Raw genomic sequence first — 113637 nt, forward strand, 5'->3', positions numbered from 1 at the left:
TTTCATTATCAACATTGTACACTAAATACTAATAAACAATCTTTTATTATGTTATATTATATATTTTTTAATATCACACCTGTGATTAAAATCAATGTATTACCATGTAAGATAAATGAACACAGTAAACCAACCCAAGGGTTACTTTATTTTCTATATCTTTCTTGTATTTCATCAAACATATATTTGTACAAGATGCTTATCTTACGTTTCAATTTTATACCCCATAGTTCTTCCCAACAATCTTTATATATTCTTTCAGTCGTTGTCATATATGATAAATTTATTAACTTTAGAAGAATTGATGAAAAGATTAGTTTTTCACTTTTTTATGATAATAAATCATAAAAATTAATTATAAAATTATAAAAATATAAAACTATAAAACTATAAAATTATATTTAATAAAAGATTTAATAATATAATATGACAAAATAATAACGTCAATTATATAAAACAACGTTATTAAATTAAAAAAAATAATTAACAGTAAAAATTCGATTAAAATTTTTAAATCGGTTGAGTACTACAATTCACGTTGAAATTATAAAAAATGCGTACATAAAAGGAAAAAATAATTATAAAAACAATTTTTTTTATTAATTTCTATAATGTTATAATTACATAATATTAGCTATCATCTTAATCAATAAAATTTGATTGTATTTATAAGGATAAAAGCAGTAAAAGAAGAACATACACATAAACAAATTGATAAAAAAAAATCACATTATTAATTGTGTAACTTGTATAAATTATGAATTATTTGTTTGTATAAATGAATCAATAAAACTAGTTAGATTTAAACTGAAAAAAATATGTACGTATATAAAATTGATAAAGAAAAGTTCTTCTAATAAGTTTTTTTTTTTTATATTTGTAGTAATGAGTTAATGTGTTTTTTTTTATTTAATATGATTCTTATATTTTTTATATAGATTTGATAATCAATGTTAACGTTCTTTCACTAGTTCGTTATGGGATTGAAGAATAAACTCATATAAAAAAAAATAATTGTACTATCATATATGTCAACTCAGCATCTTCTAAGCACACTAATGCTAACAAAAAAAAAGACCACACTAACTTTTTTTGAAAAATATAAGAACATTGAGTCAAAATACTATTAAACTTATTTTTTTAATACCTTATGAGACCCAAGTGATAATGAATTAACCTTTTGAGAATCAAAATGACTGTGAATCTGATTTTATTTGCATGGTTGTCGTAATATTAAAAATTAATTTCCTGTATAGTTATTCTGTAACTTTAACTTTTTGGGTAATAATATATTACCAGTTGACATGTTACTAAATAGAAAAATAGAAATGAATTTAATGAGTGAAGCTAACATGTTGAGGTGCAATGTTGTTGTAAAATAATTCATAATTTTACCTTAAATGTACAAAAGTTACTTTCCAATGCGTGGATAAATAATAGCCTAAAATTTAATTCAGAATTATTAAAGAAAAAAAATAAAAATATAAAAAAATAACTTATCTATGTGTCTATAAATGTTTCAATTAAGTTTTTAAAAATAAATATTTAATTTAATTTTTAAAAAAATATGCTCCACATGGTTGCCACCTCATTGCCGTCTGAAACTCTGTTGTATTAAACACCACGCACTCACCTTCTCACCTTCGATCCCAACTTCTCTCTCCTTCATATCCTTCCTCTCCTCTCTTCCTTTTAGCGACTCACAGACTCCCGTTGTACGGACCCGATTCTATCTGACTCACACTAACCATAATCACCTTCCGATCCGATCATGTCTCGGGCCTGTGCCGCTACAGACTCCGTCGCCTCCGGCGAGATCATGCTGTTCGGGGTTCGAGTCGTCGTCGATTCCATGAGGAAGAGCGTCAGTATGAACAACCTCTCACAGTACGAGCATCCACATGATTCTAACAACAGCAGCAACAGTAACAATAACAAAAAGGATGTTCTCGCAGCTGCTGATTATGCCTCAGCCGATGACGCTGTTCCTCATAACACCGGCCGTCAGCGCGAGCGCGAGCGGAAGCGAGGTTCGATCTGTTTATTTGATCGATTGTGTCATTTTTTCAATTTTAATATAATTTCTCTAGTTTGTTTGATCGCATAACCGGTGATTCGGATGGATTAATTGAGATTGTGTTGATGAGTAGGAGTTCCGTGGACGGAGGAAGAACACAAACTGTTTTTGGTTGGATTGCAGAAGGTAGGGAAAGGTGATTGGAGAGGAATCTCCAAAAACTACGTGAAAACGCGAACTCCGACACAGGTTGCGAGCCATGCTCAGAAGTACTTCCTCCGAAGAAGCAACCTGAATCGCCGTCGCCGTAGATCTAGCCTATTTGACATCACCACCGACACGGTAATAATTTCGTCACCGCATTTCTTAAAATAATTGCTTCAAATTAATTTCTTAATCAGTCTCCCTACATAAAAAAATACTGAGATGCTTTTGGTGTTATTCATGTTCAATTAGTTATACTCCTAATCAACAGAGCATTATGATCTTACAAAATGACATATTTTCTCAGGTATTTCTTAAAGTTCTAGGCAATAGTGTGTGTTGAATATTATTACTCCTTCCATTTTAGGGATTTGAGAGAGAAGCAAAGAAGCTGCCGCGATCTTGTGTATCTTGTTATGAAATTCCTTTGGTTGTGGAAATGAATGTTTGCATGAGTGGTTATAAAAATGGATTTAGGGATTTTGTCTCCTGTGTAATAGTTGATCTGACTGGAGCTAAAACCTTTTCAAACCTGGATTGGAATTTGGAGTGACAAAATATTCATGATTTTATCAATTTTTGTGCCAGGTCTCTGCAATTCCAATGGAGGAAGAACAGGTCCAGAATCAAGACACCCTGTCTCATTCGCAACCTGTGTGCCCAGCAGTTCCTGAAACTAACAAAAGTGGATTTCCTATGATGCCAGTTTATCAATTTGGGGTTGGTTCTGGGGTGATTGCAGTCCAAGGTGGAAAACCATTAGAAGAGCTCACACTAGGACAAGGAAACATAGAACACAATGTGCCGATCAATCTGGTCCATTCAATTCCTGTTGTCGCAGATCCTAAAGCCTCCACAGTGTCTGATATCATCACCCCAAGTTCTAGCTCTGCTGTTGACCCACCCACACTGTCCTTGGGGCTATCCTTCTCTTCTGACCAAAGGCAAACATCATCAAGACATTCTGGTTTACATGCCATGCCATGTTTCAGCAATGGAGATAGCATCATTAGTGTTGCTTAAGGAAGACGACTGTGATTGTGTCAAGGTCCTTGTCTAGAGTATCTTGGATTCACAGGTTAATCTGATATGTTCATCTCTGGTCTCCTGTCCTTTTGGTAGGTGAAAAAGTGAGAGATGTTGAAGGAAAGGGCGATGGATTTGAGAAGGCAAGTTTTAAGTGACTGAATTTGATCCTTCTGTTCCTTGTACAGACCCGGGAAAGGTCCTGTCCTGTTTCTTCTTCTTGTTTGCTTATGTTAATTAATGTATGACTTTAGATTCTGGTTTATTTGGTCATTTATGTTTGTAGTTGAAGTAACTGGAAATAACAAAATCCTCTCTGTTCTTTACTGATAATGCATTAATAGTTAGATATGGACCGCACAGACGAGTGGTTTATGGCTCTTTTGGGGATAATATTATCAAGTTGGGTCTGAACTTTGAAGGTTGGTAGCGTGTGTCATTCCTGTTAGGTGTTATAGCAGTTTGGGCACGTTTTTCTTATCACCAATTTGCGTACTTACGCCTACTTCCGTTATGCCTCATCCTTTTTGTCCAAACTACTCACTTCTCTATTTAGAAAATAATAATGCTGTATTCAAATTTAATTATAAATTATAAAAAGTTAGAAGTAAAGTTTTTTATAAATAAAAGATTTTCATAATTTTTTTTATCTAAGCTTTTGTCAATATTTTATTTTAAATAAAATAAAATACTAAGTATCGTTTTATTAACATAGGAAAAATAGGTTCCATTTCATTAACAATATGAAGGAAGTTGGTGTTTTTTTATATTGTTTTAAGAATTTGATAAAGATAAATTTCTAGTTTAAAACTATAAAGATAGTGATTTAACTTAAGTATAATTTTTCCTTTTTATAAATTAAATTAAAAAAAACCAGCCACTAAGTATTTTTGTGTTTATTTGTTTTGTCCGAAAACTGCATATCCTCCTTCGCAACCCCACCAATCCCCCTACCATATGAAAGAAGTTGGTGTTTTTTTTATTTTTTTTAAGAATTTGATAAAGATAACTTTCTATTTTAAAACGATGAAGATAGTGATATTTAACTTAAGTATAATTTTTCCTTTTTATAAATAAAATAAAAAAATACCAGCCACTAAGTATCTTTGTATTTATTTGTTTTGTCCGAAAACCGCATATCCTCCTTCGCAACCCCACCAATCCCCCCCACCCACACCGCTATATATCTCAATATAATTGCTAAGGCGAATTTAAGTTTTTTTTTTTTTTTTTAAAGAAGATTGTGTAAATTTAATATACATATTTGCAATTATTAAAGTTAAAAAATTCAAATGACTTGATTTTATCTTTTAAACAATTTTTCGAATACTTGACCCTATTTTAGTAGATATAATTTTAGCTTCTGACTAGCGGCCAAGTTTATATTTTAATATTAGTTTAAATATACATTTGATCCTTATTTTTGTTGTATTTGTTCAATTTGGTTCTTGTAGCTGATTAAGTGTATCTGTAATGTTTTTTATGATTTTCATAAGAAAAAATAATATTGGTTGTGAAATATTGGTACATCAAAATTAACAGTTCTATTTTTTCTTTTTTTTTGTGTTCGATTAAGTACTTATTTTTGTCAAATTTGGATCAATTTGATCCTTTTTACTACGGTGTTTAAATAGTTAATGCTTTTTGAACATTACATACCATATGTTAGCGTTTTCTTAACTTTTTAAATTTTTTTATTCTTTTAATTTTTATTTTTATTTTTAAAATTTTTTAATCTCAAAAATTTATCCACGTGTCAAGTTATAATTGTATCACGTGTCAATATTAGTGCCACATGTCAGTTTGTGATTGTATTATTTTTTGTTTAATTTAGTCCTGATATTCATTATTTGTTCAATTTAATCACTATATTCGTTATTTTTGTTCAATCTAGTCTCATTTTTTGTTAAATTAGAGCAATTTTTTCCTTTCCAAATTGAGACAAAATTTATTTTTTTATAAATATCATATTTATTTTTAAAATTGACACTATTATTAATTATTTTTGAAAGTCAATTATAAATTATTATATTTAATAATTAATTAAATATAATTCTTAGATCAATTGTTAAATAGAATATAATTATTTAAAATATTATTAAAATATAATTATTAAATATTTTAAAAATATATATTAACATTTGTAAAAATGACATTTAAATCTAAAATAATATAAAATATTTAATATTTTTGTTTCATTTTAAATATTAAAATCCAAAATGTTTTATATTTAAATGTTAATTTTATAAATACTAATTTACTTTTCTAAAATATTTCTAATATTTTTAAATATCAATTTTAAAGGTATCAATATTTTTAGAATATAAATATTAAAAGAAAACATTATATAAAAGATTTTAAATTTGGTGTCAATTTGAAAGGGATAAAAATGATTAATTTTAACCAAAATTTAGATGAAATTAAAAAATAACAAATATAGACACTAAATTGAACAAAAATAACAACTATAAAAACTAAATTGAACAAAAAAAATAACACAATCACAAATCGACACATGACACAATTATGATTTAACATGTGAACAAATTTTTAAAAATTAAAAATAAAAATTTTTAAAAATTTTAAAAATCAAGAGTTGACATGTACGTTTTAAAAAAAGTTAATTACTTAAAATCGTACGTAAAAAGATCAAATTAACCAAAATTTAACAAAAATAAGAACTTAATTAAATACAAAACAAAAAAATAAAGATGAAAACTAAATTGGAGAAAAATAAAAACCAAATAATGTATTTAAACCTTTAATATTACATTTCTTACTTACCGTAAAATGTTTTGGAAGTTAACCTAGACCTTGTGGACAAGGACTTCTCTTATGCTGGCAATTTTTTATTTTTTATATTGGATTAAGATCCCATAAAAATAGTTATTATGTTGTCAATACTTCAATGTAGTTAATAAAATCAGCAATTTTTAAATGCCCATATTTATAATAAAAAAAAAGATAAAATCACCAGTTCCGTAATAACTATATCAAAAAAACTATTTAGAGTATTTTCTGATCTATTAATAGCGTAAATTTTATACAGACATCGTACAAAAGTAAAACTGTTGGTAATAAAACTTTTAATAGATGAAGTTGATTTTAACCTTTATTGAATAAAAAATATGTTTGAAGTTTTATTTAGTGAGCAACACTGTTTTTAGTGAGGTAGTATATGAATTTTAGTGGAGATGGTAGAATTTGTGTCCGTTAGTGGTGGCTTAGCGCATTCGTCTTAAAAACCAAAGGTTCTAAAATTCTAGTACATTGCATAGCATAGCATAGATAGACAAATGATAACCACGTTTCTAGAACAAAATCCTTTAAAATTTTGATTATAGATTTAATAGTTTAGTTTTTTTTTTTCTATTATTGTTTCATTATTTTAACCTAAGATTAGGATGAGATATTTGCGTGAAGAGTGTGAAGCACTCGTATCCTAACCAGTCATTTTATGTCCATTCCCATTCCCACTCATAATTTAATTTCTAGTTTACTCCATTAAGTAGTGCCTCCTCCTCTCACCAAAATTTTGTTTATTAACAATAAAATAATTTACTATAAGTGCTATTTTGACGTGTTTGGCAGGGGAACCAAGGATTATGTTGATTTTAAGTACAAAAGTTAATCTAATTCGACTAATTTAACGCTGAAATTCACTGTAAATTTATAAATATTATTTAAAATGGTGTTGTAGAAGCTTTTCTATTTTCTAAAACACGTTTCTCTTTAATTACAAGCTTGAGAGTTAATAAAATCAAACCAACCAATTTTTTTTAATTTAAATTGAAATTACTTTTTTAATATTTATTTTGGTTTTTATATTTATTTTTTATTTAATTGAGTTCATCTGATTTTTCAAATATAAATATTTTCTAGAGAAAATACATTAAAATTACAACTACAAATGATAAAATATTGAAATAGAAGGATTTTCTTTTATCATTTTGATATGCTCATATTTTGTTGCGAGGGAGTGTAATATTTTGAATAATGATGACAACAAGTTGGGTTGGACACGTATAATGTTTACCGCAATCTAGTCTACTACGAAAAAATTTACATAATACCCGTTTAAAGCGATTAACCCGTGGGATATCCACAAATATTTAAAAAATATTTTTTAAATTAAATTTAACTAAAATTACAAAAAATATAAAATAATATATAAATTAAATTTAAATTTCATTTAATCAAATATAAATTAAATTTTATTTAACAAATTTTAATTTTAATTTTAATTTTTTCGGATAACAAATACATATCTAAGAGTACAAATAATATGATACTTGCACCCAACTTTTTTATAAACATGTTTTAAAATATTCGCTAACTATTATATGCGGATAATAAATATTCACGGTACCAATAATCCATTGTGAAATTTATTCATCAATACAAACAAACATAAATATTTTTATCATCTTTAATTTTAAATATGGTATGATTATTCAACTTACCTATTTAGTATGATTTATATTTTAAATTTTGTATTTGATAATTTAATTTATTAGACTAGTCGGATTCGACTTGCGGTTTAATTCAAACGAAATATTTAAGTTAAAAATTTATATTACTTGTTTTAAAAAAATCTATTTTGACTATTCATGTGTAATTTTGATAATTATTTTTGTGATAAACCAAAATTTTGTACAATTTACTCTAAAATTTTAATAAATAATATTATATTTGAAGTCAATTTTAAAAGTTAAAATATTTACATGAATTTATAAATATGGGTTAAATATGTTTTTATCCTTTAATTTTCAGTGAATTTTGGAATTAGTTTATTTAAAAATTTTAAACCAATTTAGTCATTTATATCTTGAAATATGTGGATTTAGTCATTTTAATCAAATTTTATTAAATTTATTTAACATTTCATTCGCGTTTTACAATAATATTTGATTTAACATTAAAACAAAAATGCGTCAAACAATATGAACAACTCAAATACAATCTTGAAATGCATATGAAACATCAAATAAATATAACAAAATTTGATTAAAATGACTAAATTCACGTATTCTGAAAGACGGAGAACTAAATTGATCCAAAATTTTAAAATGGACTAATTCCAAAATTTACTAAAAATTAAATGACAAAAACATATTTAACCTTATAAATATTAAAACTTTACTCAGACCAAATCAGATATCTGCAAATTTGTAATCTAGCATCCAAATCCAACTATTATTTATCTCATTTACCAATCCTATGTACCAAATTTTACTCGTTGAAGCTATCCAAATCAACAATGAGTCCAAATTCACATTAAATATATGGTAGTTTGTTCCATAAGTTTTATTTTGTGAACCCTGTTTAAGAGTGAGCCTTTGTTACTTTGAAGGGCATTGTAATAATTGTAATGGGTAGCTAGACAACAATACTTTCTGTGTTTGACCATCAAATTTAGTACATGATTGTATTATCTCGAAGGACAGTGTCCGATATTATCGGGTGAAATTATGTATAACAAACCAACAAAAATAAAAGAAATTATGGAATAAGGACGAATCTTTTTCCTTCTTCTGGGACCCACCAAAAGATTATGTTCTATTCCTGTTTCTCTTGGCCGGCGCAGTTTTCTGGTTCAAACAATTTCATTTCAAACACAATTATATTAATTTTTTAATGTTATTTATATGTTTTTAAAATATACTGATTTTTTTCTAAGTTTTTATTATTATAAAATATCAAAATGAACTTGACTTGAAGACTAGAGGCACACCGGAAAAATTAAAAGTAGAAAGTCTAAATTCTTACTTTTTGTTTAGTTCATATTTATTCTTTAAAAATATACTTCAATTAATTAAGGATTAACTTTGTTGACTTTTTCTTATTCCTAGTATTAGTTTTCAACTAAAAAATACAAAAGATTATTCAAATGTAATTAATAAAATTAAATGCTATTAATTGACCTTTTTTATCTACTTAAAAATTGGTCAGTCCTACAAAAAGTAGCTATGTGCAATTTGGTTGGGTTTATATGAAAAATGAGGCCCAAAATACGAAATGGCCCACTCTGCACATTTGCTCTTACTTAGAATTATGTTTCGGGGAGTACTAGGCTTTTATTAAGCATCTATATCAAAGCTCACTCTGAAAATAGATATTTACAAGAGAAACTTATTAAATGCTATAGATAGTGGTATTTTGTTTAGTAGAATTTATTAAATTCGGAGCTATTCTTACACATTTTAAGTATATTCAATTATGTTCCAAGCAATAATTTTATAAAATTATAGTTTTAATCCCGTGTAAAATGTTCTTCACTATTCTATTATATTGTATTCCTGATTATACCGTGGATAACAGTGAACACAGAGAATTTAAAATGATTTATAATTATGTTATTTAGATAAGAAACGTTAAAATAAAATAAATTTCTGAAATCTCATGAAAGAAAATTTGATTATTTAATTAGAGAATATCACAAGTTATCTAATAGATAAAAATTTGAAAATTTTCATATTCTTAAGTTTATATATTTTCTTAATTTAATTTTAGTTTCAGCATCATCAACTTTATTAACTAGAATTTTTTATAGGCAAATATCAACAAGAGTTTTCTTATTGATGTTATTAAAAGTTATTTTTTATTTATATTAATTTTTTTATTTTTTTATACTACCCGTTTGATATTAGTCTATTTACCAATTTCCAACTGCATTTTTAGATTAACGTTTGGACTGTTTATTGTGTTTAACATGTTCTATCAAATTAAATTTGAAAGATCAAAATATATTTGAAAACACTTTTAATCCCCTAAATTATACAAACATTTTTAATCGTAACTTAAATTAGTGGTCTAGTTTTTCATAAGTCAAGGGTTATTAACTATTTAATGAGGTGTTTATGATTAGTTGAAAAACGAGAATTGTCTTGCAGAGGTGAACGGAATTACACTTTTGAGCACATTATAGTGTCTGAGTGGCCCAGAAATGGGTGTGAAGAGTAGAAAAAATTGCTTACTTATTCCCACCAATTCTCTCCAAACAACAAAGGTGTAGATTAGATTTGCTTTGCTTATTTATTGAACAAAAAGAAGGCACGATTAACACGAATTATGAAAGAAGAAAATGAAGCCTGAAGTGATTAGATAGAAGAAGCAAACGACCAGAGCACATAGTTGAAGAGGAATTGACATGATCATCATAATCATCATATGCTGATGTAATGTTTTGTTCACACTGCTGGTCCAACATTCTTGAACATTTGGTTCACTTCGATTCCCAATTAGCTACAGCCATTCCCTTCAAAGGCATAAGTTCCTTCTGTACAAATGTTTGTCCCTACCATCAATACACAATTTTAATTCAAGACTTAACTTGTACATGCTATTTGCTGGTCTATACTGTCATGAAACTATTTGTATATTTTTCTCTTATAATATCGATAAATGTTAATTATTAGTATTTTATTAATGGAGAAGTTAAATCCACAATTTCTCCTGATCAATTTTATACATTTCAAGTGTTAATAGGGGAGTTGAACTCAAAAACTCTCTTATCCTCCTTTCTAACTTTTAACACCAATTCACTTGTTGGGAATAGTCTAAGTATGAGTCAAAGTTCTATATTGGATAGAATAAACAAAATTAAACACTATATAAGAATAAAGGTCCATAACACCATTATTTTAAGATTTTAATATAAAAGTGGTGTCAAATATCTTATATGTGTAAGACCAATTTCATATATAATCACAATTTACCAAAACATATGAAATATATACATAAACCCAACACCACCTTATAACTCCTTTTTGTAACTATAGTATTGATACCAAAATTAAAGTACACACAATGTGAGTAATAATATGGTTTATTTCAGACATCCTTAAAATTCAAATCTTTAATACTTGGTCAAGAAATGTAAGATGGTGCTACTTGTATCAACCAATGTTTCTCAAAAATATATTTGTATAGTTTTAACATGAGACAATTGTTTGTGTAGAATTTGAGGGCACATGGATGGCTTAATACGCAAGAGAAGTAAAATTATTTTTATAACATAATGAGAATGCCAAAAGAACAAGAAAAGATGCTGAAAGCTACTGGGTAAAAAGCATATTGGTTGGCTGGTGAAGTATAAGACACATAAAGTGGACATCTCTTTGCTGCTATTTGGGTTATGCTCACCCAGTTTTACTCATAAATACTGCATATGTTAACTTTTAAAGATTATTGAAATAAGTTAAATAGAATTTGTTTTAGCAAGTTCAAAATAAGAACTCAGTTAAGATAAAGAATTTATCAAGGTATTTTTATAAGCACAAATAAGGTCATTAAAAGATATTCCATCTCAGGCTTTCTGTTTCTCTCTCTCTATATATATACACACACATTTGGAGCTTAAAATTGGAATTAATAAAAAATTAGAAGCTAAAATGTTGGGGTACCTTCCATCATCAGGATGTTTAGCAATCATATTCTTGAGCCACTTGTTCACGATTTCGTGTACTTTATTTTTTATCCTCACATATATCTTGAACCACCACTATGACTGCAACACTCAAATACTTGGAATTATTAGTATCTTTTGCCCTGAAGAGAGATTTACTAAACACATTATTTGGATCCAAAATATCAACTTAAAACCAAATGAAATCATTAATAACATAATTCATGCAAACTCGTGTGTTCAGAACATCATCTATATAAACTAGTCTACATGTAATACTTGTCCATCCAGCAAAGAATATTAAATAAAGCATCAAGGAAAAAGTTGAATCGGGTTTCATCAGAAACAAAACAACTACTTCTGTTGTAGCTAGAAACCCCAACAACTAAGTTTATTACATCATGTTAATTTGAACCAAAAGGGATGAATATCTAAGTAGTATATGATACATGGAGCACACAAAAAGCTGTGAAGGCAATATTATACACCACGCCCAAGCTTGTTGCGTATCTTACTGATATAGTCAGAAGCCAATCCATCAACACACTGTTCTTTATTTGGGTTAACATCAGTGGGGACTCTTTCTTGATAAATCAAATGTTCTGTTGATCCGTTGCTCCCACATGACTTGATCACGTAAGTGGGGTTTGCACGGCTCTGTGGCTGTTGCGATCTTCTTGTTGTAGGAAATTGATCAGGAACCGGTGCTTCCTCATCAGAGTCCATATCAGACTCTGGACCACTCTTTTTACTCGTGCCACCAAGACTCTTCTGTGCAATAGAGAAAGAAGACAGCTTAATGATATTTACTACCACCTTCATCGACTTCTCACAAAGAGACTTCTCATTCTTGGATTTGATTCTATCCATGATTTTTTGGCTTAACCAGAACTTGGTGTTTCAAGAGATGGTGGTTATTGCAACATTTTTAAGCAAGGTCTATTTATAAGCATAGGGTGTAGATGGGGGTGGGTGAATTGGTCTTTTTGGGTTCTTTCTCCTAATCTCAGTTTCTTTAGTGGGTGGATCCCTTGCTCATTCAGTTATATGAAGGTTCTTCTGCAAAGAGTAGAGCCCACGTAATATAGATGGAATCTTGTTGCTTTTGTTGTCTTGTATGTCGAATGAAAACATGTAGTAAGGACACATAACATTAATAATTGGTTTGATCCATTTGTTGAAACCATTAAGATTCTAGGCTTTATAAAACTATAAACGGGGAAAAAAGTAGATTTTAGTGACTGGTGCGTATGGCCAGAGATTGGGGAGATGTGGCGAAGAATTTACACTGATCTTATATCATTCACGTAGTTCACATGTTACGGAGGCTTGATATTTAATTATGTTTGGGTTACGCAAAGTCTTAAAAGTCGTGAAGGTATAAGATTCTTTCATACTGCTAATCTCTTATTTGTGTTTTTCAGAATGTTACTGTTTCTTAATGGTTGTCTTTACATTTTAAATAACGATTATCATATCTTAGCTCTCACCTTACAAATGACGCTTGGAATCGTCTCATCCAGTGTATCTAACTCTACTACTCCAGCATGCAGTGATGGAAACGCCCAAAGATTTGACCTTGATAGATTAGACAAAAGTTTTTATTATTCCTAACCAAAATAAAAAACGTGCGCGTTTGAAGGGGAAGGAAATGGAACCAAAGACATTGGTGGCAACAAGTATCAAACTTTCTAGATCTTATAAGCAGAACAGTTGATAGCTACGTGTTCAATAGCTCGTTGTGACATATGCATAAGAATGAGCAATGATGAAATGCATCAACCTTAAAGTTGTGTTGCTGCAAAAGATAAGACAATACAATTTCATACATGCAAATTCTTCTGATGAATAAGTCAAATATGTTATACACCCTCACCCTCTTTAGGGACCTGGCTGTACAAATATGTTAATGTTAATGTTGACCTTAATTTAAAACAAGAACTAAACCAAGCTGCACAAACATAACGGGTCATATCAGAGCCCCTAAACATTCTGTACTCTCTGCAATGGGCCATTACAAATGGGTTACATGGTGAGAGAAGACTTTGGTTACATGTCTTATTGAGGTCTTATTTTGAAACATTGATCCATGTACAGATTTCCTTGTTCATTGTAGTGAACGAGAAGAAAGCCAAGGGTTGGGTGCCACATAAGTATAGCCCTGGAAATGGTCACCTGCTGTAGGTGTGGTTGCTGGTGAGTCATTAGGGGGCATTGCTGTCCAACATTTGTCAAAATTAGCTGTACAATCTTTCCCAGACACATCTGGTTTAAACTTTGGTTCCACTTCTCTTGCCTCCAATTTTTTCCAATTGATTGACCTAAACCATTTATGACTTTTGATCTGCTCATCTCCATTTGGCCCGTGTCCTAACCTTGTTGTTGGATCCTTTTGCAGCAACTGTAACAAGTAAACAGAATGAACGGATTTTGGAACTGGATCCCTCTATCTCTTTCCATACAAAGTTTAATCTTTTAATCTCAAAACACAATATTTTGAAACATCACGTCCCAGAGTAAGAACTTTTCTTGTATCCCTGCGTTCTCCTATTATCTCTCTAAGCTATCCTTTGAATATTCATGCTTAGTAGCAAAATAGCATGTACATAAATGTGGTCGTCAAAGTTTTTATTTCTCCAGAAATTGCCATTAGGTAAGGAAAATTTATAAAAAATACGTTAGGTAAGGATCACTTTTGGAAGTAGAACCTCCTGACATTTGATTTCACACACACAAAAATAGGAAATAGGCATGAGAAAAGGAAACCAGCGAAATATTAATGCAGTGGGTTCAGAAATCTACAACATAAACATTTTACGTTCAGGTAACAGGCATATTATACTTGTAGGTGCACTGTGAAAGAAGACGATAGAGAAACAAAATGGAAGAAAACCATATATACTGTCGTCTACTTACTCCTTTGAGTAATGAGTGAGCTTCACTGGTAAGGAATGGTGGAAGTTTAACTTTCTCTTTAATAATTTTCTCCTGAAGTTTCTTTCTGTTAGTGTGTGTGAACGGTGCCTGCCAAATCGAATCATAAACCATGACAAGTTAATGCTTCCCCTTGTGTTCTTACATGGAAAATAAATGAAATAGAAAAGGTTCCTATCATAAACAGCAAATAAACAATTTCATTCAGACATCAATTTTGAAAAAAAAAAAAAAATGTACACTAAGCCTAATCCAAGACATACACATCTTGATTAATAACGTTCTCTATTCAAGGCCAAATACTTCATGAATTGTAATTTCTAACCGTGCAAATTGCTATGGTCCACATATAATTCCAAGTATTCAACTTTAGGTACCTTCACCCACAACCTACTCATAGATACATACAAGAAAATACCCCCAACATGCTCTTTATTACTGATTAAAATTCACTGAAACCAACAAAGTCTTGATACCCACAAACTTTTGTGATCTAAATGAGATATGAGACCCACAAAAAATTGTAATTTCAAGTAAATTTTAGGTTTTAAGATAATGATAAGTGTTAGAAAATGTGTTGTTAGCATTTTTGGTGCAGATGGGCATTACCTTCCCTGTTAGCATTTCATACAACAGGATACCAACACTCCACCAATCCGCATCCTTGTTATGGCCTTTAGCCTGAAGAATTTCAGGAGCCATATATTCCACGGTCCCACAAAGAGAGTTGGATCTTCCCAATTCATCAATCTCTTTTGACATTCCAAAATCAGTGAGCATGACCTACACACGGGCAGAGCAAAAACAGCAAAGAAGAACTATACAACTCAGCCATCTAAGATATTGTACAGTGAACTTAGCAAACTTAATACATCAGAATAAGGAGCACAACCCCACAAGGTGAGACAGAAAACAGAAAACAGAAAACAATAGACTATCAAAAGTCAAAGTAGAAAAAGCAAAGTTGATGCAAGAAAACAAGGCATAGGAGGTGAGTAGCATTGGCATTATTATTACATGCCCATGAGAGTCCATTAGAATGTTTTCAGGCTTAAGATCCCGATGCACGATGCCTTTGCTGTGAAGATGTGAAACTGCAGACACTATCTCAGCAGTGTAAAGCCTTGCCTGATCCTCACTACTCACCACATACACCAAAACAAACGGATAATTAAAATTCAATGAACTTCCAAAAGTGTATTGCAACACATAAGATGAAGAAGAAGAAAAAAACCTGAAGATACCCTGGCGATACAGATGAAAGAAGAGATGCCCTCCGTTTACAAAATCCAACACCAAATATAACTTAGATTTGGTCTGCACATAACACATGCTGAGTAAATGATTGTGTGAATGAATTGAAGTGAAATAGGAAGTGAGAGAGTGAGAGAGAGAGAGAGAGAGAGAGAGAGAGAGAGAGAGACCTGAAAAGAGTAACGTAGCTGAACAATGAAAGGGTGAAGGACTTTAGTGAGAATATCCCTCTCCGCTTTCATGTAATCAACGTGGTTTTTCTTTATGATGATGTCCTTTCTCATGACCTTCATGGCGAAGACCCCATCGCCATCAGCATCAGCATCACCATCGAAGCCATTTCCTTTTTTTCTGACGAGAAAGACCTTGCCAAAGGCACCCTGCCCTACAACACGAAGAATATGAAAATCGGAAGGTCCAATCTTAACAGGGTCAGAAGAAAGAGGTTCCTTTTCTTCGTCTTCGTCTTCGTCGTCGTCGTCGTCGACCTCTTGGAGGAAGAAGAGAGGGGTTGAGGAGGGATCGATGCGGGGGGAGGGACCCACAAAGGAGTGGGACCTACTGTGAATGACGTGTGGGCTTGTGATGGATGGGGATGGGGAGGGAGAAGATGAAGAAGAAGGGATGATGAGTTTGGCGAGGTTGGTCTTCTTCTCATTTGTTGACACCATTTTTTGTTGGAGGGAGAGAAAGAGAAGAGATTACATTGCACTTTGCATTCACTGAATCCAATTGGTGAATGTGAATGAGATTGATTCGATTAGTCCAGCTAAAGTGGAACTAGGAACAGGGACTTCAGAGGATGGGTCCACGCGCTGTTCATGCTCCTCCCATCATGCTTCAATAATAAATGGTTTTCAAATAAATAAATCTAAACTAAGGATGTTCTTGTTGTCAATTTTTTTAGGTTTGATTAAGTTTGTATTTTCAAAACTACTATTTTATTTATTTATTAATTTAGTATGCTAAAAATTAAAAAAAAATAAAATTTTTGTATTTAATATAATATAGTATTATAGTTAATGTAAGGTAATAAGTTTATTTTTTGAATGATAATTTTTATATTATTATTTACATCGACGAAAAGACTGTAATCATTATGCAATCGATGATTTTATGTTATTTCTTATTACTTAAAATGTTTTTAATAAAAATTATTTTTTTACATTACTTAAGAATTAAATTGAAATATGTAAAAAACTTTGATTACAGAAAAATTTAATAAAGATTTAATAAAAAATATTTAAATTTACAAAAAAAGTTCAAAACTTATCTAAATCTTCTTTTATTGATTCATTCTATATATTAATTTTCTTACCATTATTCTTATCGATAAAATATAATATCTTATCTAATTGTTTTTTTGATGATAGATCTTATTTTAAGATTTAAAGTAAATTTTGATAGTTTCCTAATTGAATTTTTATTGGTAAAAATATAAAAATATTTTTCTTTAGATTCTGAGAAGTTGTTTCGCTTATTTTATTATCCTAAAGCACCATACAATAATTCAACTGCAAAATCAAGCTATTCATTCACTACTTCAATCAAAATTCAATGAATGGACTTCACTTGCAGGTTTGGATAAAAGAAAAGCAGCTAAAAAAATTGTTGAAGAATCTGTATTAATTAGGAATATAACTAAATTATAATATACAGCTAACTACAAATTTCTCCCCTTCTTTTTTCGATTTCCACTTTATGCAATTGAATCAAGACTTGAATTAAGTGATTGAAATTTTAGATTCAATCCATAGATTCAAGTCAACGCATGTTTGAATTCTGTTTCAACGACTTGCATCCAGTTCTTTCTTGTGCCGGGAGAAAGGTAGTTGACAATGAGTGAGGGTGCCGACTAGGAACATGAGGGAATAATTTTAATAAAAAAGAACTAAATCTAAAAAGATTAACAAATAAGAGAAAAAAAAACATTAATAAAATATTTTGAGACTGATATTAAAATTTTATTTGATGAATTTCCATTTGAGGTTCAGTTGGTTTTGATTTTATCTATAATAATCCATAACTGAATATCCATTTTCTGGACTTATTTATGCTCAACTGATATAAAAACTAAGGTCTTTGCCGCTTCTGTTCTGTTGACAACATTTGCACGAGTCAAACAATCTGCATTGTATCAGTCACTGTTGTCGTTCGAGATTGGAGACAAGTGTTCCTCGTCAATTCCGCAATAACAAACCTGCGTTTGGCTTCTCTTAATCCGAAGGAGAAGGTGACAAAAATTCTCCCAATTTAAACACATGATTACACCATTATACGCGATGACAAAATATGGTTGCTGATAAAACGCTCAAACAAGGAAAGTGTCGCTCAAATAGATGAGATTGGAGCCTTGCATCAAAACATGTTATATAGCCAAGTGCCCCCCACGCACTATGCCATCCTTGCTTTAACAATGTATTCAAGTTTTCCCTGTAAAACAAAATCCGGTTAAAATATATTTATTCAAAAGTTGAAAAATAGTATTTATATAAATAATTACTACAATTTTAAGAACCTTTGAACTATGAAATCAATATTAAATGTAATTTTCATTAATAAGAACTTGTATAAACAAATCCTATCAGGAGTTTATCCAATCTAAAATTTTGTCAGGTGAGCGCCACATGCATCCAGAAGAGCTGATTTACACTTTCTTGACATCGCTATCAAGTTGGTCAAAGTCATTCATTCTATGATCCAATGTGTGACATATCTGGATCCTGACATCCCTCTTCGTTCATTTTAACAGATGAGTGAGACGAACCTAACACAACCAGTGCACAGATTCCAAATTCCATATTCATTCCAAACTTAAAAAATTGAAACAACTTATCAATGTTCTCTATTTCCCCCCACTTTTTCTGTTTCCATTAAATTACAATTGTATACCATGTAACCTCCCTCCCCCCAAAAATGACAACCGGGACAAACATCACTCACCAATCCCACATCTCAAGACAAATAAAAGATACAACACCCATTTTAATTTCTTCCGGCCAACACAACAGATCATGCAGGGGCAAATTCTCCTGAAAAATTGGAGAATGATAATAGATAAAAAAAGAAAAGAATATAACAGATAGATAATACACAACCAACTAGCCTAGCTAACAGACAGGACCTAAACAAAATGGCCCTCCCTATCACAGGCATTACCAATCGTCTATGATACATTCACCATGTTCAACTCAAGCGGTCTCAAAGCTTCTTGAACTATTTCCTGAACTGATCTGTTACGTCGGCAAACATCTGAGAGCTCTTCAACAGGAACGGTAAGCCCATTAGTATCACCTCCGGATGCTGCATCAGAAAGAGCTTTTAGGAATCTTGATCGCTCCACGTCTGTAACAGCTGTCGACGGAATTAATAAAACACTCTTTTTAGCCCATTCCAGCGCTTGCATCCCATATGATCGAGTTAAGGCCAGTAGCGTATAAGATACCTGGGGAAGGAGCAGGTGTACAAAAGTTAAAAAAAATATCGAAACTAAATCCCGTCAAAAGTTAACATATGCAAATATAGACGGTCGACGTTGCATGAGAAAAAGAGAAATTACCACGTCCACTCGAGATTTTGGAAGTGCTCCCGTTAATGAAGCAACCAAAATTCTGGTGATGCTGGCACCTCGAGGAATAATTACACCGTCTCTTATTGGAATAAATTGCTCCCCCACAGAGGAATTTGCAAGATCAAAAATATCAGCCAAGAAATGCAATATGGAATTAGAAGCCTCCCTACAGAGGGAAACAGCAAAAGAGGGTAAACAATCACAGTAAATAAAAGGGAGCCATTGAGCAGAGTGAAAATTAGCTACAACAGGATTTTTTTGCCTCTCAACATTAAATTATATACAAAAGGATCATGAATACACACAACACACTTTCCCAAGAATGGATGATGCTTTCAAGTTTTTTTAGTGAGAGAGAGACTGTACCTATGCTGTACTGTGATGCCAATCATAGAGCAATCAACTAAAGAAGGAAAAACAGATGAGGGAATAAACAGTTGAGGACAGTAGCGAATACACCTTGATGCCAACAAGAAACAATCATCGGCTATATCAGGACGGGCTGTGAATTCCTGCAGCAAAAAATACAAATCAGACATTATAAAACTATCAAGAGATTTGAAATAAAGTTATACAGAAAAGTCGCTTAAATCACCTGAATATTTGTGAGAAGACGTGTTGTATGTTGAAAAAGCGCCTCAATCAAACTTTTCAGGTAGTCAGCACAAGATGGATCAGAACCAAATATCTGAAATGCAAGACACCAACCACCAAAGTTATGGCAAACTAGTTCATTGACCACACCATGAAGAGGAAGGATTTTGTACAACCTATAGTTGATGATGGGATAATTAGGTTATATCTACCAATCTTTTCATAGAATAAGTCATTTTATCAGGAAAAATCCAGGGGAGTAAATTAGTTGAGGAAGCAAGGACCACAAATAAGAAAGAATATAAACGTAGAAGGGCACATCGAAATAGGTAAAGTTCGTTTTTCTTCATAATATATAAGTAGAAAAAGAAACTGGGGGAATAAGTTAAAAGCACTTCTGATCACCCATATGTTCACACGTATCATAGTACAGCTGTTTGGACTGTTATGTTGTCTACGTACCATGTTCTTCCTTCACACTCAGTCTATATTTTTTCTTAATAGGTCTGGTTTTGCCCCAGCTTCTTTGCTCTGTCTTTACACTACTATTTCAATTTGTTTTTATTTGAGTATCAATGTCCATAGAATAAAGTATTGATCATCTATTAGAAAACATCAGTGTTGCGACCATACCAACATTCACTATCCTGCCATGGTATTTTCCAGCTTCGCCACACCACACCCTGGTCAGGGACTGATAACCATGCACTCATTCACCCAGGATAAAAAAGATCTTTCTGTAAAGTCGAGATGTATTTCTAATACCAACATCACCTATCCTTCTTTGGTATTTTCCAGCTTGGCCACACCACACCCAGGTCAGCAACAGATAATCACCCATGAATCTTCGTTTAAAGTCAAAATATATTTCTAATAGCATTTTTTGTATGCAGACTCGTTCATATATAACGCAACAAAATACTAACACGCACGACAATTGAGCTAAACCATATTACTTTTGGCAATACTTGGTTATTAGGTGCGGCCAGTGGCATAGAAACATATGAATACCTTTATAACTTCACTGGAGAGATAAAGAAAGCATGGTTGGTGGTGCTGCCTGTATAGACTCTGAATCTCTTCCAGCATGGCACCAATTGTGAGCCCCATGAATCTTCCAGAAGTTCTCACCTAGAAACAAGGGGTAGAATATTGCCACATGACATTCAATAATACAAACTATTCTTTTCAACAATGATTATGCATAGAACCAAAGCTTAGCATGTACAGACTCTTTAGGAGGAAGATACCACCTGGGAACAAACTGACAATAAATCTTAAATTTGTACCACTGAAAGGGCTGACAAACAGCCAGCTGAAAACATGGCTAATTTACATGTCAGCAGAAACACATTATAAACATAGTGTGATGCAATCTGATGAAAACTAAGGATGAAAACATGACAGATTTAGACATAGTAAGCATGGGATGAAACACACAAAAATAGCAATGAAGAAAGTTAAGATAAATGCCTAATCCAAATTGAATGACCCTACCAACTGATGCCATTATAATAACTTTCTTCACATTGAAAAAGTGCAAATGGAGCAGAGTTAATTATTTAGCTTACTCACTGCATATTTACATGCTCGGCAAAGAGATTCCATTGTTCTCATGTCCCAAGCACGACTGGCATAAATGTCATCATAAAGATGTCTTAGACAAAAAATCTTCAAAATATGAAAGAAAGAAAATGAAGCAAAGAAAAAGAAGGGATGATAGTCGCATAAGAAATTAGGGACAACTTACAGATCAAAGATGGCCTTAAAAATAGGCCATAGCCGTTGAATAGCATCTGCCACAACTTGAGGATGATTTACGTATCTAAAAAGCAGATTCAGTCACGTGTTGAGGATTGCAATAAATAGAGATTAAAAAAGGGTGGTGCTTGGGGAACTAAGACAACATCTATTAATTAGGGAACACACCTAAAGATGTAAGCAAATCTATCAATGTGAACTGTTAACTGACGAGAAGGTCTTTTACTCAAGCTTTCTGGACCTAGAGCAATAGCTTCCTGGTGCAGCAAAATATAAAATATAAAGTAAAATAATCAAAAGAAAACTTTATAACTGAAAAATCCCTGCAAATTGAACACTAACCTGTAAAGGAGTTATGACTGGTATGCATAACGCCTCAAGAGCTCTCTTAGCATCATCTGGAGGAAGTTCAGTAACGACCATACTGCATGGAAATTGAAGATGTCCAATCAATAGCTATCATTAAAAAGGTTGACACAAATCAAACCAATCCAAGACGTTAAAGTTTAAAGCAACCAAATTACCTTAATGCTTCAACCAGATGCAACGAGTCTTCAGCAGGAACTTTGAAACTATCTTCTCCATTAACTGTCTTATTGTAGATGTGGAACAAACCCTCTAAGCATCCACAAAGCTTTTTCCGGCAATCTGAAATCAGAAAAAAATAATATAGATTATTCAGATCAAATAATAAAATATTTGTAAATCACCAACTTGCCTCCTCAGGAAAGAGAAGAGCACTTTAAGCTTGGAGGCGTTTCTATTTAAAAAAGTGAGAACAGAGATGATTGAATTACTGACAACATGATCATAGACTCCGTTATTATATTGAGAACCAACTATTTCCCACCCGATTAAGCTGTTGGGTTGAGACTTATTGGCTTTACATCTAAACAAAATCATAAATCCAAGGAAAGAATAACTATTCATTCCATCAAATACTGTTTCAATTAAAAGGTCAGGGAAAAAATAATTGAAGTAATTAAAGCAAGATACCCCCTTTCTCCACATCCAATATTTTCCCTTGTATTCATCTTCTATAAAATTCTAAGAATCATTGCAGCAGTTAATAGGTAAAGGCAGATAAAAAAGTAAATTAGGTTACTGCAACACCTTATTGAAAAAAATAAATGCTTGCTTAACCAAGCTCATATCATAAAAACAAGAGTGTTTTCATCAGTGTATGAAAATGACCAAAACAATGCTCCATGTAACACTTCATACTCAAAACAAAACCACAAAGTTCAGAAGCTTATTTGTTATCAGTGAAGGTAGACTGCCTAATCTTTTCCATGTCTGCACTGAACATTACTGTAACTCACCCAGCTAACTCTTCACCATTCCAAAGATAAAAAAGAAAGTGCACAAATATACTGTAAGAGTAGTTGACTATACCATCACAAATGTGTCTAAATGCCAAAGCAGCAGCAGCTGCACAATCTTCAGATGTACCCATGCCATTCATTAGGATATCTAAAACCGATGGCAGTACAGACAGTCCACAGGACGCAGAATCAAGCCATTTTGAATAAGCTCCAATAGTTAAACACACTGGAAATAAAGCAACCAGACATGACACGCATTTTACTAGTCAGGCAAAACAATGAAATAGAAAATTACAAGGAGCGAGAACTAAAAAGTTCAGCAGGAAGAGAAATAAACAATACTTTTTAGAAAAAGGCAGTATAGACTTTACCTGTCTGAAGTAGTTGGGGTTGATGAGGAAGTTTCGGAAGCAAGGCCATGATCTGTATGAAGGCAAAAAAAAGTTAAATATTGACTTGTGTATAAGAATGGAAGTAGACAGTAACATTGAACTAGCCAATGAAATATGGGAAGCGAGGAAAATTTGAAACACTAGAGGTAGGGGAAACAGGTTTTGAGGGGAATAGTACGCATAGGAAAAATATATTTCATAGAAGATTAAGTCTTTAGAGATGAACAATTTAACACCTGAAGATAAACAACTTATAACCCTGATTGAGAAGTAGAATATCTTAAAAAAATGAACGAAATCAAATGTGAGTTGGTCTAGATAAAGGAGGTGGGTGCAACCAAGCATAAGAAAGTGATAATCCAAGAGTAAAGTCAATAACGACCTAGGTTATTTACAGTATAAAAATCACGAACACTCAGGTTCTTTGCACTAAGATATCCACATAAGGATTTAAATACAGATATAAATTCATCTGCGTAGACAAAAGGTTATAAAATTAAGGAAGTATTTTATAATGGATTAAACGAAATTACTTGTAATATTTACCAGGAAAAAAGCTATATAATAATTATAATAATTATTATTACAAATTGAAAGGTGGAGGCATACCTGAGGCATTACTTCTGCTTCAACAACTGACACATAGTTTGATATAGCCCGAATACAAAATAAAGCAGCCTCAGCTGGTCGCCATTCCTTGTGTTCATCATTACCATGACCAGATACAGCCTAAACAGGGTGATAAGGTAGTTCAGAAAAAGTGAAAAGGTTTGGGAAATAACATTCATATATTATTTAAGCAAAAAGCACACATAAGCAGAACAAACATGGCCAACAGTAACAGTCTACTTACTGATAATGAAGTTAATAAGAGACCCAAAAAAGTTTTGAACGAAACTTATGCAGTAAAATTAGATTAAACACAGGTTATTTACCACCATTACAAGAACATTGTGTTGACAATAATGAAAGCACATTTAAAATAATCGTTTGCACCTGAAGCAGTTTCACGTAAAGAATTTTAAGTGTGGCATCGCCACCAAGTACTGATGATGCATCTGTCAATACATCTGCAACAGCTGAAACAAAAAATTCCTGTGAAATATCATCAAATTCTGGTTGAAATACATGCATTAGGAAAGAATTAGCCATCAGTAAAACCATAATTTAATTGCATTTAAATCATAAAATTGAATAGCACAGTATTTCAGGGCCATGGCCCCACAAAAACAAATCATCACTAACTAAAATATTTAAAGAGACAGAAAAACATTAGATTTTAAAAGTAAATTGCTTTAATAATTGTGTGTGGCCAACAGATGCAGTGAGCATCAATTACTTTCGCACAAAGGAAGAATTTTCACTTAGTCTTCAACACTAAACCTATTCCCTATTTTCGCTCAATGCAAACCCATGAAATTGTCTGAAATCAAATTTCATGTTTCTAGCTATACTATAGTCATTTAACTTGTTTCATTATCAGCATAGTTGTTCCTGACTTCCCACATACGAGAAAATCCGTAACACAGGCGATCATTACGACACTTCAACAAATCTTTGTCACCAAATATGAGAAAATGAAAGAAAATTTTCTAAATGTGTTTGTATTTTTACCACTCACCAGATTGAATTATTTACAACAATTATAATTGCAAAGATAATAAATAACAACTACAAGTTTCAAGAGAATAACTAAAACATCATAATTTCCTAAAGTACATTGAACCATGCTTTATCATTAACTGAACTACTTGGAAAGATAATAAACATTAAATGCTCCCATTTCCAACACAAATCAACTTATCCTCCTGGATTCAAAGATTTGGCAAAAGAACAGAAACAAACAGATAAGATACCTTCCAAGGGAATTGAAGAAGATAAGCAATAACAGGGTAATAGTCACTTTGGCTATCATGCTTCTTGGTGTAAAATAAATTTCAGAACCAAATTGATGTCAAAAGACACTTTTCGAACTAAACTGGTGCTTATTTAAGATTATCGATGACAATAATACACTACACAAAAAAAAATATTACTGGATGGATAATGGGTTGTCCATGATATACTCCTAGACAGCTAAAATGTTAATCAATCTAATGCACAATAATACATGATTACATAAAAGAGAAAAAACAAGCAGATGCATCACAAGCACACCAACCCATTACCATATTTGGTCTGCTTAAATTCCTTAAGATCCTCGTATGAAAGGTCTTGATAATCTTCAGGATACTGAACCCGAAAGATAACCTATAAAAATCCATGAAAAAAAGGAAGATAAGAATACTAAAGGTGTTCAGTTATGTCTTGAAATAAGAAGTATTATGTATGAGTGACAGACATTTAATCATATATTTTATAATGCAACAAGAATGTTAATGTTGTGAACAATTATGTAAATAATTAACAAGTCATGTAATTTTTTATTGTATACATATAATTACAAAACTGATATTAAGGTAACACAGACAGGAGCTAGAAACCATGTACTGCTGACAGTATTTGACAGTTTCAAAGGAAAATTTTAGTTCTGACTTCTCACCAGTGATACAAGTGACTCATATGCAGGACGGAAAACCTGCAGCCTTCTATTTCTCTCAGCTTCAATGCAAGCTTCATTACCATATGAAATATAGGACTCCCTGTCAGATTATATAATAATCATATTTCTGGTTAAAGCAGTGTCAAGTAAACAGGTTTTATTTGAATAAACTTCTCCATAACATTTCTAGGAAAAAAAAGAAAAGAAAAATTAAGTTACTTCATAAACCAAATTTAATCATCTCCTGAAAATGCTTATAGAGAAATTTACCTAAACAAACCCGAAAGGACAAAAAATCACCTTTTGGTCAAGTTTAACTGAAGATTATGCCAAAAGTTAAAAGTCATAGAAGCAATATCATATTCAGGATGTGAAGCAACTTCCAACAATGCATGCACAATTAGCATTGATTCATCTGAACCTGGAAAATTCAGTTAAGACAATCCAGATCCATTAAGTTTAACACAACCAAAAAGCATAAGAAACCTGCTAAAACATCAAAATTATTTACACAGTGCACGAGAAAGCACCAACGCTTCTTAAAGAGAAATCAACAAAGTTTATGACTATGTACAAGTACCAGTTGCAATCAGTTCCACGTATGAATCACCCATGTCTGCAAATAACCTAGCAATCGCCTTGACATCTTCCTCATCCTAAAAAATAAGACGTGTAAGAAGTATAGTATGCAACCGTCCCTAGAATATCACACTATCATATACAATGGATGAAACACTGTCATCATCAGAAGAAAAACCAATCATTTCCTATGCCCATGGTCAATCAAATAGTCATACAGTCTAGAACTGAAATCCTTAAAAGGAACTTTGGAACAAATTTTATTGGTTTACTTGATAAAGATTAATCTGAATAAGGGAAGATTTTTATTCAATTCACTAATTTGAAACACTACATCAGCCTCCATATAGAGAGAACTCTAATCATAAAGTAAAAATTACAAAGAGATCTCTAGAATCTTCTAAGCACTTCTAACAACACACTTAATATCCTACTGTAGGTTATTAATTAAATACGTATCATTCCCATCTGAGATCACAAAATCATTCAATGGAAAGATCTTTAGTAAATAGACCTGCTAGCTAAAGCCTGCATGGGACACAAGAAGCGGTGATAAGACCACTATCCAATGTCAATTTATCTTTGTGTTTAGTCCTTTCATGCTGAACTAAATTCTGAGCAATGCTATTAGCTTATTTATAATCACAATAAAGAGTTATAGATTCTTCACATGTCACTTCAAGATCATTCCGAATAATTCTCAGCCATAAAAATTAACACACCCCATGTGCCATAGCTCAAAATTACACCTCTGCACTGGACCTTGCATCAACATCTTGTTTATTTAAGTCACCAAAGTTCCACCCTAGAACATGCAATATCATGAGGTGGATTTCCTACATGTGACGGACCTTGCATATTTTGCATCGGTATACTCATCCATTTTTTAATTTTTCATTCTTCTTGAATAATAATCCCCTTCTTGGACTTGTCTTCATATATAGAAGGATTTTGTTACTATATATTTCTTCTGAATCAACAGATTTAATATTGAAATGATTCTTTTTAAACTATTACAACCTATAATACACACACAAATACATATATATATATATATATATATATATATATATATATATATATATATATATTTGTTAATTTGTTAACTTACACTCAATTACTTTTTAGGAGTACGTTAGCAAGTTATAACTACAATTTTCTTTAAAAACAAACAACCAAGGTGCAACTTGCTATCTTCTTTTGAAAAACAAATGAATATGTAGCAAATGCATATGGGGTTAGCTAACTTAAACCTACTTTTTGTTTTTAAAGTTAGCAAACTACAACTGCAAATTCTTTAAATACACTCAAGTTGTAACTTCCTAAGTTGCTATCTTCTTTTGAAAAACAAATGAATATTTAGCAAATGCATATGGGGTTAGCTAACTTAAACCTACTTTTTTTTTAAAAAAAGTTAGCAAACTACAACTGCAAACTCTTTAAATACACTTAAGTTGTAACTTCCTAAGTTATTCCTAAAAATCAAATGGGTGTAACTTATGTATTTATGTACGTATGTATACACACAAACACACAAGGCTGGCATGATTCACTAAGTATTTAATATTCACAGCATGCCTCTAAAGAATAGCTCAGACATGACACCATCACAAACAGAACACTGGCATCTTAAATTTCACATTACTTTTGACTATAGCCATCAAGTAAATGCCAAGAGAGAACACAATCCGTAATACCACAGAAAAAATGTCCCAGTGTGCTTTGGAATAGGTCAATCTCTCATGCCCCAACACATGGAGATTGTATATTAATAACGTATTTACCTTTGTAGAATCACTAAGCTGAGCTTTAAGATTCATAACTTGAGGTACAATGACTTGAATTAAGGGCATATTTGCAGAAACACCATCACTATTGCCTGCTGCCGTGTAATGTATTAATTCAGAAATCACTGCAAAATAGCATTCCCACAAGAGAAAGAATATTATGTTGCCAAATTAAAAATACAGGGAAAGCAACACCATGATTAAATCCCAGAAGACAATATAAAAGGAACAACAACAGAAATAATCAAATGGAGGTAATATTACTTAAACTAACTTAAGTGAGCAAATAAATAGCTATAAATTTCTATTATCTTGTAAACACTTTGTTATAACTGATGGATTATGATGAAGAAAGAACAGAGAAAATATTGTTGTTATGATAAGATACTAACCTACACTATGTGTAATGTTATTCTAGCACAATGAAATGTGTTTGACACATTGTACATTGAACAAATGATATTAAAAGTAAATACCATAAAGCATTAGCAGATGTTTGGTACACATGCCTACTAGTAAAGTAAAATATAGTCAAAGCTTTTCATCCCACCATAATCATATAAAACTAGTCTCCCAATACCTTATATAGGATTACAATATGCATTCCAAATCCCATATTTCCCACTATACGCATCCCCAGCTATCACATTCAGCACTTCCCAACCAACGGCATTTCCTTGCACATGAATCATGATCATGAACCAGTTGTGGCAGAAGAATGTGTTGTCTCCTATTATACACCTTAGGAGAAATACTCAAAGGAAGTGGAAATATGACACCACCAAATGCCAGTATATTTCACCAGAACAAAAAGGAAGGCAAATGTAGAATCCTTGATGGAAAGCTCATCATGAAGATTCAAAATTCTCTACCATTTGACTCTTCCACTTTTCTGGCCATAATGTAATCAATTTGGTCATTAAAAGATTTTAGAACTGGAATCAAAGTAGGGTCAAGGAATAACCAGTTCATAAAATGTTATCAAGCTGCACAGAAGAGCTTCCAACAAAAAAATGGAGCTCAAAGGGAATGTAAGTGCATGCCAGTGGTTTTTTCCACTACTGAATTTCCTCCATTGCTAAAATTTGCTTTTGTGAGTTCTTTTACCTCTTCCATGGAAGAAAACAAGTATTTTTACTTGAAAGGATTAATATGAAAGAAAGAAGACTTTTATTCCATTGATTAATTTGAAACAATAATCAGCCTCTATACATAGAGAGCTCTAACCCTATAGTAATAATTACAGAGAGATCTCTAGAATATTCTAACAACTTCTAGCAATAAACTTAATATCCTAATAACAACAACTTTTATTTTAAATTCCAGAATATTATATGCAAAGTAACATCTTTTGCTGGTAGATATTATGTATTTAACCATTTCATTTAAGATAGTATATGAGTGTCTCGGCTTTTAAAGTTAGATTGACAATGAGGCCATGTCATGCCTCCTTATTAAAATACTGTGGTATCATGCCTCCTTATCACTATACTCCTAAAAGTTAAGGCTATAATATACTAACAGTAATTAATATTAATCTATAATAAAATTAAACTATGCAGCCATTCTAGCTAGTTCATATACATTACGTTTTCCAGCTTGTTTTTTGGACAATAAAATGGGTGGTCAGTGTTGCATTTCTTTCAGTAGATCAGTACTGCACTTGCAAAATCATCTAGAACCCATAATAAAATTTTATATTTATTGATCCTACGATCGTATCCTTAGCATATCTACATCTATCACAATGTGTGCCAAGAAGGGATCAGACATGAAACGTGTGTTTATCAATAGTTGCATACAATCAATTTGACATTCACTAATTTCTTTTTTCCCAAGGGTTGGTAAAAATGCAGTATAAAGTATTATATGCATGATTGGGACATATAACAACAAACAAACATAATGTAAGATGAATGTCTCCCAGTTAACTTGTTATACCATTTACAGATGCCTCTGAAAGTAACTCGGAATTCAAGCTTGATAATGCTGTGAGAACCAACGGATGAGAGCTCAGAACTGATCCCGGAATCCTGGAGGACAAAAAATTCATCAGCGAATTGAATCAAATACTTTTTCCTCACTTGAGGATATATAACACAGATAGTTCACCAATTTTTCACCATGTTGTAATAAACAGCAACAAAATACCCAAGCCTCTTTATTTAATTTATGAATGCAAAACTAAAACCCATTACCCTGCACTTTTAGATATGCTACCCACACATTCTATCATTTTCACTTAACATAAAAGTCTATATATGTAGAACTTGGGTAAAATAGCAAATCCTTCTGCAATTCCTTCATGTGAAAGCCAACAAATTAAAACACATGCAAACATAGAGATAAAGAAGTACCAGTAAATCTTAAATTGGGGACAATAGAGCTTTCATGTTAATAAGATAAAAGCTTACTCTCAATCATTACGTTTAAATGAGTTTTCCATTACAATTACGACTAATAAAACATTTGATAACACAAGCCTAAGCAGAAAAACTTAATACCCATGCTTTAAGCGAAGCCACGAAGCAAATGCCTCTAGAACCTGGAAATTTTGACATAAAAATATCACCATAAGAATCGTAGCTCAAAATACCTCACAAGAACCACATCTTGAATACTAAGTAGATGATGAAAATGTATTGCTTACCTGCTCCTTAAGTTCAGAAATAGTCAAACAAGCTGTCAATATATTAAGAGCAACTTCCATTTGAGATGTAAGCTCTTTTTCAAATTGACGTCGCCTTTCTGGGCGAGCTGCTATCTTATAATTTAATACTTCCTGCATATAACGATAAAATATGTGAAAGGGCATAATATGCAACCCAAAAATTCAAATTGTTAACAAAACTTACTATAATTAAAACATTTGGTTAAAACCATTTACAGAAGAATGCATGACTTGTATGAAATTATGATAATACTAAATAAACAACAATATCCAAGTCTGACGAAGCAGCAACTTCACAAATTATAACTTAACATTTAGTCATTCAAAGTTCAAACATATGTCTAATTAATAAGATGAAAAGACGACACGTGCTACTTCTTCACCACTGATGTCAGCTAGTATACCTCTGGTAGAACTGTAAGTAACTCCAAGAATCCCGGTATATATTCTGGATGGGAATCCATCTCATCCCTAAGCCATTTGACTATACCACCATCCCCCCAGTCTTCTGCAGGAACGTGCACTGCCAAGGCAGCCACCGCAATGCTAATCTACAGGTGCAGCACATTTTGAACAATACATTTGGGAACATTAAATTTCCATAGAAAAAGAACAAAACTAACTCACAAAAACAAACCACAAAGAAGACAGAAAGGTTTAAAGGACGTTTGTATCGCACCTGTGTTCTGACTTTTGGAGGACCTTTGTGGAACTTTTTCAGCAGTGTCTGCATTAGAAAAACTATCAAAATTAAATCATATAAAGTACTGTTTCCACTTGAACATCTGTGTGGTCATGGATGGGAGTCCACAAACCAATCAATTTTACCCAGGGCATGTAAGAAAACAAAAGGACATTTGCAATCCTTTGAACTGAGAATAAATCACACATTCAAAATCTTAAATAAACACCATAAGAAAAGCACCAAAATTACATAGACCCTCACTCACATTCAATGAGTCACGCAATGGCCGAAAAGCTGTGGAAGGGAGTTCCTCAAAGTCCCTTTGTACCTAAACCATACCAAAAACAAGTACTCAAAACACAAGAAAAAAAAAAAACTCAAGACAATATTTTGCATTCAGAAACCAACATCTAACATCTTATGAACTTCACATCAACAGAAAATAGAAGAACAATGAAATCACCTTGCTTCTCAAGGTCTGAGAACAAAATATTAAGGTTTCTAGATTGCTACTGGGATCATGAAGTAAATTATCAGCCACCTGCAGAGATCAAAATAAGAAACATTTGTGCAGTAAGTTTGAAATTTTGTCCCTGCATCTAATCATGGAGCTCACAATTCAAACAAATAAAGCAAAAAATCTCTTTGACATCAAAGAGACACGGAAATAGAAACATTCACTAGACACAACTAAACAACTCTCAGAGAAGCTCACAGTTAGAGAAACAACAACAATCATCAAATCAATTACCCGAGAACAAAAAACAACAGCAGGAAAATTATCTAGCCATTCAGAGAAATCAAATCGGACGCAAGACCAAGAGATAGACAAATCCAGGTCCAAAGGAAATGAATTGAAGAAACAAATAATGGATTAAAGAGAGAACCTGCCAGGCATCCAAAGTTCTTTGGAAATCTTGGAGATAGCGATCGGCTTGCATGCGCACCGCATCATCAGGGTGATGGTACAGTGCATTTAGGGCTTCTTTCACTGTGTTCTGAAGGTCCATGCTCAAATCGAAACCAAACAATAATCAAATCGAATAGGTGGCGCCGATAGAGAAAGACGAACCAGAGTGCAATCTCTCTCAATATCTCTCTTCTGATTTATGAGGAGCTTTTCAATTTGGAGTTCTGCTCTGCCACTACGTTTGAAAGGAGAGAGTAAGGTTTGTTGATAAAGCGACGAAAGGGGTTTTTGGCGCCCGGTGAGAAAGGGTTGGAGTCTTGCTTGCTTTGAGGGGTTTGATCAATCGTTGATCAGCGATCCTGGACGAAAATACTCTCTCAGCCGTTTGATTCATTGACGCTTAGGTCAACTTACATGTCCTGCACTTTTGGCCAAAAGGTTACAATGTCTGTGATCTGGACACGTGGCTGTGATGATTCAAATTGGAGACATGGCCCAATGCCAAACTGTGTGAATCCTTCTTAAACCGCGGTTGTTCTTTGTGGTTTTCGTTTTTACCTCCGAGTTCTTTCACTTCTTCGGCGTGACATTTTGTTCCAACTTATCTTTCATGCCAACAATTTAATCCGCGTTATTTCGTTTCTTTTCTTATTTTGAATCAGAAATACTTTCATATTTTAGTTTGGTAGTTCAAGTAAGATTTAAAAAAAATTAATTCATGATTATATTTTGTAATAACAAATAAATAATTTCAATCTGTAAATTATGTTATGTTGTGATAAGACAAGTGATGATAATTAAAAAGTTGCGAAAACACTAAAACATGTAAAAAGTTATGAAAAGTAGCGAAATAATGCACGGCTGTGTCCCATTTTGAATTATATTTAGAACTAAATTAAATTTTAATAATATGATGGATTAAATTGGGAGATAACTGATTTCAGAAGATAAACAAAACAAAATATATAGTTAACAGAATATAAGAATTTAATACATGATCATTTTTGTAGATATATCAAATCAGTTGAATAAATTAATATTATAGATTTTTAAGAATTAATTAATTATATATATATATATATATATTATAGATATACTTTTAGATTCTATTAGGTTAAAAAATATTGTTAATCTTCTAAAAATAATAATATTTTTGGAAAACATTGTTTTATATTAAAAGTACTTTTGTTGTCAAAATTCTAAAAAAATGCTCACTCACCTATAGACCATTTTTTTAAATTAAAATATAATATTTAGCTTTTACTGAAAAAAGTTAATTTGTGACTATATTAAATAATTTAATGAAAAGGGCATAATATTGTTGATAAATATTTTACTAATCACTAATTAATTTTTTAATAAAATTATTTTAATTGATTAAGAACATTTAAATTTAAAATATAGAAATCAAATATTAATTTTAATTTTTTTTTTACTTCTAAAATACAAAAATGTAATACTGATTTAAATAAAAAGTTATAACTTTACCTAAATTTTAAAATTAAATAATAATATATTTGTTCTTACTCTCTTTTTTTTCTCATCATTTATCGCTTGAAATGAGAAACTAATCCTATTTGTAGTAGTGCGACTGACCGATAGTTAACACGAATAGAAATGAATATAATATTTTTCTTTAAATAAATTGTAGTATAAAAGTGAAAAAAAAAATCTTAACACTATTATATTTGTTGATAATGGTGTTAAGAATTTTTATAACAATGTGCTCATAACTATACACCATAATTATTATTTTATATTCTTTTAGCAAAACTTTTAACTAATAATTCTCATGTGTCTCTATTTATGTCATATATTACCTATGACCACTTGATTTAACATTTTTAATTGGGTTTGTGAGAAAAATAAAATTAAAATAATTATATTGTGTAAACTATTAATTTTATTTTTTGGTTTAAATAGTCATTTTGTATTACTTTTGGTTTAATTTTTTTAATATTTTAGGATTTTTGTTCAATTTGTCCTAAATTTTGAAAATATCTTACAATAAAGTTATTTTACTTAACACGAATTAATAACACAATATCATATACGTGTCAATTTTCTAGTGGTTGACTATACAATAACGTGGCTGTGTATTTGCTATGACATGGAATATTCAAATCAATTTAGGTTTTATAATCGGAGAAATTGGGATTAATTGAGAGGGAAAGAGAATTAGGGTTCGTTGGTGGAAGAAATATTTGGTAGGATTCGGTTGTGGGACAAAATTGGTTGATCTTTCGTTTTCAATTGGAAAAGATTCATGATGTGTGGCGTTCGTATCGTCAAACAGGTTAGCATTTAGGTTTTGTGATTATGTATTTTGATTTGGGTTTTACTTCGTTTTATTTGCGAAGCAATTTCGTTCCACCAACAAACTCAATTCCCTTCCTCTTTCGATTAATCCCAATTCCTCTAGTTATAAAACCTAAATTGATTTGAATAGTCCATGTCACAGTAAATACACAGTTACACAGTCACGTTACTTACAGTGAACCACATCACTGGAAGACTGACACATATATACTATTATGTTGTTAATTTTAACAATATTAAGTAAAAGAACTTCATTATAAGATATTTTCGAAATATAGGACCAAATTAACAAAAAGTAGAACTAAATTAAGTAGAACCAAATTGAAAAAATTAAACCAAAAGCAGGACTAAACGACTATTTAAACTTTTTTTTTTCTATACACTTAGTGCTGTATTATTTTAAAATTAAGATTAATAATAAATTATTAGTATCATATGAAACTCCTCTTTAGAAGGCAAGATCACAGAATTAAAACTAAAACAAAAACTAACAATACTTTAAGTCTGCCCTTCAGTCCTTTAAATCCATAAAATCTATAAATAGGTTAAAACATAATAGAATAAGCTGAGTCTAATTTAAAACTCTCTTCCTTCACTTTTCAGAAATCCTCAAACCATATGTGGGATATATGGAAGGAAGGAACCATTAGCTTGTTACTTTTTTCTTTTATTTATATAAATATAAATTAACACCCAATGTATGATCAATTAAGATCAATTAAGACACATCTCTTTTTTTAACATTGGTTTCTCTCTTTTTTGGTTTATAAGATTTACTTTTACCTGTATAATTCCTTAAACACTTAAAAAAAAATTGTTGCGTGAAAGGTTGCAGGCTTTCCATAAAAAAATGTAACAGAAATCAAGAACATCAAATTCATTATTGTTAATGGACAATACGAAACAGAAATCTAATACATTTTATTTGGTCATATCCAATTGTTCTGATAATGACTCAATTACCAACTCGGAGTAATTTTCATATTGTCTCTCTAAGCTAAAAATATCTTGCTAATATATATGAACTGTGATACAACAAATCAGGAGAGAAGAATCCCACCCCAGCAGAGTTTTTGAACTTAAACCACAATAAAACTATTCCAAATGCCCAAGGAGATAAGATGGATTTCTTTCAATCGATATCTCACAATGAGAGAAAAAAAGCAAATGATCTAACAACATTTTGCATCAAAGGACACTAAGATGTTATTAGAGTGCTAACCAGCTATCATCTGCTGTGACTTTTTCCTTTTCAATGACCACACTGATTGATCTGTCATTCCCAATGAATCTCGCTCAAATTATGTTACTTTCTCAAAACCACCAGCTATCTGCATATGCAGCCATCCAGCTTGTGATCCTTGAGCAAATCCCCTGGCCGGTTGTGATCCAAATATTATTCCTGAAAGGTCAAATGGCTGAGTGCCAACCTGTACCACCATAACAGTTAATCAAAATCTCAGTAAAAAAATAAACAGTGATGTGTTAAATACATGTCATTGGTCTAGGTAACAATACTTTTGACTGAATAACATATTGTCCCAAGAAAATCACACTCAGTCATTCAGTGAAATCCAGACCTGTCTTAGTTCATCTTAAGTTACATGGATGGGACAAACCATATAGAATGTGTTCAGAAGAGTAAGTCTGGGTGCGTAAATAGCTCTCTTCTTGTTCTAATTGAGATTGTTTCTATGATTAAACACTCCAAAAATTTTAAAATGAAGTTTCATTAGCACGGTTTAGAGTTTACTTCATAGATTACTTTCTATGACTCGAGCGTTCTATGACTCCAAAAACTCATTTTGCATTTGGGCCAAGAACTATATTTGGACAAACAGAAAACAAAAAATTTCATTGTAGAATTAATTTGATGCCAAAAGTAGTAAATTCATTAGTGATCACATTACTTGCTTAGCAAAGTTAATTATTCTGTGACTTTTAGCTCAATAAGCGCAAACACCAGTTGAATTTTTTTGGCACAATTCATTTTGTAGTTTTTTTGACAGCAATTCATTCTCATTTTGTAGTTAATTCAATAAAAAAATATAGTTTTCTCTTAATCTTTCAAGTAACACATGTACAAGAATGTCTAAACTCTTTTAGGTGAGATAATCAATATTAATAATGAGAAGAAAAAATCTCAATGTTACAGTAGAACCCTAAGATATAACTCATCAGAAGCAGCACCAGATAAGCATGAATCCAATGAAGTTAGCAAATAGTAGAAAAATATTTAGATCTGGAGTGTAAGATTGTGAAAGCTTACAGAACTTTCACTAGAATTAGGTAACTATATTTATATACGTCACAACAGGATTCATTTGAGCTGAGGGTTCATTCATCGCGATAGTGATAATTTACATTTACATAAAACCAATCGGATGGCAATCAACCAGGTGAAAGGATTATGGGTTCATAGAATTCACAAAAATGTTTCAACTAATTTTCTTAAGCCTATGATCCTCTGGTTTTCAGTCCCAAAAAGATTTGCAATGTCTCAATAATTTACAATAACAGCCACCCTTCCAGAGATCAGACTTTCAAAATCTAAATTTCCTTATTTTCCGTTTTTCCACTACCATTTGTTCTCTCCTTATCCACGCACCAAACTTCCAGAATGTTAGCTTGCATCCATGTAAACCAAACTAATTATAAAAGTCTCCTTCCCAAACAAACACTGTTCCCTGTGTTTCACAACGCCAAATAACATACCACCACGTAATATTTTGCCTAACATTTTCTAATGGAGTGAATGGTGTTGGCATTAAAATATTAAGTCGGTAAACTTACTTCTTTTGAGGGAAAAGATTCAATAGAAGGGCTAATACTCAATCTCGAATTAACCGCCTCAAGCTTCATTGAAAGAAACTGCAAAGTCATTATGCATAGAATTAATAAATCAAATCATTCATCATAAATTAAACATGTTAAATATGTTGAATCTCATTCAAAGATCTGTTTTGAGTTAAAACTATTTTAAGGAAATTTTCCATTGGACTAAAAAAATTCATCAATGCTATATAGTGAGAAAATAAATTGCACAAATATTATACAAAAAAATAAATAAAATTTCAACTATTAAATTTAAATAAAAAAATTATGAACACAATCTTTGACAGAAGAAAAAGCAGCGGAGTTATAAAATAAAATCATTTTTCTAAAATTTAATATTGAGTGTTGTTATTAAGTTTTAAAATAAAAACATACAAAAAAAAAAAGAGAGGGATGAAGATAAACACCTCAACCTGACGCTGCAGGGACTGGATGTAGTTAATAATCTCATCCAGGACAAGCGCTTTACCGATTACCTGAACCCAAAATAATTATAATTATACATAACATAACACAAAACATAAATAAATTAAAAAAGAAAAAAAGAGTTAATTACCTTGCTGCAGCCAGGGACTAAATCTTGAAGAATTTTCATCCTCTCACTTATCTTTTCCCTTCGAGCCTGTAGCGAACAGGACGCTTGTAAATGTTGATGAATTTATGAACCACAAAATTAAAAATAAATAAATAACATGAATTACTCTTTCGGCGAGACTGTGGCTATCGGTGGCTTGGCCTCTTCTTGCTCGCACGTGTATGTAATCCAGCTTGGGTTTGGGAGTTTGAAGCGGTGACTTGTGAGCGGCGGCGACGGAAGTGGCGTCTGGTTGAGGAGGCTGCAACGCAGCGTTTTGGTGTGTCTCTGAGGGTGATGGTGAGAGCTTAACGTGTTTGTTACTGTTGGGAGAGTGATTGTGGAGAAGAAGAGAAGAGGGTCTCTTGTTGGAGGAAGGGAATTGCGAGGGCCAAATCTCGGACAAGGAAGGGTTGGCCGAAGAGAATGTGGCGTCGTTGATGAGGGGAGGTTCCATTGAGATTCATTCAATTGAACTGAGTTAGAATTGGTTTAGGGAGTGAGTGAGAAAAAGAATAGTCGAAGGTGTTGAGGTTGGTGATTTTGTTTGTTTAAATAATGGTAGAATTGAGGTGTGAAAGGTTAGTTTCTGATCTTTTCTGGTTCGACCTGGAGTGGTCTCAGTCTCCCACTGGAACAAGCACCAAAGGTGCGTACTGCGCCTACTGCGCTTCTTATCCATCTCTCTTTCTCAGTTTTATCTCTTCCCCCTCTTACCTTTTTTTATAAAGGATCATTTTTTTAAGTCTCTCACCCACAAATTATTATTTTTTAATTGTTATTAATTACTTATATTATTTGAATCAATGAAAAAACAAAGTTTATGAAATATTTTATTAAATGTTATGATTAGTGAAAATATTACTAGTGGTATGATGATGTCTTGATTGTTACGTTACCTGGGTTATCTCGAAGATTATTAACTTTGCGTTATTATACTTCTAATTATTTTTTTATAAGGAAATAAATTATCTTACTTACTGGAAAAACATTACTTGGTATCATTAGTAATGCAACTGTAAATACAAGTAGGAAATAAATAATTACAAGTCTAGTTATATAGTTATATAGTTATATTTGATTATATTAATTGGACGTAAAAAAGCTATATCTATAGAATGTTATTGTGATCGATTTATTATTTGTGGTATCAAGTAAAATAACTGATTAATAAATGTCATGTTCTAGTTTAACAAACACACATTAATATATTAAAATAAGAAAATCTGAGAAAAGTTATTGCATAGTATGACGTGTAACTGTGAAAAAATTTAGCCTAACACATGAAGGTGAGGTTTAATAATCGAAAGCGTTTTTAATAGATTATTTGAAAGCATTAAGTTATCATAAATTTCTTTGATATACATTTAAAGTATATTTGAGAATTGTTATAATTATAGATTATGAATTATATATAATTTTTAATTCTCAGTGTTTTGAGAATTTGTTCAGTTTCGATTACAAGTCCAGCAACACAGTTGGTTAATTATTGTGTTTTTGAGATATTGTTTGTGAAATTTTGTCACATTTTTTTTTTCTTAAAAAATGTATTGAATGGTAAAAGAATGAATGAATATTTAAAATATGTTGGATATCAACTTCTGAACAATATGAGATTATTAGGTGTATTAGAACAATCTTTTGTTGAGAAGTTGTTGTTCTTACAAACAATGCTAATGTTATGATCGCAAGTCTCATATTGTTAGGATCAACCACTGCATTTCTGATACATTATTCACTTCAAAGTTCTGTTATAGTTTTGTTTTTAAAAGTCATATGATGGAAAAAAAAAGTATTTAGACTATATTTTACCTCCATTTAATATATAATATTCCAAATCATAATAATAGTTCCAAAGCGAATTATGATTGTTTTGTTTATTATTATAATTCTTTTCCTTTAAAAAATTTTATGCATATTCTATATAATTTATTTTAAATGCTATGTATATAAATTTTTTTAAGTATAATATATATATATATATATATATATATATATATTATAACTATATATTTTAATAAAGTTACGACATGTTTTTTATTTTAATTTTGATTAAAAAAAGAAATTCCTTATTATATTTTGGAAGTGGAGAATTTAACTTTCTTCTTGATAAATTTTGAGTTCAAAATTTATAAATGAAAATTATAAAGCACACGGGAAAAATTCATTTTATTTAGGCTTAAAGGTATTATCACTAAAATAAATGAGTTTTTATTTCAGTAATTCTAACTTTTTTTTCTTTGTTTATTTTTTTATAAAATTAAATAGTATCATTTTTTTATCTTTAAATATTATATGACATAATGTGTTGAAAACAATTAAATAAACATTTTAAATAATAAATATTAATATTACAATATAGTGTCGATATATATTAAGAAAACATTAAAACCCTATAAAATAAGTATTAAAGTTAGACATTTTTGAAGAGGTATAAATTAAAAATTTTCTTACAAAAATTAAAACTAAGATTCACACACATATAAAGACTAAATAATAATATTTTCAAAGGTTTATAAGAATGAAAAAATGTCTAAGGAAAAATATTGTATTTATTTTGTTTCTTCCTTGCATCTCAATTGTGCAAGGAAAATATGGAGATAGTGAGAGAATGAGAATAAATTAAGAAAATTGAGAGACAAAATTAAGAATAACAATGGGTTACGAATAATTTCTATTCGAAATTCAATTTACAACAAAAACAATAGAAAATTTATCTGTTAAATGTCAGTTATCGGTTTTAAAAAATACTCGTAAATTTTAAAAAATACTGCTATTCATAAATACCTATGAATATTTAAAAAAATATGTTTTATAAATTTTTAAAATAAAATTTAAACAAAAATACAAAAAAAATAATTTTAATTAAACTTAATTTAATAAAATATAAATTAAAATTAACTTAATAAAATATAAATTAAATTTTAATTTTAATTTTTTTAGATAACAAATATCGTGGATACAAATAATATAATTCACACTCAACCCACATATATTAAAATAATTGTTAGCCGCTTCCTGCAAATAATAAATATATGTGGATACTAGTTAACTGTCGTAAATTTTATCCACTAGTACTCATGGACACTGATATTTTGATTATCCTTACACTAAAACGTATGGAAGTTTCGACGAAAGATAAAAAATGGAGAACAGATAAGCAGAGAATAAAATGTAAGCATTATTTTTGTTGTTGGAGAAAATCTCATATGCAAAGAGCATGCTATCTCCTTTTCCTTTTGGACTTCATTGTCCTTCATTCATTCATTCACTTGGAACCATACGAGTTAGTCTAAAGTTCCAAATTGTGCTTGCTCAATGGTAGCACACACACACCCCTAAACTTTTCATAACATAAATCACTTGCATATCAATCAATTAGATAGAAATGAATAGACCCCTCACTTGATTCTTCTTGTTATATTCATATTCCTTCTTTCTATGGTTGCCACCTAACTCAGTGTTGTCCTTGAGGGGTATAGTTGAAATATAGCAATAATCTACATGCAAACGTGGAGTTTCTACACATAAAGAAACGAAGGAAAAAAAAAACTAAAAAATAGGGTTATATTTTCCATATCATTGTATGTTATTCTTGAAAATGGATAACTTCTGTGAGTAACTTTTTTGTTTCGTATGGACGAATGAACATTTTTTTTTCATTTTTCTTATATGTATTTTGCAAAAATTTTATCTTAAAAATCTAACTATTTTTGTGCTATACGAATTCAAGATGGTCTTGGATAAATCTAACCCAAATGATTTTAAAAAGCTGAGATGATTTCGGTTGGACTCAACCAATGATATTTAGAGAATTTGAAAAAAATTTATCTCAGCTGCTTAAATAATAAATATGTTAACATTAATCATGTATTAATTAACCGAATCAAACAATAATAATCCATTTAGGTAATACAATACTAATAATGAAGGCTCATAATGCAAAGTTCCGTTGAAAATATATAAATAAGCCGACATCTAAAAGATTTAATAAACTTTTTTGTTGTAGTATTTGTTTTATTCTTCCGAACTCAAACCAAACCGTCATCCGATAATAAATAGTATAAGACATAAGAACCTTCTCGATCCTATTTTATACCAAAATCACACTATTTTCATACTCATAAAAATTAAGATCTAATTTTTTTTATTATGTATTTTATAATTTTACATTTTAATTTAAATCCTTCATATTTTTCATTTTGTTATCCTAATAAAGTTGTATCACTATTTTCACCGTAGGATTATTTTAAGAGTTATATTTTTAATGATTATTTCGATAAAAAGGTTTTATAATAATTTTATTTTAAACTTGTAACTATAATAAAAATAGTATTCATATATATATATGAAACATTTTTTAATCATGTACTTAAGTTGTAACTCACCCTTTAATCATATGATCTATAATCTAAGTATGACAATTGAATTCACATATACCACTTCCTTTAATCTAAATTGATGGAAAAATTTGCTTTAACTCTGAAGGGATATATAAAAAAATTTTGGTAAATTGTATTCCCACTGTTTTTCTTACTACAGATTTTTTTAATCTATTGAATTAGAAGCTAAATTGCTAACATAAGTTTTAAAAGGAAGATTATAAAACAAAAAATAAAAAAATAGAAGGTAAACCATGGTAAAGTAAAAGAATGATTTATTTTTGTTTCAAGGAAATGCCACACTCCTTTGAGTTAATAATGGAATAATTTGTTTTTCAAATATTTATTCAATTATTTTTTTATAAATTTGCAATAATTTTGAGATGCTTTGGAGAGAGTATTCCAAGACTGTTATAATATTTTACTATTATAAGATAGGCTTAAATACCTTTTTAGTCTTCATTTTCGTAGTGTTGGTTGCGGATGGTCCTCATTTTGACAGAATGTTTAAAATGATCCTCATTTGTACTGAATGTTTAAAATGGTCCTAATTTTCGCAATTCGTGTTTTATTTGGTCCTTTTCTGTAACGCCGTTTAAATCATTAACGAAGCATTGTACATATGTAACGGTTTGTATTAGGGTGTGTTACATGTACAGTACATATGGCTAATAAACGTTAATTTCTCAATTTAGCGGAAATTTTGCAATTAGAGAAATTTCTTCATCTTCGTCTTTCTTGAGCTTGAAAAGGAAGGGTTTTGGGATAAATAAGTGAGCTAGGATTTTGGTAAGGAATGTTTGGGCAGTTGGTGAGTTTTGACAATCTTGTTCCTCCATTCTCAATTGGTGTTGCTGCAATCTTCTCCTTCCTGCAATCCCATTATATAGGTATGTTATGATCCCAATCTTCTTCCTTTACCTCTGGTTGTAATCGTTAGAGTCAACCGTGTTGTATCACTTCGTGCATTATTGGTGATTCAACGAGAAATGGATTAACCCCGATTTGTAGCTGCGGAGAGATGACAACTTTGAGGATGTCAAAAACTCCAAAAAATATTGGTAGAAAATTTTGGGTACAATCTCTTTTTATTTTTGTGTTAATAATATATTGGTTTTAATTTTTGGTTTATTGATTTACAAAATGGTGGTTCCAATAATGTGGGCTGCAACTTTTTCAAATGGTGGTGTTGGTGAAAAGGATGTCATCATCATGACACAAATGAGGCAGATTAATGATTTGGAGAAGTCATTGAAGGTTGCTGAGAAGAGGCTGCAATTAGTAATACGGTTCACTTGTGTTGTTATTGTATTATTCGTACTGTTATTGTGTGTAATCTTTTAAAGTCCAATATGTTTTATACCATTGTTAAATGAAGAAATGAATTAGTTTGATTATGTTGATATTAGTCCCAAAATGTTCAAAATGAAATCTTAATCTAATCATTGAAGTAAGTGATATTGATCTAAGCTTGAAAAAAATTAAATTGATCTAAGTCTGGAAGAAGTTAAATTCATAATGTTAATTCATAATCATCAAAATGCACTACATCAATGTTTGACAAAAGGTGAAATTGAACGAAGTTTAAGGAAAGTCAAAATGCAGTACATCAATAATGAATTCTACATCAGAAATTCCAAATCCAAAAAGTAACTAAGACCAATGGCGGAAGAATGAAGGGACGCGGGGAGCCACGGCTCCCCCAACCATTTTTTTTAAAATTTTATTTACTATATATTTAAAAAATAATATTTATAAATTATTACTTTATTTATATTATTTTATTTTATTTTATTTTCTATATATTTTTGAAAATATATTTATATATTACTATTTTATTTATATATTATTACTTTATTTATATATTATTACTTTATTTATATATTATTATCTTATTTAAATTAATTTAGTTTGAAAAATCTTTTTTAAAATTTAAAAATCACGTTTTTTTCTTTATTATAATTTCTTATACTTTTTTATTTGGTTTCTCTCTTCTGTGCCTTCATCTCTTTCTCCCGTTTTATTTTCATTTCAATTTTTACCATCAATTCCTTATTATTTTCAAAATCAAATTGCACTACCACAAAATTGAAGAGTTAAGAAACATTTTGGACTGAACAATTTCTTCTTTTGAGTACATTCATCTTTTCCTTTTTATTTTTGAAGCAATATGTTTCTCTCTTGTACGTGGCTTTTCTACGCTCTAGGCATGTATGTGTTAGAGATCATAAAATCATGCTTTAATTGTTGATCAAACTCTTCTTTGTGTAGATAAAGCTATTTTAAGCTTTGAAATTGTGTAAGGGAAAAAGAAGATTAGGAATTACTCTAAGGTAAGGGAAGCTAATCATTTAGAAGTTATTAGTTTTCTTAAAATATTGAGTCTTGCTTTTAAGATTTAATTTGAAGTATTCATAATTTTATCTTTTTGTAAATAGGTGAGAGGTGAAAAATTTATATTAGAAAAATTATGATAAGGAGTAAAAGAATTGATTCTTTTTTCAAGAGGAAGGCTTGTGATGAAAATGAAAAAAATGCATCTACGTCATCTAAAATTGAGAAACTTCACGAGAATCCAAATATTGAAGAATTTATCAAGAATGCAAGAGTTATGTACATGTTTGGCAACAACAAAAAAGTCTGAAGTTTACTACTTGATAAATAGATTACTTTGTCTTATCATGACTCTTCCAATTTCTACAACTACAACTGAAATATCTTTTTCTGCAATGAAAATAATCAAGAACAAGTTGAGAAATAAGATGGAGGCTGAATTTTTAGCAAACACTATGATAATCTATATTGAAAGAGATATTGCAACTAGTTTCAGCTCTGATTCAATTATTGAAGATTTTAAGTCATTGAAAGAGCGTAAAGGAGCACTCTGAATAAAGGTAACTTTTGTTTTTTTTATATATTATTGTTGATGATAAACTTTATGTTACTCTTTCATATATATATTATTGTTATATTGTTTAGATTTTATTGTCATGAGTGCTTATTTCGAATAAAAAAAGTTATGTAAAGAAATTAATTTTTTTAATTAAAAAAATAATTTATATATAACACATATAATTTGGCCCCCTTAGGATTTTTGGTCAAGTTCTGCCACTGACTAAGACGTTTGTAGTTGCTATCATGGCCTCCTCCTAATCTGTAATTTCATCCTAAACTGCTGAGATGGTTCTTCTGGTGTTGGTAGTGGTTCTGCTTGACTCTCCACTTCATTCCTTGATGGTTGAGTTGTTTGAGTTTCAGCAGTTTGTGCATTCTCAACAGTTTCAGCAGTTGGTGCATTCTCAACAGTTTGGGCATCTGTGCAGTCTTAGCAGGTGTTGCAGTCTGCTCATCCACAAGCTTATCTGGACAATTGTTCTTGTTATGTCCAATCTGACAGCATATGCTACATTTTTTTCTATGACCTCTTTTGTTGATTTGTGTGTTATCTTTTCTCAACTCCCACTCTTCCAACCTTCTTTTTTTCTTAGCCCTGGTAAGATCCTCTTATGTGGTGGATGAACGTCAGGGTAGGGAGTTCTTTCCCATAAGTAGAGATGGCAAATAAACCCGTGCCCGTGGGTATCACCCGAACCCGTCCCCGTTTTGACGGGAATCCCCGCTTTGACTGGGTATGGGTATGGGTATGGATAATACCCGAAATTTTCAACTGGGGATGGGGATGGGGATGGGGATGGGGATATATATATACCCGCCCAAATACCCGTCCCCGCTTAAATTACTAAACTATTTATAATTTATTAAATAATCTAAAAAATATATATAAATAAATAATATATTTACACATAAAATATAATATAATATAATATAATATAATATAGTATATATACATATAAATAAAATATACTTTTATATATATATACACACATATACATGTAATATAATATAATATAATATAATATAATATAATATACATATAATATATATACATAATAATATAATATAATATATATAATATATACGTATAAAACAAATTAATCATTTAACTAGTGAAATCTTTTATAAACAAATTTATAACATTACAAATTTATAAAAATTTAAAAGAAATATATATATATATATATATATATATATATATATATATATATATATATATATAAAAGTATAAAATATCTACGCATATACATATAATATATACATAATAATATAATATATATTATTATATTTATATTATTATATAATATAATATAATATATACTTAAAATAAATATATATCTATAAATATATATATATATATATATATATATATATATATATATATATATATATATATATATATATAACATAAGATATCCACACATATAATATATATACATAATAATAATAATATAATATAATATATAATATAATATATATAAATAATTATATATATATATATATATATATATAAACATAAGATATCCACACATATAATATATATATACATAATAATATAATATATAATATAATATAATATAATATAATATATATATATATATATAACATATTTCTCATTCTCTTTGTTTTTTGTTATATAACATATTGGCAATTGCTTCAGTTTTAGATCCAAGGTACAAGATGGACATGTTAGAATATTATTTTTATAAATTGTATGGTAATGATTTTGATCTGAAACTTAGTAGGATTCGTCAAATGTGCTATGATTTGGTTTTGGAATATCAATCAAAAAAGAATGAAACTTCTTCTTATAGAGCTACATCATTGGAGTTGGGAAATGATGTTGATAATGATGCGAATGAATTTTTAGAGTTTATGGCAAAAAAGAAAAAATCTAGAACTACAGTTATGAAAACAGAGTTGGATTATTACTTGGAAGAAGATAATTTGCCGGTTACACAAGAATTTGATATCCTATCATGGTGGAAAACAAATGGGTTAAAGTTTCCAACCCTTCAAGCAATTGCAAGGGATGTTTTAGCTATTCCAATAACAACTGTAGCTTCTGAATCTGCTTTTAGTACTGGTGGTCAGATATTAACTTCTCACCGTAGTCGACTTCATCATATTACTATAGAGGCTTTGATGTGTACAAGAAGTTGGATATGGAACTCAAACCATCTAGGTAAGTTACTCAAATTTATTAATATTTTTTGTTAGTATTTTTTGTGAATTCTCATCTAATATTCTACATTTGGTGTTTGTAGGTGTTAAAAAATTAAAAGGAAAAGATGTTCTCATGAGTGAAAATGAATCTGATGAAGAAGGTACATTATATTCTAGTAATTAAAATTTTCAATTTCAATTATTATATCATATCTAATTTTTCATTTTTTTTCTATGTGTAGGTGGATCGAATGCAAATGAAACCACTGATCATTTGTAAAATTAATAAATATTTTGGTTATTATAAAATTTTAGTAATGTGTAATTTTTTAGCTTTTATATAATTATTTGAATTTTATTTAGTTGTTATTTGATACTTTAATTTGAGATTTATACTATTATAATATTTTTCTTAATATTTGACATCATGAAAATCAAAAAGAGTATGTTATTTTAATATTGAATATTTTGATAGTATCATGATTCCGTTGGTGTGATTTTTAAATTTTTTTTATAAAAAATATTTAATTGATATATGGAACAATAAAAAAATGGGTATGGGTATGGGTATAAGAAAATACCCGTTACCCGGTGGGGATGGGGATGGGTCAAAAGTTGTATACCCGTTGGGTTTGGGGATGGGGATGGGGATGAATTTTTATTATGGGGATGGGGATGGGATCATGATACCCGTACCCGCCCCGCCCCGTTGTCATCCCTACCCATAAGACTTCACCATTGACTGGATCCATGTGCTCAGTAGTGGGTAAATAGGTCCTGAATGACAGGCACTAATCTATGTGCAATGATAAGATTATTATTACTTACAACATTAAACAAAGATGAAGAAATTTCCCTAATTGTAAAATTTTCCTAAATTGATAAATTAACTTTAATTAGTCATATGTACATTACACATAACACACCCTAATACAAACGATGACACTTGTACAATGCTCCGTTAATGATTTAAACGGCGTTACAAAAAATAACCAAATAAAACACGAATTGCGAAAATGATGACCATTTTAAACCTTCGGGTAAAAATGAGGACCATTTTAAACATTTTGTCAAAATGAGGACCATTCGCAGCAACCACTAAAAAATAAGGACCAAAAAGGTGTTTAAACCTATAAGATACAATTCAACTTTTTATAAATTATTAAGACAGTGGAGGTGAAATTGTTTGGATAAAAAAAAAGATAATAAAAAATAAAAATATTTGAAAGTAAAATTTATTAAAATTAGTAAATGATAGGATAGATTTAATAGATTATTATTATTGTCACATTATATTATTATTTTATATTAAAAATTAATTAATTTAAAAATAAATTAATTATCTTTTCTTTGTAAATCTCTTCAACATTGAAGAGAAAGTGAAATCAGAAAAAAAAAAAAAATCGATTACCGTGAATTTTTTGTCCTGACATGTCACTTTCTATTCAAACGGTAAATTTGTTTGATTCTGTCCGTCGAATCAAACAGACCCTAACGAAAGGAACAATTTCCCTTATTCACAAGAGATGTATCTAATCTTTCCTTTTCCCAAGTATTTACATATATTTATATTTGTTCTGTGTGTCATAAATACTAACTACAGATCCTATAATCTAAGTTAAACATTTAGTTCAAAGTTAAACATTTAGTTCAAATCATATTATAAAGATCACACATATATTTCAAAATATTTAACACTTTTTTTATATATTTTCTGATCCAAATTTATTCATATGTTATATCAATCACTATATTTAAAGAATTGTCCATTTTAGAGTCTAAAATCTAATCACATGAAGTTATATTTTGAAGGTGTTTTGTAGGGTTAAAAATATTGTATTTAAACTATTTTGACTTTAACTTCAAAGTATGTGAAACTATTATATGTATTAGAATAAGTTCTCACTAAAAAAAGGAAATGAGCGTTAATTCTCACCGAAATGTTATAAGAGTTCACCTTTGAAACTACTTTTTCATTTTCTTAAAGAATTATGATTTATCTTTTGAATTTTGTTTTTATCTAGATATATAAAATCAATGTTCCAATCCTAAGTTAGTTGAAATAAGATCACTGGTCCGCTTTAAAGTTTAGAACTCTATCATGGTTTTCTTCCTTAAAAAATATGTAGAGGTTGAAAAAAAATAAAATAAAAAATAAAAAATAAAATAAAAAATAAATAAATAAATAAATAAATATATATATATATATATATATATATATATATATATATATTTAAACATGTGAAACTATATACTAAAATATTTAGCATTATTTAAATAAAATATTATATTTTAATATTGAAATAGGATCACATGTTAATTTTTTTCACTAGAGGATACTTTTATCAATTAAATTTTTTTTCTTGATATTTTTATTTATATTGAATTTTCATGCTTAATGAAATATTAAACATAATCATAAAGTAATTGGTTGGACATATGGTATATTATGATAAACATAAAAATGAATACCAACAAATTATAGTTGAAATAGAATAATTCTTAAATACATTTTTGCATTATAATTTTAATCAGATTTCTTTTAGAGTAACTATATACTTTATACCGATAATATAGTCATCATAAAAATAAAATAAAATCTTAGAATTTACGGTATGCTTGACTTTAAAAGAAAAAAAAGCTTTATAACTATTTTATCTAGATAACAATTTTGAGACTCTGAATCTAAAATAAAATTGTAGATTTCACCCGTTTTGTTCATCTGAGTTAAGGAGTAGTGAGAGTGTGTAACAATTGTTTCCCTAAACGAATAAATATGAAAGCAATTAAATATGTTATGAGTAGATTTGGACCGTTGACTTTGGACGCCACCAACTCAAAATTACCGCGTGCATCAAATCATTGTTATCCTAATAGTAATGATGTTTTGTCCTTTCCTTCATTGCAATTTGAAACAGCCATAATGTTCTGCTTTTAACTTTCGCAAATTTTATTATTAGGGGGAACTTCACCACATATTTTATAACACCTATTCATCCAACTAAATTGAACTCTCACCTAACGTTTAAGTCCTTTATATCAATATGATGCAAAAAAGGGACCCTATTTCAAATATCTAAATAATGGGTTAAGTATGATATTTTTTTTTCTAGATTTTAGTAAAAATTAGAATTCGTATCTTTTCGAAATTTTGGACTAATTTAGTCCATCATATTTAATAAATGAGTAAATTTAGTTATTTTAACCAAATTTTCTTAAGTTTATTTGACGTTTTAAACGCGTTTTTAAGTAAACATTAAAGTGAAAATGAGTTAAACGATATAAACAACTCAAATACTATCATGAAACACGTTTAAAACATCAAATAAACTTAAAAAGAATTGATTAAAAAGACTAAATACACACATTTTCAAAGTTGAGAAACTAAATTAGTCAAAAGTTTCGAGGATGAACTATTTTTAATTTCCATCAAAAGTTAAGAGACCAAAAACATATTTAACCCTTAAGTAATTCTTCCCAATCAATCAGTAACAAAATTAAAAAAAAAACAAGAAAGTATACATTGAATTTGTTTTCTTAATGTAAATTAATTTAATGTAAAGAAAGTTGTGTACCTTTTATTTTCTCAGATTTTTCTCTTCACTGTGTTGTCATCAAAATTTGTCGTGTCACTTTATTGTTATCACTTTGTCACCGTCACTTGTCATTGTCTCATGTTGTCACAAAATCAACCCTCTCTTATTGTGTCACATTTTGTCTCCTTTCACATGTTATAATTTTTTGCTCCTTACTTTTTTGTTTCATTGTGTTGTCGTCTCCTCCCTCTCTTCAGCTCTCCATTTGGATTAATTTTTGTTATTTGGTATTTATGTTTACAACAGTGATTTTTCGAAGACCAGTGTTAAATTACGGCAACAGTTCAAGCCAAAATCATCATTAATACGTTTCCTTTAGTAACAGATAAAATCCATCAATATATTAATTTGTTCCCTTTAGTAAAATCATTTTCAAATGTTTTATAATACTATAGTTTTTTTGTAATTGGGGATTATCTAATATGAAGTGTCATTTTTTCCTTCAAAACACATATTTGACGACTTTTTTTTTTTTTTGGATTTTTATTTATGTTCTTGCTAGTTTTGTAATCACATGATGTTCATGTTGTGTTGGGAACCTGCATGACATTTCATAGATAGGATTGACCACATCTCATACGTATAGTGTTCTTATTAGGAAAAGTATACTATGACTCTCATTTTTTGACTCTCATCTTTTATTTTCTGACATAATTTAGTGTGAGTCATTGATTAATGTACCACTATCTTTTTCTTTGAAAGAATCAATAATTCATACCAAATCATAAATAAAAGATGATAGTCAAAAAATGATAATCATAGTATAATTTTTCTTCCTCTTATTATCTATATTTTACTACAATCTTAAAAGACTTATGAATGAGAACATGAATATTAACACCGACTCAACAGCTGAAAAATCAAACACTCATGTTGCAACATAACCATATTTGCAAAATCCGTAGAAGTTTCAAAATTGAAGCGTTATCTTATTTGTTGCGTGCAAATTATGTTCAAATAATGTTTGAAACACGGAAAAAGAAATGGTCATAATATCTCTTTTCATTAACTAAAGTTTATCCTACTGTCTTGGTTAAAAAACTTATTAAATTCGTTAATAACTATTTAGATTAATAAAAATTAATGGATCACATTCCCATTGCACTTCACTGATACTAAAAACAATCGACCAAAAAAATATTAGTTCTTTTGGGGTTAAAGTCTATTTTTACTCTCTTATAACATTTCAAAACTTGATTTTACTTTCTATAAAATTTCAAAATGATTGTTGATGATTCATTAAAGTTTCAACACTTTCGATATATATATACATATATATATATATATATATATATATATATATATATATATATATTATAAAAACTAAAATAAATTTGAAATAAATCTTTTATCTCTTCCTTCTATATATACTTTTTCAAATAGAACAAAGACATAAAATTTGAGGTAGAAGAGAATGCCGAACCCAAGTGTGTGTCAGTTTGTCTTTATCACAGTTTGTTTGATTAGATGTTATTCCACAAATAGTTCAATAGTTGACTATTGGATAATAATATTATAATTCTATTTTTTTCATTATTTTTAATTTATTATTTCGATTACTTTTACATTATCATATCATATTAATAAAAAAAATATTAAAATAGATAATTGAAAAGTGATTACAATAAAAATGAGTAAAAAAATTAGACAAAATATTATTATTCTAAAATATTAATGTCAATCCACTTTATGCAACCGCTTAATTAAATTCATCGTACATTTTCGTCTTAGCTTAGATTATTTGGGGTCAACTCCAACTGAAATATAATTTTGTTAATGTATATATTTAGCAATTTTAAGTTCCTAATAAATCACAAGTTAACTAATTTTATTTCGAAATAGAGCAATTCATATTAAATGAAATTTCTAGTGATGGTTAATGGTAATTACTTAAATTCATCCTATGTTTATGTGTTTGTTTTAGATATTTACTTAATAAATACTATTTTTAGAATGAACATTTCACTAAGTTGTTGTTTAGAGTTTCTTAAGACACGTCAAGACGTGACGTTATATGTTAATATTTTTTTTTCTTCAAAACTTCAGTATATCTTACTAAATTATTATAAGTTTATCCATATACGTGTATCTTTTAAAAGGCGTATTTGAGTGATCTAATCCCTATTTTTTAATATATTTAAAATAAAATTTATTATTCTTGAAAAATAATTTGATATACATTAGTACTTTTAGTAATATAACTGTGTTTTAGAATAATCAATATATAATTTATTTAAACGCTTCTAAACACACATTAATAAGGAAAGATATATTTTTCTAAAGAATAACGGCATTCCCTTGAAGAGTTACTAAAAGTTTATCTAGTATACCACTGTCATAATAGAGATGTAAATTTTATTGAATTTTTTTTATAAATATATTATAATACTTTTTTATAAGAATTATATTTTTTTATAATTTACTTAATAATAAATTATACTTATGAACTGACAACAAAAAGATTAAGATATATAGTGAAACAATTTTCTTATCACACTACAAGTTTTTTGTGTTTCTTATAGTCGTATTAAACTACCTTTTATGTGTTGATTAAGAAGAGATGTTAATGATGTATGTGATTAAACTTTGGAGGTTATTAAAGTAATACAATCTGAGTTTCTAGAAGTGTATAGAAAAAAATTTTGCTTGTAGGTACCCTAGGTGGCTAAAGCTAATTCTAGCATATGATCATTAAGGTATTATTTTAAATATGTGAATTGTATAATTGTTGACTACACTGGCCATATTAATATCAAGATTAAAGCATGATTAGTAAATTTGGTTAATTATAAACTAATCATGATAATCATTCATATTTATCAGGTTCATTTAGGTAAAAAAAAAAATAATCCATGAAATATAGTATAAATAATATAGTATGCCAAAAAAAAAAAGAGAAATATTTCATTATTACAATATTTATTGTTATTTGACCTATTTGACTATTTTTGAGAGTTAGAATGTCTTTTACATGTAGACCTCCTCTCGATCTTAACAAGACGTAGACTTAGAATATCTCAACATGAAGTAGGAAGCATCTCTCTTATGAGATTACCGTCCAAGTTCTAAAACATATCGGTTTGAATAGTAAAAAGTCTTTCTAAAAGTTTGAAAAATCTTCACAAAATATTTTCAGTCTTGTAATAACAATGTTAGAATAAAAGTATTTACTTTTCAAAAGATAGTTATCAAATAAATAATCATTAATAAGATATGAGTTCAACTCATACATAAAAGATTAACACTATTTTCAATCCAAAATTTTAAGATAATAAATTATTAGTCTTCACTTTTATATAATACTCGATGTTGTATTTTTATTCGATTTAAAACTTTGACTGAGATCTTAAATTCTCCACCACCACGCACGGCCAACTTATCAATTACAGATATTTGTTCTGAGGATTGTTTTCCATGTGAATCGTTGTTCTACGTGTATGTTTTGATGAAGATTCCGAAGGTGGTGGCAGTGATAACTTCAATCTGGATGTCAAATGTCAAACACTGGACACACTTGAACAGAAATTTCCAGTCTCAGTGTAGCATCACTACCTAACTACTGAATTATCAAGTTTTTTACCTACAAAACCATCACTGTCACTGCCTAACTTGCTTAGAGCAAAAATGATAACCACCCATAAACCCCATAAAGATTCTGCTTCCCATGCCCAAATAAACTTTCTCCATGTTCATTGGGTTTTCTACCCTTAATTCAATTTCCAAATTGGTTTGGATTTGATGGTGAAGCTCCATCACTCACAGGTTTATGCTTTTCAACCACATGCCTTAACACCAGAAGTTAGTGCAACTTTCCACACTTCCATCAAATCAGACCATCTTACCACTTTCAGAACTTCTTCATACCACCTTTTACATTTCTTTCCAGGATTATTCTTTTTTAATCACAAAAATATCTGTTTCTTTAAATTTATCAAAAATAATTAACATTTCTATAGGGTTTTTAAAATTTTACTCATATCACATCTACTATTTCTAACCTCCCTTACTTGGCCTAATCATCCTTTGGTTGCTTTATTTCTTTTTCTTAAAATAACTAAATTTATTTAATGTATAAATTAAAAACAAAAACTTTAACATATATGTAAATTGTAATTAACTTAATTACTAATTTAATCTTATAAAAAAAATATAAAATCGGATAATTTAAAAAAAATAATAAATTGAATAAAAAATAACAAAAGAAAAAATTTAATAGTTTTAAAAAAATGGAAAACAAATTTGAACTTAATAATAATAAAGAGATAAAAATAAACTAAAAAGCAGACTAAATCAATAATTAAGTTTTTATAAATTAATATAACTACAAAATGTATTCTATATTTAAAGTGGTTATTTCAGTAAACATTGCTTTATAAATATAAAGTTCTTTTAAAAAATCATTACATCTTGTAATATCTTATTATAAACATAATTTTAGTGATAGATAAATTCTTAAATTGTTTTTATTAATTCTAGAATATAAAGCGATATATTAAATTTGAAACTGAAAAAGTGCCTGAAGCAACGCGTGTACGTTTTGACAACTGTTGTACTAAACATACTTAATGACACTTTCCACTTAAAGTTACATCAAACCAAGAATAATAATGTATTAAAGTAAGCTCTGGAAATCTATAAACATATTATATTATTTATGAAATTTCATAATTAAATATATATTTAATTAAATTTCAAGTATGAATATTTTTAATTGAGTATTTAAATTTTTTAAGTAAATTTTTGTGATCAATCTTTTTTATTAATCGGATAACGTGATTTTTATTTTATATTGTTATTTTGTTTACTGATTTATATATATTAAAAAAATACAAGATTATGTTATTAATATAAAATTTTATTATTTTAATAAAAATAATGATAACAATCATTGATTGTTGTAGGTGATAATATTGAAGAGTACAAAAACTTAGTTATCTCAAATATATTTAATGAAAACAATAAAAATCATTTATCCTTTATAATCACTATAATGTCAATATCTTTTATATTAACTATATAAAGTCACCTTTATTAATATAAGAAGCTAAATAAAATACAACCATGTCACTTAATAATAATGAAGAAAATTAAACGAGAGTTTAAAAATATCTAAATTTGTCATAAACTTTAAACTTAATTATAATTTAAATTTAAGATATTTTCTTTTTTTGTAAATTAGTGTTTTATCAATTTTATGATATATATATATATATATATATATATATATATATATATATAATATACTGATTATATTATCAGTTCTGAACTATTTATTTCAAAAGATTTGAGATGTTAAATATTTTAATTCAAAGTGTCCCCGAATTGGGTAAATAATATAGTTAAATAAAATTTTAATATTTTAAGGTTATTCATTATATTTATTTTTTTATAACTTTTTTGTAGTATGTTTTTGAATTCTAAATTATGACAATATAATTATTAATTACCTTTTAGATTATTTTTTAGTATATTTTTTTATTATATATGAAAATTATTAAATTATTTTTAAATAGATTATTTTAATTAATAGCACAAGGTTTTCAAATTTTATTTTATAATCAATAATAAAACTTATTTAATCAATACTGTATGGAATACAAATTTAATCAACTATATCTAAAATTAATTTGTAGTAACCAAAATATTTGTTCGAATTTAAAAAAGAATGTAAGTGTATAATATTTTTTATATATTTTATGTATTTGTATGATTAAAATAAACTTATGTTGATGAGATTAATTTTAAATAATATTTTAAAAGTTTATTTATATATGTTTTCATTACGTGAGTTAATCAAGGTTAAATAACTTTATTTATTTTCACTAAGTATATTTTGACTTGAAAAGAAAATTAAACTAGAGGAATGGATAAATGCCTTCTCAACGTGCCTATTCTAAATAAGTTTTTTAGTCATTATTGAGATCATAATCATGTGATCTAAAAGCAAAGTTAATCTTACTGAGTCACAATTGTTTAGATGTATTATACTCATTTCTCTCTCTCTACAATCACTCTTTAAAAGGACCGGAAAAAAAGTTGCTAACTTTTATAAAATTTAGGTTATTGTTAAAAAATTTCAAGATGATTTTTCAATTTGTTTTAGTTTTAGACAGTGTTCTTTTAGGATGAATGATTGAAGGAAGAGGGAAAAAAAGAAATTTGAATGATTAAAGGGTGAAATTTGTGTTGTTTCTTTTAAGAGATTTAGAGGTTATTTTGATATGGATTAGAGAGTAAAATTTTTGAAAGTTTGTGACTAAATTGACTAATGTGATATATTAAAAAAAAATTAATAGATAAAAGAGTTAGATTATCAAAATATCTCTCGTTAAAAGTAATATAAAATGATATATAAATTATTTAGAATTATTTTATAAATTTTATTGAATGATTGAAATTATAAAAAAAAAATATTTATAAAAAAATAAATAATACAATATACTTGGTATGAAAATAAATTTAATATGTAAGGTGGGAAACAATTTATTTACATGGAGATTTTATTTTATTTTTAATAATAATTTTAGAAGTAATAATTTTTTGTTATAACCATAATAAAATTTTATTTGTGTTATTAATCTTTATTATGTTATTTTCATGATAAGGAGAAATGAATAAATCACATGCAAGAAAAATGAAATATGAAGGAGTAATTTCATAAATTAAAGTGTCACCCTTTAATCTCATCATGCAGGGAGAGATTGCATTTGGAATGAATCCTCCTAATAATCATTCGACATCACCTTTTATCACCTTCAAATGAATAAGGTAATCATTTGCTAATTCTCACTTTCCATTCTACGTAAACAGTAAATCCTTCAACAAAAACACAGTGTTAATTTGATCTTGATTTGTGAAAATTGTTAAATTTAGTCTTTATTTCTTTAAAAATATGCAATTTGGTCATTTTTGTTAATTTTTTTGAAATGGATTAAGAATTTTTTATCAAATATGTTAATTACACTAACAAAACAAATCATCTTTATTAACTATTTCAATTTTGATAAAAAATTCTTGATCCATTTCAAGAAATTTAATGAAAATGACAAAATTGCATCAATTTTTCATAATCAGGACCAACTTACATCAATTTTTTATAAATCATAACAAAATCACATTAATTTTCAATCAAGACCAAATTAAGACTAAGAAAATTAGAGGATTAAATTTATATTTTGGATGAAAACAAAGGTAATTAAACCTAAAATGTATTTATCTAAATACACTTGTAATTTGTTTTTTGTGTATTGTATTTTGTTATTAGGACATATCCTCTACGGTTTTATAGGTGCTCCACAAGTGTAGAGTTGTCTTGTTAGGGTATTTTCTTTTATTATTGAAGGGTTAAGCCAGCAACAACCCTCGTAGAAGGTTGGTAGAGAAGAAAGGAAAACGTCAATGGTGGAGAAGAGAAAACAAAAATGGTGGAAGATAGTGAACGATGGATGAAAGTGAGAAAAAAAAAAAAAAATCTGACACGTGATTACCTTTACATATCAACTAAAAGAAAAATATCACAATAAATTTTCTTAATTAGAATGTAAACCAAATCAAGAAAAAAACTAAAATATTATATCAAATAAATCTGATAAATATTAGAATCAAAATATTAATTAAATATACAAAAATTGCTTAATTTTCTTTATTGAATACCATACTGGTCATATATGCTTCATGTTAGGTAATTAATATTTTCTCATGATGGAACACAAAATTGTTACTGTATCAATTGAGGTTGACTCAGACGGAAAATACTCATAAATTACTTGTAGTATTATGAAATCATTTCAAATTTCAAACATTTAAATCCGATATAGCAGCAAATTTATTAGAATAAATTTAGATATTATATTAAAACTGATTTATAAGATAAAAATGTTTAGAAATATATAAATATAAATTGACTTTATTTTTAACAGTTGAATATTTAATAAAAATAAAGTATATTTAAATTTTTAACGAAATTCCGTTGGAGTAAGAATGTTATAAATTTGATGATGAAGACGTTGAAGCATAGGAAAGAATGTGTGAAATTTGATTGATTGCAAAATGTTAAGTCGGTATCGTTTTGTAGATTATAAAAGCATGTGAATGTAGCAGACCGCGACGAAGAATTTAAGTAACCTGTGTCCAAGTTTGTGGCAAAAACCCAAAATTTTTGTGTTTCTAAAGAAAGATAAGTTTCTCCAAAAGATAAGATTGCCAAACCAGAATAATTTAACTCGGTCATGTCGAGTAACCAGAAACTTCCATATATTGCTACACATCACAATAATTATTTAATTCAAACTTTCCTTTTCTAAATCACAAATATCTTTTATGCCAGACACTCATTATTCTATAAAATTATTTTACCAGCAAAACTCCTATTTAAATTTTTTGGAACTGCATTTAATATATATATTATTTTTCTTTTAGCTTTTTCTTTTTATATTAGATTGAGTTTTATCTGAATGAAGTACATATTGGGTTTTGAATTATTAAGATTTAATTAAAATGAGTGGAGGATGATGCTTTATTAAATTTTTGTGCTGATAATTTTAAATGTGTTTGGGAGTTGTATTTATTATATTGGTATTGGATAAAATTTTGAAAATAAATTTATTTTATTGCATAATGTTTATTTTTTGATATTTTTGTTAAAACGAAGACAATATTGCAATTACGGTGAAATTTTCACTTAAGATAAAAAAACTATTTTTTTTTCTTTTACTTTTGTGACGTTTTTGGCGTTGTGGGATTTTTTTCCCAATTCACTAGGCCAAGGCCTAATTTTTTGTTAGACCAAAATGATAACTTAATGATTAGTATATCTATTAATAATAAATTTTGGAGATAAAATGATTCAAAATTTAAAAAATTCAATTTTACATTAAAGTTAAATGACTAAAAATATGTCTAATATTTTAAAATTAAAAGAAAAATTATATTTTCTAATTAATATTTTGACATGACAATAAAATTATTCTACCCATTATATATATTCTACTTATGCAATATAAAAGTACGAATTGAAAAAAAAAACATTAACAATTATTGCTTATAATAACATAGAATAAAAAAAAATCAAGTATTTAAAAATTCATTTCATTTTCTTAAAATTCTCATGTTTCTTAACTTATTTTCTATTTATTTTATATCGTTAACTGATTTTCTATTTCTTTTATATCGTTACATAATTTAAATGTTTCTACACACAATATCACTACATTTTTCATGAACTATTTCTATAAAAAAATGTCTATAAATTAAGAATTTAACATTACTTATATTTTGATGAAGGGTAAAAAAAGAGAAAAATAGACAAATAAATAATATTTTGAATTAAAATAAATTGAATTAATTAATTTATTAAAAATTTATTTCATTTTATTTTATTTTTCAATTCTTATTGTAAAAAGATAATATTAAAAAAAAAAATACGGAACCACTACCCTTGAAGTCATGGTTGTACGAAAACAATTATAGTTGTATTATTTTAACCAATTTAATTGCTCTTCAACCAAAGGATAAGATTAATATAAAAACTTATTTTATAATTAAGTAAAAAAAAATATATTAATATTTATATTTACATTATTTTATTTTATTTTTATTTTTATTGAATTAAAATTTAATTTTTGTAATAATTTTTTATTAATTTACATGTTGATATTTATATTATTATTTTTATTTGAATTTTAATTATTATTTAAGATATTTAAATTTAAATTAAGCTCATTAGAGCAAATTTTGATAATTATTTTGAAAAGAATAAGGCATTTTATTTTTATATATATTAAAAAATAAAATATTTATAATTTTTTTAAAAGGTTATATATATTTTCAATTATTTAACTTTCATGTGAAATTAAATTTTATTTGGGTCCCAAATTCTGGGAAACAATGTCTCGTATGAAGTAGAAAGTACAAAAGTAAAAATTCATATCTAATTATCTTCATATTTTAGGTTAAAAGTAATGTTAAATATAATAACGAAGACTACAAACAAAATTCAACTTCTCATATTATTGTTTAGAAACTAAAATTGTATTTAGCCCTTATAAAATTTATTTATTGAATACTCAGAAATAAAAGAATTCGATAATATATTAGGACCTAAAATTTGTTTAAATTTACATAAAGTCGTTGTAAGATTAAAAAAGGGTATACATTTGTTTCTGAACATTGCTAACGCACTTAGTTTTGGGTAAGATGACATTTCTTTTTGTTTTCTAGTTTGTTATGCATTATGAAATAAACATTATTATATTGGTTTGATTGGGAGCGTAGAGTCTAATAAATCAAAAGATATTAATCCAATGATAGTCAATATATATACAGTTCCTAAGATTCTAGGGTAAAGTGAGGTTTAATAAATTGAAGGTATAAATGTATAGCTATTCATGATTAAATATGAGTCCAGAGTTAATAAGCACAATATATTAATACATGGTAATTTATCATTATACAATCTTTTTATCTTAGATGCGACTACCAAATCTAAAATTTAGATTTTTGTTATGAGTTTTTTTTATTGTTTATCTGCTGTATCTTTAAAATACTTTAATGATTACTAATTTTAAAATTTTAAAAAATTTTAAAAAGATCTTTTAAAATGTTGTCCAAACTTGCATTAAGACAAAAAAAAAAAAAATATTCGATTGACGATGCATAAATACGAATTTGAATAATACTTTAATTTTTAAATAAGATATAGAGATGAAGACGAGTATGAATGATTCATGTTTATCCTATCTTTATCCCCACAACCATCTCCCTTTGTAAATTAATAAAACACTCTTAGTTTATTTTAAAGTTTATGTAATTATAATTTCTCTATTGTCATTTGACTTTGAATATTAGATTAGGGTGTCTTCTTTTACATTAAATTCTTAATAATATTATATTTTATTTATTTAGAGTTTTTAATTTTTGTAAAAAGTTTATAATAAATTTTTGTAAAGATACATATGAAACTAATCTTTAGAAGGCACTGGGATGGAGCACACACAGGGTTTGTATTTAGGGCCATAAGGTGTCCTGGAGGAAGTGCAGGTACCTTTGGACAATATTATAATGAGTAGTGAACAAAACGGAATCAAAAAAGTGTAACAAGTAACACAAACATTTAGGAGATCTGGGACACCTTTTTAGATTGTCCTCCTTCTCCATAAACTTCATCATACAGAATAGCCCACCCTTTCCACTTTCCACTAAGCTGCAAAGTACAAATACAACCCCTCTGCTTTATAATACAATTTCTTCCCCAAACCATGCCAAAATTTTCTCTTCAAGTACAATTCTTGTTTCCTTTTAAAAGGCTCTCTTGCTAGAGTGAGTTACTCATCAAATTAATGACATCTTCATATCACTTAATTTACATAACCCACCCAAATTACTATAATTTTTCAGGCCATAGACATATTTATGAAAGTACCATTCCCCACTAACCACTGCTACGAACAGTTTCCTGGTTATTCGGGTCGATGTAATGTTTGATGTAATGTCTGAATAAACTTTAGTTACACTAAGCACTGAAAGACGGATTTTTGAATACTCTCTATCAAAGGATTAAGAACTTGCAGATGGAGAAGTAAGAAAAAGACAAGAATGAGAATGGGGACTCACACCAAAAATTTAATGACATGGACCCCAAATATACGTGCCACAATTGAATGATTGCACAAAATTTGCAGGCAAGAAGTAGTGAGCGAGAAGGACGTGAGAATACTAACAGCCCTTTCAAAATTCCTGATCAGATCATATATCCCCACCTATTTCCCTTTTCTTCTTTCTCACGCACCATGTTGATAACCAGGTTAACACATCACTGCATTCATTCCTAGGGACACTCTATTCTGATATTTTTTTTCCACTCATTCTGATACAGAGTAGTTCAACTTCATCCAAACAGTTTGAAAGACAGAGATAATTCTTCAAGTATAAATGTGAATAAAACTTAGATGTAAAATGTCCGCATCATATTTTGTAGATACAATTAAAAATGTATGAAACAATTTAAAGATTAGAATTTCAATAATTGTACAACCGAAAGTGATTTCAGTCAAAAAGATTGATCTTTTCTTCTCTTCCATTAGCTCCATTTGTTACAGGGCATTAACATCTTTAGAACCACTGAGGTAGAGTTAAACTGAAACAAAGTAGTGTATAGTTTTCTAAACTGGAGTAATGTACAGAGGCTGCAGCTGCTGTTACTCTAAGCCTTTTCTCTGTAACATAAGTGTATCCAAAAATTCTTCCGTCCATTGCAGAATTCACCTCCTTCAACCTGCTTTTTGCACTGCAGTTTTAAATAAGAGAATGTATAGTTTTTGATCCATGGAGAAATATAGAAAACCTCCAACGGAATGAGTCACAAAAGAACCAAAACTAGTCCCCACAATACAGTGCCATGCCGGCCCATACACTCCATCAAATTCCTGCAAATTGCAACCACCCAACCAAATTTCATTGACCAACCAATCAACCACACACCCAAATTTTAAACCACCACAACAACTTTAATCACTAAAACTCTTACAGCAGAACAAATTAATTAAACCGAATAAGGATTGTTTGATGATTAGAATTGTACCTTTTTGAGGGAGAATGCAAGGGTCTTGGATGTGAACTTCTCCATGCTATCCAAAGCATTTCTGGCACAATTCACAGCGTGGATCTGCATAAACGGTGGCATATCAACAGAAACCATTTTCGCCCCATTGATTGCAAACACATCTCTTAAATCAGCCTGTGTCCCACAGAAGGATCTCCTTCTGCCCCCACCCGGAGCAAGAGACACAGACATTCTCTCAACGCCATCATGTTTCTCCAAACCCAAACCAGGTTTCTTCTTTTCAACCTTAACTTCCTCAACCACACCCTTGTCATTAGAATCACCAAGTTTCCTCCTTTCCAATTCCAAACTAAGCTTTTGGGACTTCTCTTTGTGGGTTCTCTTCACAGCCACAACAACATCACTCTCCTTCTCTGGGACAACCATAGCAGAGGTTGTCGTAGGTTTCCCCTGCAAATGAGTGTCGACAATAGGAGAGTGTTTGTGGGGTGGACGGGTTTTGTGGGTTTGAGCCAAGTTTAGACTTGACATGTGTTTTACCAGAAAAGAGGGTTTATAGGTTTGGATGAGATCTGGGTTTGGAGTTGTAGGTTTAGATTTTGGAGCTTCCAAGTTCCGATGTTGGGAAGGGTGGTGGTGTGCCATGCTGAAAGGGTGGCGGAAGCGGAGAAGGTGGAAACTGGAAAGTGAAAAAAATTTTGGTTTTGTTTTGCTTGAGAGAGAGAAAAAGAGAGAAATAGTATAGGATACAGAGAATGTGTTGTATTGTAATGGTGATTCACTTTGCGTCTTCAGAACAACAACAACAACTACTGTACACTAGATGGGGACTTGTGTGGTAAGATGAACACTTGAAGTGGCGTTTAATTTGGTCACGCGCCATGGGGGAGAGTAGGACCCAGTGAGAATGGAGAATTGTTGACCGTTGACCAGATACGTCGAGGATCTTACGTATGAGAATGGGTGTTGTTGCACTGGGCAAATGGTAGGGTAGGGTAGGGTTGGTCAGGAGTACACAATAGTAGATTATTTGTATTATTGTTGTTGATTGTGATTTTGAACTTTCTCGTGCTAAGAATTGGTTTATTCTTGCTGCTTGTTGTTGCCTAGTTAACGTTATGATGTTTCAAATTTTGTAGCTTTGCGGAAGGTAAGAGAGGTTTGTTTATTTTTATTCATATTGAAAAATGAAATATATTGAATGTTCGATGATGATGATGATGTTTTTCGTATCTGTTTTTCTGGATTGGTAGTAGTCATGGCACACACATGTGGGTGATGGGGTCGTGATTTTTGTTGAGTCTTTGTTGAATAAAAGAGGGAAGAAGAAAAAATGGGTAGTTGTTATTTGAAAACCATGGAAATTATGAACATTCATTAATTTCAAGGAAAGTTTGCATTACCCATTCTAATCTAACACCATTAGTCTACACATTAATTTATATGGCTGTCTCCTCTAACATTTAAGATAGAGATTTTAAAATATAATGGTACAAATTTTTTTATACATTTCAAATGAAGTGTCTTATAAGCTTAATTTATTTTAAATATGAAAAATGATAGTCTGAGAACACAAACTTTGACAAATTTCTTAATTAGGTAAAGAAAAACTATTTTATTATTTTATCTTTTATTAGAAAATAAAAAATAATTTATTTAATTTTATTAATGGAAACTTTGTTAAATTTATAAAAAAGAACTTTGTCAAAAAATAATTTTTCTTTAAATATATCATTATTGCTTTACTCTTCTGGGCAAAGCTGGTGTTGTGAAGATGACATATAAATATTGGGGTTAAAAATGTTGAGATGAAAAAGTAGAATAAATTTTGGACATTGTTCCGGAAGAGTGATAAAAATGAGGTGTGATTGGTATATATGATAAGTAGGTAAGTTCTTTTTGAAGGAAGATGAAGAAAATATGTGACTATGGAAAGGGAGGCATATGAGTATAGTAAATTAAATTTTTGTGCAGGATTATACATATATGTGTAAGTCTGTTCTTTTTCGTGCGCACACAATTAATTTTTCCTTTTATTGGAAAAAAAGTGGTACAAAAGTACACGTGTGTAAAAAAAAACTCGTTAGTTTTTAATTATATGATTTTGACTGATAAACATTAAATTTTAAATTAAGTTTTACCTATATAAATTATAAATTTAATTAATTTATTATTTATCCTGTATTATCATTATTTTTATATTTTTTAAGTATTTATCTTTTATCTTTTTATTTTTTTTTAAATAAAATTGTTATTTTCTTGATTATATAGTAGCATAAAAAGTTATATAAAAAATGGTTTTTTATTGAACTTGATACCATGATTATGTTAATTACACTAATAAAGCAAATTATTGTTATTAACAATCTTAATTTTGATGAAAAATCTTTGATCCATTTCAAAAAATTTAACGAAAAAGACCAAATTGTATTAATTTTTTAAAAATCGGGATCAAATTAAAACTTAAAAAAAATGGAGAATCAATTTAAAAATTTTAAACAAAAACAGATACCAAAAATTAATTAAACAATTTTTTATCTTTGAAATTATCTTAAAAACTTATTTTAAGAATAAAGGAGATTTACGGAAATTAGTTAATAATTTTATTTAAAATTGAGATATTATGAAATACTCTACATTGTATGCTTACGGAAGAATAAATTAAAGTATTGGAAACGAAAGTTTTAACAAATCGGAAAAAAATGTTACCAAAACGGAAAAGAAAATATATTTTGAGGATGTAAAAAACTTTATATAAATATACATAATTTGATTGGATTATAGTGTTATGATTGAATTATATTTGTCATTCATTATACAGGTGTGAAAACAAATTGCTAGACCAAGTGTCTTCCAATTGATAGAATGATTGTTTAAACAATAAGTGATGACATTTAATGTTTTGCTAAAACATAATTGTTTGGACATGTACAATGTGTTTTTTTGGGAGGATTTATTATTCAAAAGGAAGTAGAAGCGAAGCTTAGCGGATGACTATCGTGTTCATTTGGGGTGGTAGAAGGTGACGTCGAGCAATAGTTAGCAAGATTCATTCGAAATGTAATATTATTGTGCATGGTGAGATTAGAGGGTGATACATTCCAATTTATGAAATTACCTCCTCATACTTATATTTTCCATGAGGTAATGGATAGGAGGCAATGGTGCCGAGGCCAAGTTGTTGTTGTGCAAGTAAACCTCAATGTAGTGCAGATGAAGAAGACGAAGCAATGAACAATTCCCTTAAGCATTGAAAAACATTGGAACGATTCCATGTGTGCTGCATGTTGCTTGGAAGGATTCGACGTTGCTAGGAATTATCTCACTTTGTTTGGAACGATTCCACACTTTATTTGGAATGATTCCACATTGCTTGGAATGACTCCACTTTGCTTTGAACGATTCCACAACTATTACACTTTCATTCATTCAATAAAATTTTAAAAAATTACTATAAATTATTTATATATCATTTAATATTACTTTTAACACTAGGTACTATTTTGTAATCTAACTTTTTATCTATTAAATTTTTTTTAAATGTCACATTAGTCAATCTAGTCACAAATTTTCACAAACTTCACTCCCTAAACACTCTAAAATCACCTTCAAATCCTTTAAAAGAAAGGATAATAATATTTTAACCAATTTTTTTTATCCACTTTTAACCCACTACTTTCATCATCCTTAGATCATCACATCACATGACTTAAAAAAATCAAAATAGATAATTGAAGAGTATTTGGAGTGATGGGTTAAAAGTGAGTAAAAAAAGTGAGTTAAAATATCATTATCCTAAAAGAAACAACACCAACTTCAACCTCAAGTTCTTCCAAATCTCCTCTCCCCCAACACCAACACCAATTTCCTCTCCCCCAAATCAATATATAAAAAAGAACATAGTCATAATAAACAAGGATGAGGTTGTCACTTAAGCAATATTTAGTTATTTGACAATGGAGTTATCATTTAAGCAATATTTAGTTATTTGACAAGAAAGGTGATGGAACAATATTTTTTTCGTTTAAAAGTTTTTTTCTCAAATATTAAAATGGATGTCCAGCAAAAGTGTTTAGAGGTTTAAGAAAAGAAAGACCAAAGTTAATTATCACTTCAATTGTTATATAGCAAGCATGTTTCGTGTGATTGAATTATTCCCTTACAATTTATATATTGTGTGAGTTGGTTTTGAATAATAAATTAATTTAAGTTAAGAAAAGAATGTAAGTTTTGTGATTTGTTTGGTAAATAAATAGTTACATGAAAATTTATCACTTCAAAAAAGGTCTTTTCAGGAAAACATTGCATTTGACACAAAATTTTGGTCATGTAAACTAAGTTGTATCTTGTAAGATGGTCATCCATTACATCATTCAAAGTCAATATTCTAAGTGAAATATCTTTTCTAAAATTTGTTTGGTCTAACAATATTGCATTTGTCAATGACAAAAGTTATGATATGCATTAACTGGACCTAGGTTAAGTTTCTTACCCACGAGGATTAAACCTTTCATAAATTTTGTGAGAAAGTCCAAATATATATATATATATATATATATATATATATATTTCACAACTTTCTATAATATTGTATCACAATATCAAATAAGGTAGAAAATAAATTATTCAACAAGTAATATGTAACAACATTGTAACTACATAATAAAAAAGTCCTAATAAAGTAAATAGAAAGATTGTTTGAGTACGTAGGAAAACTTCTTATAACCTACATAATCATCAAAATTCTCACAGTCTTGTTGTTGAGGGTCTTCTTGTTGTTGTTGGGACTATGGTTATTGGGTTGGGCTAGGCCGCTGGGTTGGGCTGCTCCTATTGAAGATGGGTTTGGGTATCTGGAGCAGGTATCACATGACTAGATTTTGAAAGGACTAAAATTGGCGTTTCAAATCCTCATATGCCTCATCATGTGCTTCTAGTTGTTGCAAGATAGTTAACATCCTCAAAATTGCAAGTGGAAGTAAATGGTTGGTGTTTGAGGCTATCTCTTCCACTTGTGTAATTTGTAATAAGTTATCTTGTTCTATATAGTCTTCTTTTATTTTTTTCTCACCGACAACCTCAATCCAACATTTAGTCCTAATGATCTCGTCATGTGCATCATTATCATTGTTATGTCCTTTTGATACACCGGGGCATGACCCGACCTCAAATTTGGTCTATGAAAGTCTACAATTAAATTCTTCCCATTATTAAAAAAATGAAAAATTAGTTAAATATGGTTCATTTATAAATTTAAAGATAAATAATATTAAAAATGTTTGTTTACATGTGTCCTTCAAGATCTTTCATCCACAAATTGGTTACATCCTTTGGGTTTGTTGAAAAACCTCTTCAACAAAAACAAATCATCCCAAATTTTATGCCTGTAACAAAATATGAGGTTATAAAAATGTAGGCTCATGAGTGATAAAGGAATCACATGTGTGTAGCTTTCACCCTTTTTTGAAACCCTATTTTCTTAGGTTGTAGCATATTTATTACAATTGAGAGGATAATTCCAATGTGCTAGCAAGTTATCCTACACATCCTCCCCAACCCAATAAGGAACCCAAGAGGTAAAACAAGTCATGTAACAAAATTCAATTTTTTAAGATGATATAAACTATTACCCTTAATCATAAGGTTCTATCATTGTTCGATTATGGAGAGGAGAGTCAGTTTCAACAACTAAATCATGTGAATATAATTTGAGAGTAATAACACGAAAGGGTACTAAGGATATGGAGGGCCTAGAAGTAAGTAATTAGAAATTATATGTAAATTTTGATTCCTCGGTGAATTTTCATTGGTAAATAATGTATTTCTATTAGTGAAATATATTCACTTTTTGTCTTTAAAAAGCTACATATAACACACATAAAACAAAAGATGGAAGATAAAATGGGAGAAAAAACTAACAAATTAAAGGCAATGAAGAATTTGAAAGTGGAGAAGACGAATTTGAAATTGTTGCTACGAGAGGACGACTTCATCTTATTTCCGAATCTCATGTTCTTAAATCACTTCTCTGTCACATTAGATACTGAATATGTCACATTATTATTCTCCTAATAACATTAACATGGGTTTAGCCAACAAAATAATTTTAACTAATTTTAAATAAAATTTTAATTAAATTGAAGTTTGAAATATTGACACTACATTGGAAAAAAATCAAATACGGGGAAAAATATTATTTAGTCTTTTCTTTAACTTAAATATGTTTTTTTTTATAATTTTTGTTATGTAAAAGCAAAACAAATATTGTATTCTAAATAGAAAGGCAGGATAATGTTATTTGGAAAAAAAATAATTATGATGTCAATAATAACAACATTATGATAAAAACTTTTTTTCTTTTGAAGGAAAAATGTTATTTGAAATAAAACAACAATAAAAAGTTTGATGGTATTAGTTGAAGACGTAAATTTTAAAATAAGGTTATCCCATACATTATTGCAACTTTGATATCTTTCCTAAAGTCAAAAGTCAATAATTATGTATTATTACATGAAAATATATTAAAAAAATAATATAAATAAAACATGATAATTTTATGAAAAAAATATAAATAAAACATGATAATTTTTGAATTGTATGTGTTTATAAAAATGCTAGCACCAACACCATTTCCCTTGAAAACTTTCAAAAATCACTCGTTGATTTAAGAAATTATAACAAATTGAACATCTTTCCAACCGAAGTCTCTGAAACTTTATCTCAAAGTTTGCTCCAAAGCACAAATGACCACATAAACTCAACATAAATTGAAGTTCAAACCTTTTAAAAACACTAAAAACTACATATATATATATATATATATATATATATATGTATATATATATATGTATATATATATTCACCTCGACTTCTTCTAAAAATATTAGTCCATGAAATTAAAATAGGACAATCCCTAGCTACACAATCAATATTTACCTTAAGCCAAGCAAACTGAACTTGTCATATTACATCCGTAAATGAAACCCTTCTACTTTTCTTAGTTTGAATATTGAAAATTTTCAGCACCAACAAACGAGAGACGACATTACTCATATACTTTTTAAATCTGTTTTCATAATAACTCATTTATTTGAAAAACAACAAAAGTAAAAATAGTTGAATTTTGAAATGTCTTATGATTTCTAGTTCTCCAATTCATTCGGATAACTTCAATAATGATAACCATTTAAATCACTTTAAGTAAAGGACTACAAAGAAACTTTGCACACAAAACAACCAAATTTAAAGAGAAAAACTGCAAATCCTGAGTAATTTTCTTTAAGCATTCCTACAATCGCATATCAATGAAACATTAAAAGAACAAATTAAAGAAAAATTTAGCATTGTTTCCATATAAATAACACATGGAACCATAAAATCACCTCCTTTTTTAATCTCAAAATTAATAGGTAAACAATCGTACAACTTATTAAAAACCAAAGTTTTAGATGCTGACATTACATCCAACCAAATCACATTTCCTCAATCCACATGTTTCGTAAAAGTAAATTTTTGCTACTTTTTTAGAAAACACGCAAATATTATCCAAAATCTATTTAGACATGTATTTTTAACATCATTTGACTTGATTAAAGAAAAAATTCACAGAAATATCACAAGGCCCATCTTAACAACTTCTTCGATGCTTTCTCTAAAAGTCCTTTTTTCCTTCTTATTTACTGGGCTAAAATTGGGTTGTTACTTCTTGCAATTTAAAAGTTTTCTTCCTGCAGCCCATCATACCTTCTGATTTGTTTTTTTTTTTTTTTCCAGAATAGGAGTGGGTGTGTGTTTTCCGGAAAAGTGCGTGAGTGCATGTTTCTGGAATTGATTTAGTGTGTTTTGAAAAATAAAATCTGGAATGATGGGTGCATGGAGAAATTTGATTAAATGCATAAAGAAACAGCTCTAAATTTGTGTTTTTTATTCCCCTGATTGATACTTATATAGTCTTTAAATTTTTTCACCTCTTCAAAATCTACTCTTTCATTCTTTTGTCATCTTTATCTTTCTTGTCAACGGAGCAGGTAGGATATGGGTAGTAGTTCCCCGTACCTTACTCGCTGGATAAATATCTGTCTCGTATCCGTATCCATATCTGTACGGGTACCCGCCTATTTTTTTCTTATATGTGAGTATTCACGGGTACCCGTGGGTATTTACAAAATTATTTAAAAAACAAATATTTAATCATAAATTGAAATAAAATAAAATAAAATACATCACTGTCATAAATTTTAAATAAAGTTCAAATCAATTTAAGTTCATACAAATTCAAATAATTATAATAGTAAATATAAAATGACGTGTTCAACACAATGAAAATTCTTTGATTAGTGCTTTGATCAATAAATTCACTTCCTCTGATTGATTCCTGAAAAATAAACAAAATAAACAAATAATAAACCTCAATTACCACGTACCAAGTATTCTTATTTTGATTCCATCATTTGACAACAAGCATACCATAAAAGTCATTGTCTATATAGGATTTGATGTATATGCCCAATTTAAAAGCAAGGAAAGAGAAGAATGTCAATGGATGTACCTGAAAGAGGATAACGTATCGATACTTGAAGTTGGAAGAGTGAAGACAGAAAACAAGACAAAATATGCAGCTTAGAAAAAATTAGGTTAGGATAATTTTTACTAATATATATATATATATATATATATATATATATATATATATATGAGGGTATTTTTGTGAATTAAAATTTAGTGTGTATGGGTATGCACGGATAAAGATACTGTGATATCTGTATCCGTCCCGTTAACATGCGAATATCAAAAATACCCGTATCCGCAGGTAGCGGATATCCATTTTCAATATCTGTTTCTACCCGTTGCGGATTTAATATCCGTTTTTAATATTCGTTTAATATCCATTTTTAATATTCGTTTTCTACTCGTTATATATTATTTTTTTGGCCAACTCTGAATAAAGTTGATTAAATAGACTTAGTATGGTAATTTTTCCAAAAACACCTAAAATATACCGGAGGAAGCTGAAAAAAAAAAAAAAACTTAAACTAAAACAGACTAGTTTTAACTTGAACTATTTAACACATGACTCAAATGAAATAGGTCAAATAAACTTCTAAATCCATTTTTAAAAAATAATAGTTATAATTAAAACATAATTTTTAATTAGAAAATATTGTTTTATTGAATAGTATACGTGTGTCAATTTATTTATCATACCACAATATCTTGAAAAACGAAGTTAATTTTGTTTATATGATTTAATTAAAAACATAACGTATTTGATTTTTTAAATTTGAAATTACTTTTTATTTCTTTCAAATTGGGTTCAAATAGCTTATTGTTGCAATACACGACCGACTTAAACCAATTTAAAATATGACTATAATCGGACCAAACAATTTTCATTTGGCTACTTGTGGGATTGCTGGTTTCCAACTCTATTTCTAAGAATAAGACAAGGTTCATATTCCATACAAAAATGAGCTTTTAGTTTTATATATATATATATATATATATATATATATATATATATATATATATATATATATATATATATATATATATATATATATATATATATATATATAAGTAAAACAAAAATATGAAATATGTTAATTTAATGAGAGAATTCCCATGTTAATTGTAATATCTCGATTTAATAGTTTTCATACTATCAAAAAGAACATTTAATTTTGGATAATTCAAAAGCAGTGGATGGAAACAGGCCAGTATAAAGTACAATACAGTCATCCTCAAAATAACTATACATGTACTATCCATATATACAGTAAAGAAAGGGTTTCAACACCCAAACCATCTAAGCAGAACCAATGTGACATCAACAACTGAAAGTGTCCAACACCACTCAACTCCTGTCTAGGAGGGGTGTATCCTCACCTACACCTCTATTTGCTCACGTCATTCAGTAAGGACGATCATTGCAAAAATAGAAGACACATAGAACACACAGCATACAAGAAGGGTAAGCTAACTTGGACCAAGAGTAAATCATGCAATTTTTTATAGTTAGGCAGAAATCAGAGTTGATCACACAATTATCAAAATCATCCAATTAATCCCAACCATAACACCATACACCATTCTATACTCGATATCCGGATTATGTAAGTGACATTGGAGCTCTCGGTGGCTTGCACTTGTGACGGTTTCCAAACTCTGCAGAGTTTTAGGCACAAGGGGTATTCACCCAACCACTCCCAAGGTAAGCCCCATCATGTCTATGACGGATCGGGTCCATAGACCAGGACCTCTTGCTACTCCTCCCGACGTAATCCATCATACTCTACATGAGTCTTAATGGTTACTAGGAGCGTCAGGATGCCACCAATATGAGTCCTCATGCCCTTATATTTACTAAAATCATTTTCCTTAGAATTTTCCTTGAAATCCTAACTCCAACATATTCTCATTCATACCAATTTCACACTCAATTCCATCACACTGACTATCATGCATAAGGATCACATACAAGACCAGCCATTATCATATTAATGCAATTAATACAGTATCAATTAGTCAAAAACAGTGAAGAAGCTAACTTTTGCAGGGAAACTCGCTTAGGCTAGAGGGTCTCGCCTAAGCTAGAGAGTTTGTCTCGCTTAGGCGAGTTGCTCTTTTGTCTGGGCGAGACCTCTTACAGTGGCAAAATAAAAATCCTGGGTAAACTCTCGCTCAGGCTAAACTGGCTCGCCTAGACGAGAAGTTATCTCGCTCAGGTGACTCCAGCTCGCTTAGGCGAGATTTCACGCAGTGACAGAGGTGATCTTCTGGTATTTTCGCTCAGGCGAGAGCAGCTCGCCTAGGCGAAACTACCAGGAAATCTCATCTGTTCTTCACATGCAGGCTCGCTCAGAATCATCCAACACCCAATTTCACACACAGGCAGTTTCAAACATGAATTGAACAAACAATCAAGCAATTCAATCACTCATGAACACATTTCATACGAAATTTGGGTGAAAAGTCAACTTCCCTTACCTATTTTTGGGTGAATACTTGAGTGAAGACAACCTAAGAGAGGAGAAGCAGAATTCCTCATCTTGACCTAGAACAATTCATCATCCAGCCACATGGAAAGGATGAACACATGATTAAACTCTGAATGGAAGCAGGAATTCGAGTTGAATTTCGAAATTGAACTTCAAACCACAAAGGGAGACTTACCTAGAAAAAGAGAGGCTATGAGTGAAGGCAGCAGGAGGCTCAGGTGTGGCTTCTTCTCCATAACCTGATCAAAAAGCAAGAGGTGGTGAGATGGCAGCAAGGATTAGAGAGAAAGACAGATGGGGAGGGAGTTGAATTTGTAGAGGAAATGAGAGGGATGGGGTTTGAGTTTCTGTTTTTGGAAAACTTGGAAAAGAAGGGTATTGCATTAATTATTATTTTGCATTAAATAAATTATTTATTAAAAACAATAACGCTAAGAGAGGATTGAGTAAAGTGAGATGATTTTGTATTTTAAAGTCATACATATTATTTATTAGTTTAAAGTATGAAAATAGTTTATGTAATAATTAATCATAAGCGGTTATGTGTAATAAATTTATTAACTTACTAGAGAAAATGTGTGTTATTTTTTCAAAATATTAAAATTATTAAATTAAAAGAAAAAAGTCAAACAAAAAAAATAACTAAATTTAAAAAACAATTGGTAAAGAATAAAAGTGAAAAAAAATGTGAACACCAAAAAATAAGAATCTCTTTATGTAATAAAATTTTATTATCTATTTTAAATGTTACACCAATAATAATTGTTCTTTAACCAACAATAGTTTTTTTCTACTCTCATCATGTATAAATCTTTTCTATTTTATTTTGTATTTATTATAGGCTTAAATATTATTTTTCCTACATTTTCGTAGTGTCATAATTTTCGTAGTGTTTACTGTGGATGGTCCTCATTTTTACCAAATGTTTACAATGATCCTCATTTTCGCAACTCGTGATTAATTTAGTCCTTTACTGTACGTCGTTTAAATAAGTAACGGAGCACAGTACAGGTGGCACCGTTTAGATAAGTAACGAAGCACTGTACGAGTGACACTGTTTGTATTACATTGTACTGAAGTGTATTATGTGTACTATACAGGTGGAGTAATTAGATATTTTGGGATAAATAGGTGAGCTAGGGTTTTGAAAATGAATTGTTGGGCAGTTGGTCAGTTGTTGCAATCTTCTTCCTCCATTCCCAATATGTGTTGTTGCACGATCCAATCTTCTTCCTTTACCTCTGGTTGAATCATTGGAGGCAAAAGTGTTGTAGCAATTCGTGCAATGTTGGTGGTTCAACGAGAAATGGGGGATTAACCCCGATTTGTAACCGTGGAGAGAATATCACAACATTTCAACCACAAACAAACCCCAAAACAGAATTACGAAAACCCTAACCCTAACTGATAAAGAAATCACATGTACTCGTCAATCCCTAATTGCAGTGTGACCTAATCGGAAAATTTTTGCCCCAGATTGAAGAGTTAATGTTAATAATCCACATGTACATTATACGTAATACACCCAATACAAATGTAATACAAACAGTGTCACATGTACAATGCTCCGTTACTGATTTAAACGGTGCCACCTGTACCGTGCTTCGTTACTTATTTAAATGACGTACACTACGGAAATAAGGACAATTTTAAAGATTTGATAAAAATGAGGACCATGACAACAAACATTAAGCCTTTATTATATCACATTATTTAGATTTATTAATTTTTTCTTGTTTTATATTTCTTTGTTATCGTTAAATATTCTCCTATTCACAATCCCTTATTTATAAATTGGAATGAAAACATTTGAAAATGCATTTTCATAATGATAGTATATTTATAACTTTTATGAACAAAAAGTATTTCTATATTTCGAATTTATGATGGTTAATATGAAAATATAAATGGTATATTTGTGGTTTTGAAATTTATGATGGCATTCAAAAGTCTGGTTTTGAACGACCTCAAAATGTGGCAGGGAAATAGTAAAGTTGACATTAATGAAGAGAGAGCATAATGATGGTTACGTGAATCACATTGCAATGCCAGCGAGAGAAAGAACGACGTCGTCTTCACCAACCTGAAATCGGTTATTCTCAGGCGCCAAAACCAGAGATGAAAAGAGGGAGAATAGGGAAGTTAGATACTCTTCTCTCATTCACCAGACAACGATCCACTCAAATTTTCATCGTTCTTGGCCTCTTCTACATTCTCTTCGTCTTCCTCGAGATACCCTTCGTCTTCAGAACCGCTCAAGAACAACCGTCTCGCCTCCCGCCGCTCGTTCGCCCCCCAAACGGCGTCGTCTCCGGTTTGACCCTAAACGACGCCGCATTTGATTCCTCCCTCTACCAATCCGCCTGCCGCGTCGGCAGGGCTATTTGGGCCGAACTTAAATCAGGCAAAGCGCAGGGCCCCGTTTCCAAGCCCGATAACCAATCCAGACCATGCCCCGGATCCATATCGGTATCCGGACCCGTATTTTTCAGCCGCGGGAGGTCCATGGTGATTCCCTGTGGCCTCACGTTAGGGTCCCATTTAACGGTGGTTGGGGAGCCGTTAAAACCGCAACGGAGGAAGTGTCAGTTTATGATGGAGTTGCAGGGGCTGACGACGGTGGAGGGTGAAGAACCACCTAGGGTCTTACATTTCAATCCTAGGTTGAAAGGGGATTGGAGTGGAAAGCCCGTGATTGAACTCAACACGTGTTACCGCATGCATTGGGGTACTGCAATGCGCTGTGATGGTTGGAAATCCAGAGCTGGGGAAGATACTGGTAAGAAAAAGTATGTTTATTCATTATGGTTGTGATTTATGAAACACTTTGCTTAAATTTGCTCCCCATATAAGAAGTATTTAGTTTATGAAAATCTAATGCTGCTACATTTGAGACATATAAGCATGTATTTTTCCAGACTTAAATATAAAGAAAAAAATACCTAGGTTTATATTAATTAAGAATGCTAGTTAAATTCATATAATTTCTTGATCTCATTAAAAGCAATTGCATTTCTTCAATTGCCTTTAATCATGTCTATTGTACTTTATGCACATGTTTAAATTAATTGAAATTAACTTATATTGCAATTTGCCAAACCGGAAAATTTTGTCTATATTTGTGTCAAGGGAGTATATTCTCCATACATTGGAGCATTGTCCCATGATGATCCAAGAATGAAAATTGTACTCATTATGAGTGATCTATAATCACAATGATTTCTATTCTTTTATTTTGCTTTTGAGTAATGTCGAAGAAGTATGTTCTTGATTTGAATTTACCTACACTTATTGAGTTTTATGATTTTGTATACACAGAGACATTCCTATCTAAAAATTAAACTATCTACTATACTATAAACCATCAGAAGGCATGAAATTCAAATATAACTTAAACATTCATAACATATATATATATATATATATATATATATATATATATATATATATATATATATATATATATATATATATATATATATATATATATATATATATATATACACACACACACGCACAAATATTTATATCACTGAGTCAAAAACTAAAAAAAAAAAACTTTATTCTCTTGTTGACATTATTCCGCACCTATACCTACATATGCTTATGCACATTGTACAATATGTGCAGTTCACAATACAAATAACAAATGCAAGAGTAAGCTATTGAAACAAATTTTCAAGAAAAATATATATTGAAAGGTACATTTTAATAAACAAGTCAAAACAATTCAATTTTATTCAAAATCCAACATACAACAACCATATAGACCACACATGCATCTATACATCAAGGATACTTAACCAACGGAATATCAACTTACACTACTGAAAGATTTGTATTAAGTATGTCCCCCATAAGAGACTAACATTTGATCCAAATCTACAAGTGAACGTTAGAATAATGGATCAGGATCAGTTCAATACTTAATACACAAATATAGGTGTCAACCCTTAATAAACAAATCAAACAATGGTTGACATATCATCGTGACCCATTAATTCAAGCAATTCTTATTACTTTGAACAACCATTTCCGTACAAAACACATCATTTAAACAAAACCATAAATCAATTAAATATATAAATTAACATTTACTTACATTTATAATAAACATTAACATACAATCCATTAAAGAGACAAAATGAGAAAAATAAAGAAAGAAAAAAAATCATTTTTTTTAGCTTGAGGAAAAATTGTCTCGCTTGAGTGAAAATTTATTCTTGAGTAAAAAAATGGCATAGACAAGCATTGAGTAGCAGTCCATCCCATTTTCGCCAGAGCAAAATATTCTTCATTTGAGCAAAAATAAGGTTGAAAACAAGGTTATTTTCAGTGTAGCAAAAATATGAACAAGAGAAGCTTTGGATCTCTATTCTATTTTTGCTTGAATGAAAATCCTCCACTTGAGCGAAAATATTAGAAAAACAAACTAATGCAGCATTGGTTTTATTCAAAGTCACTTTATCATATAAAACTTTTAAACAAATCAAAATTATCAATACAATCCATAACTTGCTCAAACATCATTCTTCACTCAGCTGAATTCAACCTTGGTCATTCAAACTCATTATATGTATTATGGTTTGCATCAAACTCATAAACTAACATTGACCATTTTTGCTTCAAATAACCACAACTTAAACTAATTTGTCTCAAATGTAGTAACATAACACAAAATTGATAAAACACAACAAATTGAATTCATTAAAACTATACAAATCTCATCTCAAACTCAAACATTAATATCATGTCCAAACAACACACAACCCTGCATTAAACTTAAGATAATGTGACCACGTCACCTCCACATCCAGATCATCTATCCTAAAATTCTATTAAAAACATAAGTAAAGTTCTAGTTCAAGCATATATTATGTGTCTTATCTTCGAACTATTGTTGTATTTGATACTATTGTACATGATACATTTATCAATCCTAAATGTGCATCATAGGTTGTGATAGTGCTAAATTAAGTTGTTACTTGTACAGTTGATGGGTTGGTGAAATGTGAGAAGTGGATTCGGGGTGATGATGATGATGATGGTGACACTGACAGACATGCAGTGGAGTCCAACGCAGAGTGGTGGTTGAAGAGATTGATTGGTCGGACAAAACGAGTACCAATTGATTGGCCATTTCCATTTTCTGTGAACAAGCTATTTGTTCTTACTCTCAGTGCTGGGTTGGAGGGTTACCATGTTCATGTTGATGGGAGGCATGTCACCTCTTTTCCTTATCGCACTGTGGGTAATCAATGTCCTTCAACTTCTTAGTTTGAAGTGGGTTTTACATAATAATGTTCTATTTTGATTTGAACAGGGCTTTGCTCTTGAGGATGCCACTGGTCTTATCTTGAGTGGGGACATTAGTGTCCGTTCTGTATTTGCTGCCTCTTTGCCCTCGGTGCATCCCAACATTTCCTCGCAGCAGCAGCTAGAATTTTCAACCAGATGGCGTGCCCCAAGTCTTCCTCACTTTGGCGTGGAATTGTTTGTTGGGATCCTTTCAGCCGGAAACCATTTTGCTGAGCGGATGGCTGTGAGGAAGTCATGGATGCAGCATAGCTTAATCAAATCTTCGAAAGTGGTGGCTCGCTTCTTTGTAGCACTGGTAAGGTGAACAAGTTTCTCAAATTATAGTCATTTTGTTGGTTCTGGAGATTTCTTTACAATTTAATGGTTTTAACAGAACCCGAGGAAGGAAATTAACGTGGAGTTGAAGAAGGAGGCAGAATATTTTGGTGATATTGTTATAGTTCCTTACATGGATAACTATGACCTTGTTGTGCTCAAAACGGTGGCCATCTGTGAATACGGGGTAAGTTGATTGTTTAAAAAAGATCCAGTTTAGAAAGGAAATAGTTTAAGTTAATGTATGAGATGGCTGTACTGTTCACAGGTTCGCACAGTTTCTGCGGAGTATATCATGAAGGGAGATGATGACACTTTCATAAAAGTTGATGATGTTATTACTCGAGTAAGGAATGTTCCATATTCTATGAGCTTTTATATCGGGAACATCAATTACCGCCACAGACCCATGCGCCATGGTAAATGGGCCGTGACATATGAGGTAATCAAAACCTGTTGGCTACTGCAATGCTTATACCATAGTTGAGGAGTTAGCGTCGTATGGGAAAATATTTTATGAATTAGTTTGTTATAATACGTCACCAACAAAGTGTCTGTATTTGATCCAAAGAGTGTATGATCTCGGCTTGAGCATTGGTTTCTTTTGGCACAACTAAGCGAAAGCTCAAAATGAAATTAAGGGTATGTTCGATACAAAATTTTAATTGTTTTGAAAGTTTCTTCGTTGGAAAAGCTTTATATATATAGCGGATAACCTCTCAAAGGCACGCTTAGTTTGTATTCAAACAGAGTCTAAAATAATTTCATTTAGTATTGACTCCACTTATTATTATTATTATTATTATTATTTTAGTATTGTGCAACCTTTTCATTGATTTTGCTTTTACAATAATTACTTCATGAAGAATTGCTATTCTTCCCTCTTTCCAACCAGTCATCAGGTCTCCATTGTTTATGGTTAGCACCTCGTTGCAGCACCATATTGTCAGTCATCTTAATTTTATAGGTTGGAGATCACGATCCCTAACCGAACATATCACACAGCATTCAGCAAAAAGCTTCGTCGTGTATTCAGAACTCTTACTCTAATAGGCCGTGATTGAATTGATAATGGTTCTTACTTCCTCATGGTTTTGTCACATCTAGCTTCTTGATGATGATAATTTTGTTGTATTCTGCTTTTAGGAGTGGCCAGAAGAGGAATACCCACCCTATGCTAATGGACCGGGTTATATTTTGTCTTCTGATATTGCAAGCTACATTCTATCTGAATTCGAGAAGCATAAATTAAGGGTAAGTATTCTAATATATCATTGCACATTTTCTCTGTTGTCCTGTAATGCCTCAAGAATGTTCATGCTAGTGCATTTGATGTCTGTAGTGGCCGAAGTTGTCAATATTTTCTTGTTTATGCAGTTGTTTAAAATGGAAGATGTGAGTATGGGAATGTGGGTAGAACAATTTAACAGAACGAAACCAGTATACTATTTTCATAGCTTGAGGTTCTGCCAGTTTGGTTGTGTAGAAGGCTATATCACTGCCCATTACCAATCGCCTAGGCAGATGATATGCCTGTGGGAGAAATGGCAGATGCAGACAATTCCTGAGTGCTGCAACATGAGATAACGTTGTTGGTCGCCATCATTGAATTCAGCGAGGAACAGAGAAAAGTTTTGCAGTCATAGCTTAGATTCAATACTGTATATATAGTGATGGTTAGTTAACTTTAGTCCTGTATAAATGTGGCCTTTTTTAAACTTCATTATTTATTTTGGATAGAACTCTATTCTTTAGGTTACTCGATTCTATCTTCTTCCCTTTCGTGTTGTTTCAGCGTGGGATTGGAAGATCAACGTGAGGTTCAGTGAGTGGGGATATCATTTTTAGGAGTGCGGGAACATGCTCTTACATATATACAAGTTCTCACATTTTTTTTCTTTTTATATCTTACTCTTTTTTCACACTTTATTGCTTTCCTATGGATAACTATTTCTGTAATTATTAGATTTAAAGAACAAATTTAGAGTTCTCCAAATGAATGAAAACCCGTAAGTCAATTCATTTTACCATAAATGTAAGTCAGATTGGATTAAAAAATGCAAATTTTAGGGTTAAAAATAGATTCGGCTCAATAAGAACTTGACTAATTCGAGTTAAACTTGAGTTAAACTTGTTGTGAAATGAGTTGATTTATCTGATCATCCTTAAATTCTAAATATTAAATTATATTAAAAAAGATCACCCATAAATTCTAAGTATTAAATTATATTAAAAAAAAACTAATGATTTTTTGTTGGACTTTTAGATGGTAGATTTTGTTAGGACTTTTAAATTATATTAAATTCAGACAGTTGATTTTGTTGAAACTTTTAATTTTCATTTAATTAGAGTTCATTTGGTATATAATGAATTAGAAATTTTTTATAAATGGTGTTTCATATTATATTAATATGAATGAAATGAGTAAGTTTTGGACACTCAAAGATTAAATGCTAATTAATGTATATAGGCTTGCATTTAGGACTTGTAGAAAAAATTGCAATTGTTTTTTTTTTTTTTGGATTTGAAGAAATAAATATTACTGAAGATTCTATTACAATATAAAATAAGGTAGTCATTTAAGTTATCTTATTATAAGGGTTAAACTTCTAGTTTTTTACGAAACCTCAATGTTCTATACGTCATTGAGGAATATTCTTCGATTTTCTAACATGATGTTTCATGTAAGGACATTTTTGTTTGTAAAGTAATTGATAAACTATAATTAAAATTCAATTACGTTAAAACTTTAACTTACTAAATGTTTTACATAGTGTGTGTTTGTATGGTGTGGTTAGTAAATAGGACTTGGACTGAGTTGTTGAGCTTTCGTATTTTCGTGTCAAGAGTGGTCAAGAATAAAAAGGAAACACGAAGAAGTGGACTTAGGAAAGGGTGGTGTGTCTTTAGCAACTTCTCCTCTTCTTAAAAACAAAAACTCAATTCTAAAGTAGATTTTGGAATCTACGAATTAGTGAAGGAAGAGTACAGCATTTAGTTTGGGTAGTGATTTTAGAGTACAGCATTCTCTGAAATCGCTATCAAATATTATTAATATTTAAAGATTTTATTGTTAACATTGATCGATTATATCTTTTCACATTTTTTTAAATTTTTACTTTAGTCATATTATATTAGTTAATTAAATGTGTTGATCTGAAGTCCATTTTTGGTAGGTAAATTTTTTTAGCCTAGTTGAATACTATAGTATTTATGATAATGTATTGGTATGATTTATGAAGCTATAATCCTCAGGCTTAACAGAGTTTCAAAATTGAAAAAATAAATAAATATATATAACATGAAATAGGTTAGTTGTTTGTCTTTTCTTAATTTTGTTAGATTTACTTCTTTTTTTTCAAACATAATTGTTCTTTGTATTATGTATGTCACAAAATCTACCAATTGTGTAATATGGTATAATATGTTGAGTTGTATTATGTTTGGTAGATATAATTTATTATTTGTGGAGATCTAAGGGGATTGATTTGAAATGATGTGTTAGAATGTATTTGGTTTTAAGTGATCTGTGATAATTTCTATAAAAATTTTGAGAAGAAAATATAAGGTGTAAAATGAAGAGAAAGTGATGAATTTGTAGGGATTGTTTGTTAAATTTATAATTTTTTTATATTCAATATTTAGTTTTTTTAATATGATTATTATTAGAAATTAATAATTAATATTTTAAGAAATATATATTTTTTTTTCAAACAAAAAATGTTTGCATTTAAAAAAAATACACCTAACTTCAATTTTTATATTACACTAGAAATAACCTATCATCCTTGTTAGGTTAATAAGATAAATCAAATTTTCAAACTCGGGGTATAAAGGAGTCTTTTTTGTTCTCCTATATTTAATCTTTGGGGCCAATAACACAAACCATTAAAACAGCATGAACAAGGTCTTAACAAAACCCTATCAATTTCATCGAAAGAATTCTTTACTTTGGTCATTACTACATATAAGGAATGCTAATTTTTTTTTATAGTCCTGATGAATATATCAAAAGAATTTAATCAATTATGTTATCTAAAAGGTTGTAGGAAAAAATTGAAATGTTTATCTAAACATTTATAAAAGAATTGTTCAACACTACCCTCAAAAACATATTTTCTTACTTGTCTACTTCAAGTAGTATAATGAATATTTATTATGTGAGAAGTATTCAATTATTTATTAATTATTGTTGTATTATCTTTTAAAGATATTTTCTATTTGTGTTATTATGTCAACCATGTTAAAGAAGAAACATGTTAAATTCAAACTAAGACCAGTGAATTGAGTTTACTAAAAAATGATTTTTCAAAGTTTCAAAAATAGATCACAGATAATTTTATGAATCTTGTTGACATATTAGTAATGACTTGCAATGTTAAGAACCAAATCAAACACTAAAAATAAAGGCATGAAAACATAAGAGACTCAAAACTTTTATATAGATTTGATTTTACATCCAATAACTTGAACTCTGTCTTCACTAAAAGATATTAAGAATCTTGAAACAATCATTCCAGAATTACGAAGAAACGGTGATACTACAAACACATTAACCTCTGGTACAAATACATACTCAAGAAATTACAATAGGAAACAAGAAACTTATCAGCCGAGAGTTGATCAATATTACAATAAAAACTTATAGCATAATTATATCTTTGATAAATCTTGAATAATCTTTCTTTTAAAATAAAATGCAGAAGCACTTTTAGAAAGATATATAAATCAAAAAAGAGCTCCCTACACTTGAAAGATAAGAAAATGTTATTTTGAAAAGGAGAAAACTTTCTTTTTAAAGAAATTTTGAAGTAACTATTTGATATAATTGATTAGTTTTAAATATAATTGATTAATATATTTTTTGTGTAACCTAAAAATGATTCTGAACCGACATAATCAATTATTTGTGAGTTAAAAATTTTTAATATACACGATTATCATCCTAATTAATTAATTATTTGCAAAAATGTAAAAAACATATTTTTTACCGAGAATAATCAATTTTTTTTAACATAATAGATTATTAGGAAAATCATAAAATCAGTTTGTCAATACAAATTCACTCAAAGTTGTCTTAGAAATTGATTTATATTTTACATTTTAATCAAAATGAACAAAATGAACCAACAACAAAAGGTGCAGTCATCATTACAATCAACAACTTATACTTTGCCAACAAGTTTTTATAGTTAACTTTTTAATTCATAATTTAATAATAAGTTTTTTTTAAATAATTATCAGTTACATTAATATTTATGTGATAAATATAATTTTATTAACTTAATGAAGAATATTTTATTCTTAAAAATTAAAACTAAAAAAAATATTATCAAATTTCAAAATGATTAAATAAATAGAACTTAAACTAAATTAAAAGTATTTTAAAATATTATAAATTTATTAATAATGAAATGAATCTAATAAAACATAATTTAAGTTAAGTGTCATATATTTACTAAAAAAAATTATATATTCGTATAGAATTAGTTCAATTCTTTATATTAATTTAAATTACAAATTATTAATTTTATATAAACATAAGTAGTAAAATAATTACCATTAATTCTAAATATTATTTGCCTCAATAAAAATAACGACTTAATTGGAAAAAAAACTCAGTCTCTATTAAATTTGTTGTGTATTGAAATCTTAAAAATTAAAATTTTTTCCACTATTAAACTTTTCTATTAAGTAGGGATGTAACCATTATCTAGGTGATGTAGTCCTTATAAAATTATATTATAATTTTATAATTAATAAGAACTCAATTATAATTTTATTAAATTATAAAACGTGACAGAAAAAGATTAATAAGGATTCAATTAAATGTTCTAAAAGTATAAAATAATTAAAGTACTATTTTGTTATAAAATATATCATGGTTACAATTTTAAATTTAAAATAAATACCAGTTAATGTTTTTTTAGATAATTTTTCTAAAAAAATTAATAAAATGATTTATAAAAGAAAAGAGAAAAAAACCAGCCTAATTTCGATCTGTTGAGAATTTTTCCTGAAAAGTCAAATTTTAAGGTTAAAAACCTTAGTTCGAGTTGAGTATATATTTTGGCACCAATTGTATTTTTGTTCCAATGAGTTTATTTAAGAAAATGATAAACTATATTTATATTTATATTTACTATTATTTTTGAGTAAATTATTTTCAAATACAATAAATATAAAAGAACAAAGAAACAGTACAATGAATAAATAGTGTCTAATTCAGTTTGGCGTATGCTTACATGTTTTCAATAATTTCATGTTCCGCATACCAAATTCTGCGTCCCATTTCTCTCCCATCCATACCCGACTAGTCTCGAGGAAACAAAATATATTTATAACTAATATCTTAATCAAAGCTTTATTTCTTTTTTTTTATGAAAAGAAATACATATAGAAATAAGCTAAAACAGAATAATTAACAATTAACATATATTTTTTGTTAAATATATAGCACAGTCACATAACAATTTATACAGTATATTCTTATCTCAGTACCTCATCAATAAATTTATTCTACTGTTCTCTCTTTTCCTCCTATTTCTTTCTTATTTATAAGAAACTTTGTTGTATCATATTGTTTTCAATGGAAGTCATCATAACCCAAAAAGGCCTATACCCATTCTCCACTGACAACGTGAGCTTTTGGCTTTATCAAATGGAGTTCTATAATGGACAATGGAGTAGGATAATTGATTTAGAAATTGGGCTTGCTTTTGTTGTCTACCTCATATTTTATTATCTATTCACTTATGTGAAATATCATGGTTAATTTTATGGATTTTATACCAAACACATCACTAATCATGTAAAAGTTATACCTACATAAATTATATTCAACTCAAAAATGTAAGATAATAAATTTATAGATATGACTTATTTTTCTTATATAATTGGTTTGTCGAGTAATTAACGAATGATCAATGTTAGGATGAGAAGATACCTTAGTTATAGAATAATAAGTTTTATTGAGTGGACAGAATTATCTATATGTTTGCGGTTAAATGCGAGAATACATTGATCACAATTTAGAGAAGTTGAAGAACTTGAATCTCAAACATTCTAAACACGTTTTCTGAAAATTATGGCTAGTAGAGCCTTTCTAATCCTCGTGTTTAGATGAGGAATTTCAGCAATTTCAAGAAATTGGGTAATTGAATTATTTATAATTGAGTTATCTTCATTTTTTTTTAAAATAATTAGGTTGGATGAAGTAATTGAAATATCTTACATTTCAATTTTTTTTAGATAAAACAATTTAATTTCTACTTTACACGAACTCAATTCTACATTTGAGTTTAATTCAACTTAGCTTGACCTCAACTGGTTCGACCTAGGTCGATTTGACCTCAACACAATTTGAATTGATTCGACCTCAGCCGATTCTAGCCGATTTGAACCGATTCAGCTTGAGTTTACTCCACTCAATCTTCAACTACAATAAATTGATTTAAACCTTATATCTAGACCAACTTAACCTTAAGATAAATTATTCTCTTAAGTTGTGTCATTCAAACATACCATAATATTTATATAGACGACGCTAGATTTGAAAGGGACTAAGAAAAGGGAAGAAAATGAGAGGAAGGATGAGCACAAAAATTAGGAGAGAAGAGTTAGATTTATTGCTATAAAATTGAATAGGCCTTTACCTTAAAGGGAAACAATAATGATTAATTTTTCATTTTTATTCAATATAAAACCTAACAATATATAAATTTCAAAAAGTTATTTCCAAATAAATGAGATGTGATGGAAATGAGACGTGGTGGAAGTATTTTTATGCTGAAAAATTAATTTGATAAAATAAAATGAAAGAAGAGTCAACCCAACCAACCTCTTCAAATTTCAAAGGTGACGGCAGGTATCATCACATGGGCACTAGTATGTTAAGTTTACAAATTCTGTTTTTGAAACTGAAAGTGAGAACTTATTCAACCATGGGGAGATAAAAATGAAACACAAAATTATCGTGCTTCGTGTTATGCTCTAAATTTCTTTAATTTTCTAGTAGGAGTGTTTCTGATTCTGTATTATAGATCAAACCCGATGAAAGTATAGAGCCAGAAAAAGTTTATTAAACGAAAAAAAACTTATATATATACATCATTTTGATGACCTCAAGGTTGTTTGCGTCATTATAATAAGTGAATAAACCGTCATACACTGTAGACACAGTTCAATAATGAATAAAAGCTTATAAAATGGTTAGTGCAGAAAATTTTTGTAAAACTGGATAAGAAACAAACATGTAACATGGATCTAATTTGGAAAACATTAGTGGTGTAGCTTTATTAACTTGGAATTATGGTTGTCTCTGTGGTATGTTTCAACAACTTGAGGAAAATGACAAGAAGTGCATCAAACAATGAGAAATAGACACAAGTACATGAAATTTAAGTATTGTGAGCATGAGAAGGACCCCATTAAGCGTTAATTGAGAAGCTCGTCATCTCCATTGACAGCCAAGTAGCAACCTCAATAGAGAGAGTTTCTTTCACTAGTCATGCGCAAAAACAGGGGCCACATTTGTTTTTTTGTTAAGGTATTTGCTCAGTTTCAGAGCTTTCTTTCTCTGCACTGTCCAATAAGACACAACATACCATGAATCAGTTCATAATTTCAAGCTTTTGGACCACCTTCCACATAGTCCCACCAAATCAAAAAACACTTAGTGGAACCTAATATTCTATTTCACTTGTACTCTTCCCATTTTAAAAATACTCCACATTGCTTTGGTAGTGTCATTTGACTCATTTTGGTTATAAACACTGGCTGGCCCTTCTATTCTTTCTCAATTCTCATCCCCACCCACTCACTCACTCTCACCACCTTTTAGTTTTTTCTTTCTTTCTTTTGTTTGACACTCACCCTCTGAAAGAGAAGAGATGAAGATGATGAGTGAGATGTGGACAACAATGGGGTCAACCTTAGCGAGCTTCATGTTCTTGTGGACGATCATGAGACAGTACTGTCCCTACGGGGTTCAACGATTCTTGGAGAAGTACACACACAGGATCATGAGTTACTTCTCCCCTTACATTCGAATCTCCTTCCATGAGTACATGGGAGACAGGCTAAAGCGCAGTGAGGCCTATGGGGCTGTGGAGGCATATCTCAGTGCCAACACATCAAAGAGTGCCAAAAGGCTCAAAGCTGAAATGGGTAAAGATAGCAGCAACCTGGTGTTGACCATGGATGAGTACGAGAGGGTAACGGATGAGCACGAGGGTGTGAAAGTTTGGTGGGTGTGTAGCAAAGTGATGTCACCAACGAGGTCTTCAATGTCCTATTATCCAGAACAGGAGAGAAGGTTCTACAAGCTCACTTTTCACAACAAGTATAGAGAGGTCATAACCGAGTCGTATTTGGAGCATGTGATGAGGGAGGGGAAGGAGATTCGTTTGAGGAACAGGCAGAGGAAGTTGTATACTAATAGCCCTGGCTACAAGTGGCCGAGTTACAAGCAAACGATGTGGAGCCACATTGTGTTTGAGCACCCTGCTACTTTTGAAACAATGGCCTTGGAGCCTGAGAAGAAAAAGGAGATCATTGAGGATTTGGTGACTTTCAGCAAGAGCAAGGATTTCTATGCAAGGATTGGGAAGGCATGGAAGAGAGGGTACCTTCTTCATGGTCCTCCAGGGACGGGGAAGTCCACTATGATTGCTGCAATGGCGAATTTGTTGGCCTATGATGTGTATGACTTGGAGCTCACTGCAGTGAAGGACAACACAGAGTTGAGGAAGCTTCTGATTGAGACAACCAGTAAGTCTATAATTGTTATTGAAGACATTGATTGTTCTCTTGATCTTACAGGGCAGAGGAAGAAGAAGACAGAGAAGTTGTTGTCGGACGAGGAGACTGATAAGGATGTTGTTGTCGGAAGGAAAGAGGGGAAGGAAGAAGGAGGGAGTGGCAGCAGAGTCACACTCTCAGGGCTGTTGAATTTCATTGATGGGATTTGGTCTGCTTGTGGAGGGGAAAGGTTGATTGTGTTCACAACCAATTATGTGGAGAAACTTGATCCTGCACTCATTAGAAGGGGGAGAATGGACAAACACATTCAACTCTCTTATTGCACTTTTGATGGCTTTAAAGTGCTTGCAAATAATTACTTGAAGCTACAAACTCATCCTTTGTTTGACACCATCAAGAGGCTAATAGGTGAGGCCAAAATCACCCCTGCTGATGTTGCTGAAAACCTCATGCCCAAGTCCCCATTGGATGATCCTCACAAGTGCCTCTCCAACTTGATTGAAGCACTTGAGAAAGCTGCAAAAACTGAGGAGCTGGAGCAGAGTTGTGCCATTCAACATGAGGAACTTCTTCAACAAAATGGCTCCATTAAGGAAAATGGTGAGTGAGTAGTACTATGTATCTATGTTAGTCAACTCCATGAGATGATTAAAAAGGGAGGGATTGTATACTTCAACAACAAAGGGTTTGCTAAATCCTCCTACTTTTGGGATTAATTTTGAACTTGTATTAGAGAGTATTGTTATTGGTATAGGTCCCTCCCCTGTTGTTGTTTTCTCCCTTGAAATGCAACATAATCATAATATGAAGGCTATTGTTTCTCAAAATGGAACCCTATATTGTGTGTGCTATTACTGAGTATTGTTTCTATTATGCACTGATATAAACGATAGGAATCATGAATGAGGGAAATGTAGAGAGGTGAGAGCACAAGGTAACATGAAAGAGGGAGTACTTGAGAGTGTTTTTTGGTTGCATGTAAACAGAAAAGCAATTTTTGTCCTGTGCTTTGAAGTAAATGAGGTTGCACAAACGGAAAAAACAAACTTGCTCTGAGTGATCACTGAGGGTGGAGAAGGAAAGGGGTATTGAGATGTCTCATCTTTGGTAAAAATATGGCCAAATTTTTCTTTATGAGATCTGCACAATCCTACTTTCTTGAGCTACTTTTAAAAAAAATGAGTTGCGATCGATTTGTCTTCTATGGAAACAAAACAAAATTGTATGAAAAAATATCTATGCATTGTATCAGTAATTTTTGTAGTGCAGTAAAATTTTAAAGCATTAATTTACGAAATAAAATTATAAGAAACTTGCATAGTGAATTCAAATACATATGAAAATATAAGTGAGTGTACTTTGTTTTAAACTAAAAGCAAATTATTCAATAATATATTAATTAGTATAGTTGAGATATAGACAAAACAAAATAAAAGAATTAAAAATAGAATGTGATTGTTTTGAAAATGATAACAACTCGAAAAGAAAGTGCACATAGAAAATATAACTTAAATTAATAATTTCAAAGGAGGTTGAAATGTAAGTATGGTGAAAGAATAACCAAGATTAAAGAGTACAATATACAATTTGGTTTTTAAATAGCATTAGATTCCATATCGTGAATTGAAATGAGAATATAATCTCTTCATAGAAACAGCACATGCGTTGCCACTTTACCATTTAGAAGAAATAATTGATGTTAGACTTTAATACTTTGATATAATCTGATTAGCAATATTAGACTCACGTCGTTGTTGATTGTGATTTGAAATGGAAAGAAAGTGACCTATAAGCAAATTTTAACCAAATCCAAAACTATTAGGGAATAGTCAAATCATTTTTTTGTAGACAGGGGAAGCCAGTTGGGAATACCATGAAAAATAGCATTTAACCAAATAAATCATGAAAATTTCATCAAATAAAAAAACTATTTTTGATGAATTAAAAAGAAAAAAAAAAGGACAAAAAGTACAGGGGCTTAATAATCTGAAAGCCACATATTTTTTAAAGTTACAGTACCTGTTGAGAGTTATTGTACAGGGATTGGATGGGCTAAATAACGCCCAACAATTTTTCATTCATTTTGGAGGACCCTTTGAATGTAAAAATATTAAAGAAAAAGTGACTACCTAATCTACATAACTGCGTATCACGCTGCTTCTGGTGGCAAATCATGCACCAAGGGCTGCTCAGACTGTGCCTCAAGAAGAAACCAGATGGTAACTTTCTCTGAGGCTTATAACAAAATTTATAGTTCTATTATCATACACATTGGCTTCCCTGATAGAAAACTACAATTCCTGCTCTTAGCAGAATAAGAAGCTTCAGTAATCATTGTCTTCATCTTTCATTATTGTGTTTGGACCATCATCAAAACCAGTGGTAGGGGCAAGCTCATTCAAATCGAGGAAGCGTCTCTTTCCTGTGCTCTCAACTTCCTCCTGACCAGGGCTACTTAATTTTTCAGGAGCCTGGTTTTGTTCATTCTCTTCTACTGCAGGGTATGCAACAGGCTCATCTACTTTCATTTCTTGTACTTCATCATCACTGCCACCTGAGTCTTCACTTTCCATCATGTATTCACCATTCTCACTGGGTTCTGAATGATCAGCTGATGTATCAGACTTGTCAGATTTGATAAACTCAGTTTCTGATTCTGAGGCCTCATATTGTCGGTAATTTATAGAATTTCTAGTTGCCCTTTTACTTCGTCTTAGACTTGATTGAATCTCACCCACAGATCTAAGCTTGGTTTCTCTCCTAGTACGGCCTGGCAACCGTTTGACCTTGCGGGGTTTGTCACTATCCTCACTCATGCTCAAGGAATCATCATCATCATCTTCTTCTTCTTCTTCGTCATCTTCAACATTGTATTCGTCCCATTCATATTCTTCTTCTCCTTCAGAGCTACTGGAAGACTTCCTTTTATGCTTGCGTTTCTCTAGATATTCTTCATCATATACAGCTTCACCAACAATATCATCGTCACTATCAAAATCTGCCTCATTGTATGATACTGCTTCAACAAACTCCCTTTCTGAATACCGATTAGGTCTCCGTCTTTGACGATTGCTAACGTTAAAATGAGATTATTAGTGAAAATTAGATTTGAGAAGAAACATCTCAGCATATTTGAAAGAAACAAAAAAATACACACCTTCGATCCAAGTTGTCATTTTCATGGTCTTCCTTGTCATCATAAGAGTCAGCTGATTCTGAAGACGGTATACCAAAATTCGCATCTTGTGTGGCATGCAGAGGACCATATTTACCATTAGTCAAAGCTTCAGGTTTTGCTACCGATTCTCTCCTGGGCATACGTTCTGGAGATGGCTGTTTCTGCCTGTCAATGGAATGAACATATATACATGTCATGAGTTCATGGCACAAGTTAATGCTTATGACTGACCTATCTCCCTCCTCATACATTCACCAAACAAAGAAGGAAAGGATATAAGAACATACTTGGTTACTTTAATTGCCTCATTGATTGACCGGTCGAAATCATCTGCAATAACAGTAATTTCAGGTTAGGTTTGAAACAAGCACACAGTGGTTTCTGAGGGTAAGTTGATTCAAGTTCAATAAAAAAGAAAATCAGAAAATTCAGTCAACAATTTCAAGAAAACCAATAGGAGTGGGTTAGATGTGAGTGTTTTGGGTAATTTGCAAGTCACAGAGGTTCAAACCATCATGTCCCAAGTAATAAAAAGGACACAAACATATAGTTTTAACAGATGCCAATGTATGAAATTGCATGTTGCTGACAATGAAAAAATCTACAGGTGAAGATGGGAGCAACTTGAGTTGTTTTTTTTTTTTTTGGATCTTAATATTTCCATTGCAGTATCCCTATGATAGCACTGGCAATCCCGGGAAATGGATTACTAATAAAACCAGATAAGCCCCAAGTATAATACAGATAGGAGGTACCAGGGGGCAGAGCGCAATCACAGAAACTCATATTTTGTTCAAGATATATTCTTTGTTGGAAAAGGAGAGCATCCTATTATATTACATCAACATGTTTTGCAATCAAGTGCTATAAAATATCCAAAGGTCCTATTTATCCAGATAGTAAGGTAGAAGTAATAGACAATCCCAAGCTCACAAATACAATAAAGTTATTAATCTTAATGGGATAAAAACAACTAGGAAATATTGGAAACCAAATCCCCAGATTACTTTGCAGGGTGTAGAGATCAAAAAGTTGCTCTAAAAATTGAACAATAGAATCCAGATATAGATATATTTTATACATTCTAATATTTATACAGAAGGAACCGAGACTAACAAACAAACTACAGTTGTTAAAACAAAATTCAAATCAACCAATTCTAGGCATCAACTACCAATACCATGAAAATGATGGCTCCAGTTATAATTAAACTTGCTCTTACCAAAAGTGTAGGTAACAGGTTTCCTGTCACGAAGAGAACGCCCTGGACCAAGCCCATCAACAACCAAGTAATTATCGAGCAGAAGAGCTTGTCGGTGTTGCTTTTTCAGCAATTTCTCCTTTTTCTGTGCCAACCCAACCAATTTGGTATCAGTTGAATGAAAATGCAATTAAGATTCTTCAAGGACCATAAATCAATATTTAAAAAAGAAGTTGAATTTAATTTTAGAAACACCAGTTCTTCTCAAATTTCTCAACCCTTACCTTATGAGCTTTCTCAACTTCAGGAAGCATGTCTATCTTCAGCTTTTTCCCCACAGAAATCTCTGTTCTGTTTTTACTTGAGAAAAGCTTCTCCTGTGTAATCCAATGAAAGAATTGACTAAATTCATACATGACGCGGCTAAAAAGATGTAATTAATTAATAACAAGAGCAGGATACACTAATTTTTTGTTCTTACTGAAAATGAAAAAAGAAAAATGAGGGTAAAACCGACCATCTGGATAAAGTTTTATGCACTAAATAACAATGACTAAAGTGCAAAATCATCAAAGAATTGAACAATGCAAATGCTTCCACATTTAACGTCAGATCTCATGAATCGCTAACATTGATCTCTGGATCGTATCATATAATCAACAAAGGCTTAGCTACAAAAATTTAAAATGTTTGCTTGTGAGATCAAATAACTTTCAGATTAGTTAAGAAGCAATTTACTATGAAGGTGTCTTTGACTTTTGAGAACCACCCACAACATGATTGAAGAAGATTTTGCCAGCCCTTGGGATGTAAGACTACTACATCCAACAAACACTAACTAAAGAAGAAAAAAAACACTTACTTAGTAATCTATAAAATTGAAAAAAAAAATTCCACGCAGAATTTTAGAAATAACATTCATGTTTGCTTCTTCAGTATTATTCTCAATGTCTTTTTCCCTACAGATATCTTACAACATAACCTTTTGATTTTGTTTATGATGCATTTGTATCCTAAAGGATGTCTCATCCTTTCTATTGTAGTTTCTTATTGCAAACCACTTAGGTAATTTACTTATGCATATAATAAGCAAATGATGCAACAGATAACCCAAGAAAATTAATGATTTTCTTCTTGTTTACAAAATTAAACAATAAAAAAAAAAACAGATCTGTAAGAAAAAAACCTTAGGTAATTTTAATCATGCAGGTTTTCATTTGATCTATAATTAGATTCTGACAAATAAGTTTTGAATCTAACATCAGATTTCAAGGAGAACGCCTAATTTGGATTTCCAACAAAGTTAAAATTCTAAGAAAGTTTGCTGAGACTATAGGTTTGGGTTTCTAATCACAATAAAAGTAGATTTATGGTGTTTTCCAGCATGAGAAACTATTGTGTAATTTACATTTACAGTTATCAAGTGATGTATTATCAAAGTCCCAAATCTATAACACCAAAGCCCCAACTCCAATCAAGACAACTACAACAAATCTTATTTGTTCCATGCTTAAGTGATAAGTAACTCATTAAAATGAACGTAGATCAACCCCCAGCTTTAGTAACTTACAGAAACATCTTGAAATTCATCAAAATTGGTAGCAACTGCTTCCCACTGGTATGATGTGCTAGAAACAACCTGGGAACCTCTTGCTTTCCCTTTCTTCATTTGAATCACTTCAGTTTTCCTTATTTCTCGATACAGCCTGTGACCAATAATGGGATCATCTTCATACCTGCACCAGTCAAATTTCAAATGAAAAAAACCATAAGCACTATACTTTCTAATATAAGATTTCAAAATTTAACCATGACAACCCAAAACAAAAGTTTATTACCAATAAGAAACTCCGTTTGAATCACCTCCAATACGCTCTTTACGGAATGTTGAAAGTCGAACACCGTGTTTAATTGAGTTGTCAATATAACTTCGGATGTCTTCTTGCTGCAAAATAATTACTCAAATTGGATCATGACATCACTAGTATAACACAAAAAGGGACAACAGAGTAAGAAAATTTGGGGAATTGTGGATGCACCCAGTAGGTTTTGATATTGGGCTCCCCACGACCATGACCAAGTAAAAATCCTAGGAGGATGCCTAGAACATAGCCACATCTATGCAGATTGTTATATAACAACTCGTTAAATACACAAGTATAATGGACTCGTTTATGTGAAAGATGCAAGGAGCATGCCAGAATAGAGACAATGCCATGCTAGAACATGAACAGCTTTTACATAGCATAAATGGATACGATCATCCATTAAGATATTAAACATCAGACAGACAGGCCGCATTCTACCATACTAAAATTCATCCATTTAAAATAAACATATATTAATAGATGAATACTAAAAAACAAAAAATACCTCAACACGAATGTCGCATATTGCTTTTAAGATGACAACGCGGATCCCTGGATCAAGTGATTTATACACTTCAATCTCCGCCCTGTCACATTAGCATAACCTAAGACCTGTGGTATTTGAAGATTAAGACTCTAGGGTTGCAAAAATTGCATGAGAGCTTACCCATGGGAAGCAACAACTGGAAGATCCCCATCAGCAACCTACATTTGGATTCCATCCTCTTATTAACTCTAGAAATTGTAAAATAGACATTATCATAAAATATCAGCTTGCTGATTGAAAAAGTAACTTATTACCCAATGCCACCAATCTCTCAATTTCCTGCACAATACGGTTATCCAAGTATCTCGTGTGAGTGCCATTCGGGTAATAGGAGGGATTGCCTATCAAAACGTTTAATATATGTTATTATCAGACCAGTAGCAGCTCTGCAAAGTTTAGAAAATTCTTCTATGTTGGCCTTTCCTTATGCAATCCAAGGTATATATATTACTCCTTCCAACAGCACCTTTGAGATTGATATGCATCCAGAACATCAAGAGTGGGGTCAAAGTCAACATATGGATAAATGCAGACAGCTTTTAAAACTTACTCAGACTGTTTCGGATATTGTAACCTTTTCATTAAGAAAACAGTGTCACTTTCGTTCTTAAAAGCAACAACTGCATGGAATAAACAAACTTCATGGTTGCATTCAATGCTTCAGCAGAAAAATGTGCCTTCAGATCTGCTTATCACAATCCCCACATGTTCCTAATTTAACACTCATGCAGATGAAAAGAACAAGGCAAGTTCAAATTTATCTTTTAGCTACTGAATAAAGGGATTTTCATAGTTCTAGTAAAAATCTCCGAATCAAGCACCTTCTCTCTAGTTCAAATTTATCTTTTAGCTACTGAATAAAGGGATTTTCATAGTTCTAGTAAAAATCTCCGAATCAAGCACCTTCTCTCTATTTACAAACCTCGGTCAACCTCAAGCACGCAAGCAATTATATCCATCTCATCTCAGAATATAAAATGGGTCAAATTCATTGATAAGTCATCAATCATTAATGTATATTTGAAAAAAAAAAAGGCCTTCGTCCACCCATCAAATCCAGCATTACAGAACCAACCCTATGACCAACAATCATCTGCATTATGTCAAAAATATGTAAAACTGAAAAAGAAAAATATATAAAGCACGACACAAGGGGCCTAAGCCAAAACTCATAAGCAATCCCAAAACACAGGTTTTACCTTGGTCATAAAAACATTCCCAAAACATCTAGCTACACTTATATTTGATCTAAAGCTAAATAACACCAATGCAAAATGTTTGTCTAATCCACTCTACTATTGTACAACCACAGAAGCTTCCCTGAACAAATTATAATAACAAAGATTCCACTTAATAACTCTAAAATCTCTCTTACAGTCAAGCATCCAACTCGACCGGGTTACAAAACTATATTCTGCAATTGAAGGTGTAAAGTTGGAGCATAAACATTCAAAATAAGTGAATTCGGCACAGAACAGGAAGAAACATGATGAAAGAATCATATTAAACACGTGCAGAGTAAACACAACAACAAGAAGCAGTAAACAAACTCAACCCACAAAGATTAAGATATACATCCACATAAGAAAAAAAGAAATGCCATAAACATGAACCAAGGACCAAAACACAAACTAAAAGGAAAACTAAACAAAAATTAGTAATAAAACCAACCAACCTTTAGCAAAGGCATATGAATATGAAACAGAGTATCGTTGGGGGTAAGAAGGGCAGTCTCCAACTCTTCCGCAGAAAATTCCAGCGAGATATTCAAAAGTGGCATAAATAGCTGCAACAAGGCACAACTTTTCACAAACAGAAAACACAAACAAAAGCAAACCTAAGACAAAGATTACACTTCCCCACTCACGTGCAAGAAATTCAGCACGGAAGCAAACTCCCACATCGTCCGCAGGTTCCACCGTGGCAACTGTGACGGCGACGGCGGCTCCACCAGCGGAGTAACGATCTTGCTGCATTGCGGCGGCGGCGGCGGAGAAACCTCCTTCTTCGCCGCCGCCGGCGAGGAAAGGAGGCGAGAGGCAGCGCGCATGGTGCAAGCCCGGGACGGGCGGGTACTCCTGGTGGTTATGGGAGGAGCCACTGCGGTTTCCTCCTTCGAATCGGAAACATGGTTTGAGGGGTTGGCTTCCGGTGGCAGGGGCCGTTCGCCGGTCACCGGAGGAGGGGATCCGTTGGACATGAGAAGGGATGTTAAATTAGGGTTTAGGGAAGTGAGTGTGAGATTAGAGTTGGAGAATCATGAGTGATGAGTTAGCATTAGATTGTAGAAACCAGAAAGAACAAGAGAAGAATTAGAAAAGAAAAGAGAAAAAAGAAAAGAGAGGGGAGATGGGAAGGACCAAAGGGTCCAATCCAAACCCTCAACTCCAAAGCTGAGTGCCTCCTATCAGAAGCTCAAGTCGATGAATGTAACTGCAAAATAGGAAAAAACACAGAGTGAAGACAGAGAAAGAGTGGTCACTGGCAGTGATGATAGAGAGAGGGACAGTACCTGAAATTTGGTGCTATGAGGTTAGATATCGTTTCACCTTGGGTCAAATGCAAGAAAGATCAAATCTACTGTTTTGTTCCCTTTTGGATTTCGTTGGGTTTACTTTCAATTTTTTTTCTTTTGCCTTTCCTCTCAGAAAAAAAAAAAAATACTTTTTTTCTTCCTTTTTGGATTACACTGTTGATTTAGTTTGGACTTTTCATCACTCTTCTATTTCTAAGTGTGAATTTGGATTAGCGTTACCTGAATAAAATCTGAACAGGTTCTTATCTTATCCTGTGTTATTTAACAGATTTTAACACGGATTTAACCATGATCAAGTGTGTAAGTTTAAACAGTTCTTACGTGTTACTGTGCTGTTTGAGAAACTTTGATGTAAACACAAGAGGCTGAACAAGATTGGTTTTGTTTTTCAAAACTAAGACTATAGTTTTGACTAAAGTTACAATTTGCTCAGACAACGATTTTCAACTTCTCAAAAGCTAAATCTGACATGTTAAGCTTACAAACGGAAAATTCTAACTTGTCGAACAGAAGTGTTCAAACTGAAGAATTTCGACATCGCTGATTTGATTCCCCTTTTTGCCTTAAAAAGGTAGGTAGCAGTTTTGCAAATTCATCAGTGAAACAAAAGTTTAAAGCTTGATCAAGAATGAAAACAAGTTGAACTTTCTTTTCACTGGAAGAAAAAAAGCAAAGTAATGTAAAGTAATACATTATATCAGATTGCATATTCCTATATGGATAGACATTGTTAAGTTTATTAGTTAATTCATCTGATTAAATGTAAAAAAGAAAGTGTTTGAAGAATTTGAGGCACAAAGCTATAATTAATACTAGGTTTTCTCCTGTGCATGTGGGGCATAATTTCTTCATCATCATGCAAATATACGAAGCTAGATTCACCTGTTATAGTTCAAAATAAGCATGATTGAAATTTGTTAACTTCTTTTGGGTTGATTTTTAATAAGTTGAATAGCTTCCTTGTGGAAGAGGTTACAAGAATGAAAAGGAGAAAGTAGAGTGAGAAACGTGAAAAAGAAATACTCATTAAAGCTATGGTTAATAGTAGCATACTCAGTGAATTGGGTCAAGTCAAATATTCCACTCTTAATGGAACATGACCGAACTTGATTGAGTCGATCTTTGCAGGATTCTGATAGGGTCACACAAACTCTATTAAAACAAATTCTTATGTGAAAAGCTTTTCATTACAATAATCGTACTAAAATCTCATTGTAAAGGGCAACACTGTTAATAATTATTTCACTTTTTTTAGAACTTCTAATCAGCATGAACGTGATTTAGAACTACGCATTTGGGTTTGATCGTGTCACGTTTCATAATCATCTTCTGTACTTCTTTCCTTCTTTTTGTTTCGGTCATCGTTAACTAGGCTTTTATTTATATCGACTTTGTGAAAAAAAAAAAAAAAAACAGTATATCTTAACCTTTTTAGTTATGAGTTCTTTTTGCTCTATATCCATCATTTTTGTACCAAGGGTTACCTTACATCTTATAATAAATGTAGAAGAAAGTAGAAAAAAGTTAGTAAACCCTAATAATGAATATTTAACAACATTTATCCACCTTGTGAAACTTGTTTCTCTTGAATAAGGACAGTTGTCACTTGATTTTTTTTTTATTTAATCTCTTTAAATGTTATTTATGTCATGCTGCATCATCCCTAATCAGAAGTCACAAATCTTCAATTTTGCTTTTTATATTTATTTAACTACACAACTACTTGAAGGTGGCTGCTGCAATGGGGAAAAGAGAGAGTGGAGTAAGAAAGGAAATGAGGGAAGAGAATGAGTGAATTGAAAGTAGGAAATAGAGGAGAAAGATAGAATGATGTGATCGCGATAAAGTGAAAAGTTTGAGAAGAAATAACAACACAAAAAAGGAATAAAAGGAGGTATGTCCCGATTATAATACATAGATTAACTTCAATTCATTATGTGTTTGTTATCTAATATAAAATATATTGTAAACTAAATTAAATATGTTAAATATTTAATTTTAATTAAATTTAATATAATAAAGTATAAATTAAATTTTAATTTTAAATAAATTTAACCTAATAAAATATAAATTAAATTTTAATTTTAATTTTTCTCACACGTAATGGATATCCATGGACATAGATAGTATAATATTTGTATCAGATCCATTTATAAACAAATATTATATTATTCATCACTCATTATATGTAAATACGGTTAGAAAATGATTAAAAAAATAATATTATTAATAATAAAAATATGAAATAATATAATAATAATTATTAGAGCAATAATAATACTGACATGTTAATGAATCAAAGAATATTAATCAAAGACCCAACAATTATAATAACAATAAGTGATAAAAAAAAATAAAGGACAATAGGATAGAGAAAGCTTAGATCGAGGCATGCATAACGATATCCTTAGAGAAAAAACATCATACTACATAGGGCAAAACAAAATCATATGCGTTTGTGCAAAACAAAATCATATGCGCTTCTCTCCCAAAATATAACAATCTGTTAGATCGATCGAGTGCAGCGAAGAATCTCCGAACCTTGTGAACATCACTTTTTTTCTAAGAGATAGTATTAAGAAGAAAAAGAAGAACATTTTTTAGAAAACTATAGTATTTGTTGTCATGCACCTAGGTGGTATATTTATAAGTAAAAGAAAGAGACATATGAGTAAATAGTAATAAGAATATAGACGTTAGCCATAAATGACATTAATCCATAAAATTAAAAATCTATAAAAATATTAATAACAGTAGAATTTTATTTTAATTATTTATTTTTTAAATTATATTAAAATATTTCCAACAAATTCTCATTTGAAGTATCCACTAATTATTTATAGCAAATTTTATCTATAAATATTTGCATACATAAATAATTTTGTGAACCCTACATGTAGTGTATTATTGTTAGAGCAATTAGTTTAACAACCGATATAATAGCATATATACATTGCTACATTAAGTTGTCATGCACTCTATATTACATCATTTTATGGAAAACTGATACAATATGCATAATGAAAGTGATGTTTTCACACTAGTTACACCATATCGACAGAGTCTTTTAGATCTAATAATGGCCTTTTCCTCCACAATGTTTATCCCTCAAACCTTTTCGTTTGCAATTTTTGAGAAATTGAGTAAAGACCAATGCAATTTTGCTACAGTATATCTTCAAAGAAAATTCAAAGGAAATCTTGTGAACACTACCTTCAAGAACTTTCAATAATAATGACAACCTATTGAAACATTGGATGTTTGAGTCAACAGATTCACAACTCAAAAAGTTGTGGATTGTGAATTAAACCAAAACTAGGTAAAAAAACCCAAAGCTTCAATTAAGAAAACATCAAAGGTAATTTTATCTCTAAATCAAAATATACTAACTTGACACAATCATTCACAATAATACAATAAAAATATTCACCTATTCCACTAAGCATTCGCAATAAAGATATAATACTATAAAACTAATGATTTAAAACTTTGAAACAACATTTAATAGAAAATTTTAATTAGAATACATTAACTTTTTGTATTTCACAGTAATAGTTTTTATGAATACAATAACCATTTTAAATTGTACTAAAGATACTTTTTATTAGTTAATAGTGTAAAATGTTTAACAATATAACGACTTGACCTTTTTTTGTGTATAATTAAACAGTCTCGAAAATATACGAATACAAAATATTTGATGCTTATCTCAACTCTTGCGTCCTTTTGGCAAGCATCGTCTCCAAGAAAGAGTTGAATGATAAAATAATGCATTGTACCATTAATTGTGTTGTACTGTAGATAAAAAAAAATACCCCATTATAGCATTTTGATTGGTGTATAAATGAAATTAAGCTTGATTGATTCCCTTGTCTTGTTCCCTTTCTCTGTTTAATTAATGACAGGAATTGATGAAAGCAAAATTGAGTGTCAGGTTGAACAGTGTTGTTTTGCAGTGAGTTGTCAATTCTTGAATGTTGAATACATGTCGTAATTGCTTGTCCAGCTTAACAAACCGTCCCAAACTATTATGTCATTCCAACATTGCCACTTGTATGGACAAGATTGTCAACATTTGTTGTTGTTTGCTACCACACTCCAATTGCTGCAAACAGTGTTCAATCATATATGGTTTTGTTTGAGTAAAACAGAACCTTACTGCACAAACCATAGATTTCAAAATCATCACATGGAATTGCTTCTGTATCCCTTCATCTTCTGTGAAATTGCAACACGTGCTTCCATGGTAAGGGCAAAACCAGATCGTGGTACTGAGGGTAAATGGCCGCTCTACAGAAAGTAGCAAAGAAAACAAAACCATTTACATTCATAACGAAAACAAAACTCAAAAAAGTTATGGCAGAGGAAGAAAAAAACACCATTCATGGAACAAAAACCAGTTGAAAGGGTCTGTACTTCAGCTTACATACATCTCATTATATATATATTACAAGTATTAGTGAGTTGACAAACGAAGGAGGAAGGTAGTGTTCAGAGCAAAAGAGCTTCATTAGTGTTCAACTTTCTGACATTCTGTCTCTTATGTCTGGTTTACCCTCCAAAAAAGTTCTTATATTCTCTCTCAAAATTCAATTTTTTTTTATGAATCGGGTACTTTCCATCTGTCTCTTCTACTAAAAAATGAAATCCAATTTAAATCTGGTCAGATAGTTTCATTTCATTCAACCCTGTTAGTAAATAAAACAAGAGAGAGAGAGAGAGAAAACCATTGTCAAAATAGAAAATCATCAATAGATTAGCATATTTTATTGGCCATGTTGTCGTATCATGTCATGTTGTATAATCCAAGTTGTTTGGGCTGCTTTCAATATACAAGGTTAATATAGAATGTCTTAAGCGGAATCTTGTATTACAGTAAGCGATGAACTAATTTAAGTGAATGCATGCTGTTCAGATTATCCCTCTAATTTAGTTAAAAGCTTTAACCAAGGATTCACAAAATAATGAAATATACTTCTTCTTCCTTGACCTCAAGTAAATTGTAGGATGCTGCATTATTGTTTATCAATATAATAGCTGGAATTGTTACATCGTTAGCCACACAATAAATGGTATGATTGGATACTGTAGCAAAATTAGTTTAGTTTTCTGTTCATACTTTCCCAGATAACTCTTTCCTGAATAGAAAAAACAACCTCACCTTTTTATGGTTATTACGAACATCCATGCCAATAGGTCCAGTTTTGTTACGTCCCATCTGTAGCATGAGATTTAAAATTATTTGTTTTGTTTTTTAATCTAAAATAAGGCATTTTCTTTAAAGTGGTACATAACTTAATTTTGTTAAACCCAGGTTTTGCTTCGAGAATACATTCTCTCAAAGTTACACTCTAACATGAATATGCTGTAAAAGTTGACTACTTTTCTTCTTAAATGTCCACTAAATATAAAATTCTCCCTGTCCTCTTAGTTTTCAATATAAAATAGACACAATTTCACATAACATACTATAGTACAAATTCAACATAGAAAACCCATGGCCATTACACTTCCAATTGGTATTGTTGTGTAATCCACTTTTGCACAATAAATTGGCATACTTAAAAAAAAATAAAAAAATAAAAAAATAAAAAAAAACTCGTACCACTTTACTTAAAAAAGTGTTGCTAGCCACATCTTTTTTTTTCAAAACTTTAAATCTAGTTTTTAATGTGTGTGTATGTGTGTGTTTTTGTAAGTATCTACACAACATTGGTTAATAATGAACATTGTTTTATTAACTAAAAGACAGTGCACTAATTTGAATCTAGAGTAAAAAAGGAGAAAAATTAGAAGTAACGAGTGTACACGATCTTGATTAACTTTCATCAAGAACAAAAAATGGAGTGAGGTCAAGAGAGTGAATATTTGAACATAAACAAATTCCATTAAGCACATCCATCACCATTAACCGCACCGCCACTCGTGGTGATCTCAACCATCAAGTGCACCAAGGGCTTTCATGTCCTCCAAGAAAGCCGTATAAGAGTCATCAATGCTCTGTGCTTTTGGAGCTGATGACGAGCTCACTGACTCTGATTTTACAATAGTTGGCCCTGATGTCCCAGAGACGCTCCTAGAGGTTGGCACTGCTGGTTTCGGTTTTGTTTTACTCATTGCAGTTTCTCTTCTCACTCGCACAGATGCAGGAACCTAGTAAAAAAACAATATAAAGCAATTAGAGGAATACACGAGAGATTGAAATAATAACAAAGTGATTCTACTTGTAAGTTCTCAGTTGTTAAAGAGTGCGGGATATTGTAACATTGACAATTTGACAAAACTATATAACCAGTTAACAATCACTTATTTAACCACTTGTGAAAACAAAATTTGACTAGCCCAGATATTATTATACTATTCTTATAAAAGAGTTGTTAATTGGTTATACATGGAAAAGGAATTATCAAAACATTACTTCTCATCGGTTAAATTAACTTATTTAACAGCTATCCTTCCTCAGGCTCAGACATAAATTCAAACTCACAGGTAACATTTCTTCTTATTAAGAAAATCTGTCCCGTACGAGTATGAGCAAATGCACATATAAATCATTCAGTTGTTATTAGTTTGGTTACATGATAAGATATCCAAAACACTAGATGCAGTAGCAAAAGAAATTACCACCAGACTTAATTACAGTATGATGGCATTAACTTTGTTAGTTAGAGTTTAAGAAAGCTAATTATCAAAATACAACAGAAATAAGTTTACTCAAAAACTTGTTATAAAAGCAAAAACTTCAAGAGCCAATATAAAAGGAAACTAAAAAGTCCCTCAACTTACCATAGCTGTGAGTTCTGGAGTGTGCTGCGCTAATGGCCTTTTAACAACAGTAGAAGCAGCAGATTTAACATAAGATGGTTTCGGAGGAGGGGGAGGCGGCCTAATTGCCATATGATCCTCTTCCTGGAAGTTTGGAGGAGGACCAGGTGGAAGTGGAGGCCTCATCATTGGTGGAGGACCAGGTGGAGGGCCATATGGTGGCCTATGGATTAGGGGAACCATCATTCCAGGTGGTGGTGCCTGACCAGGGAGTCCTGCCACAGGTAAAGGAGGCCTCATGTCAGGTGGTGGCGGGGGTGGTGGGAAACGGGATATTCCTGGGGGTAATACATCAGGCTGTAAACTTGGGATTAAAGCGGGTCCTGGAACAGGAGGTTGTTGCCTTGGAGGAGGATGCCCGGCAACCATTTTTGGAATCTCCTGGTTTGACAGTGAATTATTACTCTCCGTAGAAACAGCTCCATCAGACTGAACCATACCAGTCTTTGGTGGCACCTGATTGGATGGAGGAGGGGGAGGAAGCTGCACCTGCATTTTAGAAATTGTTACCGTCCAAGAAGCTTTTGTTTTGAAGAATCATACCATGATAAATGTATACTACCTCCCATCTATTAAGCATGAATATCCAAAAACCTGCCCATCAACAAAGCATGAATATACCAAAATAACCATAGGCATGACTGAACCCAAGACCAGAACACATACAAGAAAAAACAACAAAGATACAGTCCCTTTTTGAGTCTTCACCATTACAAAATGTCTCTAGTGTGTCCAAAATCTAAAATATGTTTTGCAATGTTTCAAAACAAAGAAAATAGGTTCCGACCAAAGCTAAAACATGATAAAATAGAGCAAAAAAATGTAGACAACCTTATCCACCCTGTAAAATCGGTCTTTGATACTTTTAAAAATTAAAAATATATCTATTTTTTTTCTGTAAGCATAGACATATGTTTTAGTATTTTATTCAATATTCACTGCCATCTCCACATCCTAAATTTTGAAAAATCGCTGTATCTGCATACTTGATCATTACAGATAATACCAGCACCAGTGAATGCTTTCAATATATCTCTAACATCATGTCTTTCAATGCCTTTATAATCAGGTCGTGCCTTTACACAGAAAACAAAGCCATTTAGTAAGACAAATCTACCTGACTAGGATCCTTAGAAGGTGAATCATCTGTTAATGCAGACTGATTTCTCCCTTCACCTCCACTAGTGCCAGGTGGAGGTGGCTGAGACTGTTGAAGCGGAGGAGGTGGAGGAAGAATAGGACGATTTGCAACTTGATCTTTAGGTGGGGGACCAGGGGGTGGAGGTGGCAAAGGGGGTGGTGGTAACGACGCAGACACGGCACTAGCAGGCTTTGGAGGCATGGGAGGGGGAGGAGGCAATGGTAAAGATGCAGGTAAAACAGTGCCATCTGCTGAACTTGCATTGCTACTACCATCAGGCAGTGGAGGCGGTGGAGGAGGTGGAGGTACAGCTAATACATCATCCTCTGTCTCCATTGCTGAGGATGAAGCAGCACCACTGGATGAAGCACCAGACAAAGGAATTCTTGGCCCTGCATTCGAGCACAATAGTTGACTGATGAGTACAGAAGAGTCAAACCAACACCATTATAGATCCATGATTTTACAAGACAAATATGAAAAACAAGCTCAGCATACCTATAGATGATTTAAACATAGGAGGTTTCCCTGGTGGTGGAGCCCCAGTAGGATTTAATGTAGGATGGTAATAAACAGAGTCCTGTAGAAAAATCAGCAAGTCACCCAGTCATCAATGACAGCTATGCCAGTTTAGTTCAGAAGGAAGAGCATAGGAAAACATAAAGCATGCACTCAGAATCAACTTAAATCCTACCTCAGGCTTTGGGTGTTTAACCCGCTCTTCTTCTTCTGCAGTTGTTCTCCTTCGAGGAGGCCCCAAATGACTGCCAAAAAGTCATCCTAGAATGTGTAAATGACACACACAAATAGGGAATAAATCTATGTTTTTAAAATGACAAGAAAATTCTTCACCTGAACATAACTGGGGCCTCACCCTTCTCCCGCATTTTCTCTTCATATTCCTATACAAGAAGGATTAGATCTAGACCATCGCTGATTAACAATTGGCAGAAACCATTTAACTAAATAAAGCATATATCCAAATAAAATGTTCAAATCCTGAAGACTGAATTTTCAGTCTACCACTAGCCAAACCAGACAGATTCTACAACTAATACAATATTAAACTCAGTTCATAATTTTCCACTTACATTAAGCGCATGTTTGGTTTGACATTGGAGTCTAAGATCTAAGTTTTCAATGTGAAAAATGGAACCTATTCAAAGTAGCTTCAACTAGAATATGGATAATGGATCCACATTTTTCCTTGATCTGACGTGAAACCAAACATGTTAGTCGGCTACTCTTAATGGGACTTGCCCATGACAAGAACGGTACATAAGCCTATGTTCTTGTTACAACTGATTTTCAAATGCACAAAACCAGCAATCACTCATTCATGGAAACCAATGGATTTTGATCACGGCAGAGAAAAAGATACTAGAGACTATAACGAACTAAGATATTTTACATCATATAAAGGGCACATTGGATCATGAAATAATGATTATTTTCATTGATTGATGAAATATGTTTCTAAATACTCGTAACAAACTAGCACCATACATAATTGTGTACAGAACATAAGTACCTGATAATCTGCATAGTAATATTGAATAATAGAAAATATTGATCCAACAGAAAGAACATATAACAAGTTCTTACCTTCCTCTTCTTTAGGACAAGGTTAAGTGTGTCTTGTAGTTGTCTCTTCTTGTGCTTTCTTGCTTTATCCAAAGCACCATCAGCCTCTGCCACAACCAACAATGCACAGTGAATTTGAATGGTAAAATCATCCTAAAAGATATCATACTTAATTTCTAATTATACAACTACATCCCAGAAAACAACTATAGTCACCAGTGCACCAGATGAGTCCATGTATATGCAGTAACTTGATTTCCCTTTACGAGTTTGAAATTATCTTGTAGAAGCAAATGCATAACTGCTTACGTTTCATGCCACAACACCCATATCTATCTAAATAATTGCAAATGAAATAGCTTTTCCAATCGACATGGACACATGGTTCTTTGCCCGTGCTCCATGAATACAAAAAGGGTACCCTTCAAGGATAAAAGAAACTTCGTACAGAATTCAAATGAACTTCCCTACGCACTGTAGTGTCATGTTTTTGGTTCACTGTGAGCATTTGAAAGTTCCCCAAATTTAATTTGAATGTTTTGCTAGTCTGTAAAAATCTAATTAACTTGTTCTCTTTCATCATCACAATTTATTTGTTACTCTAACGGAAATTTCAATAGTTGTTCCTACTCCTGAAAATGTGTTCTCACGTTTACACAGACTAAGACATTCATCCAAACAACAACTACCACATGCACGATCAAACAGTCCTCTCAGCAATCAGTTTGCCATAATAATAATAATAATAATGGTAAGTTGAGAGAAAGTATATTGCATTTTACAGCCTTCCATTGAAAAACAAAAGCACGACTTACTCATCATCTCCAAGTTCTCAATCTGCTTCTTCAACTGATCAGGATCTTTCTTCAAAATCCCCACCTCCCTCACCTTCTTTCTTTCCTTCTTATTCTATTGATCAAAACAAATAAAAAAAGGTGTCAAGAATCAAAATCCGACCATGAGCTGAAACCTTAAAAAATACAAGCAATACATAGCAAGAACACACACTTTAAAGAATACAGAAATAACGACAAATTAAGCTAAGTTCTTTGAATGAAAGAAAACAGCTCATCTGTTTTAAAACCCTATTTGCATCTCTTTCGCATTATCAAATTCAAAGAAAAACTACTTGCACTTTCAATCAATTAACAACAGCGGAGCATGTGAAAGGGTAAAACACGAATTAGGGCAGGGATAAGAGAAAAGGGGGAACAACAAAAAGACATTAAAAGCGAAAGAGGAAATGGAGCGTGGGTGCGTGGGTTAAGGAAGTGAAGAATACCCTCTTCAATTCTTTCTTCCGAAGCTCCTTCCGGTAAGCATCGGTGGGGTTCATGACCTTGCCACCCTTCGTCGTCTTCATTGTGAAAGACTGAACCCTCTCTTTCACAAGCTACTCAGTATTAATATTCCTCTTCCGAAATCGAAACCCTTTCCCCCTTTCGCTCTTTCTCTTCTGTCACGATTTCAAAAATTGGGACAAAAACATAAACAACACAGAACCCTTCACGCATCTACTAATATTTGTTGTAATAATGAAATGATAAGAATATTAAATAACAACTTATGTACATGTATATCTATATCCGTATCATCAACACGAAACTGTGATGCTTTTTGTGTATGAGGAGGAACGAAACCAAGTCCAGGACCATGTTATAGATTAATAAAAGCCCGGCCCACTAACGCTATCTCCTCCTCTTGTGGATCTTTCTTCCTGCGCCTCCAAACGTTCTTCTACACCTCCAAACATTTTTTTAAATATCAAAAATTTCCTTTGATCATATAAGTAAAGTCAAGGACATCAAACCCGCAACTGAAAGTTGATTTCCATAAGTTAAAATATATTATTGGAAGTTGACTTTCGAAAGTAAGAATATATTATCAAAAGTTGACTATTGAAAGTCAAAATATATTATCAAAAGTCAACTTCCGGAAGTCAATTTCCGGAAGTCAAAATATATTACCGGAAGTCAACTTCTAAAAGTTAAAATATATTACCGGAAGTCAAAATATAATATCGAAAATTGACTTCCGAAAGTCAAAATATATTACCCAAAGTCAACTTCCGAAATTCAAAATATATTACGGAAGTCTGAAATATATATATATATATATATATATATATATATATATATTTCATTTAAATTTTTTTAATTTAAAGTTTTTTTTTTTAATTTTATTTTTGAGTTTAATTTTTTAATAAATTATATAAAAAAAGTTATGTATATATATATATAATTTTTTAAATATATATTAAAAATACTTAAGAAATAAATTAAATTAAAAATACATAAACTTTATATTAAAAAAGTATTAATTCTATTTTAACTATTTTTAATTTTATTTAAAGTTTATGTTTTCTAAATTTTATAAGTTTTTTTTATTTATTTTTTATGATTTCATGTTTCTTAATATATATTTGAAAAATAAAATAAAATATTAATATCTATATATATAATTTTATTTTTAGTTAATGTACTGAAAAAATAAATACAAAAATATAAAAATAACTAAAACTAAAATATTATTAAACTTTAAATAAATAAAACAAAAAATGATTTTTTTTTTTAATTTTGACTTTCGCAAGTCGTCTTCCGATAATATATAATGACTTTCGGTAATATATTTTGACTTCCGGTAATATATCTTGACTTTTGGAAGTCGACTTCCAGTAATATATTTTGACATCCAGAAGTCAACTTCCAGTAATATATCTTGACTTTTGAAAGTCGACTTCCAGTAATATATTTTGACTTTCAAAAGTCGACTTCCAGTTATATATTTTGACTTTTGGAATGACTTCACTTAAATGGTTAAAGGGTATTTTTGTGATTTTAACTTTTTTTTGGGGGTGTAGAAGAAATTTTGGAGATGCAAGAAGAAAGATCCCAAACTTGTTTATGATATAAGATAATTTTCTGTATCATATTTTAATTATATAGATTATATAATAAGATACATATTTTTATTTCATCCATATAATGGCGGTCTACTACCAATCTTACGGTTTTAAAAAACCTTTTGCAATTATTTTTTCTATAATCATATCTTAATATCACTATTTGTGTTATTATTATTATCGATATCAATTTGCTATAGGGTGGTAAAATGGGCTAGCTCGATCTGTTTTGGCTCAGTCTGTATGTGGCCCGTCAAAAACAGGTGGGTCGGGCTGGTCCGTCAAATAGAAACGAGCTAATAATCACAACTCGTCCTGTATAGGACGGGCTAAAGGGCCGGAGTGACCCGTCCACTTTTTTTTTAAAGTTTTTTAATTTGTTTTCAAAATTTTTAAATTTTTTTATTTTGTAAATTTGTTTATATATACATATAAATTATTATTAAAGACATATTTAATTAAATAAAATATTTTTTAAACTTTTAATTGATTAGTTAATGTTTTTAATTAGATAAGCTAAAATAATTATTAAATTTACATATTAAATTATTCAATTATAACTAATAATTGAAACATAATGTGTATGTGTTAATGATTTAAATGACAATATTATTATATATTTACACATTTAAAAAATATAATATAAAAAAAATAATCTTTTTAATTACTTTTATTTTATTTTATTTTTTTGAAACTGGCTAACGGACCCGGATGGGTTGGACGGGACGGGCCAGAATGGGTTGACAGATAGAAATCTTCAACTCAATCTGTCCCTTTTAACACAGGCTGACGGGCTGGCCCATTGGGCCCAACCGTTTTGCCACCCCTAGTTTGTTATCATAATTATTATTATCATTATCATTATTTTGACTACTATTATTATTTAGAATATTATCATTATCATCTTGCATTTATTCTTACTGTGATTTTTGTTGTTGTTATCATTTCTACTATTACTAACGAAAACACAACATTGTCGTGCCTATGTGCATTTTCTAATTTTCATAAAAAATTGAGTTAAAATCAATAAAAAAATATAATTAATTTTTAAAATAATTATTTAATGTAAAATTAGAAAAGTAAAATATGATAAGTTTTTAAAATTAAAAGACAAAAGAAGTTTTTAGAATAATAGCTAAAGGTAAATTATTTATAAAATAATTATTTTTAAAATAATATTAAGGATAAAACTGGAATAACGAAATATAGATACACATATATTGTTATAGATATTATTATTATTTTCATTATGGTTATTGTGCTATCAATGTTTTTTTTAATTATAATTATATTTGATACTATTTTTATTATCGTCGCAACACATTATTATACACGTGTACTAAGTACTCCATCATTTACTAATCGTTTGATTCTCTAGAAGCAAATATGTCTCAATCTCCGAATCTTCGATGCCATAAGGTAGATGAATGCTCATTCACAACACTTCAGTTTAACCCAGTAGAAACATGCATTAAGT

At 30.4% G+C, this 113637-nt stretch overlaps 8 protein-coding genes and 1 pseudogene across 13 annotated transcripts; 3 read left to right on the top strand and 6 right to left on the bottom strand.

Moving 5' to 3' along the window:
* The first annotated feature begins 1633 nt into the window (after window positions 1-1633).
* LOC114178089 (transcription factor MYB1R1-like) lies at window positions 1634-3573 on the top strand. Its single transcript, XM_028063791.2, has 3 exons — window positions 1634-2030; window positions 2151-2359; window positions 2810-3573. Exons 1-3 carry the CDS (start codon window positions 1772-1774, stop codon window positions 3242-3244), a joined length of 903 nt encoding a protein of 300 aa, XP_027919592.1. The 5' UTR covers window positions 1634-1771; the 3' UTR covers window positions 3245-3573.
* A 9889-nt stretch (window positions 3574-13462) lies between these two features.
* On the bottom strand, window positions 13463-16668 carry LOC114177833 (serine/threonine-protein kinase AtPK1/AtPK6-like). Its single transcript, XM_028063407.2, has 6 exons — window positions 16013-16668; window positions 15823-15905; window positions 15606-15726; window positions 15198-15371; window positions 14571-14678; window positions 13463-14055 (listed from the first exon to the last, which is right to left on the bottom strand). The coding sequence occupies exons 1-6, from the start codon at window positions 16511-16513 to the stop codon at window positions 13762-13764; spliced, it is 1281 nt and encodes a 426-aa protein (XP_027919208.1). The 5' UTR covers window positions 16514-16668; the 3' UTR covers window positions 13463-13761.
* Window positions 16669-18628: 1960 nt separating this feature from the next.
* Window positions 18629-32971, bottom strand: MOS14 (ARM repeat superfamily protein). 2 transcript variants are annotated; one of them, XM_028063290.2, is made up of 27 exons: window positions 32637-32971; window positions 32213-32290; window positions 32015-32077; window positions 31744-31791; window positions 31469-31615; window positions 31044-31175; window positions 30898-30938; window positions 30335-30426; window positions 28391-28518; window positions 26608-26683; window positions 26328-26448; window positions 26028-26127; window positions 25654-25735; window positions 24482-24564; window positions 24095-24214; window positions 23465-23516; window positions 23164-23319; window positions 22293-22416; window positions 22111-22192; window positions 21937-22025; window positions 21758-21832; window positions 21583-21637; window positions 21019-21138; window positions 20009-20101; window positions 19780-19925; window positions 19402-19579; window positions 18629-19287 (listed from the first exon to the last, which is right to left on the bottom strand). In XM_028063290.2, the coding sequence occupies exons 1-27, from the start codon at window positions 32757-32759 to the stop codon at window positions 19009-19011; spliced, it is 2883 nt and encodes a 960-aa protein (XP_027919091.1). In that variant the 5' UTR covers window positions 32760-32971; the 3' UTR covers window positions 18629-19008. The 2 variants fall into 2 exon arrangements, with proteins under 2 accessions (XP_027919091.1, XP_085527218.1); XM_085671092.1 differs by lacking the exon at window positions 32637-32971 and having other exon boundaries at window positions 31744-31805.
* A 2860-nt stretch (window positions 32972-35831) lies between these two features.
* Window positions 35832-39025, bottom strand: LOC114174944 (transcription factor bHLH79). Its single transcript, XM_028059678.2, has 5 exons — window positions 38515-39025; window positions 38370-38435; window positions 38221-38289; window positions 37772-37849; window positions 35832-36408 (listed from the first exon to the last, which is right to left on the bottom strand). Exons 1-5 carry the CDS (start codon window positions 38842-38844, stop codon window positions 36280-36282), a joined length of 672 nt encoding a protein of 223 aa, XP_027915479.1. The 5' UTR covers window positions 38845-39025; the 3' UTR covers window positions 35832-36279.
* A 24315-nt stretch (window positions 39026-63340) lies between these two features.
* Window positions 63341-64928, bottom strand: LOC114175789 (uncharacterized). 2 transcript variants are annotated; one of them, XM_028060592.2, is made up of 2 exons: window positions 64004-64928; window positions 63341-63709 (listed from the first exon to the last, which is right to left on the bottom strand). In XM_028060592.2, exons 1-2 carry the CDS (start codon window positions 64628-64630, stop codon window positions 63626-63628), a joined length of 711 nt encoding a protein of 236 aa, XP_027916393.1. In that variant the 5' UTR covers window positions 64631-64928; the 3' UTR covers window positions 63341-63625. The 2 variants fall into 2 exon arrangements, with proteins under 2 accessions (XP_027916393.1, XP_027916392.1); XM_028060591.2 differs by having other exon boundaries at window positions 63341-63848; window positions 64004-64886.
* A 12003-nt stretch (window positions 64929-76931) lies between these two features.
* On the top strand, window positions 76932-82520 carry LOC114176292 (hydroxyproline O-galactosyltransferase GALT6-like). Of its 3 annotated transcripts, none has more exons than XR_014993363.1 (7): window positions 76932-77761; window positions 79976-80229; window positions 80306-80596; window positions 80675-80803; window positions 80885-81058; window positions 81763-82292; window positions 82412-82520. XR_014993363.1 is itself a non-coding variant. In XM_028061277.1 (7 exons), exons 1-7 carry the CDS (start codon window positions 77101-77103, stop codon window positions 82201-82203), a joined length of 1827 nt encoding a protein of 608 aa, XP_027917078.1. In that variant the 5' UTR covers window positions 76933-77100; the 3' UTR covers window positions 82204-82520. The 3 variants fall into 3 exon arrangements, 2 of the variants coding, with proteins under 2 accessions (XP_085526663.1, XP_027917078.1); XM_028061277.1 differs by having other exon boundaries at window positions 76933-77761; window positions 81763-81870; window positions 81994-82520; XM_085670537.1 differs by having other exon boundaries at window positions 81763-82520.
* Window positions 82521-89254: 6734 nt separating this feature from the next.
* Window positions 89255-91210, top strand: LOC114175663 (AAA-ATPase ASD, mitochondrial pseudogene; annotated as a pseudogene).
* A 1146-nt stretch (window positions 91211-92356) lies between these two features.
* On the bottom strand, window positions 92357-99834 carry LOC114175662 (DDT domain superfamily). 2 transcript variants are annotated; one of them, XM_028060437.2, is made up of 13 exons: window positions 99685-99834; window positions 99040-99605; window positions 98848-98958; window positions 97427-97513; window positions 97293-97330; window positions 97131-97212; window positions 96596-96702; window positions 96328-96493; window positions 95042-95134; window positions 94779-94902; window positions 93844-93886; window positions 93536-93721; window positions 92357-93450 (listed from the first exon to the last, which is right to left on the bottom strand). In XM_028060437.2, exons 2-13 carry the CDS (start codon window positions 99370-99372, stop codon window positions 92703-92705), a joined length of 2118 nt encoding a protein of 705 aa, XP_027916238.2. In that variant the 5' UTR covers window positions 99373-99605; window positions 99685-99834; the 3' UTR covers window positions 92357-92702. The 2 variants fall into 2 exon arrangements, with proteins under 2 accessions (XP_027916238.2, XP_027916237.2); XM_028060436.2 differs by lacking the exon at window positions 99685-99834 and having other exon boundaries at window positions 99040-99670.
* Window positions 99835-105497: 5663 nt separating this feature from the next.
* ELF5 (proline-rich family protein) lies at window positions 105498-110804 on the bottom strand. The gene is made up of 9 exons (XM_028064943.2): window positions 110541-110804; window positions 110074-110167; window positions 109280-109365; window positions 108527-108576; window positions 108369-108438; window positions 108173-108254; window positions 107651-108066; window positions 106495-107022; window positions 105498-105861 (listed from the first exon to the last, which is right to left on the bottom strand). Exons 1-9 carry the CDS (start codon window positions 110619-110621, stop codon window positions 105643-105645), a joined length of 1626 nt encoding a protein of 541 aa, XP_027920744.2. The 5' UTR covers window positions 110622-110804; the 3' UTR covers window positions 105498-105642.
* Window positions 110805-113637: the final 2833 nt, after the last annotated feature.

Source organism: Vigna unguiculata, chromosome 3 (assembly GCF_037176805.1).
Source record: "Vigna unguiculata cultivar grain cowpea cultivar isolate G323 ecotype 2 chromosome 3, ASM3717680v1, whole genome shotgun sequence".
Lineage (NCBI taxonomy): Eukaryota > Viridiplantae > Streptophyta > Magnoliopsida > Fabales > Fabaceae > Vigna > Vigna unguiculata.

Bases quoted from the DNA above. Each gene is read 5' to 3' on its own strand.
- LOC114176292 (XM_085670537.1), top strand. From the start codon at position 77,101: ATGAAAAGAGGGAGAATAGGGAAGTTAGATACTCTTCTCTCATTCACC. The intron at 80,597-80,674 runs GTAAGGTGAACA...TGGTTTTAACAG, and splicing joins CTCGCTTCTTTGTAGCACTG to AACCCGAGGAAGGAAATTAA. The intron at 80,804-80,884 runs GTAAGTTGATTG...TACTGTTCACAG, and splicing joins TGGCCATCTGTGAATACGGG to GTTCGCACAGTTTCTGCGGA.
- LOC114177833 (XM_028063407.2), bottom strand. From the start codon at position 16,513: ATGGTGTCAACAAATGAGAAGAAGACCAACCTCGCCAAACTCATCATC. The intron at 15,906-16,012 runs GTCTCTCTCTCT...TGTTATGTGCAG, and splicing joins AGCTACGTTACTCTTTTCAG to ACCAAATCTAAGTTATATTT. The intron at 15,372-15,605 runs GTAATAATAATG...GCCCGTGTGTAG, and splicing joins TAATGGACTCTCATGGGCAT to GTCATGCTCACTGATTTTGG.
- LOC114175789 (XM_028060591.2), bottom strand. From the start codon at position 64,630: ATGGCACACCACCACCCTTCCCAACATCGGAACTTGGAAGCTCCAAAA. The intron at 63,849-64,003 runs GTACAATTCTAA...TGCAATTTGCAG, and splicing joins TTGCATTCTCCCTCAAAAAG to GAATTTGATGGAGTGTATGG.
- LOC114178089 (XM_028063791.2), top strand. From the start codon at position 1,772: ATGTCTCGGGCCTGTGCCGCTACAGACTCCGTCGCCTCCGGCGAGATC. The intron at 2,031-2,150 runs GTTCGATCTGTT...GTTGATGAGTAG, and splicing joins CGAGCGCGAGCGGAAGCGAG to GAGTTCCGTGGACGGAGGAA. The intron at 2,360-2,809 runs GTAATAATTTCG...TTTTTGTGCCAG, and splicing joins TTGACATCACCACCGACACG to GTCTCTGCAATTCCAATGGA.
- LOC114174944 (XM_028059678.2), bottom strand. From the start codon at position 38,844: ATGGAACCTCCCCTCATCAACGACGCCACATTCTCTTCGGCCAACCCT. The intron at 38,436-38,514 runs GTAATTCATGTT...TGTTCGCTACAG, and splicing joins GCCACAGTCTCGCCGAAAGA to GCTCGAAGGGAAAAGATAAG. The intron at 38,290-38,369 runs GTAATTAACTCT...TTTTGGGTTCAG, and splicing joins TAGTCCCTGGCTGCAGCAAG to GTAATCGGTAAAGCGCTTGT.
- MOS14 (XM_028063290.2), bottom strand. From the start codon at position 32,759: ATGGACCTTCAGAACACAGTGAAAGAAGCCCTAAATGCACTGTACCAT. The intron at 28,519-30,334 runs GTATAACAAGTT...GCTATTTTGCAG, and splicing joins TTCAGAGGCATCTGTAAATG to TGATTTCTGAATTAATACAT. The intron at 26,128-26,327 runs GTGATTTTTTGT...ATAATCTGACAG, and splicing joins CAGTTAAACTTGACCAAAAG to GGAGTCCTATATTTCATATG.
- ELF5 (XM_028064943.2), bottom strand. From the start codon at position 110,621: ATGAAGACGACGAAGGGTGGCAAGGTCATGAACCCCACCGATGCTTAC. The intron at 107,023-107,650 runs GTAGATTTGTCT...TCTAAAATGCAG, and splicing joins CTTCTAAGGATCCTAGTCAG to GTGCAGCTTCCTCCCCCTCC. The intron at 105,862-106,494 runs GTAAGTTGAGGG...TTTTTTTACTAG, and splicing joins CTCCAGAACTCACAGCTATG to GTTCCTGCATCTGTGCGAGT.
- LOC114175662 (XM_028060437.2), bottom strand. From the start codon at position 99,372: ATGTCCAACGGATCCCCTCCTCCGGTGACCGGCGAACGGCCCCTGCCA. The intron at 96,703-97,130 runs GTATTTTTTGTT...ATTATTTTGCAG, and splicing joins TATGCGACATTCGTGTTGAG to CAAGAAGACATCCGAAGTTA. The intron at 93,887-94,778 runs GTAAGAGCAAGT...CTGTTATTGCAG, and splicing joins ACCTGTTACCTACACTTTTG to ATGATTTCGACCGGTCAATC.